This window comes from Capra hircus, chromosome 16, assembly GCF_001704415.2.
Source record: "Capra hircus breed San Clemente chromosome 16, ASM170441v1, whole genome shotgun sequence".
Classification (NCBI taxonomy): Eukaryota; Metazoa; Chordata; class Mammalia; order Artiodactyla; family Bovidae; genus Capra; species Capra hircus.
The window spans coordinates 42,808,387-42,938,062 of NC_030823.1; the positions used below are offsets into that span (position 1 = coordinate 42,808,387).

The following is a 129,676-nucleotide window of genomic DNA, read 5'->3' on the forward strand; positions in this document are numbered from 1 at the left end:
TTGCTCCCCAGCGGCCTCTTATAGCAGCAGCTGCTGGATCCTTGGGAAAACCACTCACCCAACTAGATGCAGTCAGGGGCTCCCCTGGTCAGTGTGAGTCGTGAGCTCAGGGTGCAGATGAGACGTACTTGCAGTTTGCCAGTCCCAGTGCACACATTCAAAGGGGGATCCTGTCACTCTGGCGCCCTGGATCCCCCAAGCTCCTTGGTCCCATCCTGCCTAAGTATTCCTGCCATCCGAGGAGCTGCCTTGTTTTCACTAGACATGAGTTCGCCAGCGTCCCATTTATTGTTTGAAACTCACAAACTAAATGATATGCCTACACAGAGGAAGGAGGGGTTCCTTCACTCTTCATCCCCTGCATCTCTCTCTGGACATTACCTGGAGCCACTTTGGACAAATCCATCCTTTGCTGGAACTGGAACTGCCAAAGTAAACAGCCAAATACATAGGCCCTTGAACTCTTTAACTAAGAGGTGCCTTGTGCCCCTTTGGTGTTTCTGTAGTAATTGTTCAGGCTGGTACCTCCTCACTCCATCCCCAGGATCCTGAGGCATCATTCCAGAACAGAGCATCAGGCCTTAGTCTAATTTCCGTAATGCGCAGAAATCACAGATTATCCTGTCTCTAAATGACAAACTTTAAGGATTGTCTTTTTCTATCTGAAGTCACTGCTAAAACATGGAATCCAGATAGGAGAGAAGAGATGAAACTATTAACTTTTAATAAAGAAGCCATCTCCCCCAGCTTATGGTCTGGAAGCTTCCACGAGGCTCAGATCTGAAGGAGCAGGTTATCTGATTCTTGGTGCTGGTGACAAGTCAGTGGCTCCTGGTGAGGTTGCTGTGCCCTAGACACTGGCCTCGCTCCTCCCTTTGCTGTTCCCTGAGAGCCAAGGCAGCTTCAGGATATGCAGTCTATACAGTCATCACAGGACCCTGTGTTTAGCAGGGCCTGCGTCTGAGGTGTCACCAGTGGAACTTGGTAATGACTTTGGAACAAGGACTTGCAATTTCACTGTGCACCTGGCCCATGAATTGTGTAGCCACTTTTGTCTAATACCTGCCACAAGCCTTCAGGCTGGAGGTAATGAGGACTCTGTTGTCCCACGTCAAACTCATGACCCAGTTTGGGATCAGGACTTGGTGACCACTTCCTGAGACAGCCTGGCACAGAACAGGTGCTGCAGCAAAAGATGGTGACAGACCCACCCAGAGTGTTGGGGCGAGGGAGGCTGGGTGGGACCAGAATTATTCTGGCTGAACCCAGGGCCTCTCAGGGGACACACACAAATACAGAACCTGGGTCCAGTGCTTGGGGCTGCCTCTGACAGTCATAAGAAACTGGTTCATCAGAACTCAGGAATGTTTCTTGTTTTGTGACTTGTTTCTGCTTGGGGACTGTGTTACTCTGCTAGGGCTGCACTAACAAAGAACCGCAGAAAATCTGTCTTCTCACAGTTGCAGAGGCTGGAAGTCCAAGACCAAGGTGTCAGCAGAGCTGGTCCCATCTGAGGCCTGTCTCCTTGGTTCACGGATGGCCCTCCTCTCACTGTGTCTTCACATGATCTGTGCCTGCCTGTGACCACACCTCCCTTTTTATGAGAATGCCAGTCATACTGGATTAGAACCCACCCTGATGACCTCTAACCTGATTAAAGAACCTATGTCCAGGGACTTACCTGGTGGTCCAGTGGGGTCCCAAGTTCAGTCCCTGGTCAAGAAACTAGATTCCACATGTCACAACTAAGATCGAAGATGCCGGTGCCACAGCTAAGACCCCGTGCAGTCACAGATAAATAAATACTAGGGGGGAGAAAAAACCCAGTCTCCAAATTCAGTCACATTCTGAAATCCTGAGGGTCAGGACTTCAACTATGGGTTTGCAGAGTGGGGTCGGGGTGGTGGTGACACAGTTCAGCTCATCACTGAGATTTTTCTGAACCCTTCAAAGCCAAGTATTAATAGCTTAGCAGTATCTTTCCCGTCTAGAGATGCACTCTGGGGCCTGTTCTCTGTCCATAGGAAGAGGCAGCGAAAGACCCAGGAACCAACAGAACGTAGCCGTCGGAGATTGCTCAAGGGCATGGGGCGTGGTCACTTAGTACTGGCTTTCAGAAAGATGCACAAGAGTGATCATGCAGAGGGCAGGGACCATCTGTGCCGGAGTCCTGTGGGGCCTGAGCGAGATGGGTGATGGGAACCACAGGACTTGGGTCAGAGATGGGAGAAGGCCGGCAAGCTCAGAGTGGGGGCTGTGGGGTAGGGGTCGGAGGCCGAGTTGTGTGAACAGCACTGGGTGGGGGGTGGGGGGTGGGGGATGGGGGGCGGAGCGGGCATCCCAGAGACAGGGCCAAGTTTGTAAAAGTGGTTCCCAAAGGGCGGCCTGGGAGCTTCCTAAGCCCTAAGACTCTGACTCCTCCATCTTGGGTAGGACCTTGGTATCTACATACTTAGAAAGTTCCCCAGGTAGGATGTAGGTGAAACAAGATTGGTCGTGAGGCGTTAATTGTTGAAGTTGGCTCATGGCATCCGGGGGGTTCGCATATACTTTTGTACATTTTGAAATTTTCCGTTATAGAAAGTTTTTTTTTTTTCTTAAGAAAGAGTGGATGGGGGAGAGAAAGAGAAGGGCATGGGGTATCAGAGAATGAGAACAGGAAAAAAGTTGCCAGAAGGTTCTGTTCAGTTCAGTTCAGTCGCTCAGTCGTGTCTGACTCTGCAACCCCATGAATTGCAGCATGCCAGGCCTCCCTGTCCATCACCAACTCCCGGAGTTCACTCAAACTCACGTCCATAGAGTCGGTGATGCCATCCAGCTATCTTATCCTCTGTTGTCCCCTTCTCCTCCTGCCCCCAATACCTCCCAACATTAGGGTCTTTTCCAATGAGTCAACTCTTCGCATGAGGTGGCCAAAGTACTGGAGCTTCAGCTTTAGCATCATTCCTTCCAAAGAACACCCAGGACTGATTTCCTTTAGAATGGACTGGTTGGATCTCCTTTCAGTCCAAGGGACTCTCGAGTCTTCTCCAACACCACAGTTCAAAAGCATCAGTTCTTCGGCGCTCAGCCGCCTTCACAGTCCAACTCTCACATCCGTACATGACCACTGGAAAAACCACAGCCTGACTAGACGGACCTTTGTTGGCAAAGTAATGTCTCTGCTTTTGAATATGCTATCTAGGTTGGTCATAACTTTCCTTCCAAGGAGTAAGCATCGTTTAATTTCATGGCTGCAATCACCATCTGCAGTGATTTTGGAGCCCCCCAAAATAAAGTCTGGCACTGTTTCCACTGTTTCCCCATCTATTTCCCATGAAGTGATGGGACCAAATGCCATGATCTTAGTTTTCTGAATGTTGAGCTTTAAGCCGTTAACCTGCCCTAGTTAGGACAAAGATGGAGGGAGGAAGCCCTGTATCTGCCCCTGTCTTCCTCTGACACGGAGGAAGCAGCGCCTCCTGGTGGCGAGAGGTGCCATCACAGCCGGGTCAGGACGAGGAGCCTGGATCCAGGACCCAAGTGTATCCCAGGGATGAAGGCAGAGGGGGAATGGAGACAAGCCCTGGGAGCAGCCTTTTGACTGTGGTTATATCGTGACCCCTTTGCCCATCTACCAGTGCCTGTAGACCCAAAGATGGAAAAAATACATGGATTATATAGCAACTATAATGTAACATGGGCTTCCCTGGTAGCTCAGCTGGTAAGGAATCCGCCTGCAATGCAGGAGATCCCGGTTCGATTCCTGGGTCAGGAAGTTGCCCTGGAGAAGGGATAGGTTACCCATGCCAGTATTCTTGGGCTTCCCAGGTGGCTCAGATGATAAAGAATCCATCTGCAATGTGGGAGACCTGGTTCGATCCTGGGTTGGGAAGATCCCCTGGAGGAGGGCATGGCAACCCACTACAGTATTCTTGCCTGGAGAATCCTCATGGGCAGGGGAGCCTGGCGGGCTACAGTCTATAGGGTCACAAAGAGACACGACTGAGCGACTAAGCACAGCGCATAGTGTAACATAATTATCAAAACAGTTGATAAAACCAAATTTGTTAGAGTGATACATGTGCCCCTGGACTTCCCTTGTGGCTGAGACAGTAAAGAATCTGCCTGAAAGGGGATTCGGGGACCCGGGTTTGATCCCTGGGTCTGGAAAATCCCCTAGAGAAGGGAATGGTTACCCACACTGGTATTCTTGCCTGGAGAACTCCATGGACAGAGGAGCCTGAAAGGCTACAGCCCATGGGGTCCCAAAAAGTTGGATATGACTGAGTGACTAAGACACACATGTATGTGCCTCTATTAGCATATTAAATATGATCCAGCAGCAGCTGGCCAAGTAATGACCATAATTTAAAAGTAGTGATGAGCACGAGTGGTATTTTGAGAAAACTGCAACTTGATAGGACAGCATCTGTGGTTTCTGTTGTTGGCACTGCTCAAACAAATATACAAAACACCGAACTCCTGGGCCTTGTCTTCCACGCTGGTAAGTAAAGGACTTGCTCAATTTCTGTGGAAAGTTGATGAAAACAGACTCACCTGGTCCCCTTCCAGGTTACTGCCCCACAGGTCCTGTGGGGTCAGATCCTTGCCCCTTGCCAAGGGACCACTGTGTGTCCCTTGCCAGGACTCCAGCGACTGTCATCTGGCTGCTCCGTTTGTCCCACAGACATTGACTGAGGACCTGTTGTTTGACAGACACCACGCACAAGGCCAGCCAGGTCTCTCTTTATTGAGTGTGTGTTCTGTGGAGAAACAGGTGTTGAGCAAGACATAGCATAGCTTGTATATGCTCAACATTTAGGTCCCATGTTCCTATTGAATATATGTGTAATATATTTCCTGTCTAATTGAGATTTAATGCGTATTGATAATTTTCGTTTAATCCCATTTGTTTTAAAGCTGTTTTCAATCTGTTTAGCCCATAGTCTTCTTTTATAGAGCCAAAGAAAACCCCTGGAAGACTGTGACGGGCTTCTGGGAAGGAGACATGCTCATAGCTTTTATTTCCTCCCCAAGCCCACATTAAGAGTCACTGCTTATTCACAGCAGCATTATTCACAATAGCCAAGAGGCAGAAACAACCCAGGTGTTCATCAACAAGTGAATGGATAAGCAGAATATTCATCCAATGGGATACTGCTGCTGCTGCTAAGTCGCTTCAGTTGTGTCCGACTCTGTGCGACCCCATAGACGGCAGCCCACCAGGCTCCTCCATCCCTGGGATTCTCCAGGCAAGAACACTGAAGTGGGTTGCCATTTCCTTCTCCAATGCATGGAGAAGGAAAGTGAAAGTGAAGTCGCTCAGTTGTGTCCAACTCCTAGTGACCCAGTGGACTGCAGCCTACCAGGCTCCTCCATCCATGGGATTTGCCAGGCAAGAGTACTGGAGTGGGTTGCCATTGCCTTCTCCGCAATGGGATACTACTTGGCATAAAAGGAAATAAAGTGCCATTACATGATACAACATGAGTAAACCTTGAAGACATTATAGTAAATGAAAGAAACATAGAAATGACCACCTGTTGTCTGAGCCCATTGATGTGAAAGGTCCAGAAATGGGAACTCCTTAGAGACAGAAAGTAGATATTGCCAGGGTTGGAGGGAAGAGACAATGGGGAATTATTGCTTAAGGGGTACAAAGTTTCTGTTTGGGGTGATGAAAAAGTTTTGGAAATAGTGGTGATGGTTACAGAATCCTATGAAGGTCATCAATGCTACTGAATCACATACTTCAACGTAGTTAAAATTATAATTTTTATGACATCAAAAATTTTAATTTTTCCACAATAAAGAAAAACAATCACTGCTGAAAGATATCTTTCTGGTTCCACTGACTCATCCTCCCACTACTAGTTTGTAGTGCCCAGGGCTCCCTCTGCAGATGTTGGTCCCTGGGAGCTCTCAGATCTCATGGCTTAAACACCATCTTTACCCTGACTGCCTCCAAATTTCTATCTCCAAGTAGGACCTTCCACAAGTAGGAGTGCTTGGCTTGCCCAATAGGAATCAAAGGCATCCAGAACTGAGCTCCTTCTGTTGCCTCCCCATACCTGCCCCCTCTAGGCAAGAGCAACTCTGCCCTTTCATCTTGGAACTCTAGAATCTTCCTTGACTCCTCATTTGCTCCCACTCACACCCGACCCCTCCACATATCCTATCATCTCTGCATCTGGAACTACACATCCTTGATTTCTGCTTCCATCACCCCTCATCTCAGCAACACAGTAGTCCCTAAGCCAGGCTTTACTCTGTACATGGAGCTCAGAGCACCCCTCTGCTCAGCTCTCCAATTGCTCCTCCTGTTCTTAGTCTAGAACTAGTCTTAGTCTTTCCCAGCATCAGGGTCTTTCCAATGAGTTGGCTCTTTTCATCAGGTGGCAGAAGTATTGGAGCTTCAGCTTCAGCATCAGTCCTTCCAGGGAATATTCAAGGTTGATTTCCTTTATGATTGAGTGGTTTGATCTCCTTGCAGTCCAAGGGACTCTCAGCATCCAAAAGCTGAATTCCTCATATTGACTGTGGGGCCCTCATGATCTATTTGCCCTCTGATCCCCCCTCCAGAGGCTCCTTGCTATTCCCTGAACACATAGGCTGTGCTCCTCCTCAGGGCATTTGCATGGACTGTTTCCCCTGCCTAGAATGTTCTTCCCCTGGGTGTCCCAGGACACTCCCTCACTTCCAGATCTTGTTCAAATGCTATGGCATCAGGGAGATCTTCTGTGGATACCTGTATAATACATTCCCATCACCCTCACTGGCATGCCTCCACCCTTTTATTTACTCTTCTCTCCCATACTAATCACCATTGAACATCATGTATTTGTTGGTTGTTTATCACCTCCCTCTTGCCTAACAGGAAAACTCCTTGAAAGTGGGTATTTTGTTTTGTTCAGTGTTATATCTTCAGGCAATTAATAGCAGCTCAATAGATAATCTGTGGAATGAATCAATCACCACAATCTCTTGATTCACTGAACTTTTAGCATATTCTTGAAGTAATATTTATTGAGGAAGATTAAAAAAATCACTTGGTATTTTCATAATTGCTCCATTTTACAAAACAAAATCCTAGGTGAAAGGGAGGCTCTGGGCTAATTAATGCTTACATGACATCCCCAATTCTTCTTTGCCATCCTTGAACCTGTTTTCCCTGTATTAGTTGCTTGAATTAGTCAAGGCAGAGACCAGGCTGCTGTAACAAGAGCAACCCACCCGCCCTCCCCAATAGCCAAGGGCTCCAAGGAAACATGTTTATTTCTCTCTCACATGCCAAGCCAGTGGGTGACTCAGCAACCCCCTCATTCAGGGGCCTGGGTTCATACCATCTTTCTTCTCCACCATCTTGGAAGACATGTTCCTTGTCTGCTTGTTGAAGCTGTGAGGGGGGCACCTCAGTGTTCCAGTCATAGGAGGGGGCCGGAGCTGGAGGGCATGTGCCATGTTTTAAAGTCCACCCTAGAAGCAGCCCACAAGCCTCATTCTCATTTCATTGGTGAGACCTTTGGCAGGTGACCATACCTCTTTGCAAGGGATTATGGGAAATGTAGTCTTTGGCTGGGTGGCCATGAGCCCAACTGCTGGTCAGTTATTAAGAAAATAGCTGCCGTTGGCTCCATTTTAGAAGAGTGGAAACTGAAACTAGGAGAAGTTAAACAATTTGCTAAAAGTGACACATAGCAACTTTTGGCCTTCTGGCCCCAAGCTCAAGGATCTGTCTACAAGCCCCAACGTCCCTTATTCACAACAACCCTTTGGATTTTCTGTCCTTATTTTCTGAATGAGACACTGGGACTTAGAAAGATTAAGTAGCCCCCTTGGGTCATGTGGAATATTTGTTTCTATTTCTTTGTAACCGATTACACCAAATTTGTTGTTGTTGTTCAGTCCCTAATTTGTGTCCCCAACTCTTTGCAACCCCAAGGACTGCAGCCAAGAGGCTTCTCTGTCCTCCACTATTGCCCAGAGTTTGCTCAAATTCATGTCTGTTGAGTCGGTAATGCTATCTAACCATCTCATCCTCTTGTCACCCCCTTTTCCTCCTGCCCTCAATCTTTCCCAGTATCAGGGCCTTCTCCGATGAATCAGCTCTTTGCATCAGGTGGCCAAAGTATTGGAGCTGCAGCTTCAGCATCAGTCCTTCCAGTAAATATTCAAGGTTGATTTCTTTTATGATTGAGTGGTTTGATCTCCTTGCAGTCCAAGGGACTCTCAGAGTCTTCTCCAGCATCAATTTGGTGGCTTATAAAATAGCAAGTTATTATCTTATAGACCTTTCAGGTCAGAAGTCTGTCATGGCTCAACTGGGTCTTCCATTCAGGGTCCCACACTCCAGCATTAATGGCTGTGTTCTCAGCTTGTTCAAGGGTTGGCTGAGTTCAGGTCTCTTTCATCCCTAGTAGCATTTCACAGGCCCTCTCATAAGAGAAGACTCTTGAGAGTCCCTTGGACAGCAAGGAGATCCAACCAGTCAATCCTAAAGGAAATCAACCCTGAATATGCATTGGAAGGACTGATGCTGAAGCTCCAATACTTTGGCCACCTGATGGGAAGTGCTGACTCATTGGAAAAGACTGTGATGCTGGGAAAGATTGAAGGCAGGAGGAAAAGGGGGTGACAGAGAATGAGATGGTTGGATGGCATCATCCACTCAATGGACATGAGTTTGAGCAAGCACAGGGAGCTAGTGAAGGACAGAGCCTGGTGTGCTGCAGTCCGTGGGATCACAAAGAGTTGGACATGACTGAGTGAATGAACAACAACTCACGCCATCACTGCTGGCAGCTGGGTCCTCATGCCAAATCTCCCTCTGATGGAATCTCCCTCACTCTTCAGTGCTCTCTGACTTCCTGTCTACTCTTAGCCAAAGAAAACTTTCTGCTTGTAAAGGGTTCAGGCCAACCCGTATCATCTTTGTATCTTAAGGGGCCACCTGACTTAGCTCGGGCAGCTGTAACAAGATACTGCAGACTGAGTGGCTTAAACAGTAGACATTTGTTTTTCAGGGTTCTAGAGGCTAGGAGTCCAAGATCAAGCTGCCAACAGATTTGGTTCCTGGGGAAAACCTGCTTCTTGGCTTGTAGACAGCTGCCTTCTTGCTATATCCTCACACAGCGGACAGAGGAAGCTCTGGTGTTTCTTCCTCTTCTTCCAGAGGCACCAGTCCCATTGTAGGGACTCTCCTCACATCACATCTAAAACTAATCACCTCCTAAAGGCCCCGCCTTCTAATATCATCACATTCAGGGTTAGGGTTTCAGTATATGAATTTGGTGAGGTATGGCAGTGCGAGGGAGTGTGAACACTCAGATCATAACAAACCTTTAATTCCATCTTCAAAATCCCCTCAGAGGAATACCTAGATTGGTGTTTGATAAACTTACCAGGGCTCAGGAATCAAGTGGTAGCATTTTTAGAATTCTGCCCACAAATATGGCCAGAACTGAGCAGCAGGACTAGAACCTGGGTCTTCCACTAGGAGAGAGAGACCTCACTCCTGGTGCCAGCAATGTACTTTCAGCCACTCCCACCTGCAAAGCGAGTCCCCAGGCAGAGGTATAAAGGAAAGTAAACATTCCCTTTAGTGATTCATCAATTTTTTTTAAGGTTTTTTTTTTTTTTTTTTGGTAGACCATTTTAATAGTCTTTACTGGATTTATTACACTATGGTTTCTGCTTTATGTTCTGGTTTTTTGACTACACGGCATGTGGGATCTTAGCTTCCTGACCAGGGATTGAACCTACAGCCCCTGCAGTGGAAGGTGAAGTCTTAACCACTGGGCCGCCAGGGAAGTGCCCCCACTATTCTTTAATTTGGCCCAGGCAGCTGGGAACCACAGTAGTGGTCACCCTGGGAGCTTCTGTGGTATAAGAGCTTGGCAGAGGCAGGGTCATCAGGGCTTCCCCAGGCAGGAGGGCCTGGTGCACAGCAAGCTGGCGGCAACAGCTTTTAGACTTTGGGGTAAGGAGGGGAAGGTTCAAGGTAATGAGGACAGAGGGGTGACGGTTTAAACACATCTTCCTGAGCCCTGAGGGTCTCTTTGGTAGGAAAATATACCCACCAGCCATGCCCCTTGAAGAAGAGGCCCCTGACTGTGAGACAGGCTGGGACCTGGGAGCCTTAGCTGCAGTGTTTACACCTGGACAAACTTTTCCTCCAACAACAAAATACAAAGAAACTATAAGAGACTAAAAATAACTGTGCATGTAGTTATAAACAAGAAGATACAAAAACCCAACTGCCAAGTCTGAAGAGCCAGGGAGCAAAAGCAGGCTGATTTGCACCCCACCCAGTACTCTTGCCTGGAAAATCCCATGGATGGAGGAGCCTGGTAGGCTGCAGTCCATGGGGTCACCAAGAGTCGGACACGACTGAGTGACTTCACTTTCACTTCACTTACATGCCCCCTGCATGTAACACCACCAAAGGGGTGGGCAAACCAGCTAAGCCACCCCTTTGGCCTCCCTCACCCCATATAAGGAACACACCTTCCCCTCACCCCATATAAGGAACCCTCCCCTCACCCCATATAAGGAACCAGCTTGCCCCTTCCCCTGTACCCCCCACAGAGAGCGAGCAAGGAAGGGAACCTGTTGCTTGTTCTCCATCGCTCCTGCTACACCACACACTCCAATAAAGTCTTGCCTGAATTTCTTGTCTGGCCTCTTAACAACTTCTACTGATAAGGAGGCCAAGAACCCTGGTCAGTTACAACTGCACAACTGTGGCTGGTCAGCTTGCCCTGGGTTTCCATCTGTGTGGCTCAGTGGTCACGTGAGCATGTTAGGGTTTGCACTACCTCCTTTGAGGGTGCTGGAGTGGGGAGTAAGGAGAGGGACCCACGTGAACCAGGTTCCTCTTCCACAACTGTTGCTCACCATGGTACCTACATAGAAAAGGGCAAGATGAGCCATATTCACCTTCAAAGAGGGAAATGAGAAAGCTAGCCGGCCCACATTTCTACCAACAGCATGAGGAAAAGTCCCTCTTCTGTTCTAGTGTTAAAAATCAATTACATAGCTTACTGCTTAGGCTGGAGTTGAGCTCAGAAAATCATTTAGCGCTCCTTCGTTTGAGAGACTTCAGATTGCCATCCCCTTTGCGGTTGACAGGGGAGAAGAACCTTGTGCCATTTCTGGGGTGGAAGGACAGGGGAGAAGGAAGCCCAAGCCAGTCTGTTCCTGGGCTGCTGGCCATGGCCATGGGGCCTTTTGGGGTCTGGGCCCCTCGTTCTGCAGCCAGACAACTATAGGGCAAAGAGGGCTGTCATGATGTGCCAGGACCTTTAGACATGACCCCTTTGGACATGGGTGCAGCAGACAACTGCCAGCTGGCTTGGCGCAGATGCTAGAGAGATGACGCAGGGTCAAATGAAGATTCTATCTGGATTTTTACCAGTTCCTCTAAGGAGGGAGAGGGAGGGGGAGGACTGAGAAGACAGGCCTCTTAAAACATGGCTGATGGGACCCTGCATTCCATGTGGGTAGGAACTGTCAGCGGAAGCTTGGAGCCAGGAGTTTCTCTGGGTTTGCTGTCTGGGTCATGCCTCCTTGGAGAACCATCATTTCCTGGGATGGAGATGGGAGAAGCAGAACCTGTGTTGAGAGGCAAGGTGTCCAGAGTCCTTGGCTCCTTTTCACAGAGACCACATTAGCTAGTTTAAGTTCACCCAGCAACTTGGGAGTCATGATTCCCACCCTTCTGCTTAGTCCCTGGACCCATCTGGGCAATATCAATGTCATCAGACTGGAAAATTGGCCTCAAGCTTAAATATATTTCTAAGTGATTTGAAGCTATTTCATTACATGTCTTTCCCATTTTTTCCCTCTATAATGAGAAGTATGAATGTTGTTTGAATGTTTTCCAGTGCAGAGAATGCCAAGGGTTCTCTTGCTCAAACTTGCATGTAAAATAACCAACTGCTATACTTACCTGACGGAGAAGGCAATGGCACCCCCACTCCAGTACTCTTGCCTGGAAAATCCCATGGATGGAGGAGCCGGGTAGGCTGCAGTCCATGAGGTCACTAAGAGTTGGACATGACCGAGCTACTTCACTTTCACTTTTCACTTTCATGCATTGGAGAAGGAAATGGCAACCCACTTGCCTGGAGAATCCCAGGGATGGGGGAGCCTGATGGGCTGCCGTCTATGGGGTCGCACAGAGTCGGACACGACTGAAGCAACTTAGCAGCAGCAGCAGCAGCAGCATACTTACCTGAAGGGCTTTCCAGGTGGCGCAGTGGTAAAGAATCCGCCTGCAATGCAGGAGACACAGGAGACCTGGGTTCGATGTGGCCTGAGAAGATCCTGTGGAGAAGGGAATGGCAACCCACTCCAGTCTTCTTGCCTGGAAAATCCCATGGACAGAGGAACCCAGCAGGCTATAGTCCATGGCGTTGCAAAGACTTGGACAGACTGAGCACATGCTTACCTGGCTGGAGAAATACCATGATCTCAAAAATGGTTTTCCCAGGATGAGGTTTATCCATTGCACTTCAGATGTGCTGACCCCTGCAATTTCCCCAAATGTAGGAAATTTTACTACAAATTGTAGTAGTAGGGGAGGGGCATTTGTGCTTTTCTCTAAAAACATGAAATATAATAAAAGCCTGGGGAGGTGGGTGAAGGGTTTTTTTGTCAATAAATCGGGAAAGATCTAGTCGACTTGATCTGTGACAGAGATGCTCGCCAGAAGATGTCTCCTGTCCTCCCTTGTCCTTCAAAGACCTTCTGAAGGATTAAATGACTATGATCCAGGGAGAGTCCATTCCAGGCTCTTGCGTGGCCATGTGCCAAAGCCAAGGCTGGTTGCACAATCCAAGCTTAGAACTATTACACCAGTAAAAAGCTGAGCAGCTTCACTGACAGCCCGGGGCTGTTCACGATCTTGGGTCCTCTCAGGAGGAGGTCAAGGACTTCTTAAGTGACTCAGAAGGAAAGCAGCTGCTCTTTGACCTCTGCAGAGCAAAGTTCATGAATATGCTGTTCCAGCTGCTGAGAATTGTTCTGAGTAACTTTTTTCCTGATTAAAAAAAGAATGTATGCTTATTCCAGCATTGCTTATCCAACAATCCAACAAGTCCCAAAACAGTAGATGGGATAGATATTTTATTTATATGATGGGATACTGTATGGCAGGCAATGAAATTGAAAGAATTGTGGCTTCAGTGAGAACATAGATGAATCTCACAAAAATAAATAGAGCAAAAGAAAAAAACAAGAGACAAAATGACACAAATGAACTTATTTACAAAACAGAAATAGACTCACAGACATAGAAAATAAATTTATGGTTACCAAAGGGGATCGGGGTGGGAGGGATAAGATAGGTATTTGGGATTAAAATATATATACACTCCTATATATAAAATAATCACAATGGTGTGATCACTCACCTAGAGCCAGACAACCTGGAATGCAAAGTCAAGTGGGCCTTAGGAAGCATCACTATGAACAAAGCTAGTGGGGGTGATGGAATTCCAGCTGAGCTATTTCAAATCCTAAAAGATGATGCTGTGAAAGTGCTGCACTCAATATGCCAGCAAATTTGGAAAACTCAGCAGTGGCCACAGGACTGCAAAAGGTCAGTTTTCATTCCAATCCCAAAGAAAGGCAATGCCAAAGAATGTTCAAGCTACTGCACAATTACACTCATCTCACACGCTAGTAAAGTAATGCTCAAAATTCTCCAAGCCAGGCTTCAGCAATACGTGAACTGTGAACTTCCAGATGTTCAAGCTGGTTTTAGAAAAGGCAGAGGAACCAGAGATCAAATTGCCAGCATCTGCTGGATCATTGAAAAAGCAAGAGAGTTCCAGAAAAATATCTATTTCTGCTTTATTGACTATGCCAAAGCCTTTGACTGTGTGGATCACAACAAACTGTGGAAAATTCTGAAAGAGATGGGAATACCAGACCACCTGACCTGCCTCTTAAGAAACCTATATGCAGGTCAGGAAGCAACAGTTAGAACTGGACATGGAACAACAGACTGGCTCCAAATAGGAAAAGGAGTACATCAAGGCTGTATATTGTCACCCTGCTTATTTAACTTATATGCAGAGTACATCATGAGAAACGCTGGGCTGGAAGAAGCACAAGCTGGAATCAAGATTGCTGGGAGAAATATCAATAATCTCAGATATGCAGATGACACCACCTTTATGGCAGAAAGTGAAGAGGAGCTAAAAAGCCTCTTGATGAAAGTGAAATAGGAGAGTGAAAAAGTTGGCTTAAAGCTGAACATTAAGAAAACTAAGATCATGGCATCTTGTTCCATCACTTCATGGGAAATAGATGGGGAAACAGTGGAAACAGTGTCAGACTTTATATTTTTGGCCTCCAAAATCACTGCAGATGGTGATTGCAGCCATGAAATTAAACGATGCTTACTCCTTGGAAGAAAAGTTATGACCAACCTAGCTAGCATAGAAAAGCAGAGATATTACTTTGCCAACAAAGGTCCGTCTAGTCAAGGCTGTGGTTTTTCCAGTGGTCATGTATGGATGTGAGAATTGGACTGTGAAGAAGGCTGAGCACCAAAGAACTGATGCTTTTGAACTGTGGTGTTGGGGAAGACCCTTGAGAGTCCCTTGGATTGCAAGGAGATACAACCAGTCTGTCCTAAAGGAGATCAGTCCTGGGTGTTCATTGGAAGGACTGATGCTGAAGCTGAAACTCCAGTACTTTGGTCACCTCATGCGAAGAGTTGACTCATTGGAAAAGACCCTGATGCTGGGAGGGAGTGGGGGCAGGAGGAGAAGGGGACGACAGAGAATAAGATGGCTGGATGGCATCACCAACTTGATGGACATGAGTTTGAGTGAACTCTGGGAGTTGGTGATGGACAGGGAGGCCTGGCGTGCTGTGATTCATGGGGTCTCAGAGTCGGACACGACTGAGCATTGAACTAAACTGAACTGATATATAAAATAGATAACTAACAAGGACCTACTGTATAGCATAGAAAGTGAAAGTGAAAGTCAGTCGCTCAGTCATGTCCGACTCTGAGACCTCATGGAGTGTAGCCCACCAGGCTCCTCTGTCCATGGGATTTTCCAGGCAAGAATATTAAAGTGGGTTGCCCTTCCCTTCTCCAGGGGATCTTCCTGACCCAGGGATCAAACCTGAGTCTCTTGTACTGTAGGCAGATTCTTTACCATCTGAGTCTATTCTTGATATCTTACAATAACCTGTAATGAAAAAGAATGTAAGTAAAGAATATATATGTGTGTGTGAATCACTTTGCTGTACACCTTAAATTAACACAACATTGTAAATCAACTCTATTTCAATTAAAATTTTAAAAACATTAAAAAATAGAAGACACAAAAAGGAACATAGGGTGTGATTCCACTTTTATAAAGTTCAGGGAGGTCCCTGAAGGTCCATACTTTCACTGCTGAGGGCCTGTGTTCAACCCCTGGACAGAGAACTGAGACTCCACAAGCCACATGGTGTGGCAAAAAAAAAAAAAAAAATTAAATGACAGGAAAACTATACTACTTTGTTTAGGGATGTATACATGAACAGTTTTTAAAAAGCAAGAAAATGACCAAGGAGGAAGAAATAGGCCTGGGAGAAAGTTTCTGGTGTGCTGATAATATATTTCTTGGTGGGCATTTGCTTTATAATTATTTATCAGATTGTATATCTGTGTTGTAACTACTTGTCAGTATGCATAGTTCATAACACAATGTTTTTAAAAGTTAGATGCAAAAAAGATAATCTATGCAGATGATAATCTCCTTTTATGAGTCACTTGCAAAATCAAATCTAATGTAAACTGAAAACTGTAAAACATCATTGACTGAAATTAAAGATGACCTAAATAAAAGGAAAGACATCCCCTGGTCATAGATAACAACATTTAATATTATTAAGATGGCATTATTCCCCCCAAATTTCCATATAGATTCAATGCAATCCTTATTTTTTTTTTCCAGAAATGGAAAAGCTAATTCTCAAATTGATACTGAATTGCAAGGGACACTAAACAGCTAAAATAATAGTGAAAAGGAAAACACCGGGGCAGGACTCACACTTCCTCATTTCAAAACTTACTGCAAAGCTACAGTAACCAATGCTGTGTTACACTGGGAAGAAGAGAGCATAGGTGTAAATCTTTCTGAACTTGGATTAGGCGCTGGTTTCTTAGATATGACACGAAAGATAGTAAACCAAAGGCATAACAGCCAGAGGGAGAAAAAATAGGTAAACTGGACATTGTCAAAATAAAAACTTTTGTGCTTCCTTGTGTACTATCAAGAGATTGAAAAGACAACCCACAGAATGGGAGAAAATTTTTGTAAATCATGTATCTGATAGGTCTAATATCCAGAATATATAAAGAACTCTTACAACTTATTTAAAAAATAGGCGAGGGATTTGAACAGACATTTCCCCAAAGAGGAAATGCAGGTGTTCAATAAGCATAGAAAAAGATGCTCCATACAATTATTAATTAGAGAAATGTAGATCAAAACTCCGGGAGATGGTGAGGGACAGGGAGGCCTGGCGTGCTGCAGTCCATGGGGTCACAAAGGGTTGAACACTGAGCAACAACAAATCAAAACCACAGTGAAACACCAGCCCCATTCTAGGATGGCTAGAATCAGTTAGGAGACTGTGGAGAAATTAGAGCCTTCATACATTGCTACTGCTGCTGCTAAGTCACTTCAGTCATGTCCGACTCTGTGTGACCCCATAGATGGAAGCGGGGTGCCATTGCCTTCTCCTCACACATTGCTGCAGGAATATAAAATGGTGCCACTTTTGGGACAAGTCTAACAGTTCCTCAAAAAGTTAAAAATGTAGTAACCATATGATCCAGAGAAGACAGAGGAACCAGAGATAAAATTGTCAACATCTGTTGGATCATAGAAAAAGCAAGAGAATTCCAGAAAAATATCTACTTCTGCTTCATTGACTTCACTGAAGCCTTTGACTATGTGGATCACAAACTGTGCAAAATTCTTCAAGAGATGGGAATTTACCTTAGGAAAGACCAGCTTACCTGCCTCCTGAGAAATCTGTATGCAGATCAAGAAGCAACAGTTAGAACTGGACATGGAACAACAGACTGGTTTCAAATTGGGAGAGGAGTACGTCAAGGCTGTATATTGTTACCCTGCTTATTTAACTTACATGCAGAGTACATCATACGAAATCCCAGACTGGATGAAGCACAAGCTGGAATCAAGATTGCAGGGAGAAATATCAATAACCTCAGATATGCAGATGACACTACCCTTATGGCAGAAAGTGAAGAGGAACTGAAGAGCCTCTTGATGAAAGTGAAATAGGAGAGTGAAAAAGCTGGCTTAAAACTCAATATTCAAAAAACAAAGATCATGGCATCTGGTCCCATCACTTCATGGCAAATAGATGGAGAAACAATGGAAACAATGTGAGACTTATTCTCTTGGGTTCCAAAATCACAGCATATGGTGACTGCAGCCATGAAATTAAAATACACTTGCTCCTGGGAAGAAAAGCTATGATCAACCTAGGCAGCATATTAAAAAGAAGAGACATTACTGTGTCAACAAAGGTCTATCTAGTCAAAGCTATGGTTTTTCCAGTAGTCATGTATGAATGGAAGAGTTGGACTAGGATGCTTTTGAACTGTGGTGTTGGACTCTTGAAATTTCCTTGGACTGCAAAGAGATCAAACCAGTCAATCCTAAAGGAAATCAACCCTGAATATGCATTGGAAGGACTGATGCTGAAGCTGAAGCTCCAATACCTTGGCCACCTGATGCGAAGAACTGACTCATTGGAAAAGACCCTGATGCTGGGAAAGATTGAAGGCTAGAGAAGGGAATGACAGAGGATGAGATGGTTGGATGGCATCACCGACTCAATGGAAATAAGTTTGAGCAAGCTCCAGGAGTTGGTGATGGACAGGGAAGCCTGGCATGCTGAAGTCCATAGAGTCAGAAAGAGTCGGATGCAACTGATCTGTACTGAATTGAACTGAAATGACCCAGGAATTCCACTCTTGGGTATATACCCAAAAGAACTGAAAATAAATGTTCACACACAAACTTGTGTATAAATGTTGACAGCAGCATTATTTATAATAGCCGATTGATACAATGGAAAAACAAATATGGGACATCCATACAGTGGAATATTATTCAGCCATAAATAAAGTATGCCACAATGTGGATGAATTTAGAAAATAAGCCAAGTGAAAGAAGCCAGTCACAAAAAAACACCTATTATTTGGTTCCATTTCTGTGAAATGTCCAGAATAGGCAAACCCATAGACACAGAAGGTGGATTAATAGTTGCCATGAGCTGGGGAGAGTGAGAAAACAGGGAGTGACTACTGTTACAAAACACAGTTCAACTGAGTAAGTGGTAAAGATCTTCCTGGCTTTATTCACTCACCATGAATCATGCAGCAGCCCATCTAGCAAACAGAAAGGAGCTCTGAAGAACCGGACAAAATAGAAGACTTTTACAGGCAGAAAGAGGTGGGACAAGGAAATTAGTCAGCAAAGAGCTGATTATGTCAGCTGAGGTGGCCTTCCTTTCGGGGATTGCAGGGGTCTATCAATGAATTACTTCACTACTGCAGAGCAGGAAATTCCAGACTGACTGATTAAGATTGCATTCCTAGAAGAGGTTGAAACCACATTTAGGTTAGGTATGAAGTCCTGGTTTTGTCCCTTGAGCTTAGCATGTGATCCCATTTGGGACTTCTTACCTCTCTTTTGACCCTGTGGGATATGCTCAGTAGCATCTGACTCTCTGCAGCACTATGGACTGCAGCCGGCCAGCCTCCCCTGTCCATCGACTTTCTCAGGCAGAAGTACTGGAGTGGGTTGCCATTTCCTTCTCCAGGGATCTTCCCTACCCAGGGATCAAACCTGCATCTCCTGTCTCCGGCACTGCAGGCGGATTCTTTATCTGCTGAACCATCAGCGTTTCTTTTTGAGGTGATGAAAATGTTGTGGAATTTGACAGGAAGGATGCTTGCACAAACTTGTGTATAGTTGTTAGGTTGTGTCCGACTCCTTCCGGACTTCGTGGACTGTAGTCCGCCAGGCTGCTCTGTCCATGGTATTCTCCAGGCAAGAATACTGGAGTGGTTGCCATTTCCTTCTCCAGGGGATCCTTCCAGCCCACAGACTGAACCTGCCTCTCCTGCATTGGCAAGTGGGTTCTTTTACCACTGAGCCACGGGGGAAGCCAACTGCACGCTTACAAGGGCCAATTTTATGATACACGAATGGTACCCCAATTTTTTAATGGAATTTTCAGGAAAAAAAAACTAATAAATTAGAAATTGTTTCCTTTCTTTAAAATTTCACCCACTAAACTTGATTTTAAAAAAGAAAAAACCAATTCAGAGATCGCGCTCATTTTAAGAAAAATTGGAAGCATCCCCTTCAGGAACCACCACCCTCTTCCAAACAACTCCCACCTCTGTTATCATTGCTTAAAGAACGAGAATCACTTCGAGTGTTGCTTTTGTTACCAGTGGAAAGAATGCCTCCACCCCTCCTTCCAGCATACCACTGCCCCCTCACCAGACCCCCTCCCCCGTACACAGGCTGGCAGTGAAAAATAGGAAGGAAATATTAGCCCTAAAAAATTGCCGATACATCCCTCCCCAGGACTCCGAGCCCTGAGTGGGGAGGGAGTCCGGCAGACCTGCGGCCTGCAGGACGGATAATGCAGGGTATCACGGGTGTGGTGTGAGCAGAGCGGCGGGGACTTGGGGAGCGTGCCGCGGAGCTGTCGGGAAGCCTTAGGGGCGCGCGCGCCGGGGCTAGGGTCGGGCTCGTGGGACAACTTGGGGGCCATGGGGCGGGGCTTCAGGGCGAAGGGGTGTGGCGTCAGGGCTACGGGGCGGAGCGTGGAGGGCGCGAGAGCGAGGTAGGGTAGGGGCGGGGCCTAGGGGCTGGGGCCCCGAGGGCTCGGGAGGGGCTGGACGCGGGCGGGGCGGGCTCTGGGACTCTAGCAGCTCGCGGGTCGGCGCCCAGACAGCTGCGGCGGCGGCGGCGGCGGCGGCGACAGCCACACGCGGAGCCCCGATCCCAACCCCCTCCGCCCCAGGCCATGCCACTTCCCGTGCCGCCCACCGAGCTGGTGCCGTCGGAGCGCGCCGTGGTGCTTCTGTCGTGCGTGCTCTCCGCGCTGGGCTCGGGCCTGCTGATGGCCACGCACGCCCTGTGGCCCGAGCTGCGCAGCCAGGCGCGGCGCCTGCTGCTCTTCCTGTCACTGGCCGACCTGCTCTCGGCCGCCTCTTACTTCTACGGGGTCCTGCAGGACTTCAAGGACTCCTCGTGGGACTGCGTGCTGCAGGGCGCGCTCTCCACTTTCGCCAACACCAGCTCCTTCTTCTGGACCGTGGCCATCGCCCTCTACCTGTATCTCAGCATCGTGCGCACGGCGCGCGCGCCCGAGACTGGCCGCCTGCTCTGGACTTTCCATGTCGTCAGGTGGGTGACGGTGACGCTGCTTTCCTTCAGGTTCCCTGAACCCTGCCCGGATCCTGTGTGCTGTCCCTGTGGCCCTCGCCACTCTCAGGGCCACGTGTCTTGGTGGGACCTCTGGCCGGCCACCCAGCCGGCAGTGTCTGCTCGTGTCCCGGGACAGCCCTGCGCCAGTGGAATGACGGTCTTGATGAACTAGTTCTGTATATCGCCGCAGGGGGCGTCCCTTTGAGGTGGCCCCAGCTCAAGCCTCCCAGGGAGGTGGGCGCCTCAGCGAAGGCCCTGGAGCGTGGGGGGCTAAAGCTCACCCTCAGAGCCAGACCCTAGTAACTTGGAAGCACCTGGAGAGCTGGTGAGGCCACTCTGGACCTTTGGCCGCCTGTTGCACTGCGTTCTGGCCATCTCTGCTGCCCGTGGTCATGGGGGCAGGCACCTGAGAGATGGGTTAGGTGCCCCAGGATGGAAAAGTACATGTAGTTCATCTGGCCACTCTCAGGCTGCCCTTCACCCAACCCTCTGCCTCAGCGCTAAAATTTAGGAAGACAGACTTGTTTATTTTATCTTTACTCATCTCTAAACCTCAGACACCAGTCTCTTGTTATCTATGTTCTAAATAATCTTTCTTTCCAGAGTTCAGCAGCTCTGAAATTGAGGTCAGAGGCAGAGGCTGGTCTGGAAGACAGCTGCCAGCTGCCTGGAGTCTCTGGGTAGAGAGAATCAAGGCCTTGTCCTGCCCTGGCATTGTAGTGTCTCATCCAGGTAACTCTCACCTGTGAACCAAGGTTGGCCCCTTCCCAGTGTAATCTCAGGATTCAAACATCTGTTGAGGTCCTGTGCTGAACCCAAGGCAGGAATTTTATAGAGCTTCTTTCCTCTTTTCCCTCCTCCAAATAAGAGCACCAAATGCTGCCCTAATTATAGGTCCTCTCTGTTAAATACTTGAGTTCTTTCCAAGGGACAGAGGATGGTCAGCACTTTTGTAGAGACAAGTCACCTGGGTGTCACAACAGTGAGGTCACAAGCCTGCAAGAGTCACTTGACCTCCAGGTCTCACGGCTGTTGGAGGGAGGCCAGCTGGTCCCTGGGAAATTAAATGGCCTGCTTCTCAGCTGTTCAACTCAAAATGTTTGCAGCGAGCCATTCAGACAGGGTCAGCTGCTGCAGAGACCCACAGAGATGGGGCAGCCTTTCCTTTCTCTCTGTCCCACCGGATCTCTGCATCCATTTCTGGGACCCTGTTCTTGGGAGCCTGGTTGGATGTGGGCAGCGTGGAGCTCACGTGTACCTGGGAAGGAGCCCAAGACTTTCTTTGCAAGATTCTCTTTTCCCCACTCTTTTGAAAAGTACTGAATGCAATGTATTTTTTAAGTGATAAAGAGGACCTGTGAAGCTTCTATAGAAAAGACACATCCCCTAAGAACCTTTCTTTTCACTTCTAGGGACGTTTTCTGTGATGCTTAGGGAAAGCCTCCTAAGAAAGCCTGTGTGTCCTTCTCTGGCTGTAAGGAGCCAGACTGTTCCTCTTGTCTGTTGTATGTGATCCACCTACCTTATATATATATATGGCTACATTGGGTCTATAGTTGCAGTACACAGGCTTAATAGTTGTGGTAGTTTAGTTACCTCACCAGGGCTCGAACCCAAGTCGCCTGCGTTGGAAGATGGAGTCTTAACTACTGGACCGCCAGACAACTCCCTATGCACTTGCTTCTTAAAAGAAAAAAGACAGTTTTCCTGCCAAAGGGACTTGACAGTTTTTTCTCTTCCAGAATTTAGCACTCCCTTTGCTAGTCTAAAACTTGGTAAAAACCTGTCCAGCAGGTTCATGTATTGACCTGGATCCTCCCAGACGATATTGCTAAGGACTCTTCATTGTCTTTCTTTGAAGAATTAGTTTATGGCTGCTGAAGGACCTCTTCAGTTCAGTTCAGTCGCTCAGTCATGTCCGACTCTTTGCAACCCATGGACTGTAGCACGCCAGGCTTCTTTGTCCATCACCAACTCCCAGAGCTTGCTCAAACTCATGTCCATTGAGTCGGTGATGCCATCCAACCATCTCATCCTCTGTCGTCCCCTCTCCTCCTGCCCTCAATCTTTCCCAGCATCAGGGTCTTTTCCAGTGAGTTAGTTCTTAGACTCAGGTGGCCAAAGTATTAGAATTTCAACTTCAGCATCAGTCCTTCCAGTGAATATTCAGGACTGATTTCCTTTAGGATTGATGGTTTGATCTCTTTGCTGTCCAAGGGACACTTAAGAGTCTTCTCCAACACCACAGTTTGAAAGCATCAATTCTTTGGCGCTCAGCTTTCGTTAAAGTCCAACTCTCCCAGCCATACATGACTACCGGAAAAACCATATCTTTGATTATATGGACTTTTGTAGGCAAAGTAATGTCTCTGCTTTTTAATATGCTGCCTAGGTTAGTCATAGCTTTTCTTCCCAGGAGCAAATGTCTTTTAATTTTATGGCTGCAGTCACCATCTGCAGTGATTTTGGAACCCAATAAAATAAAGTCTGTCACTGTTTCCATTGTTTCTCCATCTATTTGCCATGAAGTGATGGGACCAGATGCCATGATCTTTGTTTTTTAAATGTTGAGTTTTAAGCCAGCTTTTTCACTCTCCTATTTCACTTTCATCAAGAGGCTTTTCAGTTCCTCTTCACTTTCTGCCATAAGGGTAGTGTCATCTGCATATCTGAGGTTATTGATATTTCTCCCTGCAATCTTGATTCCAGCTTGTGCTTCATCCAGTCTGGGATTTCGTATGATGTACTCTGCATGTAAGTTAAATAAGCAGGGTAACAATATACAGCCTTGACGTACTCCTCTCCCAATTTGAAACCAGTCTGTTGTTCCATGTCCGGTTCTAACTGTTGCTTCTTGACCTGCATACAGATTTCTCAGGAGGCAGGTAAGGTGGTCTGGTATTCCGATCTCTTGAAGAATTTTGCACAGTTTGTTGTGATCCACATAATCAAAGGCTTCAGTGTAGTCAGTGAAGCAGAAGTGGATATTTTTCTGGAATTCTCTTGCTTTTTCTATAATCCAGTGGATGTTGGCAATTTGATTTCTGGTTCTTCTGTGTTTTCTAAATCCAGCTTGAACATCTGGAAGTTCTTGGTTCACATACTGTTGAAGCCTCGCTTGGAGAATTTTGAGCATTACTTTGCTAGTGTGTGAGATGAGTACAATTGTGTGGTAGTTTGAAGAGTCTTTGGCATTGCCTTTCTTTGGGATTGGAATGAACACTGACCTTTTCCAGTCCTGTGGCCACTGCTGAGTTTTCCAAATTTGCTGGCATATTGAGTGTAGCACTTTCATAGCATCATCTTTTAGGATTTGAAATAGCTCAACAGGAATTCCATTACCTCCACTAGCAAGGACCTCTTGGCAGTGGGAAGTCTCATCTTCAGACTCAGGCTACACAGTGACCCAGTCGTTAACCATGTCAAATGACTGGAAATCAGTACTCTTCTTCAGACCTCCCAGTCTGTCTCCAAAAATATTTTAAAATATGAATACACAAAAGGTCAATCTCTATTCTCTAAAGAGTTCTTATGAGTTGATTTTTTTTTTAAAGAAAACTGACAAATATCTTCAGAAATGGACAGAGGACATTCTGACAAAGTAGTAAAAGCATGAAAGCTCAATACAAGCAATAACAAAGAAGTACCGTTTTCTCTTTAAATTGAAAGGAAAAAAGTAGTAAGGCAGGATATTAATGTGATATGCAGATGAAACTGGTGTTTTCCTAATTATTTTTGGCCATGTAAATTGGAATAATCTGTGTAGAAAGTATTTGCTTCATACCCCTTGATCCCAGAAATCCTATTATAGGGATCTAGTCTAAGGAGATCAACAAATGACATGCAAAGCTGGATGTAAAAGGAGTTTGTGTGGCACTGTTAGCCAGTGATGACAGTTTGAAAGCAACCTTAATGTCCAAAAAATAGGGGATCAGTAAGTTATAGACTATAACCCACCTGGAAGTGTTATGCTGCCATTAAATACTGGCCATGAACTCTACAAATAGTATGTATTTTTTAAGTGGTAAGACATGATAAGTGGGAAAAGCCATCTATAGAGCTGAATGCAGCCATATACCGCAGGAGGCTGGAGAAAGTCGTACCCATGAAGTCCCTGCATGCCCCTGGGGCTCTATCATAATGCCTGACATACTTTCCTTTACTGAAAGACTTAAAAAAAAATCTCATTGGGGAAGGAGGGCAGCTTAGACTTTATCCTCAGAGGTCAGGCTCCTGAGGTCTTGGAAAGAGCTGTCTTGACTCCTTAGCGCCTTGATCCTCTGTAACCCAGGGGACTCACCCAGGGTTCGTCACCCAGCCACAGCTGATGAGACTTGCCTGAGCCACAGAGCTGTGAGCAGGAGGCTCTGAGTTAGAACCTCAAGGTCAGTGCCCCTTTAGGATTCCGTCTTGTCTCTTGGCCTTGACAATAATTTTTTAAACTGAGAGGTAATTCGGCAGTCATTTATTTTTAACTTTCCGAATTTCCCCCATTATTAATGTGTAATTAAATACAATAGCTTGATTTATCTTTTCCATTAATTTTTTTTCTGGAATTTAAGAATAAGTTGCAGACCTGATGCCCCCTACTCCTAATCCTTCGGTGTATTTCCAAAAGGCAAGGGCAGTCTCTTGCATGACCATGTTGTTAGTGTTGTTCAGTCGCTAAGTCATGTCCGACTTTTTGCAACCCCATGGACTGTAGCCCACCAGGCTCCTCTGTCCATGGAGTTTCCCAAGCAAGAATAAGGGAGCGGGTTGCCATTTCCTTCTCCAGGGACCCTTCCTGACCCAGGGGTCGGATCCACATCTCCTGCATTGGCAGGCGGGCTCTTCACCACTGAGACACCGGGGGATGGTACAGGCACCCTATTTCGTAGGATACCTCTCTCACCCAGGTTACCCGATGCCTCCTTGTGAGTGGCATTGTTGCAGAAAGGGGGACCCCCTTTAGGGCCCAAGAGTGGATGCTTGTCTAACATCTGGAAATGAATTGTCCAAAGAGGCACACATGCTGACAAAGCAAGAGACTTTGTTGGGAAGGGGTGTCCGCAGGGAAAGTGGTAGGTAGAGGAGCCCAGGAGGACTGCTCTGCCGCGTGGCTCGCAGCCTTGGGTTTTATGATGAGGGAATTCATTTCCAGGTAGTCTCTGGCCAATCACTGTGACTCAAGGCCCTTCCTGGTGGTGTGAGTATTGCTCGGCCAAGATGGATTCTGGTGAGGAGGATTCCGGGAGGACATATGGACTGGAGTCTCCTGTCTCCTTTTGACCTTTCCCGAATTCTTCTGGTTGGTGGTGGCTTGTTATTTCTGTGTCCCTTACCAGAATCGCCTGGTGAAAAATGACTCATGCAGATGGTTACTGGGGTGGGCAGTTTCAGTCTGTGTGTCCCCTAACAGATTCAGAATCAGCACTTTGGGCTGAAATCTCACAGAAACCGGTTCTCGCTTGCTACCTGGGGGTGGCTGGCGACTGTGACTTGTATGTGTCCTGGTGGTGTTCACTTTGATCACTTGGTCGAGGTGTTATCTATCAGTCTCCACTGCAGTTACTCTTTTTCCTTTTGTAATTAATAAGGATTTTGTCTAGATAAACCTCCTGTAGGCCTCAACGTCTCCCTCAAGGGTTTCATATCCATTGATTCCTATAGCGTTCCAAGGTGAATCTTCTGGTTGTTGCTTCATTTTTAAGTGAAGTGAAAGTTGTTCAGTTGTGTCCAACTCTTTGTGACTGTATAGTCCATGGAATTCTCTAGGCCAGAATACTGAAGTGGGTAACCTCTCCTTTCTCCAGTGGATCTTCCCGACCCAGGAATCGAACTGGGGTCTCCTGCATTGCAGGTGGATTCTTTACCAACTGAACTATCAGGGAAGCCAAGGTGTGAGAATATTCCACGTTCAAGGGCAAGTCCTGCATCAGGTCCCTTGGTACTGTGTCTTAGCAGTGGCGGCAGCATGATACCGACACCACATGACTGATCGATTGATTGAAACATAGTTGACTTACAATGTTGTGTTAGCTTCAGGTGTATAACACAGATTCAGTTATGTATTCACATTCTTTTCTAGATTCACTTTCCTTATAGATTATTAGAAAATACTGAGTAGAGTTTCCTGTACTTTGCAGTAGGTCCTTGTTTATCTATTTTATATATAATTGTGTGCATATGTTAATCCCAAACACGTAAAGATCCTAAATTATCCACGCCCTCTCTCCCTTTTGGTAACCATAAGTTTGTTTGTGGTCATGTTGTACATGCATGTGGATAAGCATCTGTGACCATAGGTTTGCAGTCCTCACCTAGGAAAGTGCTGGGCAGCTCAGTGGCCACGTGTGGGGTCATTTCCCTTTTAAGAAGATAAGCCTGAAACCATCTCTTGCCAACCTGCCTTTCAAAACAGCCCCTCTTCCCCCCTAAGGTGGTGGGCTCCTTCTGAACCAAGATGGCAGGGTCCTTAACTGTCCCCAACACGCATGCCCCAGGGCCACCGCTGTGCCAGGCATTCGCTGGTGTGTCCTGTGATTGTGGCGGGGGGGTTGGGCCAGGGGTGCCACATCTCGCCACGGGCTCGGGCCAAGCTGGCCACCTGCAGCAGCCTTAGGATTTCTTTGGGCTCCACTGAAGTGGGAATAGATGTGGGCATGACCCCTGGCCCACATGCCCACCCACCCTCTGGCAGTGGCTGGGAGTTTCGGAGGAAGAGAGAAATCTAGGGCACCCCAGGGTCACCATAAAACCCCCTGCTGTAGGGAGGGGGAAGTTCCCACGCAGAGAAAAGGGGAACCGTGGGCCCTGAAGGGGAGAGCCTGTGAGCTCTCTAAGCAGACATGGGCTCGCTCACCGACGGCCCCGTGATAAGGCCCCAGGCGGCCGTACCTGAATGGGGATGGATGCCTGAACAGCACCCTACGCCAGGTGGTGCTCCCCAAAGTGACAAGAGCTGAACTGACTTTGTTTTCTGAGAGCCCTGCTACAGTGAGGTCTCTGCACTGCATTTGCATGTTCGTGGGGGCACCAGGGGCTGCCCCTCGACCCTGCTGGGGCACAGGCAGATGCCGCAGGCCTTACCTGGACCCAGGTGGGCAGGAAAGTATCCCTGTGTGCTACAGAGCGCTCCTTGGCCCCCCAGAACCAGGACTGCAGAGCCCGGCACTGGCCAGGGCCGCAGAGCGACCTCACGGTGGCCTGGCCAGTGGCTGACGCCCTGAACTCCCACGTCCTGCCCCTTTGCCTGGCACTTCACACTAAGAGCCCATTGTCCGGGCAGAAACCTCCAGGCCTCCTCAGGCCTGGATTCCTTTCCCCAGGCCCTGCTCCCTGCAGCTGCCTTCCTCTGGGCCAGCTCTGTCCTTCTCCCAAGATCTTTCTAAATCGGCACATTGTTGCCTGGTGGTTTCATCCTTAGAGCATCTTGGGGTCACGTTCACAGTCACGGCCTTCTGTAGGGCACAGGCACAGGGACCAGGCTCTGCTGTTTGGGGGAGAAGACCCTCCTGTGGCCTCCCAGCAAGGGCCACCCATGTAGCAGAGATCTGTAGGAAGGGTGAGGTCTGGTGAGGGGCGAGTGCAGGAATCCACGGTGGACTGAGGAGATCTGGAGCCAGTGGGGCAGAGGGGGAAGGGTCTTTCCCATCCCTGAGTCACCCCAGGTGTTCCCCCCCTGACTGGTGGGACAGGTTTCCGAAGATCCCCAGCTGGGCAAACTGGGAACTCTGAGGGAAACCCAGAGCATTGCTCTTGTAGGCACCAGCCGCCTCTCGTGGGACTCTGACAAATGCCAGGGAATTCAGGTATGGGATGTAGCCTGCTCACTGCCCAGCTGATCCCACATTGGTTCAGCTTCTCACTGGGCAACCGAAGAACAAAGTGAATGCCGAGTTCCACAAGCCAAGCTCATGTCCAGTCTGCAGAACTTTTGTCAGTTTACACCTCCCCTAAGCTTACTGAGGGCCCCCAGGTCTGCTGGTCTGGGTGTGATGAGAGGGGAGGTCCCCAGGGCTGGGCTGTGGTCCCCTGCCCCTGCATGTCTCTCCCCTAGAGTTGGTAAGACAGCCTCTGCCTTAGTCCGCTCCAGCTGCCCTAACAAAGCCCACAGACTGGGTGGGGCTCTTAAACAACAGACATCCTTCCCTCCAGGTTCCAGAGGCTGGAAGTCTGTGATCCAGGTGTGGGCAGGGCCTCCCCTCCTGGCTTGTAGAGAGCCATCTGCACCCCGTGTGCCCACATGGTTGTCCCTCAGTGAGTGTTTGCATCCAGATCTCTTCTTACAAGGCCATTCCTCGTTGTTCAGTCTCTTAATCGTGTCTGACTCTTTGTGACCCCCAGGAGTGCAGCATATCAGGCTTCCCTGTCCATCACCATCTCCCGGAGCTTCCTCAAACTCATGTCCATTGTGTCGGGAATGCCATCCAACCATCTCATCCTCTGATGCCCCCATCTCCTCCTGTCCTCAATCTTGCCCAGCATCAGGGTCTTTTCCAATGAATTGGCCCTTCCCATCAGGTGGCCAAAGTATTGGAGCTTCAACATCAGTCCTTCCAAAGAATATTCAGGGTTGATTTCCTTTAGGATTGACTGGTTTGATCTCCTTGCTGTCCAAGGGACTCTCAAGTCTTCTTGCATGGACAGCTGTCCTATTGGATTAGGACCCACCCAATGACCTCATTTTGACCTCATCACTTATATAAGACCTTATCCCCAGATACAGTCCCATCCTGAGGTTCTAGCAGTTTGAACTTAAACACAGGAATCTGCGGGAGATAGGGAGACATACTCACCCCATAACTGCTTCTGAAGGGGGAGGTAGCCAGCTTGGAGTCTGGCCTTGGTTTCCAGGCAAACACAGGTGAGAGCTGGGGCTGGATGCCTCTGGGAGAAGCCCTTGGTGCCCTTCCAAGTAGGGGATTCTGCTCACAGATGGGCTTCTGTTGTTGTTCAGTTGCACAGTCCTGTCTTTGCAACCCCATGGACTGCAGCACCCAGGTTTCCCTGCCCTTCACCATCTCCTGGAGTTTGCTCAAACTCATGTCCATTGAGTCAGTGATGCCATCCAACCATCTCATCCTCTGCCACCCTTTTTTTTGTGGTCTTCAGGCGCCTTCCATCTAAGTGACCCCAGCCCTGCTTCTCCTCAGCCTGTATCACAGGTTTGGAGAGAAGGGGTCACCTGCGCTAACCATGTCCCTCCTCGGCCTTTTCACAGCATCCCCTGCATGTGGTCACATGACTTCCTTCCTCTGGTGGGAGCGGGGAGGGGAGAAAGCTGCCAGTTCAGCCCCCTGCTTTGGGACTTGAGCAGCATGCCTGCCTTTTCTTTCCTCTGTCCGCCTGATGGCTGTTGCACTCACCGGACCTCCTCAGAAGTCTTTCAGCACTCAAGGCCCAGTACCTCCTCACATGCCCACTCTGGTGCCAGCTTCACAGGCTCAGGTTTAGAATATGGGTCCCAGGTGTCCACAGGGAGGCAGGACAGTTTGCTGGCCACTCTCCATCACCCACATCTGAGCATCAGGGAGAGCTCTCCGACCACGCGACCTTCTGGGTCACGGTCAACTGCAACCCTTGGTCTGTTTCATGTGTGCTGTTGTTAAGCCATTTCTTACTTTTTCTGATTTTGTTTATTTTTTGATTGATGGTGGGTTTTTTTTTTTTTTTTTTTTTTTTACAGGAATAAAAAAGAAGCCTGTTACGTGGTATTGGGTAGGCCAAAAACTTCATTCAGCTTTTTCTGTACCATCTTACAGAAAACCCAGCTGAACTTTTTGGCCAGCCCTATATTTGTCAGAAATTAGCAGTAGACATTTCTGGAAAGTGGCAATTAGGTCACACATGTCTTTGCAGAGTCCCTTTCAGGGTCGCATACCACCAACAGCTCAGGGTGATCGCTTGGCCAGAGAGCAACTTGGCTTATCTGAGGTTGCCAGCCTTTCACCTCGCTCTGTAGGTGAGAACCCGGGGCAGTTTCAGCCCCCCATCCATTTCATCCCTTGTCTAGTGGTGACCTGGAGCCAGTTTGTGGGACCCAACTGTTAAATTTCAGGGTATTTTTTGGGCTGGTTGTTAGCTAGAACTATCATTAAAAATTAAATTATTTAAATGTACAATTAAATAAATTATATGAAAAACAAGAGTACTACTCAGAACCCCTTTGGTCCTAATTATAGTTTTGTTGATTTGTAAGCAGATGTCAGCAAACTTTTCCTGCAGAGGACCGGATAGTGATTATTTTCAGCTCTGCAGGCCATGTGACCTCCCATGCAATTGCTCAGCTCAGCTCTGGTAACTCACAAGCAGTCATAGGTGACATGTAACCAGTGAGTGTGGCTGTGTGCCAATAAAACTTTATTTTAAAGAACATACAACAAATTGGGAAATTGGGACTGACATATATACCACTATATATACACATATATATTTATATATATTTATTTTTTAGTTGCTAAGTTGTGTCTCACTCTTGCCACCCCATGGACTATAGCCCACCAGGCTCCTCTGTCCATGGGATTTCCCAGGCAAGAAAATTGGAGTGGGTTGCCACTTCCTCCTCCAGGGGATCTTCCTGACGCAGGGATCAAACCCAGGTCTCCTGCACTGCAGGCAGATTCTTTACCAACTGAGCCACCAGGGAGGAGATTGCTAATAAGGACCTACTGTATAGCACAGAGAACTTTACTCAGTGCTCTGTAATGACCTACATGGGAAAAAAATCTAAAAAAGAGTGGAAAATACTGTATATTAACACATATATGGAATCTAGAAAGATGGTACTGACGAACCTATTTACAGGGCAGCAGTGGAGATGCAGAAATAAACAGACTTGTGGACACAGTGGGGGAGAGAGAAGGTGGATGACCTGAGATAGTGGCACTGAAACATACACATTGTGTAAAGTGGGTAAGCAGTGGGAATGTGCTGTGTGATGCAGGGAACACAAAGCCGGTGCTCTGCGATAGCCTAGATGGGTGGGCTGGGGAGGGAAGCAGGGGGAGGTTTAAGAGAGAGGGACATATTCATACCTATGGCTGATTCATGTTGCTATAGGGCAGAAACCATCACAATATTGTAAATTACCTATTCTCCAATTAAAAGACTATAAAATAAGAATAAAAAGAGTGGATATATGTATATGTATAACTGATTCACTTTGCTGTACAGCAGGAATGAACACATTTTAATCAACTATACTTGAATTTAAAATAAATGGAAAAATAAATTAAAACAGACTTTGGGCTGGATTTGGCCTGAGAGCCCTAGTATGTTGGGCCCCTGATCTAAAGTTAAGAAAGTGATTAGGAAATGTCATGTCTAACTCTTTAAGATCCTATGGATTGTAGCCCGCCAGGCTCCTCTGTCCTAGGGATTCTCCAGGCAAGAATATTGGAGTGGGTTTCCATGCCCTCTTCCTGGGGATCTTCCCGACCCAGGGATAAAACCCATATCCTTATGTCTCCAGCAATGACAGGTGGATTCTTTACCACTAGTGCCACCTGGGAAGCCCAGGAAATGTTAGCAGTAAAGATAAAATGTAAAATGTGTCTTGTCTCTGAACCTAAGCCCAGGTAGCAGCCACAGCAGGGCAGGTGGGAAGCCGGACATTCAGGGAGAGGTGATGAGAATGGGCCAGGTCCCAGAGCAGGAAAAAAGAAGAAATATCTTCTGGTGTTGAAAAAGTGTTACCTGAGTCACAGTGATGTTGTTCATGTCAAACGTCATATCAACCTCATATCAAGCCAGTAAAGTTCCCAGCACTCGTCTGGTGCCCCAGGTCTTCCTCATGTCACTTCCATCTTACTCATTAAGGAAAATGAAAATAGCATCCACCTTCACGTCATGGAACTACTCTCACTGGCTAACTGCAACCACAGTTTGGCTGCAGATACCAGAGTTTGGAAAAAGTCAACAAGAGCATCCTGTGAGAATCAATTGGCTGTATGGAGTGTACAATGAGTATTGTATATTTTATTATTATTTACAGATGTGTGCCTTGCCTCACATTGTTTTCTAAAAAAAATAGTGAAGTATGGTTGCTTTACTGCAAGAAATAAAGAACTTAAAGTGGTCCATTTTCAAGAATAGCTAGTTTTGAGTGACAGGTTGCTGATGCAATAGTTACAAAACTAGAAAGTCCAGGCAAACAGAGGGAGGGCAGGATGCCTAGGATTTTCATGCTGGCTCATTCTATTGGTGAATTCAAAATATAAGAATGGAAATAGGTGTGCAGGAAAGGAGGAAACAAGATGTCAGTGAGGGGCCAGCCCATAAAGAGAGAGGAGGTAAACCAAGGTGACACCCAGGAAGATTGTTCGCCCCCCAGTGTTCAGCCAGTGCGGAACTGGAGGAGGGAATTGCACGCTAGGGATAACTTGCGGATAACTTGATCCAGGTAGCGACCCTGGGTGAGCCTGCCCACCAGTCACCCAATCTTGCAAGACCATCATTAAAGCCTCGCTTCCCACTGCACCTTGTGTCTCCAAGACCATTCGTTTGAGTTTGGGCTGCTGCTGCTAAGTCACTTCAGTCGTGTTCGACTCTGTGCAACCCCATAGACAGCAGCCACCAGGCTCTCCCATCCCTGAGATTCTCCAGGCAAGAACACTGGAGTGGGTTGCCATTTCCTTCTTCAATGTATGAAAGTGAAAAGTGAAAGTGAAGTCGCTCAGTCGTGTCTGACTCTTAGCGACCCCATGGACTGCAGCCTACCAGGCTCCTCCATCCATGGGATTTTCCAGGCAAGAGTACTGGAGTGGGGTGCCATTGGGCTAGTGAGTGTGTTTCTCACATTGCGGTCAATGTGTTAGTTTCTGCTGTACAGCAACATGAATCAGCTCTAAATATACATGCATTCCCTCTTTTTTGGATTTTCTTCCCATAGGTCATCCCAGAGCACTGAGTAGAGTTCCCTGGGCTATACAGTAGGTTCTCATTAGTTATCTATTTTCTGTGTTGTTGTTTAGTCACTAAGTCCTGTCTGACTCTTTTACAACCCCATGGACTGTACGTTAGCCTGCCAGGCCCCTCTGTCCATAGGATTTCCCAAGCAAGACTACTGGAGCAGGTTGCCATTCTTCTCCAGGGGTTCAACCCAGGGATCAAACCCGTGTCTCTGTGTCTCTTGCATTGGTAGGTGTATTCTTTACTGACTGGGCCACCTGGAAAGCCCGTCTATTTTATACATAGTATCAACCGTGTCTATATGTAAATCCCAACCTCTCAATTCATTCCACTCTCCCTTGCCCCCCTTGGTTTCCATACATTTTACTTTATGTTAGTAAAACTCATAATCAGTTTATGTGTGTGTGTGCGTATGCAGACGTCTTTCTGATGTTAAAACATCACTAACACGCCAGTGCCTTTACCTATAAATTACGCATCTGGTGGAGCCTGCTTGGCGGGATTATTAGACCATCCCGCCCATTCCGTTCCCACGCTTCCTGAGGTTACTCCTCTTCCCACCTCCACTCAGGTACCTCCCAGGCAGCTTCTGGCTCCAGTAAAGCTGCTGTCTGTGCTCAAGTTCAAACAGCGACTATGATTGATCAACCCACAGTCTCAGCCCTTTCAAAACCTTTTGTCTATTTGGTCTTCCCTCTGGCTGTTTTCCAGCACAGACTCAGCTCCAGGCACACCCCAGTCACACAGAGCAGAGACATCGCGTTGTAGCTTTTGTCCATCAGACCAAAAGTTGTAAAAGCTGGACCACAGTTGTCAGCCTGTGGTCCCTGGGTTTCCTTTGGGGGCCCTGGGGCTGCTGAGGAGGGAAGGAGGCAGCTTCCTCCTGCCAAGCCTGTGCTCTGCCTTCCCCCCAGGACGGGAATCCCTGGCTCCCGTCCTGCTGGGTGATGGTTTCTGCTCACTGCTCTCCCACCTCTAACTTCAGGATTTCTGGTTCAGCCGTTTAACGGGGGTCCCCAACCTCTGGGTTCTAGCCTACTGATCTGAGGTGGAGCTGCTGTAACCATAATAGAAATAAAAGTGCGCAATGCATCTAATGCGTTTTGTTATTGTTCAGTCGCTAAGTGGTGTCTTGACTCTTTGCAACCCCATGAACTGCAGCACTCCAGGCTTCTCCATCTTTCACTATCTTCTAGAGCTTGCTCAAACTCATGTCCATTGAGTCGATGTTGCCATCCCACCATCCCATCCTCTGTCGTCCCCTTCTCCTCCTGCCTTCAGTCTTTCCCAGCATCAGGGTCTTTTCCGATGAGTCAGTTCTTCACATCAGGTGGCCAAACTATTGGAGCTTCAGCTTCAGCATCAGTCCTTCCAATGAATATTCAGGGTTGATTTCTTGTAGGATTGACTGGTTTAATCTCCGTGCTGTCCAAGGGACACTCAACAGTCTTCTCCAATACCACATCCCCAAACCATCCACCCCCACCCCTCGGTCTGTGGAAAAATTGTCTTCCGTGAAACCAGTGCCTGGTGTCAAAAAGGTTGGAGACTGCTGCTTTAAAAGCCTTTCACCTCCTTTCAGTAATGTCCTTGCAGTGAACATTTAATTGGGAAAAGCTGTCTTGGCCACTGGGCTCATACTTCATTCATTCAGCAGGTCCTAGTTTTGTCCCGCCACATGCCAGGCACTGATGTGGATGCTGAGATGGAGCAGTGAGCCCACATGGCCATCGTCTTCTGGAACTCATAGTGGACACATGTTGTCCTTTACTAGGATGGTGTGAGGTTGTTTTTTTTAAATTGGAGGATAATTGCTTTACAATGTTGTGTTGGTTTCTGCCATACACCAGTGTTCATTGCAGCACTATTTACAATGGCTTGAATTTTTAAATGGGAAACTTTTATAAAGACAAAATAGTTTGACAATAATATATATTAACTTAATAGATCGATAATTCTTCACAGGACAAGCATTTGGCTTCCCTGGTGGTCCAGTGGTTAAGAATCCTCCTGCCAATGCAGGAGACACGGTTTGATCCCTGGTCCAGGAAGATCCCACATGCCACGGAGCAACTAAGCCCATGCGCCACCACTACTGAGTCTGTGCTCTGGAGTCTGCACTCTGGAGCCCTTCTCCACCACAAGAGAAGCCACTGCAATGAGAAGCCTGGGCACCACAACTAGAGAGTAGCCCCCGCTAATCACAACTGAGAAATCCCTCTCTCAGCAACCAAGACCCAGTGCAGCCACAAATAAAGTTGAAAAAAAAATAGCACACTCCATTGTAAGTGGAACATAATAATCCCATAATCCTTTGATTTGGGTGGTTTTGGCCCCTCCTGTGCCTCTGTGCCTTCAAGGGGGACGTGTCACTTCCGCCTCTGGACAGCCGGAGCTGCAGGGCTCTGGGGCCCTCCTGCAGAGGTCAGTGGAGAACGGACACCAAGCCTTCCCCAGGCCCAGGGAGCTGACTTTCTCCTTTACATCACCATCCCCGCCCTGCCTCCTCCCCCATCCTGCAGCCTTTGAAGACCTTGATAGAAACACTGCTCTTCTAGCCTCCTTTTGGTAGCAGACCAAGTGCAACTGGGATCACATCATTGTTCTATGACTTTCAGAAAGAGCCCGCATCCCTTACACAGAGCCCTTGAGGTAGAACCGCTTCCCCGCTTTCCGCACTAAGTGTTTTCCTAATGACACTGTCCTGGTCACTTACTGCTTGTTCTCGGGGCAGCTGAACTGGGACATAGGCCCGTGTGTCCTCCTGGGGTCACAGGCCTCACACCTCCCTGGCGCCTGCACCGCAGGCCTGGATCCTGGATCCTGGGACCTAGGGATGAGCCTGCCTGACATAAACAGCACCTCACGCTGATCAGTTTATTCTGGTATGACTGACTGCAATGCTCTGCTCCAGGCACCGTGATCATCCCCACTTTGTGCAGAAAAACACTGATGTGTTGCAGCCACGCGGGGCAGGCCTGAGACTTGGATCCCCCAGCCTGTTGCATCGCTGTCCAAGCTTCTAACCACCCTGCGGACCTCCACATTAGCTTGTGTCCTTCTCACCGACTTGAAAGGTTTTGCGGGGAGACTGGTGTGGGGACTACCGGGGAGGGGCCTTGGGGCTCGGCCCTAATCTGGGCTGTGTTGCCACTGTGCTAAACTTGAGAAAAGTCCATCCAGCACTGCCTGCCCCGGCCCCATGCTTTAGAGGGTTCCCTTGGGTTTCTCTGGTGGCTTAGATGGTAAAGAATCTGCTTGCAATGCAGGAGACTTGGGTTCAATCCCCAGGTTGGGAAGATCCCCTGGAGAAGGGAATGGCTACCCACTCCACTATTCTTACCTGGAGAATTCCATGGACAGAGTAGCATGGGGTCGCAAAGACTCAGACAGGACTGAGGGACTAACACACTTGGATCCTTGCCAGGGCCCAAGAAGAGTGTCTTCCTAGAGCCCGCCCCTCTTCTAGTTCCTGCTGCAGCTGCACAGGACCCTGACAGCCACCAGTGTATGTATGCACTCCCGGACCCAGGCTGGTCATGGGGCCCTGTCTGCTAGTGGGGTGTCTGGGTGATATTTGGCCATGTGGGCTGATGTTTGCAGGTTGGTGCCCAGGCCTCCTGATGCAGGAAGGAGCTGGCTGTTCCAGTGCTATGGTGTGTGATTTTAGTCACTCAGTCGTGTCTGACTCTTTGCGACCCCATGGACTGTAGACTACCAGGCTCCTCCATCCACCGGATTTTCCAGGCAAGAGTACTGGAGTGGGTTGCCTTTTCCTTCTCCAGAGGATCTTCCCAAGCCAGGGATTGAACCCAGGTCTCCCACATTGTAGGCAGATGCTTTACCGTCTGAGCCACCAGGGAAGTGAGAGTGCTATAGCGTCCTAGTCTCCGAGAAGCCTGGCAATTCTGAGTTAGAACCCAGCCTCCGAGTGCTTGGGAGGATGTGTGTGTCCAGGTGGGAGGCCAGGACAGCTCCTATGTCCCTTTTCCTGGGCTTGGGCAGAGCAGAGCTGGGTTGGGGGCTTTGAGGACTGCAGCCCCCCTGTTCTCCAGGGACCCTGTCTGCTGCGGGCTTGGGAGAGTACTGGCCTTGTGTGCACAGAATCCTGGTCGCTTCACCCTTGTTGGCTTTGCTGGGAGCTGGGTCTGACCTCACCGCGGCCTGTTTGCTCCTTACTCCTCAGCTGGGGGGTTCCGCTGGCCATCACCGTGGCAGCTGTGGCTCTGAAGAAGATCGGCTACGACGCCTCGGACGTGTCGGTGGGCTGGTGCTGGATCAACCTGGAGGCGGAGGACCGGGTGCTGTGGATGCTGCTGACCGGGAAGCTGTGGGAGCTGCTGGCCTACGTCACTCTGCCCGTGCTCTACCTCCTCATCCGGAAGCACATCCGCCGGGCGGTAGGTGCCCCCGGGGGGCCCGCCCAGAGCTCTGTGTGGCCAGTGTGTCCCCGGGACGGAGTCGGCCGTCTCAGAGGAAGGACGAGTGACCGGCGAGAGTGAGGGAGGGCTTGTTCTGCATCACTCACCGTGACGCATGCCGAATTTCATAAGCACTGTTCTTGTCTGGTTTGATAATTACGCAGCCCCATCGGGGCGGGTCCTTTTATTCCTTCGTTGGTGGATGAGGAAACAAGGCTCACCAAGGTTAAGGGGCTCCCCAGACTCCCAGTGAGTGTCTGGAATTAAGGAGGCTTAAAAGAGCTCAGCCTGTGGTCTGGGCCATGGCTCTCTACTGCCCTCTCCTGGACAGTCCCATGCAGTTGTTTAACCTTGAAAGGAACCTGGATGAAAGATGCTTGCGTGCACTAGCCAAGTAAGAATTGACCTGGCAGGATCACAGACTTCCCTAATCAGTGATACAAGTAATTCACTTCTTATTTTTGGTGAGTAAAATATCCTAAGTGGTAGGTTTTTCGGGCTCTCGGGAATTCAATAGACTGGGCTGATCTGCAGTCTACTAGACTTCTGGCCAGAAATTCTCAGAAAGAATGCTTTCCCTCTGATAATCTGACCAAATTGTTCCTTGTGCTGGACTACCAGTTCGTTTCTGCAGATGTAAAGTACAGGCTTTCTCCTAGCCACGTGCAAGTCGTTGTTGTGACTGTTTAGTCACTAAGTTGTGTCTGACTCTTTTGCAACTGTAGCCCGCCAGGCTCTTCTGTCCATGGGATTTCCCAGGTAAGAATCCTGGAGTGGGTTGCCATTCCTTTCTCCGGGGGATCTTCCCAACCCAGGGATCAAAACCACCTCTGCATTGGCAGATGGATTCTTTATTGCTGACCCACCAGGGAAGCCAGCCATGTGCAAACTGCTATCCCAGAAATGTTCTGATTAGCCCATCCATTGATCTGCTCAAGCATTCATTCAGTGCATTTTTATTGAGCATCTTCTATGCATGAAAGTTCTGTGTGGCAATGGGAGTTTCTAATGAGAATTCAAGCATGGTTCCTGCACTCTTAGGAGGAGGCAGAGGTGCAGTTCCGATGGAAGATAAAATATGGCACTGGCTGGAGTGGTAACAGGGTGAAAGCTCTGCGGACAGGATTCCAGCTCATCCTGCTGATGTGGTGCCTGTCCTTCTGTTTTGCCTACGTTTTCAAGGCTGAAATTGTAGGAGAGAGTGTCCCGTCTTTCGAGTGTGCTGCAGGCTCAGCGGCCATTTCCAAGTGTGTAAAGTGCTCCTCGCAGCTGTCTGAGACCTGATCCCCACTCTGTACTCCTATCTGTCTCCTGAAACACACACTTTGGGTTTTCCTCTTACTTGGAAATCTACCTGATTCTCACTCCTCCCTGCCGCCCTCTTGTGGCTTAACTTGGAGTCACTGACAGAGATGCTGGCAGGTGTACCAATGGGTCTGAGATCCTCTGTCTTTGAAGGCCTTTTTAGTCGGTCTTCTGTCTGGGCTGGGGGTGCCCTTCTCACCTCCTCTTTCCTCCTGCCGTAGGAGGATTCCAGGGCTCCCAGATGGAAGTTCCCAGGAGCCCCACCAGGCTCTGCCCAGGACTCCCCCTGTCCCCCACCCCACCCCCCGTCCCCCAGCTGCAGGTCTTGCCTATGTCTTTTTTTTTTTTTTGGCTGTTTGGCCACTTGATGCAAAGAGCTGTCTCATTTGAAAAGACCCTGATGTTGGGAAAGATTGAAGGCAGGAGGAGAAGGGGACAACAGAGGATGAGATGGTTAGATGGCATTACCGACTCAATGGACATGAGTTTGGGTAAACTCTGGGAGTTGGTAATGGACAGGGAGGCCTGGCATGCTGCGGTTCATGGGGTCACAAAGAGTCGGACCTGACTGAGTGACTGAACTGAACTGAACTGATGGGGCATGTATGCGGGACGGAGCTTGTGCAGAGACCCAGGGGTGGGGTGTGCCTGGCATGTTAGGAGGATTAGGAGGTCTGTGTGGCTGGAGCAGAATAAACATGAGGAATGTGGCAGGAATGAAATCAGGGAGAGCTAGAGTTGGGGACTTTTTAAGGAACGAACGAAACGAGGAGTCGCCAAGAGCTTGGAGTGGAAGACTGGCTTGATCTGACTTAGGTTTGTTGTTGTTGTTTTAATTTGTACAATGTTGTGTTGGTTTCTGCCGTACAACAATGTGAGTTGGACATAATTGTACATGCATCCCCTCCCTCCATAGCCTCCGTAACTGCCCTCCCGTCCCCCTCCCTGCCCACCCTCCAGGTCATATCACAGCACCACACTGGGCCCCCTGAGTTATACGGCAACTGCTCACCAGCCATCCATCTTATGGGGCTTCCCCTGGAGGCTCAGATGGTAAAGAATGTGCCTGCCATGCACAAGACCTGGACCCCTGGGTCAGGAAGATCCCCTGGAGAAGGGAATGGCTACCCACTCCAGTATTTTTGCCTTGGGAAATCCCATGGACAGAGGAGCCTGGTGGGCTACGGTCCGTGGGGTCACAAAGAGTCAGATATGACTGAGTGACTAGCGCTTTTCTCTGTCTTATGTGTGATAGTGTATATATGTTGATGCTACTTTCTCCGTTTGTCCCCACTTTCTCCTTCCCTCACTGTGTCCACAAGCCTGTTCTCTGTATCTTCGTCTCCACTGCTGCCCTGCAAATAGGCTCATCAGTACCATTTTTCTAGTTTCCATATATATGTGTTAATATATGACATTTGTTTTTCTCTTTCTGACTTACTTCAGTCGTGTAACAGGCTCTAGGTTCATCCACCTCACTAGAACTGACTCAGATGTTTTTTTGTGGCTGAGTACTATTCCACTGTGTATATGTACCCCGTCTTCTTTATCCATTCATCTTTCAGTGGGCAGCTAGGTTGCTTCCGTGTCCTGGTGTTGTAAATAGTGCTGTAACGAACATTGGTTTTCAAGGAACCATACTGCGTTTGTGTTGAGAGTGACACTGCAGTGGGAGAGGGGTTGGGGTGGTGATGGAGGGAGACCAGTAAAGAGGCAGTGGCAACCGTCCAGCGAAGTGGTGGTGGGTGCTTGGACCTGGCTGGTGGCAGTGACCGTGGACAGAACTTCCAGGTCTGGGTCCCGTTTTTGAAGGCAGAACCTGTGGGGCTTGCCTATGGGGCAGATGTGAGCTGTCGCACAGAGACAGGAACCAAAGACCACTCCCAAGCTTATGGCCCGGGCAGCTGGAAGGACAGGGCTGAGGTGGGGAAGCAGGCAGTAGGCTTTGGGGGTGAGGTCAGGCGTCTGTTTTGAACATGAGAAGCTTCTGACATGCTTTAGACATCCACATGAGGATGTGGAATGGCCAGTGGATGGGATAAGACAGGCCAGAGGATGGAACCTGGGCTGCCAGCATCAGGCACTGCACGCCTCACGCCCTCCCACTCCGGCCGGTCTGTCCCCAGGAGGTGCTCCTCTCACGTCTGCTCTCTGTCTTCCCCGCACAGCACGCGGAGCTCTCGAGTACCGGCCCATCGTCTCGAGGCACACCAGCTCCAGCACCGCACCTCCGTGGCGGATAAGAAGCTGGTGCTCATTCCCGCTCATCTTCATCTGCCTGCGGGTCTGGAGCAGCCGTGCGCTTCGCCCTGACCCTCTGTGGCTCCCGGCGGTGCGGATGCCTGTGCTGGTGGCTTTGCACGTAGGTCTGCCCTCCCCTGCCTGGCCGGCCCCAGCGCTCCAGCCAGGTGGTTGGGCCCTGCTCCCCTGCGTCCTTCTCCGTGCCCTGCCCAACAGGGAGGCTTGACGACAGAAGGTGGAAGGTCAGCGTGGCTCCAGGCCGCCTGTGGGTGTTGAGTTGCTGTCCCATGGCCTAGGAGTAACCCCAGGAAAGCGGACTGACCTTTAGCCTTTCCCAACCCATAAGACTCGAGGCACGCCTTCAAGTTCAGGCCTGCCCGGTGCTCTGTCAGAGGTCCTGGTGGCCAGGTCCCCACGGACCACCCCCCAGGGGTGGAGGACAAGGTCCTGGGTCCCCTGCTCCTCCCTGCGTGTGTTGCTCAGGCCCGCGCAGCCCTGGCACTCACGCTGCTTCCTTTCTCCCGCCAGGGCATCGGGAACACCTTCCAGGGAGCGCCAACTGCGTCATGTTCGTCTTCTGCACGCGCGCCGTCAGGACCCGGCTCCTTTCCCTCTGCTGCGGCTGCTCCCTTCAGCCTCCCATGGCCGAGAGCCCGGCCGGCCCTCCCAAGGCCCGCCGCCCTCCAAGACGGGCGAGTCTCAGAGGCCCGGCGGACCCCAGACAAACTTCCCAGCAGCTGAGCTGCTCCCCTCCGGCTCCAGGCGTGGTGCGGCCGACCTGGGGCAGGAGGCTCCGAGTCCCAGCGGGACGTCAGGTGCCCTGTCAGCCTCCTGCCTTTGCAGCTCCTGACCCCCGTGGGAGCAGTGCAAACTCAGCTGCAGGCACATCCCCTATGCCGCATCCTCTGCCCTGGGCATTCTGTCCCGAGGGGAGCAGTGCAAAGTCAGCTCATATCACCCTAAAGGGGAGGAGATAGTGACCCAAGCAACAAAGAAAATTTTACCTTAAATTTTTCTTTTCTGCCTTAAGAATAATTCTGTTTTCATCCAAAGGAAGGAATTTGGACCAGCAAAGTCAGTGAGGACTTACCAGAATGTCCCTTGCTTTTTCCCAACAAAAGGTGAGCTCTGATTCACAAGGGTCCCTAGAATGTGACTGTGGCCTGAAATTCAAGAAGAAGCCAGGGACTAGAATTTCAATCATGTGCTCCAGGCTTTAGAGAATTGACAGCCTGAGATCCTTCTGATGAGTTTTGCTAGGATCCTGTAAAAGCAGGCAGGGAGCTGTCTAGTCATGTGCCTGGCAAGATCCTCCCAATTTAGGGTATGAACTCAAGGTATCACTCAGCTCCCTGGCTGAGCTTTGCTAAGGACTTTAAATCTTAGGACTCATCAAAGCAGAATGTCGGAGTTGTCCCTGCGGAATGAATGAAACTGAGTGCATTTATAGTTTTTCACTCACTGAGAAAAAATTGGAAGAAGAGACATTTTAATCAACATTTTTTCTTCCTTCCTTCCTCCCTTCCATCAAGTCAAGCAATAGGACAGCTATGAAGTGAAGTGAAATTCGCTCAGTTGTGTCCCCATGGACTATACAGTCTGTGGAATTCTCCAGGCCAGAATACTGGAGTGGGTAGCCTTTCCCTTCTCCAGGGGATCTTCCCAACCCAGGGATCGAACCCAGGTCTCCCACATTGCAGGCGGATTCTTTACCAGCTGAACCACCAGGGAAGCTCAAGAATACTGGTGTGGGTAGCCTGTCCCTTCTTCAGCTACAGGGGAGGGATCTTTGCTTTGTTCTCTACTAATTCTCTAGTACATAGGACCAGAACCATGCCTGACTCACAGTGGGTGCTCAATCTGTCGAATGAATGAGTGAATGATTACCCAGAGCACTTCGGGAGATGAGCTCAGTTGGCCCTATGCTACTACTACTGGGTTTTTGGGGTGGTGGTGGGTGTGCCTACCTGTGTGCCCTGTCTTTAGAAAACACCATGTAGCAACTGCCCTGGAACCCTTCTTCCCTCCTGGGCCCCACTGCCTGCTCCCCGACTTCCATCACCCACTGGCTCTACTGGCCCCAGGGAGTGGTGGGGCCTGAGCCACTGCTCCTTGTCGGTGGCTCTCCTCATCGTCAGCAGAAACTTCCTGTGAACAAAGTGTTTGTTAATTCATTTGATGGAGGGAGGGTTCGGCTCTTAACCAGGGCCCTTGCGAGTCCTACCTTGCTCTGTGGGGTGGGGGGGTGTCACTAGCTTGCATGTCCCCTTCCGGGCACTAGGCAAGGCCCAGGTGACCACTTTTTCTCGGCCTGTCCTGTTCCTACTTGCCTCTCTCAAGAGGTCCTCCTTAGATCAGCAGGGATGTTGTTCAAGGAGATGTGAGGACCTCAGCTCAGCACAGGAGGTACTGAGTCCCATGTGCCAGGGACCTCAGTAAGAATGCAGGATGAAGTGCATCAACAGTGGGTTCTGAGAGCCACGCCCAGACTCACCCCCAGTCAGTGTATTCACCTTCAGGACTAGACGCTTCCATAAAATTAATCCTCGCAATAACTCCAAGGGTTGTCATCCTAATGCTAAAGATGAGGAAATTGAAGATCAAATAAATTAAGCCAGAAGGTAGCAGTGAGCAAATTCAAACCGAGATCCATAGATTCTAACAGCAAAGGTCCTTCCACTTAATGCGTGTTCAGTTTCCCAAGGGTTAAGGGGGATATCACGGAATGTGTGTGTTTAAAGAGTCCCCCGAAATCTATATTTAAATTTTTTTCACTGTGCTTTCTGCTTCTTATAGCAAAGTCTAAAGGTTAAAGGAAATGAATCAGTGACCCTAAATAATTAAAAATTGTCACATTTTTTCTCTCTGATTTTTAAGAGAGTTTGTGTCGGAGGCAACCCTTTAGACTACAGCCCACCAGGCTCCTCTGTCCTTGGGATTTTCAGACAAGAATACTGGAGCGGGTTGTCATTTCCTCCTCCAGGGGATCTTCCTGAGCCAAGGATCAACCCACATCTCTTGCATCTCCTGAGTTAAGTGAATTCTTAACTCCCTGAGCCATCAGGGAAGCCCAGGTGTTGTAGTGGTAAAGAAACCACCTGCCAGTGCAGAAGACATAAGAGATGTGGGCTCAGTCCCGGAGTCAGGAGGATCTCCTAGAAGAGGAAATGGCAACCCCTTTCAGTGTTCTTGCTTGGAGAATCTCATGGACAGAGGAGACTGCAAGGCTGCAGTCCTTGGTTGGGATGGCAAAGAGTCAGACATGACCAAGCGACTAAACACAAATACACGCCTGAGCTACTAAACACACAAGCGCTGTTGGAGGCAGTACTTGAGTGCATTTGCTGCAGGAGGCCAAGGCAGCTCCACAGCAGAAATGTCACAGAAGCAACTCAGACATTGGATGGAGTGCTGGAACAGGTGATCCTTTAGTTTTGTTCTGACCCAGTGATTCTCAACAGCGGTGAGTCCCCACCTGCTCTAGGGACATTTAGCTATGTATGGAGACTTTTAGGTTGTCACAGATGGGGGAGGGCTGTCCCTACTGTGCACATCGGACAGCCCAGGACAACACAGGATTGTCCAAGCCTAAGCGCTACTGTTAAGGAAACCTGCTCTACCCAGGTGAGTGGAGGGTAGGGTTCCAGACATGGAGTGGTTGAAAGACCATGGGTCTTCAAGTCCCATTACGTCCATCTTTCTACAAGACTCTGAGTAAGTCCTGAGTTCCCTGGAATCCCGGGGCTGCTTCCTGACCTGAAACTGTGATCTCGTCTCCCGCAGAGGCTGACAGCCGTGATTGTTCTGGCGACGCTGATAGCTGCCTTTGGGTCGTCCTTCCAGTATGGGTACAACGTGGCTACTATTAACTCTCCTTCTGAGGTAGGTCGCTGTGGTGGGCAAGGTGCAGCCCCCCAGGGAGCAGAGAGGCGGGTTTGGAGCAGCTGGTGTCTGGGTGGCTGCTTGGGTAGGGCTGCACACATGCTGAGGGCACACGGTGGGGCCTCGAGTGAAGGGAGGGTCACACCCAGGAGACAGCAGCACAGACTCAAGGAACCTGCAGGCAGGGGGCCGTGGGGCTGCACCAGGTCCCCGGGCCTCAGATTCTTGTGGAGAGCCAGGCCTGGCTGGACACAAGGCAGGCCGGCCTCAGGGGTGGGTCAGGGGAGGTTTGAGAGGGCTCTGATCTTCTGGCAGACAGGTAATGCACAGCAGGGGCTGGATGGGGAAGGGATCATCCGACATTGATTCTGTGATTGGAACGCTGGAGTCATTCCTTTCTGGGGTTAGAAACATCCTGAGTGCTTTGCCTATCAGAGGCCTCGCAGCCTCCTGCCCCCGGCCCGTGGGTGCCCCCTGCTAATTGCTTTTAATCCTCACTCCCTCTCCTCCACTTCATCGTGTTGATGTCCACATGCCCAGCTCATCCCATCGGGGTGGCCCGACAGCTTCCATTGTTCTTTCTGCAAACCAGCTCGAATGATTCTGGTGTTCTGCTTTGCTCTGCTCTCCAGTTCATGAAAGACTTCTACAACTATACCTACTATGACAGAGTCGGTGAATACATGAACGAGTTCTACTTGACCTTGCTGTGGTCGGTTACTGTGTCCATGTTTCCCTTCGGAGGCTTCCTCGGCTCTCTCATGGTCGGCCCCTTGGTGAATAACCTAGGCAGGTAAGAGGCAGTGAGACTCACAGACTCCATCAGAGTTTAAAACCCAGGCCAAAAAAAAAAAGTCTCACAGACTAATAAACTTATGGCTCCCATGGGGGAAAGGATCCGGGCAAGGGATAGTTAGGGAGTCTGGGATGGATATGTACACACTGTGGTATTTAAACTGGGCACACTGTTGGGCACAGCGAGCTTTGCTCTGCCACATAGCATGGCAGCCTGGATAGGAGGGGAGTTTGGGAGAGAATGGACACATGGATATGTACGGCTCAGTCTCTTTGCTGTCCACCTGAAACTGTCACAACATTGTTGATCGGCTATACTCCAATATAAAAGAAAAGGTTTCAAAAAAGAAAAAAAATTTTTTAAAGCCAAGCTTAAAGCAGAAATCATTATTGTAAAATTAAGTAATGACCACTGTGATGATTTTTGTTTCTTAATGGAGTTAAGAAGAATACGTTGACCAAGTGTCTGGGGACCTGGGCGATGAAGGTCTCAAGGGTGAAGGTGGGTGAGGGTGACGGTTCTCTGGGCTCTGGGGTGGGCTTGGACAGAACAGAGAGTGCTTCAGAGATCAGGACTCACTCCCACTCTTGCCTACTCTTGTCTTGAAAGCTTACCACAACTTCTTTCTGGCCTTTGGAAGAGTCAAGGGTAGGACAGCATGGCCAAGACATGGGGCCTAATGCTCCTAAACTCGGCCTCCTAAGTGAACATAAGCTAACCTGCTCTGTTCTTTTACATGGGGGTCCAGTAATATGCAAAATGTAGCCCAAGTTAAATTCCTGCAAAACTCTGCAATGGCTGAGATCAATGTCGAGCCCTTCCGGGTGAAACCATGTGGTCCCAGGGTGACCCTCATTGTGAGGGTCATGAATGCTAAGAGCAGAGCTTAAATCTTGCCTCTAACTCTAGACACATGAGAGATTCTGTATTTGATTCCCCCACTCCCTGGGTAAAAATCCACAGGCATGAGATAGCAGCCTTGTTATGAATAATATTTTAAGAGTTCCTCCCCTCCAACCTCCTCCCTTTGAGGATGGGCACACAGAGGCAGGTTGAGGTCAGGGCTCTATTCTCAGCCACAGATCTAGTGAGCTCAAGAGTCAAGGCCCGACTTTACAACTTGATTCCTTCCCCAGCCTTTTTCAAAAAGAATCGAAGGACTTCCCTGGTGGCTCAGAGGTAAAGAATCTGCCTGCCAACTCAGGAGACACAGGTTCAACCCCTGATCTGAGAAGATCCCATAGGCTGAGGAACAGCTAAGCCCATGGGACACAACTATTGAGCCTGTGCCCTATAGCTTGGGAGCCACAACTACTGAACCTGCGTGCCCTAGAGCCTGTGCTCCCCAACAAGAGGAGCGTCTGCAATGAGAAGCCACAACTAGAGAGTAGTCCCCTCACTGCAACTAGAGAAAAACGCTCGCAGCAAGGAAGACTCAGCACAGCCAAAAATAAATAAGTCAAGTTATATATAAATATATATATTAAAAACACACACACGTATAGTAGAATCTCAGAATAGACACATACAAGCTGTGAATCGGGATCTAAGATCTGAAGTCTTTCTCAGTCTGGTGTTGGATGCACAGTTCTCCCTGTGGACCACCAGGGGGCAGGACATCAATCAGGTCACAGGTCTGCAGGGTGCTTCTCCTGAGTGAAGGACTAGTGGTCTGGTGTGCAGATGGAGCTGACAGTTACAAGTCCAACTGAAGAGGTGATAAATACTGTTCAGCTGTTTGTGGTTTTCTTAAAGATTTGTCAGCATTCCTTAAATATCAGTAGCAAGCTAACAATTTATTCATTTGTTCGTCTGTGCAAGGCTCTATCCTAAGTGCTTTTAGGGGATATTCAATTCACTTCAGTTCAGTCACTCAGTCGTATCCAACTCTGCAATCCCATGGGCTGCTGCATGCCAGCCTTCCCTGTCCATAAACAACTCCGAGACTTTACCCAAACTCAGGTCCATAGAGTCGGTGATGCCATCCAACTATCTCATCCTCTGTCTTCCCCTTCTCCTGCCTTCCCAGCAACAGGGTCTTTTCCAATGAGTCAGCACTTCACATCAGTTGGTCAAAGTATTGGAGCTTCAGCTTCAGCATCAGTCCTTCCAATGAATTTTCAGGACTGATTTCCTTTAGGATTGACTGGTTTGATCTCCTTGCAGTCCAAGGGACTCTCAAAGAGTCTTCTCCAAATACTCTCAAGAGTATCAGTTCTTTGTCTTAGGAGATATTAAATCCTCCGATTCTTACAAAAGCCCTTCCTCTTTTCACACTTGGAAAAAACAGGCAAAGAGGGGTGCTGTAGCTTACCCAGAATTACACAGCTGGGAGGAAATTGCACCTCTAAACATGTGTAAGTAATGCCCACACTGGACTCTGTTATTTCAGACACAGATATCTTCTCAATCTGTTGCTCTGTTTTTAATTGTGCATATAGTATTTTTTAAGCTTACTTTTGTTATGTGTTTAATGAATTAACTTATTTGTTTGCCTGTTCTGGGTCTTGGTTGCAGCTTGGGGGATCTTTGGTCTCCGTTGTGGCATGCAGGATCTTTAGTTGCAGCATATGGGATCTAGTTCCCTGACCAGGGGTCGAACCTGGGCCCCTGCATTGCTAGCTTGGATCCTTAGCCACTGGACCACCAGGGAAGTCCCCATATAGTAAAAATTCAAAATCTTTAAATGTTCAAGTGGTCACATTTAACTCATTCATGATTTTTGCTTGTTGTGTCTTAAATAGTCTTTCCTACCAGATATCTAGGAGGGCATGGCAACTCCCATGGACAGAGGAGCCTGGTGGGCTACTGTCCATAGGGGTGGAAAGAGTTGGACACACTGAAGCAACTTAGCACACATGCACGCACCAGATGTCATACGGATAGTCTTCAATAATTTAAAAAATAATTTTACAACTTTGTCTTTCCCATATAGATCTGGAATTTTGTTTTGTATTTACTGGGTGAGTGGTGAGGGAAAGCCAGTTTTGTTTTTTTCATGTAAAAAAATCAATTGCTTTCAAAAATATGTTATTCATATTCCTTTACTATTCTGTGTTAATTTTAACATCAGTTGGTCAAAATCCCTGAAAAAGGATTCTACTTGGAATTACTTTCGATTTATCATTTAATTGGAGAAAAACTGACATCCTTACACTATTGAATCTTCTCTTTCACAAGCAACTGATGGCTAATTTATTTATCCCAGAAGTTATTCCAGTTGCTTGTCTGAGGTTTCATGTCTTCTGCTCTGGAAAGTTTTCAGCCATCATTTCTGTGAATATTTTTTCTCCTCCATTTTCTATATTCTTTCTTCAGGAAACTCCTCAGTGTCTTTGTTGTTGTTGCCTTTTTGACTTCTTTAGAAAATTATTTTTAAAAAGTTATGGTGGGAATTCTCAGTGGTTCAGTGGTTAGCACTGGGCGTTTTCACTGCTGGGGTCTGGGTTTGATCGTTGGTCAGGAAACTAAGATCCTGCAGGGGAAAAAAAAGTGGTAAAATGCATGTATAACATTTTAATCAAATTTTAATTGTGTAGGTTATCAGCATTAAGTGCATTCACATCGTTGTGTAACCATGACTACCATCCATCGCTATAACTTCTCATCTTGCAAAAATGGACACCATGTACCCATTAAATAATAACTCCCCTTTCTCCTCTTCCCTAAGTCACCAATGGATTTTCTATCTTTGTGCATTTGACGACTCTAGGGACCTCACATGAATGGAATCATGTAAGACTTGTCCTTGTGTGACTGGGTCATCTCACTTTAGCCTAATGCCCTCAGAGTACAATATTACTGTAGCACATGTTGGGATTTCTTTCATTTTAAGGCTGAATAATACTCTGTTGTATGAACATACCACATTTAGTTTATTCTTTCATTCATTGATGGATGTCTGGGTTGCTTCCACTCTCTGGCTACTGTGACTAATGATATTATGAAAGTGAAAGTGTTAGTTGCTCAGTCATGTCCAACTCTTTGTGACCCCATGGACTGTAGCCTGCCAGACTCCTCTGTCTGTGGAAATCTCCAGGCAAGAAGACTGGAGTGGATAGCCATTCCCTTCTGCAGGGTATCTTCCCGAACCATGGGATCGAACCTAGGTCTCCTGCATTGCAGGTGAATTCTTTACTGTTTGAGCCACCAGGGAAGCCCAGCGATATTATAATCCTCCTTACCTTAATCTGTCATACTTCCCTCCTCTTCCTCCTCCTCTCTCTCTCTCTCTCTGCTTTCTATGTAATTCCCCAGATTTGCCTTTCTATTCATTAATTCTCTCCTCTGCTGCAGTTCATCTACTGCATTTTTGTTTCCAACGACTATATTTTTCATTTCTATAATTTTTATTCATTTGTTTCTAAAATCTATCTTTTTTTTGCTATTATTTTGGATAGCTTTGTTTTATATACTTTCTTGTTCTTTGTATACTATGCTTTGACTCATTATTTTTTTCAATTAATTTATGTTTAACTGAAGGATAATTGCTTTAGAGAATCTTGTTGTTTTCTGTCAAACCTCAACAAGAATCAGCCATAGGTGTACATGTATGCCCTATGACACAACTCACTTAATACATATTTTGTAGCTTCTATCTGATCCTGTTGTCTGAAGCTGTACTGTCTGTGTGGGATGTGGTGGATCGTTTTGTGTGTCCGGTAACAGTACTGCTCCTTCCTGGGGGGTAATGGGAGTGGTGGCTGTGGGACTCCTGGGAGCCTGATGCAAGGGGACGCCCAAGAGAAGCTTTCACTTTGCTGTTGGCTCTCCAGGGCCCAAGTCCATGTCCAATCTTGACTTAAATGGGAATGCTTTGTAAGTTTCACTAAGTTGGGTTTGTATTTTTCTTTTAGGTTTTTAAGAGATGGGCTTCCCTTATAGCTCAGTTGGTAAAGAATCCACCTGCAATGCAGGAGACCCTGGTTTGATTCCTGGGTCGGGAAGATCTACTGGAGAAGAGATAGTCTACCCACTCCAATATTCTGGCCTGGAGATTCCATGGACTGTAAAGTCCATGGGGTCGAAAAGAGTCGGACACGAGAGAAGCACCTTTCACTCACTCACTCACTCACTCTTTTAGGGGATACCCTTTATCAGCACACATAAGTTCCCTCATTTTTATAGTAAGTGAAAGTGTTAATCACTCAGTCCTGTCCAACTCTTATAAGACCCCATGGACTGTAGCCCACCAGGCTCTTCTGTCCATGGAATTCTCCAGGCAAGAATACTGGAATCGGGTGCCATTGCCTTCTCCAGGGGATCTTCCCCACCCAGGATTAAACCAGGTCTCCTGCATTACAGGCAGATTCTTTACCATCTGAACCACCAGGGAACCCAGCCCTTATTTTCTATGCAAGGTTTGAAAATCATAATGGCATCAATTTTGTTAACTTCTTTTAGTACTTCACTTGATAATCCTATATTTTCCCTAGTATAATGTATAATATGGTGTTTTTAACCTTGAAAAGGGAAAATGATAGTCGCTGTGTCGTTTCTGACTCTTTGCAACCCCATGGACTATACAGTCCATGGAATTCTCCAGGCCAGAATACTGGAGTGGGTAACCATTCCCTTCTCCAGGAGATCTTCCCAACCCAGGAATTGAACCAAGGCCTCCTGCATTGCAGGCAGACTCTTTACCAGCTGAGCCACCAGGGAAAATATTCCTTGTATTGGTTGTCTTTGTTGTTTTTGCCTAGGCTTTGCTCTAGTTGCGGTGAGCAGGCACTGTTGCTTCTACTGTGGATGTGAGAGTTTCTCATTGTGGTGGTTTCTCTCGTTGCAGAGCATGGGCTCTAGGCACTTGGGCTTCAGTAGCTGCAGCATGCAGGCTCAGTAGTTGTGGCACATGGGCTTAGCTGCGACCTCAGCATTGGAGTGTGTCTGGACCAAGGATCAAGTCCCCCGCATTAGGCAGGCAGGCTCTTATCCACTGCGCCAACAAGGAAGTCCTGAAATATTCTTAATCTGTACTGTTGAATTCGATCAGCTAATAATTCACTTAGGATTTTCACATCCATGTTGATAAGTGAGGTTGGCCTAAACTTTTCCTCTCAAGGTCCTTATCCAGTTTGGATTTCAAGATTACGTTAAAAGCTCAGTAGTTTATGGTTTCAAACCCCTTTGTTGTTGATTGTTCAGGTCACCCTGGTCGTGTCTGACTCTTTGTGACCCCATGGACTGCAGCACACCAGGCCTCCCTGTCCCCTTACCATCGCCCAGAGTTTATGCCCAAGTTCATGTTCATTTTATCAGTGATGCCGTCCAGCCATCTCATCCTCTGATGCCCTCTTTTCCTTCTGCCCTCAATCTTTAGCAGCATCAGTGACTTTTCCAATGAGTCAGCTATTCTCATCAGATGACAAAGATACTGGACTTCAGCTTCAGCATCAGTCCTTCCAACAAGTATTTGGGGTTGATTTCTCTTAAGATTGACTGGTTTACTCTCCCTGCTGTCCAAGGGGCTTTCAGGAATCTTCTCCAGCACCAGTTTGAAGGCATCAATTCTTTGGTGTTCTGCCTTCTTTATGGTCCAGCTGTCACAACCAAACATGACTGCTGAGAAGACCATAGCCTTGGCTATATGGACCATTGTCAGCAGAGTAACGTCTGTTTTTCAACACATTGTCTAGGTTTGTCATAGCTTTCCTGCTGAGAAGCAATAGTCTTCTGATTTCACAGCTGCAGTCGGCATCTGCAGTGATTTTAGAGCCCAAGAAGAGGAAATATGTCGGTACTTCCACCTTTCCCCCTTTACTGTATTGTAATATTTAAGTCTTTCCCTGTGTGTGCCACTGATGTCGTCCCCCTGGGAGTCATTTACATTTCCTCCCACTGAGAATCAGGCCATCCACTTGACCTGTATCTGTCTTAGGTCAACAACAAAGCGTGTAACACAACAGCAACTGCTGTAATGGAGTAGAGGCCCAGCAAACACTTGTCAAAGGAGTGAGTGAAACCTAAAACCAAACTAATTGGTATTTTGTCCTCTGCAGAAAAGGAACCTTGCTGTTCAACAACATCTTCTCCATCGTGCCTGCGCTCTTAATGGGATTCAGTGACCTCGCCAAGTCATTTGAGATGATAATTGTGGCCAGGGTCTTGGTGGGAATATGTGCAGGTAAACCATTCTGTGACTTGGGATAGTCAAGGGGAGGGAGAACAGACCTCTGGGACCTGAACCTATCTGGGGTCTCCAAAGCATGTAGGTTCAAGCTATTCTTGCCCCTCTGCTGTGGATAGACTCAGAAGCCCCTGTGTTATGGGGATGTGTGTTACATGCAGGAAAGGTAAGGACTGTCTTTTGAAACTTTGTTTCAATTCTTTACACATATGTGAGAACCAAGTTAGACATAACATATATTTCTATATTGTGCCCTATGGGTTCTGGTCAAAAAACTTGAGAAACAATCTAATGTAGAATCCCCCTATCAGAAAAGAGTTGATGACTGTAAGTGCTTCAGAGTCATTCTGCCCAGGCCAGGCTGCCCTGGTTATAGGAAAGTCCCTCATCCATGATGCCTCAGACTGAAGACACATGGTTTTGGCCGTGCCATGGCCTCCCTTCACATTGTCGTCTTCTGTAAGCAGAAGGGCCAGGGTCGTCAAAGGGAGAGAGCTGCCCACTCTCAGAGCCATACGTTGCAGGATGGGGACCCAAGGGTGGTAGTGGTTGTTCAGTTGTTAAGTCATGTGCAACTTTTTGCGACCCCATGGACTGCAGCACTCCAGGCTTCCTTGTCCATCATCAAGTCCGGGAGCTTGCTCAAACTCGTGTCCGTTGAGTCAGTGATACCATCCAATCATCTCATCCTGTATGCCCCACCTTCTCCTGCCCTCAATCTTTCCCAGCATCATGGTCTTTTCCAATGAGTTGGCTCTTCACATCAGGTGGCTTGGCCAATACTTTGAGTATTGGAGCTTCAGTGTCAGTCCTTCCAATGAATATTCAGGGTTGATTTCCTTTTCTGATCTCCGTGCTGTCCAAAGGACTCTCAACAGGTGGGTACCCCTGGAAATGCTGCACTCTGGGCACTCACTCACTGCCCTTTCCCCCCGACCCCAGGTTCTGGCATCATCAAGTGACTCATTCTCCTTCCAAACACGGGGATTGGGATGAAGGGATAAATTGCCTGGGCATTAGCAAACCCCTTCCCTGGAGTTTACTGACAATAGAGAAGATGAGGAGGAGCCTAGTATTGAAGGAAGTGGCAAGGGATTGCAGACCTGGGGGAATAAAGAGGAAAACAAGGTTCCCAAAAAGAGAAGAAGTCACTTCAAAGAAGGGGTAATGGGTCCCCTGGCAAACTGCCCTCATTCTGGCTATGCCTGGGAGTGCCTGGACATTTATCTGCCGTCTGGGCGGGAGCCGCAAGGCACCCAGCCCCGCTCCTGTGGGTTTATCCTGCAGCCGGGCTCAGCTTTATGAAACACAGACGATTCCTAGAAGTCGTTGGCAATGGGTAAGTGCTGTTAACATTACTATTTACAGCCAACAATTCAGAGTTGATTCAAAAAAAAAAAATTAGGCTCTACAAATCACAGTTTGATATTTCAACCTTTCCTTTTTTTTTTTTTTTTTTTTGGCTGCCACTGCATGACATATGAGAGCAATTGAACCCTGGCCCTTGGTGGTGAAAGCCACTGGACCACCAGGGAGTTCCCAACCAACCTTTGCTTTTAAATGAGTGTGACTTCAACTTGGCAGTTCTGAAACGTTTTGGCCTCAGCATCTCTCTACACTCATAAAATTATTGAAGGTTCTAAGGAGTTTTTGCTCACATGTGTTATTTTGATCAATATTTACCACATTAGAAATTGCAACTAAGAATTTAAATTAATTCATTTTAAAATAGCAATAATAAGCCCATTACATGTCTTTATGAAAATAATTCTAAGACCAAAAAAATTTAGTGGTATTGCTTTACATTTTTGCAAATCTCTTAAATGTCTGGCTAAATAGAAGATAGCCAGTCTCAAACCTACTTCTGTGTTCTCTTGGTGTGATGTCAGCGGGTGTGTGATTGCTGAAAAACTCATCAGAGAAGGAGAATGCAAAGGACAAATAATATCTTAGGATGGTTCTGAAGATAGTTTTGATCTCACAGAACCCCAGGTGTCAGGAACCCCTGTGTCCTTAGGTCATACTTGGAGAACGCTAGTGGAAGCCTAATCCATTTCCCGTTCATTTCTTCATGTTTTTCCTGAAAAGTCCAGAAAGGGTGTCATCAAACTCTGTGGTACTTTGACACCCCTATAAATGAAGCAAGTGGCCACTCTGACCAACGGGTACAGGGTGAGTGCAGCTCAGACCCCCAGATGCTCAGTTAGCTGGTTTGCTGTTAGTCAAGGTCTTTGATAAAAACACTGCAGACTTTCACTAATGGAATTTAAACTTTAAAAGTCACTTCTCTACCAACATTTGGGGAACCCGATCTCTTCACAGCCTCCAGTGTTTGTCTCTCCAGTGTTGCTCTTAATTAAGCTGCGAAGCACTTGGCCTCAAGATGCGGTCACTAGGGCCTGAATGATGAGTGGGCACTTCCAGGGCCTCAGTTCCTCCACAGCCCTTTGGGCACTGGGCCTGCAGAGTCCCTCCCCACCCACCCACAAGACATCTAAGAGCTGCTCTAAAGACTGTCCCTCTTTGCTCTGAAAATCAGAAAGAATTGATATTAATTAATGAAAGATGATGTCCTTTTTAAAATACTGAGCAGAGATGTCCTTGGGCAGAATGCAGAGCTTGAAAACTTGGCCATCAGTGTCCTATCTCAGGGCTGTCAGACACCCTCCTGTCACCAGCAGCTCCAGCCTCCCCTCGCCCCACACGTTTTCCCTTGGTCTCCCTGTGGTCAGAGCCTCCCTCTCAGACCCCACGTCTTGCTGAGCATCAGCTTGCCTCTGACTCTGTGTACGGTGTTTGGAACAGTGACAACCCATCAAGGAGATCAAACCAGTCAATCCTAAAGGAAATCAACTTTGAATAATCATTGGAAGGACTGATGCTCAAGCTGAAGCTCCAATACTTTGGCCTCCTGATGTGAAGAGCTGACTCTGGAAAAGACCCAGGTGCTGGGAAAGATTGAGGGCAGGAGGAGAAGAGGGCAGCAGAGGATGAGATGGTTGGATGGCATCACCGACTCAATGGACATGAGCTTGAGTAGACTCTGGGAGATAGTGAAGGACAAGGAAGCCTGGAGTGCTGCAGGAGTCAGACATGACTTAGTGACTGAACAACCACCCATCTGACCTTCCCAGATCCTCAACCTCTCATGGGGCTTCTCTGAGAATTAAATGAGATAATAATGTGAATATACTTTGGAGTCTATAAAATTAAATTCCACCTATTCATAAGGGGATCTGACTGTAGTAAGACAGGAAAACTGACAAGTTCAAATACCGATTCAGAAACAGTTCAGACCTTACACAAATCCCAGAATACAGTTGGTATTGAGTATTAGTCACTCTCGGGTCCGACTTTTGCAACCCCATAGACTGTAGCCCACCAGGCTCAGGATTCTTTACGTTGAACCACCAAGAAAGCCACAATAAATACTGGTCCGCAATAAATATTGAAGGGTTTTTTTTTTTTGTAATGCTTAATGGCATATTATGCTCAGTTGTGTCTGACTCTTTGCGACCCCATGGAGTGGTTTGCTATTCCCTTCTCCAGGGGATCTTCCCAACCCAGGGATCAAACCTAGATCTCCTGCATTGACAGGAAGATTCTTTACCACTATCAGCCCTTATTAAAAAATAAAGCTTGTGCTTCAATGTCTGTGCATCAGCTTATTGTATAAATAAGAAAGTCAAGCTGGCGGGCAGGCCTTTTGTTAACAGGTTTTCCCTCACAAGGAGCAAGAGAGGAGAGATTGTCCAGAACACACCTGGGCTTTTCCTCTCCGAAACCACACCAGTAGGGAGGGAATTCCTGAGGTCCTGCTGGCCTGTGTCTCCAGGTGACACCAGTCTGGAAGCTACAACACTGAACTTCTATCAGGCCATTTTCTCTTAATGTCTAAAGGACTAAGAATTGCAAAAGGTGATGTTTGCTTACTCTTGTAATTTTGAGAAGGTTTCAGCCCAACTATTATGATTGCTAAGGGCTTCCCAGGTGGCACAGTGGTAAAGAATCCACCCGCAATGTAGGAGACATGGGTTTGATCCCTGGGTGGGGAAGGTCCCCTGGAGGAGGAAATGGCAACCCACTCCAGTATTGAAAATCCCATGGCCAGAGATGCTTGGCCGGCTACAGTCCTTGGGGTTGCAAAGAGTCGGACGTGACTTAGCGACTGAGCACGATGACGATGTGATTGCCAAGGAAAATAAATGTATTTGAAGACACAGCTTGTCTCTGCCAGACCACTGTTTCCAGATCGTGTCTTTACTTCCACCCCCTCTCCCAGGTCTGTCTTCCAATGTCGTCCCCATGTACTTAGGGGAACTGGCCCCTAAGAACTGGAGGGGCGCCCTGGGGGTGGTGCCCCAGCTCTTTATCACCATCGGAATCCTTGTGGCCCAGATCTTTGGTCTTCGGAGTCTCCTGGCAAACGAAGAAGGTGAGTTCGGGATGCCTCCAGACCATTAGCCCGCTCCTATGAGCTGGTCTTTTCTGTAAACCATGAGGCAGGGCTCAGCACTGCAGAGCCCTGAGCCCACAGTGCCGAGGTGGTGGTTGTGCTGAGCAGGCCTGAACAGGCCTGAATAGGTTGGTGGGGACACACAGAACGATGTTCTCTGGCCCCTCTTGGGACACGTAGGAGAGGGCTTCGAGGGAGCAGGCTGAGCTGCTGTCTGAGTGGCTGCTAGACCCGGGGCCCAGTAATGAAGGCAGCCAGGGTGCCAGACTCTATGTCTAAGGCTTCCAGCACCCCTGCACTGGGGCCTCCCGGCAACTCAGCTGCCCAGGGACTTGTGGTTATCCCACTGCAGACCAGGAAAGAGGGTCACAAGACCCAGCCCCCGTGGAGGTGGTGGTGAGTCTCAGGGCCAGCATCCACCCCAGACCTGGACTCCAGAGCCACACCCCCTGCCCCACGAGCCTGGCGCCTGGCACATAGTAGGTGCACAGTAACTCATAACTGTCACTGTGTTTGCATGACTTCCCCTTTCTTTGTCTTAGGTCTCAAAACTCTGAAGGGAAATCACCACTAATAAAGCACCAATCAAAACATATAAAGTACTTGTCATGGGCCAGACACAAAGCCTTTTATATTAATTCATTTAATCTTCCAAACAACCTATGAGCATGTACTGTTACTGTACCCATTTTACAGCTGTAGACCCTGAGGCCGGGAAAGATTGTATCACATCTCCAAGGTGTCGTTAGGACACAAATGCAGACAGTGCAGGCCTGGGTCGGAGTTTTAACTATCCTCTCTTCCACCTTACAATCACCCTTGTAAGGATCTGGGACCAGGAGTGAAGCAGCTAGGTTCCTGTCTCCCAGTGATGGCACATAACCAGCCAGCAGGGCCCAGAAAACCCTGGCACCTTTCAAGTACTCTGTGGTATGTGGGGAAAGAGCCATAGGTCCACCCAGGGAGAGGGGCTCAGAGAGGGTCTGGGCTGGGAGAAGTAGGACCAGCATTCCAGTGTGAGCAGAGAGGCCAGGAGTGTGAAGTTCTTTGTGCGACCAGGGAGCTGCAGATATCCTGGTGACCTCTCACTTTGTCCCTCCATCCTTCACTGTGACTATTCAGCCATTGCAACCTCCCCCAGGCAGAGCATGGAGGGCAGGGCTTGGCCTGACTCATCTTAGAATCTCCAGCACAATTCATGGCACATAACAGGTGCTCACTGAAGAAGGAAGAAAGGCAGGAAGGCCAGAAGAGAAGAGTGTCAGAGTTTATGGAAGCGAGGGGCATAGGAGGTGAGCAGCCATAGCACAAAGGCTGCAAAGAAGTCCGGGGTAGGTCAAGATCAGAACCAGGTGTCTGGATGTGGCAGGGACACTGAGACCTGGTGAAAAGAATTTCACGTAGTGGCTGGGAGGGGGGCCAGAAGGCAGACAGCAGCCCGAATGGCAGGCAGTTCCACGCTTGCTGTAATCTATGCAAGGGTGATGGAAGCAGAACTCAGATCAGCTAGGCCCTGGATTTGGAGCCAAGAGGTGGGAGGAGCTTGGGAGGATGGTGATTCAGGTTTCAACATGCCTGAGTTCCTATCTCAGCTTTTCTCCCAAATAACTCATCTTCGGGTGAGGGAGCTGCACCCTCCGTGCCTCAGTGTTTGCAGGTGTAAAATGGGGTTGACTCTGGTACCTGCCATCTGAGGTTGCTGTGACAGGGAGTGGGCTACAGGTGAAAAATAATCATAATAGTGCCTGGCACACAGATGTCCAAGCTTATCACTTTCTGCAAATCCTAGGAGAAGAGGGAGTGAGTCAGGCATTCACAGCTCCTAGAAGGAGCCTGAACCACTCATTCAGTTACTTTAAATAGTTTTATTTATATATTTATTTTTAGCTGTGCTGGGTCTTCGTTGCAGCCCGGGCTTTTCTCTGGTTGCAGTGAGCAGAGATTCCTCTCTTGTTGCGATGTACTGGCTTCTCATTGCGGAGCACGGGCTATAGGGTGCGTGGGCTTCAGTAGTTGCAGCTCCTGGGCTCTAGGGCACAGGCTCAGCAGTTGTGACCCATGGTCTTAGTTGCTGCACCGCATGTGGAATCCTCCCATCCAGGGAGGGAGCCCGTGTCTCCTGCATTGGAAGGCAGACTCTCCTCCACTAAGCCATCAGGGAAGCCCTGAAAGTGAAGTCGCTCAGTCGTGTCCAACTCTTTGCAACCCCGTGGACTGTAGCCCACCAGGCTCCTCAGTCCATGGGATTCTCCAGGCAAGAATACTGAAGTGGGGTGCCATTTCCTTCTCTAGGGGATCTTCCCGACCCAGGGATCGAACCCGTGTCTCCTGCATTGCAGGCAGACGTTTTACCATCTTGAGCCACCAGGGATGCCCTATTTAACCATTTTTATTGGTGGTCTAGCAGGAGCTAGTGATGCTGGACACCACACAGGCTCTAACCCAGCAGTCGTGCTCAGCAGTGTGCTGGGGCCACCAGGATACCAGAAGGAGAATGGGCCAAGCAGCACTGATTATAGAAGGAAAACCCAGAAACAAGGCAAACCATCGTCCATAAACAATGGTTCATTTGTGGATCCAGAACTAGAACTGACTGGCTCCCTGTGTGCCCCTCAATCACGGCCTTCTCACCCCCAAAGGGAGCCGTTGTGCCAACACTTATCATTGTGCCCCTGTTCTTCCCTGTAGTGTCACCACTTTTCTAGAAGATAGAGCTAATGTCTGTCGCTGGATTTAATACAGTGGGACCACATGGTGTGGAACCACGCTGCACCAAACACCACATTGGTGTGACAGGCTCCTGTCCTGACTTGCTTCATTTTCAGCACAGTACAAAATTCCACCTGATGAGTGAACCATCGTTTATGGATGATGGTTTGCCTTGTTTCTGAGTTTCCCTTCTATAATCAGTGCTGCTTGGCCCATTCTCCTTCTGGTATCCTGGTCGCCCAGGCACACTGCTGAGCACGACTGCTCGGTTAGAGCCTGTGTGGTGTCCAGCATCACTAGCTCCTGCTAGACCATCTCCTAAAGATGCCACATGTCCACACAGCATGTGGAGACTTCCCACCTGCCCACATTCTCACCAGCACTTGGTATCATCTGAATTTTTCACTTTGTTCAGCTGGTAGGTGTACTACAGAGCACACCTGAGCTCGTTTGCTCAGGTCGTGTCTGACTCATTGCAACCCCAGGGTAGGTGGGCAGTAGTTATTCATCATTATCCATTCTCTAACTGTTTAGAGTGGCCACTCTTCATTAGGTACCATCCTAGGGGTTGGCAGACACAGGGATGAAAAAGACAAGATCTTGTCCCCATCCCCTGTGTTCCAGACCCAAAGATAACCATCAGGATAAAAGGCCAGAGCAGCCAACAGGGCTCCACCTGGCTGGAGGCAGAGGCAAGCTGGAGCGAGGCCGGGTCTGGGGCGCTGGGATCAGCTCTCTGGTCACACTGGTTTCCTTGCAGGCTGGCCCATCCTCCTCGGATTGACTGGGATCCCCGCCGTGCTGCAGCTCCTCTTCCTGCCCTTCTTCCCTGAGAGCCCCAGGTACCTGCTGATTCAGAAGAAAGATGAAGAAGCTGCCAAACGCGGTGAGGCTTTCCCTTGAGTCGAGGACAAGGGACTGAGGTTCCAGCATCTTTTCAGGAGGGATGGGGGTGGGCACCGTGGTCCAGCCCATGACTCGCCCTCTGCTCGCTCCCCCAGCTCTGAGGAGGCTGCGTGGCTGGCACGATGTGGACGCGGAGATAGAGGAGATCCTGGAGGAGGACAGGGCTGAGAAGGCTGCGGGCTTCATCTCCGTGCTGAAGCTGTTCAAGATGAGGTCCCTGCGGTGGCAGGTCATCTCCATCATCGTCCTGATGGCGGGCCAGCAGCTCTCCGGAGTGAATGCGGTAGGGAGCAGATGTTGGGGTGGGGGTGGAGCTCGGCCTGGACAACGGCGGGTGCGGGGGACACCCCGAGAGGTCCAGGTGGTGGCCTGGCAGGCCTCACCTCGGTTTCCTTCTAGATCTACTACTACGCAGACCAGATTTACCTGAGCGCCGGGGTGAAAGAGGACGATGTCCAGTATGTGACGGCAGGCACTGGTGCTGTCAACGTGCTGATAACCGTCTGCGCCGTGAGTATCCCAGAAGCCAAGTCCCCGTCTGCCACCAGGGATGGAGGGCACCTTGAGGGGGCAGGTGGTCTCAGCCCAGGAAGGAGCTGAGATCTGGGTGGCAATGTGCCCCTTGGTCCCTTCATCTCTAGCTTCTGGGCTGTCCTCAGATGACAGCCTGTCTCTCCTGACGGGCAGCCTATGACTCCCAAAGATGGAGACCCCACCCACTACGCTGGAAGCTACCCTGTGAGAGGCGGCTCTTCTCCAGTCTTATACGTTCGGGGTCACTACCTGTGCCAGGGCCGCCGTGTGATAAACAGGGCCCCTGGACTGGCCATTCAAGGACACACACACACACACACGAGAAGGTGGGTGCACAGCCCACCCAGCTCTCATTGTGCCATGCTCACTCACTCAGTCGTGTCTGGCTCTTTGCGACCCCATGGACTGTAGCCCACCAGGCTCCTCTGTCCATGGGATTCTCCAGGCAAGAATACTGGAGTGTAGCTGCCCCTTTAGAAAGGTGTTGTGTGGAACATGGAAGTGGGGCTGCCCAGAAAGGCCGGTCGGGGCAGGGAAGTGGCGGGGCTTGGGGTGGCGCCACAGCCTGCTGAGCCTCCCACTTTTCCTCACCCTTTCCCTCCAGATTTTCGTGGTGGAACTTATGGGGAGGAGATTCCTGCTCCTCCTGGGCTTCTCTGTCTGTTTCACTGCCTGCTGCGTGCTGACGGGGGCCTTGGCTATGCAGGTGAGGAAGGTGGGGCCTGGGGTGCAGCCATCCACCTGGGCCCTTCTGTGCATGCTTATCATCACGATGAGTCAGCTGCTTGGGGTCAGCCCTCCACCTGCCCCAGCAACCCACTGTTCATTTACAGTGGATATTCCAGAGGCATGCAGGTGGCGCTGCCTGTTGAAGAAGGTGCCAGGGGGCCTCCTTCCCAACTCAGGCAGAGCGACTGGCCCTCTGGGAGACAAGAGTCCTGATGGTCCCAACCCAGGTTGTCTCTGCTTTGGGTGTGATTCAGCTCTTTTTCCTTTCCACAGGACGTGATATCCTGGATGCCCTATGTCAGCATCGCCTGTGTCATCTCCTACGTCATAGGTCATGCCCTTGGGCCCAGTATGTACCCCAGAGCTGATTCAGTGGTTTCACTGCCCCTCTTCTGTACCACCAGCTTAGAAACTTCTGGTCTGAGCTCCTTAGAGAGGCTCCAGGGAGGGCTAGATTCGGCCCTGAATGGCTTCTGTGCTACATTCTTGCGGCTGAGGGGTTTGGGCAGAGCATGACAAGAGGGAGGACAGTAAAGCAGCATGTGTAGGCTGGAACACAGTGCCCATGTATGTGGTGGGCAGAGATCTTTATGGATGGTCATGGACCCCTTTTGGGGACATCACAGGATGTCACCTATTGTGCCCGACTCTTGGTAGATGCCTTCTCACACTGCCTCTCCACAAGATCAGGAGTCCTGGAGACACACTTGCTCTGCCTTGAGCCAGAGGCCTCTGGAACCTTACATGGGTAGGGCTCCAGGACCCGTGGTGGGCTTGCTTGGCCAACAGAGAAGTCAGCTATCCCTGTTCCTCCTCAGGTCCCATCCCCGCACTGCTCGTCACTGAGATCTTCCTGCAGTCCTCCCGGCCAGCTGCCTACATGGTGGCGGGTACTGTTCACTGGCTCTCCAACTTCACTGTGGGCTTGGTCTTCCCATTCATCCAAGTAAGTGTGACCCAGGGCCCCAGAGGCACAAGACACTCAAGCAGTAAATTGATAACCTTTTCAAACATGTGGACCCTCTCCCCTCCCACAGGTGGGCCTTGGAGCTTACAGTTTCGTCATTTTTGCTGTGATATGTTTTCTCACCACCGTCTACATCTTCCTGATCATCCCTGAAACCAAGTCCAAGACCTTCGTAGAAATCAATCAGATCTTCATCAAGATGAACAAAGTGCCAGGGGTGCACCCAGAAAAGAGGAGCTAAAGGAGTTTCCACCCTCGACTGCAAGGCAGTAACTTGAGAGGAGGAGCCCATCAATAGGATCTGTGTAGACCTTCTCTCCTACTCTATGAATCCTGAATAAGGACAAGTTCAGCGTGGAATGCAGGCACTGATGGGACTGTCCAAAGGGCTTCTGTGCAGTTCTTAAAGCCAGGCTGTCTCTTTCTAGATTGACCTATCGCCAACCCTGACACATGGTGGGCAGCTGTCCCTCAACCATCCTGGTATTACAGGACCATGGCATTGCCTCTGTATACTCAATAAGACAAATATAATCACTTTTCACCAAGATGTTCTGTGTTTCTGTGAGCAGGTAGAAGGTGGGGGCATTCCCTGCTCCTCCACGGAGCTTGGTTGCACTGAAGTGTCAGCCCCTTGAGGGCAGGGGTTTGCCCAGTTTTGTTTATCCTGGAATCCCCACTGCTTTGAAGAGCCTGGTATGGAAGAGGCCCTCGAATAATACTTGCTGAAAGAAGGGGAGAAGTGAGTGATGAGGTTGTTACAACGTCGTGATTTTTAAAATTTAAGATTGAGGAAACTTCTCCATGTCTTCAGGTACCTAGTGAGCACTGAGGGGTCCTGAAGATGAGATGAGAAGAGAGTAGGGAGAAGGAGGGAGTGCCCCCAAACACATGGCAGAGCTGGAGGCTTTTCTTAGAGGTGTGCGTGTGTGAAGAGGGCATATACAAAATGGTGGATAAAACCAAGGCATGGGAAAGGAAAGTGTAGGGACCACCTACTGAAAGGCCTCTGGCAGGATGTGAAATCTCCGGGGAGTTGGGAGGTAGAGACCAGGGGCAGGGTGGGACAGAGGTGGAGTTGGGAGCAACTTTCTTGAGGGTGAAATGGGGATTCCCCAGGTGGTGTGTTCCATGACTTACAAAAGTAGTGAGGGCCCAAATGAATTAAAAAGCACAATGCTGTGATTGAACCATCCTTACCTTCTGCTGCAGGGACCTACAGTGTGAGGGGGCAGAGAAAACAACTGTAGATAGCGGCTCTCAACACTGAGCAGCAACAAGGCTGCACTGTCAGAAGCGAAGGAGCTATGCCATTATTAACTCAGCTCATGCTACCTGGAGGACGCCTGACCCAGGAGAGGCCCTGGAGTTCATGATTCTGTGGATCTATTCTCTGGAGTCAACCTTGGTTCTGCCATTTAGTAATTGTGCAGCTTGGGCGACCACCTTGGTTTTTCTGTACCTCGATTTTTCTCTTCTGTTGTGTGCTAAGTCACTTCGGTTGTGTCCCAACACTCTGTGACCCTGTGGACTGTAGACCTCCAGTCTCCTCTGTCCATAGGATGCTCTAGGCAAGAATACTGGAGTGGGTTGCCATTTCCTTCTCTAGGGAGTTTCCCAACCCAGGGATTGAACTGGAGTCTCTTGTGTCTCCTGCATTGGCAGGTGGGTTCATTACCAATAGTGCCACCTGCGAAATCCTGGTGGCTCAGACGGTAAGGAATCTGTCCAATGCATGACACCTGGGTTTGATCCCTGGGTCTGGAAGATCCAATGGAGAAGGAAATGGTTACCTATTCCAGTATTCTTTCTGGAGAATCCCATGGACAGAGGAGCCTGGTGAGCTACAATCCATGGGGTCTCAAAGAGTGAGACACGATTGAGCAACTAACACTTTCTTCTGATGAGCTAATCATAAATGTCTCATATGGTTGGTTGTGAGAAGTAAATAATATGCTTGTAGTGTTTAAATCACTTGTAGTTTAGTCACTAAATCATGTCCAACTCTTTTGCAACCTCATGGATCATAGCCCACCAGGTTCCTCTTCCATGGGATTTTACAGGCACTGGAAGTGGGTTTATTACTGGAGTGGGTTGCCCTTTCCTTTTCCAGGGGATCTTCCCAACCCAGGGATTGAATACATGTCTCTACCTTGCAGACATATTCTTTACTGCTGAGCCACTAGGGAAGCCAGTGCCTGACTTGTGTTAAGCACTTAGTTATTTTTCAGTGCTTGGGAATAAGCATTGATCTGGAAGACAAATAAACCCACAGATAAAATACAGTGAGAGATCACTATACACGTAAATGGATTTAACAAGTAAGTGGATGGCAGGTGCTGGGAACTAGCTCACTGTTGCAGTGGAAATTACAGATAAGCCAAGAGAGAGGGTTTAGGATGGTCCACATGGTAATAGACTAGAGTTGGAGATGTGGTTTAGCTGAATATAGACACAGATGGCTACACATAGGAATATTTACAGATCTGTGGATTTCTATGGGTTAGTCAAATACAACAGAAGAAAGGTATGGGCCTGATGCTATAGCTGCACAGAAGGAAGATGGGGACTTAGGAAAGACAAAAAGGATTTCTCCAGGTGGAGAAGATGCCATAAGGGAGAGGATGGTTGTGCCAGGTGAGGAAGGGCACAGAGACATGCGGAGGGATTGAGGGGAAGGCCGGATCACTTGCTGTGAAAGTGAAGGCAGAAAGCTTGAACAAGATTCTGTGGGTCCCTGTGAGCCACACTGAGCCTGAACCTTGTTGTCAAGATGAGTCTGGCTTTAGATGGCTGTTGAGTTTCAGGGAGGTCCACGGCAGTAACAAGACTGGGTGGGACTTGGGGAGGGAGGCCTACTGGAGAAGAATAATGAGGGCTCTGCAAAGCCAGCAGTGCAGGGGGTGGGGGGGTGTTGGTGGGGCAGATGAGAGCAAGAACTCAGCGAGACTCGGTGGGATTCCGGAGCCCCCACAGGTCTGGGGTCCCTGCCAGGTTTGTAACTGGGGCCGATAGGAAGTGGCTTGGGGAACTGAGTGGCAGCTTTGGCGAGAAGACAGTTAACATTCTTGGACCTGTTGAGATGGGGAGCTCATCTTGCAGGAAAGATGCCTAGAAGGAAGACCTCCCTTCTGATATTTTCTAATGTAAAATGACTCCTTAAATTGCAAATTAGTCCAGGACAGTCTGACTCAAGTCAGCCAATGACTTCCCATTATGTTCAGAATAAAACCCCCAGTCCTCTCAGCCTGCTCAATATCTATGTGCCTGCTACCTCCTTCCTCTCCCTTTCTGCTCCAACTCCACCGACCTCTCGTCACTCCCCAAACCATGGTCAGCCCTCTCTCGCTTCAGCATGTTTGCATCAGGCTGGTGCTTGTACAGGCTCTCTCATGGCTGGCCACCTCCATCACCCAAGGAGGCCTTCTACCTCCCCGGATGTGCACGGTCATCCCCACTCAAGATGTGAGGTGTGCAGGCACTCCTCAGCCAAGATGTATCTTCAAGTGAAGGCTTCTGAGAGGATCAAGACTCATCATGGCCTGGCATTATCAGCTGACTTTTTGACCCCTAAGGAGCCTTTCTGCACATGTGTAGTGTCCCCAGAAAGCAGGGGTAGGGGGTGGGGAAGTGGGAGGGAGGGAGTGAAGATCACTTAGTCCTTTACCGAAACAGGATTTTTCCCTCTCTGTTCCTGCCATGGCTGTTATTGTAAGGTGTTTACAAGAGATAAAGCCTGGCTGCTTACCCCGTTTCTGTTGTTACTTCTATTTCAGAGGGCAAACAGGAGGCTGATTGTAAATGCCTTACCTGGAGCCCACCTATCTCCTGTCTCAGGAAATGCAAACAGGAGGCTAATTGTTAAGTATCCACCCTGAAGCCCACTTCTTCCTGCACCATGAAATGCAACCGGAGGCCAGAGGTAAATGCCTAATCTGGAACCCATCTATCTCCTGCCTTAAGCTGAGCCTCCAAGAATGGGTGAGATTTTTCCTAGATTCCATATATATGTGTTAATATACTCTCTCTCTCTCTCTCTCTCTCTCTCTCTCTCTCTATATATATATATATATATATATATATATATATATACACACACTTTTTCTGACTTCTTTTTCTCTGTATAACAGGTTCTGGTTTCACTCACCTCAGTTCAACCTGACTCAAATTCATTCCTGTTTATGGCTGAGGAATATTGCATTGTATAAATGTACCATGGGGGGAGAAAGGGTGGGGCAAATTGAGAAAGCAGCATTGACTTATATACACCACCATGTGTGAAATAGCTAGCTAGTGGGAAGCTGCTGCATAACACAGAGAGCTCAGCCTGGTTCTCTGTGATGATCTAGAGGGGTGGAATGAGGGGTGGGGGTGGGAGAGAGGCTCAAGAGGGAAGGGATATACGTATAGTTATGGCTGATTCACATTGCTGTATGGCAGAAACCAACACAACACTATAAAGCAACTATCCTCCAATTAAAAATAATTTTTAAAAAAATGCATGATTGATACAGCCATCATTGAGAATGGTATGGAGATTCTTTTAAAAACTAGGAATAAAGCTACCGTATGTCCCAACAATCCCACTACTGGGTATATACCTTGAAGAAATCAAAATGGAAATCAAAATCAAAAATGTGTACCCCAATGTTCATCACAGCACTATTTAGAATAGCTAGGACATGGAGGCAACCTAGATGTCCATCAACAGACGAATGGATAAAGAAGTTGTAGTACATATACTCATTGGAATATTACTCAGCTATAAAAAGGAGCATATTTGACTCAGTTCTAATGAGGTGGATAAATCTAGAGTCTATTAGACAGAGTGAAGTAAGTCAGAAAAAGAAAGACAAATATCGTATACCAACCCGGGAGTAGTGGCTGCGCAGGCGCAGGAGGGCCTAGAGGAGTTATCCCATGTTGAAGGTCAGGAATGGCGGCAGTAAGGAGATACCCTCATCCAAGGTAAGGAGCAGTGGCTATCGCTTTCCTGGAGCAGCCGTGAAGAGATACCCCACGCCCAAGGTAAGAGAAACCCAAGTAAGATGGTAGGTGTTGCAAGAGGGCACCAGAGGGCAGACACACTGAAATCATACTCACAGAAAACTAGTCAATCTTATCACAGTAGGACCACAGCCTTGTCTAACTCAATGAAACCAAGCCATGCCTGCGGGGTAACCCAAGACGGCGGGTCATTGTGGAGAGGTCTGACAGAACGTGGTCCACCGGAGAAGGGAATGGCAAGCCACTTCAGTATTCTTGCCTTGAGAACCCCATGAACAGTATGAAAAGGCAAAATGATAGGATACCAAAGGAGGAACTCCCCAGGTCATTAGGTGCCCAATATGCTACTGGAGATCAGTGGAGAAGTAACTCCGAAAGAATGAAGGGATGGAGCTAAAGCAAAAACAATACCCAGTTGTGGATGTGACTGGTGATAGAAGCAAGATCTGAGGCTATAAAGAGCAATATTGCATAGGAACCTGGAATGTCAGGTCCATAAATCAAGGGCAACTGGAAGTGGTCAAACAAGAGAAGGCAAGTGTGAACGTCACCATTCTAGGAATCAGCAAACTAAAATGGACTGGAATGGGTGAATTTAACTCAGATGACCATTATTATCTACTACTGTGGGAAGGAATCCCTCAGAAGAAATGGAGTAGCCATCATGGTCAACAAAAGAGTCCAAAATGCAGTACCTGGATGCAATCTCAAAAATGACAGAATGTTCTCTGTTCGTTTACAAGGCAAACCATTCAATATCACGGTAATCCAAGTCTATGCCCCAGCCAGTAACGCTGAAGAAACTGAAGTTGAATGGTTTTATGAAGACCCACAAGACCTTTTAGAACTAACACCCAAAAAAGATGTCCTTTTCATTATAGGGGACTGGAATGCAAAAGTAGGAAGTCAAGAAACACCTGGAGTAACAGGCAAATATGGCCTTGGAATGTGGAACGAAGCAGGGCAAAGACTAATAGAGTTTTGCCAAGAAAATGCACTGGTCATAGCACACACCCTCTTCCAACAACACAAGAGAAGACTCTACACATGGACATCACCAGATGGTCAACACCAAAATCAGATGGATTATATTCTTTGCAGCCAAAGATGGAGAAGCTCTATACAGTCAACAAAAACAAGACCAGGAGCTGACTGTGGCTCAGATCATGAACTCCTTATTACCAAATTCAGACTTAAATTGAAGAAAGTAGGGAAAACTGCTAGACCATTCAGGTATGACCTAAATCAAATCCCTTATGATTACACAGTGGAAGTGAGAAATAGATTTAAGGGTCTAGATCTGATAGATAGAGTGCCTGATGAGCTATGGAATGAGGTTTGTGACATTTTACAGGAGACAGGGATCAAGACCATCCCCGTGGAAAAGAAATGCAAAAAAGCAAAATGGCTGTCTGGGGAGGCCTTACAAATAGCTGTGAAAAGAAGAGAGGCAAAAAGCAAAGGAGAAAAGCAAAGATATAAGCATCTGAATGCAGAGTTCCAAAGAATAGCAAGAAGAGATAAGAAAGCCTTCTTCAGCAATCAATGCAAAGAAATAGAGGAAAACAACAGAATGGGAAAGACTAGAGATCTCTTCAAGAAAATTAGAGATACCAAGGGAACATTTCATGCAAAGATGGGCTCGATGAAGGACAGAAATGGTATGGACCTAACACAAGCAGAAGATACTAAGAGGTAGCAAGAATACACAGAAGAACTGTACAAAAAAGATCTTCACAACCCAGATAATCATGATGATGTGATCACTAATCTAGAGCCAGACATCTTGTAAAGTGAAGTCAGGTGGGCCTTAGAAAGCATCACTACGAACAAAGCTAGTGGAGGTGATGGAATTCCAGTTGAGCTGTTTCAAATCCTGAAAGATGATGCTGTGAAACTGCTGCACTCAATATGCCAGCAAATTTGGAAAACTCAGCAGTGGCCACAGGACTGCAAAAGGTCAGTTTTCATTCCAATCCCAAAGAAAGGCAATGCCAAACAATGCTCAAACTACTGCACAATTGCACTCATCTCACATGCTAGTAAAGTAATGCTCAAAATTCTCCAAGCCAGGCTTCAGCAATATGTGAACCGTGAACTCCCTGATGTTCAAGCTGGTTTTAGAAAAGGCAGAGGAACCAGAGATCAAATTGCCAACATCTGTTGGATCATGGAAAAAGCAAGAGAGTTCCAGAAAAACATCTATTTCTGCTTTAATGACTATGCCAAAGCCTTCGACTGTGTGGATCACAATAAACTGTGGAAAATTCTGAAAGCGATGGGAATACCAGACCACCTAACCTGCCTCTTGAGAAATCTGTATGCAGGTCAGGAAGCAACAGTTAGAACTGGGCATGGAACAACAGACTGGTTCCAAATAGGAAAAGGAGTACATCAAGGCTGTATATTGTCACCCTCCTTATTTAACTTCTATGCAGAGTACATCATGAGAACTTCCATGAGCTGGACTGGAAGAAACACAAGCTGGCATCAAGATTGCCAGGAGAAATGTCAATAACCTCAGATATGCAGATGACACCATCCTTATGGCAGAAAGTGAAGAGGAGCTAAAAAGCCTCTTGATGAAGGTGAAGGAGGGGAGTGAAAAAGTTGGGTTAAAGCTCAACATTCAGAAAACGAAGATCATGGCATCCGGTCCCATCACTTCATGGGAAATAGACGGGGAAACAGTGTCAACAGTGTCAGACTTTAGTTTTTTGGGCTCCAAAATCACTGCAGATGGTGACTGCAGCCATGAAACTAAAAGACACTTACTCCTTGGAAGAAAAGTTATGAACAACCTAGATAGCATATTCAAAAGCAGAGACATTACTTTGCCAACAAAGGTCTGTCTAGTCAAGGCTATGGTTTTTCCAGTGGTCATGTATGGATGTGAGAGTTGGACTATGAAGAAGGCTGAGCGCCAAAGAATTGATGCTTTTGAACTGTGGTGTTGGAGAAGACTCTTGAGAGTCCCTTGGACTGCAAGGAGGTCAAACCAGTCCATTCTGAAGGAGATCAGCCCTGGGATTTCTTTGGAAGGAATGATGCTAAAGCTGAAACTGCGTACTTTGGCCACCTCATGTGAAGAGTTGACTCATTGGAAAAGACTGATGCTGAGAGGGATTGGGGGCAGGAGGAGAAAGGGATGACTGAAGATGAGATGGCTGGATGGCATCACGGACTTGATGGACAGGAGTCTGAGCGAACTCCGGGAGATGGTGATGAACAGGGAGACCTGGCATGCTCTGATTCATGGGGTTGCAAAGAGTCGGACACGACTGAGTGACTGAACTGAACTGAACTGAACTGAACACAAGTATATGGAATCTGGAGGGCTCCCCAGGTGGTGCTAGTAGAAAAGAACATGCCTGCCAATGCAGGAGATGTGAGAGATGCAGGTTCAGTCCCTAAGTTGGGAAGATCCCCTGGAGGAGGGCATGGCAACCCCTCCAGTGTTCTTGCCTGGAGAATCCCATGGACAGAGAAGCCTGGCACGCTACACACAGTATATGGGATCACACAAAGCCAGATATGACTGAAGCAACTTAGCACACATGCACGGACTCTAGAAAGATGGTACTGATGAACCCGTCTACAGGGCAACAACAGAGACACAGATGTAGAGCATAGACTTGTGGACACGAGGAAGGGGAGGGATGAATCGAGAGAGTAGCATTGAAATGTATACAATATCATATGTAAAATTAGGTAGCCAATGGAAATTTGCTGTATGACGCAGTCCAGTGCTCTGTGACAACCTAGAGTGGTGGTAATAGGGTGCGAAGTGGGAGGGAGGTTCAAGAAGCAGGGGACATATGTATACCTATGATTGATTCATGTTGATATATGGCAGAAACCAACACCCTATTGTAAAGCAGTTATCCTCCAATTAAAAAAAAAAAAGAATGGGTAAGATTTGTACAGGAAGGGAGCATAAGATGTTTGGAGGGTCATGGAGAAGGGAGCATCATACATCAAGGACATTCATTCATTCAACAGATATTTGTTGAGCACCTACTATGAGCAGTGGATGTAATGGATATAATGGTAAAAAGTAACAGAAAACACTTAGGGTCATTTTATATAGTGTTCAGGATAAAGTGGTGGAGAGTGCAGGGCAAGGGGTAGCAGTTACTTTCGAAAGGGTGTGCCTAGTGAGGACGTCTCCAAGGAGGTGACATTTGACTTGAGACCTGTGAGAGGTATGTTTCAAGCAGAAGGAATAGCAGGAAGAAGCTTGGTTTTGCCATCAGCTTGACCTTGTTGTCGCAGTTGACTCAGAGAAAAGGAGAACCATACAGTGTTTAATCAGTGTTATTAGACTAGGGGCATTGTGACTAGACATTGTGATTTCTGCCAAAAGAATACAGAATTCAGGTGATAAAGCAAAGCAAAGAAAACAAAACAAAACTAGCATTTTGAGGAACAAATGGAGAGAGAACTGTGGTCAACTAACCCTGAGATGGGAGATTGTTGTGGATTATTCAAGTGCAGTTAATGTAACACAAGGGACAGGAAGAACCAGAAAGATGGCAATGTCAACTACAAATTGGCACTAACCAAGGGCATCGCCAACGAGTGAACAACAAAGGCCTTTGCCATCTGCCTCTACAGAGATTGAACCCCGCGCTACCATAGCTGCTGACCTTCAACAACTCCAGAGGGAGTTCAGGGTGGAGCGAGGCACTCTGTGCTCCAGGGAATCTAGTGGGACAGGTCTTTAGATAGTTGGATGTTTTTAGGAAAAGATTCAATGATAATGCTTGCATCTCCTCACGTATAGATAGAGCAGCACTAAATCCCTTCACGGTGCCATCAGACCCCCACGACTAACAAAAAACTTTTTGTAAAATGAGTGCTTTATGGCATTGAACTCCCCCTTCACCAAACCCTTATGTGTTGACCTTCCCCCACTGCCACTTTGGAGCAGTCTCTCAGATATTTGAGATGCTATCTCCTGGGCTGCAGTCCTCATTTTGCCCCAGATAAAACTTCAAGCAACTCTCAAGTTGAACATCTGTTTTAGTTGACAGCAGCATGAGAAACACTCAGTCTGATGCTGTTGGCCTTGAGGATGGAGGAAGGTTTCTAGAAGCTGGAAAAGGCAGAAAAATGGATTCTCCCTTACAGCCTCCAGAGAGGAACACAGCTCTGCTGACACCTGATTTTAGCCCACTGAGACTCTTGTCAGACTCATGACCTCCAGAATTGTAAGTTAATACATTTGTGTGACTTTAATCCAATAAATTTGTGGTAATTTGTTACAGCAGCCACAAAAAATTATTCAGTTCAGTTCAGTCGTGTCCAACTCTGTGACCCCCATGGACTCCAGCACCGCAGGCTTCCCTGTCCATCACCAACTCCCGGAGCTTGCTCAAACTCATGTCCATCGAGTCAGTGATGCCACCCAACCATCTCATCCTCTGTCATCCCCTTCTTTGGCCTTCAGTAGATCTTGATACAGTACTGAGAAGTGGGGGAAACTTTAACAAATACCTAAAAACATGGAAATGGCTTTGGCCTTGGGCAATGGAAAGAAGCTGGAAGTGCTCTCAGGACCATGACATAAAAACCTAGTTTGCCTTGGACAGACCTTGTAGAAATAGAAATGTTAAGATTTCACTGCTCATTGAGTGACCAGGCTGTGCCACCAATGTTAAAAGGCAGGTAAGGGCTCCCCTGGTGGCTCAGTGGTTAAGAATCCACCGGCTGATGCAGGGGACTTGGGTTCGATCCCTGGTCTAGAAAGATTCCATGTGCCACGGGGCAACTAAGTCTGAGCGCCACAACTACTGAGCCACGAGCTGCAACAAGAGAAGCCACCGCAATAAGAAGCCCACCCACCACGACTAGAGCAGCTCCCACTCACCACAACTAGAGAAAGCCTGCGTGCATGCAGCAGTGAAGACCAGTACAGACAAATATATAAACAAATGATTTTTTTTTTAGGCAGGGAAGTGCCCTCCCCCAGGGGGGAGATGAATGTAAGATTCAAGGTCTCTGAGGACAAACCTCTCACACCAAACACAAATGGTACAGCGTCGACTTACTGCAAGAAAGGAGAGAGGGGGTATGCCAGATGCAGCCCCTGGCAAAGTGTCCACCCCGCTGGAGGGCGGTGTGGCTGCACAGACCCCACTCTATGCCGTGTGGGAGGGTCCCAGCTCCTCCCCCGTGGGGTCTCAAATACAGAAGCTGGGGGCCTGCCTGTGGGTCACTGCCGCATGTGCTTGAAGCAGAACCCAGGAGCACACTCTGAGCTTAAGCTGAAAAGCCCAGCACAGACTGTGCAGGCCCTTCACGTCTTGGCAGGAAGTGTCCCAGGCCCAGGCCTAGGCCTGTCCCAAGAGTTAACACTCTGCTAGGGAGGCCTGAGAATGGATGAAGGGCACAGCAGACAATACATTTAGATTTAATAGCCCTTGGGAGAATACCTAAACTGTCATGAGCAGACCTTTAGGAGAAATAAGGACCCCTTTTCTCCTCTCCCTATGGCCATCACGCTACTGTCCACGTGCCAACATGTTTTTGCCCAGGCATACGAGCGTATTTTGCTTTAGTCACCTAATATGACTTTCATAACATGTCTCCATGTCCCTAGGTAATTTTCATAATTATCCCTTGAAACGGCAGCCTGGCATTCCAGTCTGTCATAAGTTATTCAGTTATTCCCTAATTATTTTGCTAATAGAGATATTTCTGAATTGAGCAACTTTGTTCAATATTTTAGTGACTTATTTAGTACTGATAAGTATGCATGCTAAGTCGCTTCTGTCCTGTCCAACTCTTTGTGACCGTAGGGACTATAGTCCTCCAGGTTCCTCTGTCCATGGGATTCTCCAGGCAAGAATACTAGAGTGGGTTGCCATGGCCTCCTCCAGGGGATCTTCCTGACCCAGGGATTGAACTTGAGTCTCTTACATCTCCTGCACTGGCAGGTGGGTTCTTTACCACTAGTGCCACCTGGGAAGCCCCATCTGGGAAGCCCTAATAAGTTTAAGTAGAAATAATTTAAAGGTATTTAGCGTCCTCTTTCCCCAAAAGGAACAAGTAGTCCAAATTCCTAAGAGAAAGCACATATGGAGAGAGAACACAAGAGACACATAAAAGACCCAGACAATCAGGCCTGACTTGGTTTCCAAGATGCCTCGTTTCAAGGGACCCAGGGCAGGTGGTGTTTTTCTTCTCCTTGGTGCAAGGGAGAGTTTCTAATTTGAGGCTTGGTGGAGGCAAAGACAGAATTCACACTGTGACCCTTTATCTTATCAACAAGTCCCAGGAAAATGTTCTCCTGGGGGAAGTCAGCAGAGTTCAGAGACCAAAGGAGTAATAAACCCTCACAGGCCCCAGGCGGTCAGCACAGAGCAGGACCCAGGTGTCGCTAAGGAGGCAGAGTGCACCTGTTTTTCTGCTGAACAAGCATGGAGAAAAAAAGAGGCAGGGACTCCTCTGCCCACCCCACCCAGGGAAGGGGTTAGTGCCAAGTCTAGAAAACTGTCACTCACTGTCCCTTTGCCACCAGGTGAGGGGACTGTGGAGGGAGGATGAGGACAGCACTAGCCGTGCCTTTCCTGGGGAGCCATCAGCCCTGGGGGAGAGGTGGGGAGATGCAGCTTCCTGACTCAGAAACAAGATGACGTGGGGTGGAGGGTGAGTCCAGCTGCTGGGAAGTGTGTCCCGATCCTGTCCCCCCAGCCTCTGAAGTTGCCCAAATTCTGTTTGCGGGCTGCCAGGGTTGAGGACTGTCGCAGTCAGGCAGCTGATGGTAGGGGTGGGGGGTCAGAGGCAACAGGCAAGCAGAGGCGCAACGGCATGGGGGGATGGTCTGGGGAGGTGACTTGCACCAGCTGGCTGCTCGGAGCCCTGGGTTGCATGGATTCAGGGAGCCACAGACCCCGCCCCAGTTCCGCCACCACCTTCTGAGACTTTGGCCCTGGGGCCAGGTCCCCGGAGCTGCCCTGGGTGTTGGGGAAGCCATGGAAATGTGACTGCCTTGGCTTTCCCGACAAGCCATGTGCCTCCTTGAGGGTCTCTGTTTGCTGAATACCCTTTCCCCAGACGCTCACAGGCCCGCATCATTCATTCAGGTCTCAGTTCAACGGCACCTCCTCAGAGAGCTGTCCCCCTGCCCTCAGCCCTGTCCTCTGTTTTAATGTCTTCACAGCATTATGGTTATTTGGAAGTCTCCTATTTGTTTGTGGTTTGAGGGCCGGGGGGAGCAGGGGTTGGTGTGAAGGTTAGTCTTTTGTTTGTTTTTGCCCCCCTCCTCCCCGAGCCCCCTCTAGAATGTAAGCTCCCCACAGGCAGAGCACGGTGGACCTTTTACCTGAAGCTTCCCCCTCTCCCCTTCCAGAAGTTCCCAGGACTAACCCCAGAGGCCCTGACCATAAACCTCTCTGGCAGCGCTGCAACCCATGCTGGTGCTGGACACACTGGGTGCAGGCTTTGGTTCTGCCTTGCAGTACAGCTACAACGTTGAGTGGTCAACAGGCCACACAAGGTGGGCAGGAGAAAACTGCCATCTTGCTCCGTGGAAGCTGCCATCTTCCTTCCAGAAGTCACCCTCTTCTTTCCAGAAGCTGCTGTCTTCCTCTGATACTCCCTGGAGGCTGGCCTCTGAAGACCAGGGGATGACTAGAGTTGTCCCACCTCCACTCTGCCCTCCAACCCTCCACCACAGGAATGGGTCATCCTTTATAGACACATTAGGAAGGGGGTGGGAGGGGATGGGCATGGATTCCCCGCCTAGTCGCTTTGGACCTTAGTCCCACTGCTCTTCCTCCTGCGAAGGCCACTTGCAGATGGCAAAGAGAATGCAGTGAAAGACTAAACCCTTAGGGCTTGGGATTGTGGTGAGAAGAAGCAAAGAAAAGTGTCTCCACGGCCTGGTAAAGCATGTGAGTCAGGAGAGAGGGACAGGGCCTGATGAGGAGTCAAGATAAGGACTGAGAGTTGACCACTGGCTTTGACCTCATGAAGGGCATGGCTGACTTTGACAAGAGCAGCTAAGGGGAGACCTGGAGACAAGCTTGACTGGAGTGGATTCAGGAAGAATGAGCAGGGTGAAGGATAGCTTTTTGAAAGTGTTTTGCTGTACAAGGGAGCAAAAAATGAAGCTTAGTGAAGAGAGGAGTGGGTTATGTTGGCTTTTCATAGGGCAAGAGCCATGTATGTATTGTGATATGTGTGTGTGTGTGTGTGTGTGTGTGTGTGTGTGTGTGTGTGTTTGCTCGTGCACATGCTCAGTTGCACTCTTTGGACTGTAGACTGCCAGGCTCCCCTGTCCTTGGAATTTTCCAGGCCAGAATCCTGGATTGGGTTGCCATTTCCTCTTCCAGGGGAGCTTCCCAATCCAGGGATCAAATCCACATTTCCTGAGTGTCTTGCACTGGCAGGCAGATTCTTTACCACTGAGCCACCTGGGACGCCCTTCTTGTGATGAGGATGCAGTAAAGATGGCCCAGAGATGCAGGACAGATAGGGAACGTGTCCCTGAAAGGGCAAGAACAGGAGCCAGTGTCTGTCCCCCTTCATGTGGGTATCTGAGTCCTGCAGCACTTTAAACATCACTGTCATTACAGGAATTCCTTGGTGGTCCAGTGGTTAGGACCCTGTCCTTCCACCGCAGGGGGCATGAGTTCTGTCCCTTGTTGGGGAACTAGGATCTCATAAGCCACTCAGTATGGCAAAAAAAAAAAAATCACTGTTATTCAATTTTAGCTACACTTTATTCTGCTTTATAGGAGCTACTGCAATAGTTGCTCATGGATTATATATATTATATTAATATAATTATTACCATTGAAGGAACACTTTTTCTCAGTCAAGCAATGTACCACCACTATATATATCAGAGTGATTGCTCACAAATTCTCTATTCAGTTCAGATCAGTTCAGTCACTCAGTCGTGTCCAACTCTTTGCAACTCCATGAATCGCAGCACACCAGGCCTCCTTGTCCATCACCAACTCCCCGAGTTCACTCAGACTCACGTCCATCGAGTCCGTGATGCCATCCAGCTATCTCATTCTCGGTTGTCCCCTTTTCCTCCCGCCCCCAATCCCTCCCAGCATCAGAGTAATTTCCAACGAGTCAACTCTTCACATGAGGTGGCCAAAGTACTGCAGTTTCAGCTTTAGCATCATTCCTTCCAAAGAAATCCCAGGGTTGATCTCCTTCAGAATGGACTGGTTTGATCTCCTCGCAATCCAAGGGACTCTCAAGAGGCTTCTCCAACACCATAGTTCAAAAGCATCAATTCTTCGGCGCTCAGCTTTCTTCACAGTCCAGCTCTCACATCCATACATGACCACTGGAAAAACCATAGCCTTGACTAGACAGACCTTTGTTGGCAAAGTAATGTCTCTGCTTTTGAATATACTATTTAGGTCGGTCATAACTTTTCTTCCAAGGAGTAAGCGTCTTTTAATTTCACGGCTGCAGTCACCATCTGCAATGATTTTGGAGCCCGAAAAATAAAGTCTGAACACTGTTTCTACTGTTTCCCCATCTATTTCCCATGAAGTGATGGGACCAGATGCCATGATCTTCGTTTTCTGAATGTTGAGCTTTAAGCCAAATTTTTCGCTCTCCTCTTTCACTTTCATCAAGAGGCTTTTTAGCTCCTCTTCACTTTCTGCCATAAGGGTGGTGTCATCTGCATATCTGAGGTCATTGATATTTCTCCCAGCAATCTTGATTCCAGCTTGTGTTTCTTCCAGTCCAGCGTTTCTCATGATGTACTCTGCATAGAAGTTAAATAAGCAGGGTGACAATATACAGCCTTGACGTACTCCTTTTCCTATTTGGAACCAGTCTGTTGTTCCATGTCCCGTTCTAACTGTTGCTTCCTGACCTGCATACAGATTTCTCAAGAGGCAGGTTAGGTGGTCTGGTATTCCCATCGCTTTCAGAATTTTCCACAGTTTATTGTGATCCACACAGTCGAAGGCTTTGGCATAGTCATTAAAGCAGAAATAGATGTTTTTCTGGAACTCTCTTGCTTTTTCCATGATCCAGCGGATGTTGGCCATTTGATCTCTGGTTCCTCTGCCTTTTGTAAAACCAACTTGAACATCAGGGAGTTCACGGTTCATGTATTGCTGAAGTCTGGCTTGGAGAATTTTGAGCATTACTTTACTAGCATGTGAGATGAGTGCAACTGTGCGATAGTTTGGGCATTCTTTGGCATTGCCTTTCTTTGGGATTGGAATGAAAACTGACCTTTTGCAGTCCTGTGGCCACTGCTGAGTTTTCCAAATTTGCTGGCATATTGAGTGCAGCAGTTTCACAGCATCATCTTTCAAGATTTGAAATAGCTCAACTGGAATTCCATCACCTCCACTAGCTTTGTTCGTAGTGATACTTTCTAAGGCCCACTTGACTTCACATTCCAAGATGTCTGGCTCTAGATTAGTGATCACATCATCATGATTATCTGGGTTGTGAAGATCTTTTTTGTAAGTTCTTCTGTGTATTCTTGCCACCTCTTAATATCTTCTGCTTGTGTTAGGTCCATACCATTTCTGTCCTTCATCGAGCCCATCCTTGCATGAAATGTTCCCTTGGTATCTCTAATTTTCTTGAAGAAATCTCTAGTCTTTCCCATTCTGTTCTTTTCCTCTATTTCTTTGCATTGATTGCTGAAGAAGGCTTTCTTATCTCTTCTTGCTATTCTTTGGAACTCTGCATTCAGATGCTTATATCTTTGCTTTTCTCCTTTGCTTTTTGCCTCTCTTCTTTTCACAGCTATTTGTAAGGCCTCCCCAGGCAGCAATTTTGCTTTTTTGCATTTCTTTTCCATGGGGATGGTCTTGATCCCCGTCTCCTGTAAAATGTCATGAACCTCATTCCATAGTTCATCAGGCACTCTATCTATCAGATCTAGACCCTTAAATCTATTTCTCACTTCCACTGTGCAATCATAAGGGATTTGATTTAGGTCATACCTGAATGGTCTAGCAGTTTTCCCTACTTTCTTCAATTTAAGTCTGAATTTGGTAATAAGGAGTTCATGATCTGAGCCACAGTCAGCTCCTGGTCTTGTTTTTGTTGACTGTATAGAGCTTCTCCATCTTTGGCTGCAAAGAATATAATCCATCTGATTTCGATGTTGACTATCTGGTGATGTCCATGTGTAGAGTCTTCTCTTGTGTTGTTGGAAGAGGGTGTGTGCTATGACCAGTGCGTTTTCTTGGCAAAACTCTATTAGTCTTTGCCCTGCTTCATTCCACATTCCAAGGCCAAATTTGCCTGTTACTCCAGGTGTTTCTTGACTTCCTACTTTTGCATTCCAGTCCCCTATAATGAAAAGGACATCTTTTTTGGGTATTAGTTCTAAAAGGTCTTGTAGGTCTTCATAAAACCGTTCAACTTCAGTTTCTTCGGTGTTACTGCTTGGGGCATAGACTAGGATAACTGTGATATTGAATGGTTTGCCTTGTAAACGAACAGAGATCATTCTGTCATTTTTGAGATTCCATCCAAGTACTGCATTTCGGACTCTTGTTGACCACGATGGCTACTTCATTTCTTCTGAGGGATTCCTGCCTACAGTAGTAGATGTAATGGTCAGGGGCGGCAGCTGGGAGGAGCCACCCATGCCAGAGGCCAGGGCCGGCGGCCGGGAGGAGCAATCCGAGGAGTGGTGGCTGCACAGCACAGGAGGACCTAGAGGAGCTATCCCATGTTGAAGGTCAGAAACAGTGGCGGTAAGGAGATACCCCTCATCCAAGGTAAGGAGCAGCGGCTGTGCTTTGCTGGAGCAGCTATGAAGAGATACCCCACGCCAAGGTAGAAGTAACCCAAGTAAGATGGTAAGTGTTGCAAGAGGGCATCAGAGGGCAGACACACTGAAACCATACTCACAGAAAACTAGTCAATCTTATCACAGTAGGACCACAGCCTTGTCTAACTCAATGAAACCAAGCCATGCCTACGGGGCAACACAAGACGGGCGGGTCATGGTGGAGAGGTCTGACAGAATGTGCTCTACTGGAGAAGGGAATGGCAAGCCACTTCAGTATTCTTGCCTTGAGAACCCCATGAACAGTATGAAAAGGCAAAATGATAGGATACCAAAGGAGGAACTCCCCAGGTCATTAGGTGCCCAATATGCTACTGGAGATCAGTGGAGAAGTAACTCCAGAAAGAATGTAGGGATGGAGTCAAAGCAAAAACTATACCCAGCTGTGGATGTGACTGGTGATAGAAGCAAGATCTGAGGCTGTAAAGAGCAATATTGCATAGGAACCTGGAATGTCAGGTCCATGAATCAAGGCCAACTGGAAGTGGTCAAACAAGAGATGGCAAGGGTGAATGTCGACATTTTAGGAATCAGCGAACTAAAATCTCTATTAAATACATATTATTTCTATAATTGATGCGGAAACTAAGGCTTATGAAGATAGAGATCACACGGTCATACTATTAGTAACAATATTTCTTATGTTGCCTCTTGTACAGTAAGGCTCTATGAAGTGAAGTTTAACAGTAAATTTGTTTAAAAAAAAAAACTCTACACCAAGACATAACATTGTATTTTTTTTTTTTTTGACCGTACTGTACAGCTTGCAGGATCTTAGTTCCCCAAGCAGAGATTGAATCCAGGTCCCCTGCAGAGGAAGAGTGGAGTCCTAACCACGGGACCACCAGGGAAGTTGCCATAGTGCATTTTTCACAGCGTTTTGTGCAGTCTGGTTCCTCGTCTCACCCCATTGGACAGTAGGGTTTTTTAATCTCCAGCAAACAACAGAGAATCAACTGTTCCCCAAAATACTGGCCGAAACATTCTGTAGTACCGTGACTGGAGGCAATTAAGAATATTACCTCTTGGTCTCTCATGAGTTGCCCAGTATTCTGGGCTGTGGATGGGGCAATGTCTTCCAGGTCTTCAAGTCCTTTTATAATGAAACCTAGTTCAAGCAACATGGAGCCTTCCTGGACAGGAAAGTCACGCTACTGCAGGGGTCCTGCACTGCGTCTATGTTTCCTGTGGGAGGCTTGGTGGGGTCAGCACTGCTGGTTGACACATGTGGTAGTTTGGGGGGGAGGGGCTGCTCTCACTCAAAATTCACATCAGTAAACCATGATGTTCTGGTGATCATGCTTGTGGTGGGGAGCTGTGTGACCTTAAAAATCAGGAGGCCTGAAGTCCAGCCCCTACTTTGCCATAGATACCATAATCTTAAAGGAAGTCCTTGAACTTCTTGGGATTTCTCCCCCTTGTCAGCTGCACAGGAACAGCAGCCCCTCTGTCGTCCACTTCGTGGAGGTGGTTCAGCCTTTGAGAGCAAAGTCTGGACGGTACTCAGCAGAGGGGCCTCATTAGCACTTCTAGCAGGTGTTCAATAAATGCTTGTTGATGGGGTTTAATTTGAGGTCAGGTGACCCATGGCTCCAAGTTGTAATAGCTACAGCTCTTCCTGTGCAGCCTCAATCATGTTCTCTGAGGTGAGGGGTTCAGATTGGGTCACTCTGCATGCCCCTGACTCATGTCTTGTTTGAGGATGAAGCATAATTCTTATACTTGACTTGGTTTACAGGGACTCACTGATCTTTACAGCTAAGCCCAGTTGCTGCAAAAACATGACTCTGCAGATAAGGAGGGATGCCTGGGTCAAGGTTCCCAGGAAGGAAGTGAGCCAAGGTCTAAGGGTTAGGTCCCATGGATTCCATTTGACCTGGTCTCACTCTTTGGAATTCACAGTTATACTTGGAGTTGACATGTTGGCATTTCAAAATGCAAAAAGGGTTGGAAGTCCTCTAAAGGAAACTAGATTTTAAAGAACCATACCAATTCAGTATTCACGCATGAAAGAAAATATTGGGGAATTCCCTAGCCGTCCAGTGGTTTGGACTCCTTCCTCTCACTGCCGGGTGATCAGAGTTCAATCCCTGGTTGGGGACCTAAGATCCCACAAGCGACAAGGCGTGGCCAAAAACAAAAAAGAGAAAATATTAGCAATTGAAAGTCATTTATTGAAAGAGGACTCATATCACCTCTTCTTAGAGTTACTTGATTAACAATTAATTTTCGGGACTTCCCTAACAGTCCAGTGGTTAAGACTCCTCACTTCCATTACAGGGGATATGGGTTCAATCCATGGTGGGGGAATGAAGATCCCACATGCCACGTGATACAGCCAAAACAACAAACAAAACAGCAACCAAACAAAACAAGACCTGACTGACTTGCCATTTGCTGTATACTTGAATGCAGGAGACATTCCCTATATTGCAGTTATGCCATAATCCAGACTTTTTGGAATTCAGAATGTGCTCTTCTCAGCTATACCAGCAGTGACTGGATTGTTCTAGAAGCTTGGCCCCCTCCTCCTTGTCTGAACCCAGTGTCCCAGAACTTGGGACTTCAGAGATGGCTTTACCATTGCCCTTGTTCTGCAGATGACAACCCTGAGACCAGCTGGTGTGATGGAGCTGGCCTCGTCCTAGTGGGGTGTGGACAAGCCCCGAGCTAAGCTAAGCCTCCTGTCATCAGGAAGGGGCTCGTGTGGGCTCTTTTTGTCTCTCTGGGCCTCAGGTTTCTGGGCCAGCTGATCCTCTGCTCTGAATTAGAGCTCTAGTGGCAGCTGTCTCAGGGGTACAGCCGCCCCAAGAGGAGAAATGGGGCCTGAGAAAACCAGCCTGTGTATCTGATGAGTCATCAGTGTTGCCTGGCAGGGGACTTTGGTGGAACTCTTAAGGCTAACCCCACCACCACCCCAGAAGGGGTGTCTGGGGCTCTGTTTAGAGATCTCTGCTCCCTTACTCCTGGCATCAGAGCCCCACCCCCTGGCTGATGCACCTGTGTCAGGGTCCTGATGGTCCTCAGAGGTGGGCAGTGTATGCAGACATCGCCAAGGGTGGTGCAGCCAGTAGGCCACCCCTATAGCGGGGGCACCATCTTCCTTCTTGATCCACTGCTGTTTTCTCCCTTGGCAAAACCAAAGCCAAATGTGGGTGTGAGGGGGCAAGGGAGCCACTGACCCAAGTCAGCAGAGGGCACAGAACACAGTGGGGAAGATTCGGGTGGATCCTGGGGGGCCAGCAGGGGACATCCAGCATCGTTCTATTTTTCAGACACTCCCTCCTTTCCTTCATAGACTCACGAGTCTTCAGGCTTGGGAGGAATCACAGACATCATCTAATCCAACTCTGTCTCCTACCTGTCGTGGGGCTCCCCTGTTCAACATTCTTGGCAATCTTCCTTGTCTAGTCTTATCTCTGCTTGATTACCACCAGTGACAGGAAACTCCCTGCCTGTACAGACAGCCCATTCTCTTTCCTTCCCTACAATTTTCAGTCAGCTCCAGTTGTTAGCATGCTCCCACTCGTCACCCAACTCCTGCTGACCCCAAACCTCTCTCTCTAGAACCTCTGCCCGCCGTCTTTGCTTTCTGTCCTTCCCAGCCATCAGCCCTTCTCCGGCACATTCTTGACACATCTGTTGTGTAATAGCTGCCCTGGAGAACAGGAGTTGGTGTCGGAAGAGCTTCTGCCACCCCAGCCCCCTGCCCTCTGGGCTCTGCTGTCCTTGCAGACAAGGACCCTGCAGATCAACAGTGTCTTCACCATCATCCCTGCCATCCTGATGGGAGTCAGCAAAGTGGCCAGAGCTTTCTAACTGATCATCTTTTCTCGAGCAGTGCTGGGAGTCTGTGCAGGTACCTCCAGTGATGGCTAAAGCCCTAGGCCCATTCTCAGGGTCATCCATGGAAGAAAGTACCACTAGTCCTTTCTCCTCTGAGATGAGCTGAAGATCTCTGGACAAATTTCCAGTTCCCAGGGAAGGCAGCCGATGGACACAGCTCAGGTCAGAAGCCTGCCAGGCTCACTCAGGCATGACCATTGGTGGCATCACTCTCAGTGAATGTGGTCCTTTTGCTATGACTGCATCTGTCAATGGTGTGGGAGGATGAGTGGAGATCTCCCAAAACAGAGATAAGGGGCAGCTTCCAGAAACATCCAAGGCTGTATAGGTAACCCAGATGGTGCTCAAGGAAGGTGTCAGAAAGAGGTGGCATCCAGCCTTCGGGGACTCAGGGACGCTCAGCAGGAGACACTGAGTGACGCCCAGCACAGGCAGGAACCACGGTTTGTGTTGCTTTCAGAAGTGCTACACTGCCCACAGTTTTCCTGCAGGATTGCTGTTTCGCTCTTGTTGGGCCCTCGGTGAATGGCAGTGATAATCCCTGCGTGCAGGGTTCTGGGGAGGATGGAAGGGACACGTGCAAAGTGACAGTACAGTGCCTGGCAGGATGATGGTGATGGAGATGGTGATGCCTGGATGACGGCGCTGACGTGGCTGCTGCTGGTGGGGTTGGAGTGGGATGATAACAGCATTAGAACAAGAAGGAAGTGAGGCAGGCTGCCAGGCTGGAGCTTGGTGCAAGCTCAGAATATTCGAGAAGGAATAGGCTGAGCAGGAGGTACATGTCAGTGCAAAAGGAAGTGTATGGAGTGAATAAGACCCTTATGCTGGAAGGCCAGGTTCTGGGTGGTTTTGGTGTGAACTGAAGCTGCAGATTATAGGAGGGGGCTAGTTTAAAATGTAGGTCTTATTATTTGGGGGGGTTGTGAGATGGTTGCCACTGAAAAGACAGTTTGTTGCTCACTGCTCCTGAGGGAGAAAGGGACACATAAGGTCCCATGGAGAAGCACCTGGGGTCGGGGGTCAGGAGGTAGTAGGTTGGCACCTGGGCAAAAGCCTTTATGGTGGTTTCCGTGGGAAGGAACAGGCAAGGTAGGATAAGCAGGTTTAGGACTGGCTAGTACTTCAGAGATTTCCAAGGCATCAGTGCTGGGCTGTTCCTGGTTGTCTGGTACCTGCCCTGAGTGATCAGGCAGAGGGCACGGGCTGGGGCTGGGAGTGGCGGCGAGAGCCTGATGGAGCGGAGGGGGGTGCTTTGGGTTGGTGTCACGTGAAAGGTGCACACACAGGTTGAGTTGTTTGCTGTCTCTAGAAACTGGCTACCGGTAGGAGGGCAGTCCCTCCAGCGTCAGCAAGGCCCTGAGACGCCAAAGCTTCAAACGCGGAAACTAGAAAACTTAGTAATTACGGTGGGGCGGGGCACGGAGCTGAGATCCGGGGTCTGTGGATGCCAGAGACAGGGAAGGTGCCGAGTCTATGCCACCGACGTCAAGTTCACGTGGGCCTCTGTCCCACCGAGCAAGCAGCAGGGGAGAGAGGGCACTTAAGGAGGGGCTGAGGAGGGAATGGGGGGACCAGGCCCAATAATTCGGGGCGCCCTCCGGCCCCACCCGGTGCCATCACCGCCCTCTCTTCCCTTGCAAAGCGGCACTGGCGAGCGACCAGAGCGGCGGCGCCTCCTGCTGGTCGGCCGCGGCATGTGCAGCGTGGCACAGCCAAGAGCCCACACTCCACAACTAAGGCCTGACACAGCCAAAGCTTAAAAAATAACATAACCCCCCAGGTTAAAAAATAAATTAAAATTTAAAAAAAAATTAAGGGGAAATTCCCGGGCGGTCCAGTGATTAGAGCTCGGCACTCTCACCACCAGAGCCTGGGTTTGATCCCTGGTCAGGGAACTAAGATCCTGCAAGCGGTGCAGTCAATATAATAAACAAATAAACCAGTTATAAACGGGGCAGAGCTCTTATATGAAATTCTACCACGTGTCAAGATGTATGTCAGTCTCTAATATATAAATATCTTGGAGCCCAGATCAGAAAGAAGTGGGAAAAGAAACAGTGAGAAACTATGGAGTAACTGGGAATAGTATCAGAGTCAGAATAAAATGGAGCTTCTCAGGTGACACTAGTGGTAAAGAACCCACCTGCCAACTCGGGAAATGTAAGAGATGCCGGTTCAATCCCTGGGTCAGGAAGATCCCCTGGAGAAGGGCTTCCAAGCAAGAAATATATCACTTTATCATTTTCTTAGCATATGTTTGTTACCCATGTTCTACAAAAGTTTTGAAGATACACAGGATGGCCATTGTATGAAATATTCTGAAAACAGCATTTCATAGATCCTTGGCTGCTTCTCCCTGTCATTGCTTTTGCAGTAATTGAGCCTTCACAAGGAAAACTACGCACAGGGCTTCCCTCGTGGTCCAGGGGTAAGTGGAGGTCCACTGCCAATGGAGGAGACATGGGTCTGATGCCTGGTCTGGGAAGATCCCACACGCCGTGGAGCAATGAAGCCTGTGCAGCGCAACTATTGAACCTGTGCCCTAGAGCCTGGGAGCCACAACTGTTGAGCCCACATGCCACAACCACCGAAGCTTCCACCCTAGAGCCCATGCCCCACAACAAGAGAAGCCGTTGCAAGAAGAAACCCACCCATGGCAAACAGAGAGTAGCCCCTTCTCGCCACAACTAGAGACAAGCCCAAGCAAAGCAATGAAGACCCAGCGCTGCCAAAAATAAAAAATAGATAAATAAAAACCTAAAAACCTTCTTGAAAACTGCACAGATGGAGTGAGTTTGTTTTTTGTTTTTAAAAACTATATACAGTTCCTCCTTGACTTACAGTCGGGTTACATCCCAATAAACCCATCATTTGTTGTTGTTCAGTTGCTAAGTCGTATCTGACTCTTTGGGATCCCATGGACTGCAGCGCACCAGGCTCCCCTGTCCTTCACTATCTCCTAGAGTTTGCTCAGATTCATGTCCATTGAGTCAATGATGCCATACAACCATCTCATCCTCTGCCACCCCCTTCTCCTCCTGCCTTCATTCTTTCCCAGCATCAGAGTCTTTTCCAGTGAGTTGGCTCTTCACATCAGGTGGCCAAAGTATTGGAGAAACCCATCATAAGTTGATAATATTGTAAATCAAAAATACATTTAACACCCCAACTTACTAAACATCATCGCTTAGCCCAACCTACTTATAATGTGGTCAGAAAACACATTCATCTACAGTTGGGCAAAGCACTTAACATAAAGCCTATTTTATAATGAAGTGTTGATTATCCTATGTAAGGTGTTGAATATTGTTCGTGAAGTGAAAAATAGAGTGATTGTCACTGACCCTGGTGAGCGCATGACTACCAGGAGCTGCCTAGTATCACAAGAGAGGATCGTAGTGCTTATTGATAGACCGGGGAAAAGATCAAAATTCAAAGTACAGTTTCTAGTGAATGTGTATCATTTCACACCATTGTAAAGTTGAAAAATTGTAAGTCAAACCTGCTCAAGTTAGGGAACTCTATTTGAAAACACAATCATATTGAGAGAGTCAATTCTTAGGTTGATAAGAAGTCTGGGGTCTCCCAGGAGGAGAAAGGGGTATGGAGATCTTCAGGAGGAGAAAAGGACAAACTCTTTTTCTACATTCCTTCATTTTAGTCACATAAAATGTTTCTTTTCTTTAAGCCCAGAGCTAAACAACTCCTCTTGCTCAAGGATATGTTTTTCCTTAAGCTCTGTACCAATGACTATATAACAAAAACGTATCCTGCCTGAAGGCATGTTTCTCCTTAAGAATCTTCTGACTAATCTGGTCATCTTAAAGTATGTGTCAAGGGAGTGGGTCTGGTAAGACTTTTACAACCTTGAGACTTTCTTTTGATTGACTATAATAATCAATTGAAAAAGTACATAACTCCCTTGCTAAGACTAGTGAGTGGGAGCACTCTCTGTCCCCCTTCTGATGTCTATGTCAGAAGCTTTCTCTGTCCCTTTTTATACTTTTTTTTTTTGCCTTTCCATCATATTTTATTCTCTTTTAAAAAAAATTTTAATTGGAGGCTAATTACTTTACAATATTGTAGTGGGTTTTGCCATACATTAACATGAATTAGCCATGGGTGTACACATGGTCCCCATCCTGACCTTCCCACCTCATCCCATCCCCCTGGGTCATCCCAGTGCACCAGCCCTGAGCACCCTGTCTCATGCATCGAACCTGGACTGGTGATCTGTTTCACATGTGATAATACATGTTTCAATGCTATTCTCTCAAATCATCCCACACTCGCCTTCTCCCACAGAGTCCAAAACTCTGTTCTATACATCTGTGTCTCTTTTGCTGTCTCGCATATAGGGTCATCATTACCATCTTTCCAAATTCCATATATATGCATTAGTATACTGTATTGGTGTTTTTCTTTCTGACTTGTATAATAGTCTCCAGTATCACCCACCTCATTAGAACTGATTCAAATGTATTCTTTTTAATGGCTGAGTAATATTCCATTCGGAGAAGGCAATGGCACCCCACTCCAGTACTCTTGCCTGGAAAATCCCATGGATGGAGGAGCCTGGTGGGCTACAGTCCATGGGGTCGCACAGAGTCGAACACGGCTGAAGCGACTTAGCAGCAATACTCCATGGTGTCTATGTACCGCAGCTTTCTTATCCATTCGTCTGCTGATGGACATCTAGGTTGCTTCCATGTCCTGACTATTGTAAACAGTGCTGCCATGAACACTGGGGTACACGTGTCTCCTTCAATTCTGGTTTCCTCGGTGTGTGCGCCCAGCAGTGGGATTGCTGGGTCATATGGCAGTTCTATTTCCAGTTTTTAGGCATCTCCGCACTGTTCTCCATAGCGGCTGTACCAGCGACCACATGTGTCAGACCCTTTTTATACTTTAATAAAGCTCTGCTATGCAAAAGCTCTTGAGTGATCAAGCCTGGTCCCTGGTCCCAGAGCTAAATCTTTCTCTTCAGAGATCATGAATCTGACACCGTTCACCATAAACTATGAACGTGTGAGGATGAGAATGTGTCCAGGAATTATTCCCGTAATTCAGAGACAATGCTACATGCTTTGCCTTTTTCCAAGCCGTCCTCTCATCATGATTTCCTCCTTGATTCCTGGGTGTGTGCAAAGACCTTCAGGTGGATGGAGCCTGGTTGTATTGAACAGCAGGGCCTGTGGAGGAACAGGTGAGGTGGAAGGTGAAGATGAAGCTGGCAAGGAATATGCTAGTTACAGCCCTGCTTTGGTTTAATCAGTGTTTCCCTCTTGGTGGGGGGTGGGGCACATCTTATGGCCTGTGGGATATTCCCCCGCCAGGGATTGAAGCTGTGTCCCCTGCCCTGGAAGTTTGGAGTCCTCACCACTGGACCAGCAGGGAAGTCCCAAAGCATCCTTTTTAAAGACTTTTTTTTCTCATTTTAAAACCAGTCTAAGTTCCTAGTAAAACATTTAGGGACTTTAGACAAGTGAAAAGAAGTAAATAAAATGGGACATTATCTACAGAGATAATTGCCAGCTGCTTTTGGAGCCCTCGGTGGCGTCCCCTGAGTCTTCTTTTCTCTCACTCTCTCCACCTCATCATCCAGTCCTGTTGGTTCTGCCTGAAAACATATCCAGCAGCTGTCCAAATGGCACCAGACCCAGGATGGCCCCTCCAGTCTCAGCCAACTCCTCTTTTGCTTCAAGTCTTGAAATGGATGCCATCCTGCCGGCTTCCGCCCAAGATTTGTGTTGTTGAATCAGAGCCTCTGCTCAGCAGCCCTGCTGGCTCTTCATCCCCAGGTCATCCATTCCAGGAAGCTGCCCCTCCCTCAGCTCATCCCCCATGTTGCAGCCCAGAGACAGCTTCATGGAAGGAGCTGATCCCAGTCCACCTCCATTGCCAGCTCTGTGTCAACTCCACCCTTGCAGCCTTTTTCATACTTTTAGTAAAAGAGTTACCTGCTTGGTTAGTTGGGTTGCAGTCTATTCACCCTGACTTAGTGCCATCTGTTGCCCTAGTAGTGGGGAGCTGGAAGAGATGGGGGTCTCTCTCCTGGTCCAATGGCTTCTAGAAGGATCCTGTCAGATAGGGCAGAGTCCCGGTCCCAGCTCCGTGCCTGCTGATCGTCTGACTTGAGCCATTGCTTGACTCCCGGAGGGATCCAGTGTCCTCTTGGTCTGTGCTCAGGCTCTCTGTGCTCTGATTCCACGACTGCAGAATTGAAACAATAATACCCTCACTCAGAGGGGCTCGAGAACACGTTGATGTCTGCGTGCTTAGTCGCTCAGTCACGTCTGACTCTTTGCGACCCTGTAAGGAGGTAGACCTGACTGTAGCCCTTCAGGTCTTCTGTCCATGGGATTCCCCAGGCAAGAATACTGGAGCAGGTGCTACTTCCTGCTCCAGGGCATCTTCCCCACCCAGGCATCGAACCCGCGTCTCTTGCATCTCCTTCATGTGCAGGCAGATTCTTTACTACGAGTGCCACCTAGGCAGCCCCGATGTTTGTGAAGGGCCGAGAATAAAATGGTCGGCATTCCTCCTGTTCTCTCAAACAGGTATGGCTCCTGGAGGTCCCTGTTGACTAGAATGCTAGGTATCACTCACACTGTTGCTCTCAGAGCCCTGGAGGCCCACGCAGGTGCTCAGAAATCCACGTGTTGCTCCTTCCTGCGGCAGGAAGGTGGGGCCTGCAAGTGCGCAAGTGTTTTCTGAACATGGGGCTCTTAGCCTCAAGCTTTCAGAGGTCCCAGGCCTGGGCCTCTCAGGCACAGACAGCCCTTCCTCTCCCCGCAAAGCTGTCTTATCTCGGTGTCATCTGCATCTTCACCTACATCTGGGCATTGCATCGGGGCATCAGGCCCAGTGAGGACCTGCTGCCCCACAGCCCTCCAAGGCCCCGCAGCCCTCCAGGGCCCAGCACAGAGGAGGTGTCTGGTATTTGCTGAGTAAATGAATGCTCATTACTGGCAATACTATCATATCCTCTCCACCTTCTCCCCTGTTCCTATACGAGCCCCACCCTCACTGGAATTCTCAGTTCTGTTTACCTTTTTCAGCTCACATTCACTCATTCAACAAATGTTTCCTAAGTGTCAGCCAGTACCATGACCAGACTGGAGCCGCCCCATCTCCTGTGACTCCCACGGTGCCGAGCTTCAGGTCCAGTGCCCAACAAGGAGGTGAACCTCTGCAAAGAGGGAGCTTGTGCCAGCCAGATGCCTCTGGGGGACCCTCGGTTCACATCCAAATGCTCTACACGTTCATATTTGCCTCTGCCCACACAAGGCTCAGTTGTCTTTGTGGCCTCCAGTTACAGTTCCTCGTTGATTCAGCCCTGGGTCCATAAGCTGGCAGCCTTGGGCCTTCACCTCCACCTACCTTGTGGGCAGACTCTAGAAACCCCCTTCTCCCTGTGTGTCCTCCTGAGAGTCAGGTACAGTTCTCGCTGCCTGGGGAAAGTCCCCTCTGATTCCTAAGACTAAAATATTCCCTGCAGAATCTTGGTTCCGAAAGAGCTGTCCATAAACCAAAATCAAGGTACTGATCCACAGAACGCTCAGATGGAACGCCTGCTTAGTCTGCACTGCGCCAGGCAGCTGTGACCCAGACCAACAGAGTCGAGTTCAAGGATATCCAAGTGGGATTTTGAGTTTCCCTAGTGGTTCAGAAGGTAAAGAATCTGCCTGCAATGCAGGAGATCTGGGTTCAATCTCTGGGTTGGGAAGATCCCCTGAAGAAGGGAATGGCAACCCACTACAGTGTTCTGGCCTGGAGAGTTTCATGGACTGTATAGTCCATGGGTTGCAAAGAGTCGGACATGACTGTGCGACTTTGACTTTCACATTCCCCCTTCTATGTTGGCGAATTTCAAAATGTTTCCAACACGGGAGAGAATGGCATTGGTGTGACCTTGATGCCCTCAGAGGCTCAGTTTGGAGCTCAGTGGTGAGTGTACCCAGAAATCGGGCGGGGCGGTGTGGGGGGAGCGGTGGCAGGGAGTGGGGAGGTGCTGGCGGATAGAAGCAGGGGGCTGAGAGACAGGAGCTCCCTCCCTCGGCCATCCAGAACACTGTGCACCCCTCGAGGGCCCTCCGCACCACTCTGCTCCACTGGTCCAGCTCCCTGAGGTGCCGCCCCCTCCGAGCTCTTCCTGTAGCCCTCGCCAGCCTCCTACCTTCATAGTGGACGGGGGGCTGCAGGGGCTCACCACCTTCATTGTGGGCTTCGTGTTCCAGTCTGTCCAGGTGAGTGGAAGCATCTTGCGGGGAGCACGGGGGTGAGGGGCACAGCCCCTTGCCCCGACTCCCTGCTCCACCTGGCCCCTGCCTCTAGGCAGATGGGACTCCAGGAAATAGGCAGGGGGTCCCCCTTCTACTAAGAACATCTGTTAATTTGACAAGAGAGGGGGCAGCTCTCCAAGGTCCATAAAACAAAGGTGGTGCCATCTCAGTCAAACCTACTCGTTTCCCACCTACTGAAGGGAGCTTAGGCACTCAGACCATGAAGGGTTAAGGATGTAGGGGCTCTGGTCTGCCAAGTTCAAGCAAGCTAGAGCCAGGGGGCATCCCCCACCTCCCCACCCCCACCCCCAATTCTGAGGGTGTGCAGTCCAATCTAGAGGTCATACTGTTCATACTGTCCCCGTTGTCACAAGGCTGAGTCCTTTCTGACATGAGGCAGGATCTAATTTTCTAGCTATTTCACTCCCGGGGAGTAAAGTAAAACGGGCCACTGAGAGACTCCTGTGCGCCTCACATAGGCCTCACCTGGCGCTGGCCCTGGAATGTCTTTCTTCCTCCAGCCCCACCTGTTTTCTTGTCTCTTGGCCCTGGAAGTCACTGGTGCCTACAGTCTCATTATCTCTGCCAAAATCTGCCTCCTCACTGCTGTTTACATCTACGTGGTCATTCCTGAGACCCAGGGCCGAATATTTGTGGAGATAAACAGAATTTTTGCCAAGAGAAACAGAGTGGAGGTCCCAGAGGAGGAAGAAGAAATCGCAGATGCTGAGCCTCATGTACCACCTCTGTCGGCCACGGAGACTTCCTTTTGTGGCTGTGCACATCCCCAGGTGCTAAATTCAAGACTTCCTTCTTTGAGGAAGGGACTCCCTGCCCCAGGCCTCAAGACAGGGGAACCACTGAGGAATTTCTGAGCCCCTAGTGGTGGCTAGAAGATTTTGGAAAGTTTGGTCCCTGATTTAGTTGAGAAGCACTTAGCTTCCAATGCTCACCTGGGGAGGAGTGACCTGGAAGGACAGGCAGGTATGTAAGTACTAATCAGCAAGAACAGACTCACTGATTCTACATCAGCATCAAATCTCAATGATGGAGGCCCGGGTTCAAGCCCTGGACAGGGGACTAGATCCCACATACCACAGCTAAGAGTTCGCATGCCTCACCTAAAGACCCCGAACGTTGAAACTAAGATTGAGTGCAGCCAAATAAATAAATATTAACAAATAAACTTTTTTTTAAAGTGATAGATGGATGAATTTTTTTTTTTTCTTTTTGGCTGGGCTGGGTCTTCATCACTTTGTGTGGTTTTTTTGTTGTGGTGGTGGTGATGGTGAGTGGGGGCTGCTCCTTGTTACTGTGAGTGGTGGCCTCTCCTGTTTCAGAGCACAGGCTCTAGAGCTCGGGCTCCGTAGTTGTCGTGCATGGTTTTAGTCATTCCTGCAACATGTGGAATCCTGCTGGACCAGGGATTGAACTCATGTCCTCACTGCCAGGCAGATTCCCATCCACTGAGCCAACAAGGGAAGTCCTGGATGCACTTTTTTAAGTTTTGAAGTTTTCAACTTCAGTGTTTGATATGGATATCTATAATCCTGATTAAAATTTTAAAAATTTAGAGAATTCAGTCAGAATTTAGGGAATTCCTCCAAATTCAGTCAGTGGGAGAATCGAGGAACCAGGTGGGATTGACTGGTTTAATCTCCGTGCTGTCCAAGGGACACTCAACAGTCTTCTCCAATACCACATCCCCAAACCATCCACCCCCACCCCTCGGTCTGTGGAAAAATTGTCTTCCGTGAAACCAGTGCCTGGTGTCAAAAAGGTTGGAGACTGCTGCTTTAAAAGCCTTTCACCTCCTTTCAGTAATGTCCTTGCAGTGAACATTTAATTGGGAAAAGTTGTCTTGGCCACTGGGCTCATACTTCATTCATTCAGCAGGTCCTAGTTTTGTCCCGCCACATGCCAGGCACTGATGTGGATGCTGAGATGGAGCAGTGAGCCCACATGGCCATCGCCTTCTGGAACTCATAGTGGACACATGTTGTCCTTTACTAGGATGGCGTGAGGTTGTTTTTTTTAAATTGGAGGATAATTGCTTTACAATGTTGTGTTGGTTTCTGCCATACACCAGTGTTCATTGCAGCACTATTTACAATGGCTTGAGTTTTAAAACGGGAAACTTTTATAAAGACAAAATAGTTTGACAATAATATATATTAACTTAATAGATCGATAATTCTTCACAGGACAAGCATTTGGCTTCCCTGGTGGTCCAGTGGTTAAGAATCCTCCTGCCAATGCAGGAGACACGGTTTGATCCCTGGTTCAGGAAGATCCCACATGCCACGGAGCAACTAAGCCCGTGCGCCACCACTACTGAGTCTGTGCTCTGGAGTCTGCACTCTGGAGCCCTTCTCCACCACAAGAGAAGCCACTGCAATGAGAAGCCTGGGCACCACAACTAGAGAGTAGCCCCTGCTAATCACAACTGAGAAATCCCTCTCCCAGCAACCAAGACCCAGTGCAGCCACAAATAAAGTTGAAAAAAAAATAGCACACTCCATTGTAAGTGGAACATAATCCCATAATCCTTTGATTTGGGTGGTTTTGGCCCCTCCTGTGCCTCTGTGCCTTCAAGGGGGACGTGTCACTTCCGCCTCTGGACAGCCAGAGCTGCAGGGCTCTGGGGCCCTCCTGCAGAGGTCAGTGGAGGATGGACACCAAGCCTTCCCCAGGCCCAGGGAGCTGACTTTCTCCTTTACATCACCATCCCCGCCCTGCCTCCTCCCCCATCCTGCAGCCTTTGAAGACCTTGATAGAAACACTGCTCTTCTAGCCTCCTTTTGGTAGCAGACCAAGTGCAACTGGGATCACATCATTGTTCTATGACTTTCAGAAAGAGCCCGCATCCCTTACACAGAGCCCTTGAGGTAGAACCGCTTCCCCGCTTTCCGCACCAAGTGTTTTCCTAATGACACTGTCCTGGTCACTTACTGCTTGTTCTCGGGGCAGCTGACCTGGGACATAGGCCCGTGTATCCTCCTGGGGTCACAGGCCTCACACCTCCCTGGCGCCTGCACCACAGGCCTGGATCCTCTAGGACCTAGGGATGAGCCGGCCTGACATAAACATGGACACACCCTGTCCCGTGTGCGCACCTCACGCTGATCAATTTATTCTGGTATGACTGACTTCAATGCTCTGCTCCAGGCACCGTGATCATCCCCACTTTGTGCAGAAAAACACTGATGTGTTGCAGCCGCCCGAGGAAGGCCCGAGACTTGGACCCAGCCTGTCGCATCTCTGTCCAAGCTTCTAACCACCCTGCGGACCTCCACATTAGCTTGTTTGTGTCCTTCTCACTGACTTGAAAGGTTTTGGGGGGAGACTGGTGTGGGGACTACCGGGGAGGGGCCTTGGGGCTCGGCCCTAATCTGGGCTGTGTTGCCACTGTGCTAAACTTGAGAAAAGTCCATCCAGCACTGCCTGCCCCGGCCCCATGCTTTAGAGGGTCCCCTTCGGCTTCTCTGGTGGCTTAGATGGTAAAGAATCTGCTTGCAATGCAGGAGACTTGGGTTCAATCCCCAGGTTGGGAAGATCCCCTGGAGAAGGGAATGGCTACCCACTCCACTATTCTTACCTGGAGAATTCCATGGACAGAGTAGCATGGGGTCGCAAAGAGTCAGACAGGACTGAGGGACTAACACACTTGGATCCTTGCCAGGGCCCAAGAAGAGTGTCTTCCTAGAGCCCACCCCCTCTTCTAGTTCCTGCTGCAGCTGCACAGGACCCTGACAGCCACCAGTGTATGTATGCACTCCCGGACCCAGGCTGGTCATGGGGCCCTGTCTGCTAGTGGGGTGTCTGGGTGATATTTGGCCACGTGGGCCGATGTTTGCAGGTTGGTGCCCAGGCCTCCTGATGCAGGAAGGAGCTGGCTGTTCCGGTGCTATGGTGTGTGATTTTAGTCACTCAGTCGTGTCTGACTCTTTGCGACCCCATGGACTGTAGACTACCAGGCTCCTCCATCCACCGGATTTTCCAGGCAAGAGTACTGGAGTGGGTTGCCTTTTCCTTCTCCAGAGGATCTTCCCAAGCCAGGGATTGAACCCGGGTCTCCCACATTGTAGGCAGATGCTTTACCGTCTGAGCCACCAGGGAAGTGAGAGTGCTATAGCGTCCTAGTCTCCGAGAAGCCTGGCAATTCTGAGTTAGAACCCAGCCTCCGAGTGCTTGGGAGGATGTGTGTGTCCAGGTGGGAGGCCAGGACAGCTCCTATGTCCCTTTTCCTGGGCTTGGGCAGAGCAGAGCTGGGTTGGGGGCTTTGAGGACTGCAGCCCCCCTGTTCTCCAGGGACCCTGTCTGCTGCGGGCTTGGGAGAGTACTGGCCTTGTGTGCACAGAATCCTGGTCGCTTCACCCTTGTTGGCTTTGCTGGGAGCTGGGTCTGACCTCACCGCGGCCTGTTTGCTCCTTACTCCTCAGCTGGGGGGTTCCGCTGGCCATCACCGTGGCAGCTGTGGCTCTGAAGAAGATCGGCTACTACGCCTCGGACGTGTCGGTGGGCTGGTGCTGGATCAACCTGGAGGCGGAGGACCGGGTGCTGTGGATGCTGCTGACCGGGAAGCTGTGGGAGCTGCTGGCCTACGTCACTCTGCCCGTGCTCTACCTCCTCATCCGGAAGCACATCCACCGGGCGGTAGGTGCCCCCGGGGGGCCTGCCCAGAGCTCTGTGTGGCCAGTGTGTCCCCGGGACGGAGTCGGCCGTCTCAGGAGAAGGACGAGTGACCGGCGAGAGTGAGGGAGGGCTTGTTCTGCATCACTCACCGTGACGCATGCCGAATTTCATAAGCACTGTTCTTGTCTGGTTTGATAATTACGCAGCCCCATCCGGGCGGGTCCTTTTATTCCTTCGTTGATGGATGAGGAAACAAGGCTCACCAAGGTTAAGGGGCTCCCCAGACTCCCAGTGAGTGTCTGGAATTAAGGAGGCTTAAAAGAGCTCAGCCTGCGGTCTGGGCCATGGCTCTCTACTGCCCCCTCCTGGATAGACCCATGCAGTTGTTTAACCTTGAAAGGATCCTGGATGAAAGATGCTTGCGTGCACTAGCCAAGTAAGAACTGACCTGGCAGGATCACAGACTTCCCTAATCAGTGATACAAGCAATTCACTTCTTATTCTTGGTGATTAAAATATCCTAAGTGGTAGGTTTTTCGGGCTCTCGGGAATTCAATAGACTGGGCTGATCTGCAGTCTACTAGACTTCTGGCCAGAAATTCTCAGAAAGAATGCTTTCCCTCCGATAATCTGACCAAATTGTTCCTTGTGCTGGACTACCAGTTCGTTTCTGCAGATGTAAAGTACAGGCTTTCTCCTAGCCACGTGCAAGTCGTTGTTGTGACTGTTTAGTCACTAAGTTGTGTCTGACTCTTTTGCAACTGTAGCCCGCCAGGCTCTTCTGTCCATGGGATTTCCCAGGTAAGAATCCTGGAGTGGGTTGCCATTCCTTTCTCCGGGGGATCTTCCCAACCCAGGGATCAAAACCACCTCTGCATTGGCAGATGGATTCTTTATTGCTGACCCACCAGGGAAGCCAGCCATGTGCAAACTGCTATCCCAGAAATGTTCTGATTAGCCCATCCATTGATCTGCTCAAGCATTCATTCAGTGCATTTTTATTGAGCATCTTCTATGCATGAAAGTTCTGTGTGGCAATGGGAGTTTCTAATGAGAATTCAAGCATGGTTCCTGCACTCCTAGGAGGAGGCAGAGGTGCAGTTCCGATGGAAGATAAAATATGGCACTGGCTGGAGTGGTAACAGGGTGAAACCTCTGCGGACAGGATTCCAGCTCATCCTGCTGATGTGGTGCCTGTCCTTCTGTTTTGCTCTGCGTTTTCAAGGCTGAAATTGTAGGAGAGAGTGTCCCGTCTTTCGAGTGTGCTGCAGGCTCAGCGGCCATTTCCAAGTGTGTAAAGTGCTCCTCGCAGCTGTCTGAGACCTGATCCCCACCCTGTACTCCTGTCTGTCTCCTGAAACACACACTTTGGGTTTTCCTTTTACTTGGAAATCTACCTGATTCTCACTCCTCCCTGCCGCCCTCTTGTGGCTTAACTTGGAGTCACTGACAGAGATGCTGGCAGGTGTACCAATGGGTCTGAGATCCTCTGTCTTTGAAGGGCTTTTTAGTCGGTCTTCTGTCTGGGCTGGGGGTGCCCTTCTCACCTCCTCTTTCCTCCTGCCATAGGAGGATTCCAGGGCTCCCAGATGGAAGTTCCCAGGAGCCCCACCAGGCTCTGCCCAGGACTCCCCCTGTCCCCCACCCCCACCCCCCGTCCCCCAGCTGCAGGTCTTGCCTATGTCTTTTTTAAATTTTTTTTTTTTTTTGGCTGTTTGGCCACTTGATGCAAAGAGCTGTCTCATTTGAAAAGACCCTGATGTTGGGAAAGATTGAAGGCAGGAGGAGAAGGGGACAACAGAGGATGAGATGGTTAGATGGCATTACCGACTCAATGGACATGAGTTTGGGTAAACTCTGGGAGTTGGTGATGGACAGGGAGGCCTGGCATGCTGCGATTCATGGGGTCACAAAGAGTTGGACCTGACTGAGCGACTGAACTGAACTGAACTGATGGGGTATGTATGCAGGACGGAGCTTGTGCAGAGACCCAGGGGTGGGGTGTGCCTGGCATGTTAGGAGGATTAGGAGGTCTGTGTGGCTGGAGCAGAATAAACATGAGGAATGTGGCAGGAATGAAATCAGAGAGAGCTAGAGTTGGGGACTTTTTAAGGAACGGACGAAACGAGGAGTCGCCAAGAGCTTGGAGTGGAAGACTGGCTTGATCTGACTTAGGTTTGTTGTTGTTGTTTTAATTTGTACAATGTTGTGTTGGTTTCTGCCATACAACAATGTGAGTTGGACATAATTGTCCAACTGCCTCCGTAACTGCCCTCCCGTCCCCCGCCCCCTCCCCGCCGATCCCTCTAGGTCATCTCACAGCACCACACTGGGCTCCCTGAGTTATACAGCAGCTGCTCACCTGCCATCCATCTTATGGGGGCTTCCCCTGGAGGCTCAGATGGTAAAGAATGTGCCTGCCATGCACGAGACCTGGACCCCTGGGTCAGGAAGATCCCCTGGAGAAGGGAATGGCTACCCACTCCAGTATTTTTGCCTTGGGAAATCCCAAGGACAGAGGAGCCAGGTGGGCTACAGTCCATGGGGTCACAAAGAGTCAGATATGACTGAGTGACTAGCGCTTTTCTCTGTCTTATGTGTGATAGTGTATATATGTTGATGCTACTTTCTCCGTTTGTCCCACTTTCTCCTTCCCTCACTGTGTCCACAAGCCTGTTCTCTGTATCTTCGTCTCCACTGCTGCCCTGCAAATAGGCTCATCAGTACCATTTTTCTAGTTTCCATATATATGTGTTAATATATGACATTTGTTTTTCTCTTTCTGACTTACTTCAGTCGTGTAACAGGCTCTAGGTTCATCCACCTCACTAGAACTGACTCAGATGTTTTTTTGTGGCTGAGTACTATTCCACTGTGTATATGTACCCCGTCTTCTTTATCCATTCATCTTTCAGTGGGCAGCTAGGTTGCTTCCGTGTCCTGGTGTTGTAAATAGTGCTGTAACGAACATTGGTTTTCAAGGAACCATACTGCGTTTGTGTTGAGAGTGACACTGCAGTGGAGAGGGGGTTGGGGTGGTGATGGAGGGAGACCAGTAAAGAGGCAGTGGCAACCGTCCAGCGAAGTGGTGGTGGTGCTTGGACCTGGCTGGTGGCAGTGACCGTGGACAGAACTTCCAGGTCTGGGTCCGTTTTTGAAGGCAGAACCTGTGGGGCTTGCCTATGGGGCAGATGTGAGCTGTCGCACAGAGACAGGAACCAAAGACCACTCCCAAGCTTATGGCCCGGGCAGCTGGAAGGACAGGGCTGAGGTGGGGAAGCAGGCAGTAGGCTTGGGGGTGAGGTCAGGCGTCTGTTTTGAACATGAGAAGCTTCTGACATGCTTTAGACATCCACATGAGGATGTGGAATGGCCAGTGGATGGATAAGACAGGCCAGAGATGGAACCTGGGCTGCCAGCATCAGGCACTGCACGCCTCACGCCCTCCCACTCCGGCCGGTCTGTCCCCAGGAGGTGCTCCTCTCACGTCTGCTCTCTGTCTTCCCCGCACAGCACGCGGAGCTCTCGGAGTACCGGCCCATCGTCTCCGAGGCGCACCAGCTCCAGCACCGCACCTCCGTGGCGGATAAGAAGCTGGTGCTCATCCCGCTCATCTTCATCTGCCTGCGGGTCTGGAGCACCGTGCGCTTCGTCCTGACCCTCTGTGGCTCCCCGGCGGTGCGGATGCCTGTGCTGGTGGCTTTGCACGTAGGTCTGCCCTCCCCTGCCTGGCCGGCCCCAGCGCTCCAGCCAGGGTGGTTGGGCCCTGCTCCCCTGCGTCCTTCTCCGTGCCCTGCCCAACAGGGAGGCTTGACGACAGAAGGTGGAAGGTCAGCGTGGCTCCAGGGCCGCCTGTGGGTGTTGAGTTGCTGTCCCATGGCCTAGGAGTAACCCCAGGAAAGCGGACTGACCTTTAGCCTTTCCCAACCCATAAGACTCGAGGCACGCCTTCAAGTTCAGGCCTGCCCGGTGCTCTGTCAGAGGTCCTGGTGGCCAGGGTCCCCACGGACCACCCCCCAGGGGTGGAGGACAAGGTCCTGGGTCCCCTGCTCCTCCCTGCGTGTGTTGCTCAGGCCCGCGCAGCCCTGGCACTCACGCTGCTTCCTTTCTCCCCGCCAGGGCATCGGGAACACCTTCCAGGGAGGCGCCAACTGCGTCATGTTCGTCTTCTGCACGCGCGCCGTCAGGACCCGGCTCCTTTCCCTCTGCTGCGGCTGCTCCCTTCAGCCTCCCATGGCCGAGAGCCCGGCCGGCCCTCCCAAGGCCCCCGCGCCCTCCAAGACGGGCGAGTCTCAGAGGCCCGGGCGGACCCCAGACAAACTTCCCAGCAGCTGAGCTGCTCCCCTCCGGCTCCAGGCGTGGTGCGGCCGACCTGGGGCAGGCGGCTCCGAGTCCCCAGCGGGGACGTCAGGTGCCCTGTCAGCCCTCCCTGCCTTTGGCAGCTCCTGACCCCCCGTGGGGGAGCAGTGCAAACTCAGCTCGTCTACCTCCTCGACCCTCGGGCACAGCCCCCTCATACCGCGTCCTTCTGCACTGGGGGATTGTGTCAGCACGAGGGCTGCACTGAGATTCAGGGAAACCAGTGGTTCGTGAGCACTGCCAGGTCACCTTGGGGTCCAGGAGTCTGGGGCCCCTGACCACATGGCACTGTTTACAGTCGGAAGGGCCCACACGGGTGGGAAAGTCACCAAGAGATACATGTACAACCGTGCACCCATCCTCAATAAACTGCCGGGGTGCCAAAGATGGGGCCCCCACCGAGACAATACACAGCAGATTCCTGGTTTGTCAGGGTGTCGGGATTCCCCTGAGAGCCTGGCTTTTCCTGGATGGCTTTGCTGGTCAACACAAGGTTCAGTTACCTTGAACCAGGGGACTCCCTAGTGACCAGCATGGGCACAGCTGCCCACAGCTGCTCAGGATGGCCGGTGGTCTTCAGGGCCTCCTGAACTGTGTCCGTGGGCTCCCTGCTCTTGATGGAGATGGTGTGGCCAGGATCCAGACTCCTGCCTCTAAGAGACACTTAACGCTGGGGAAGGATTGGGCTTCCCTGGTGGCTCAGATGGTAAGGAATCTCTCTGCAATGCAGGAGACCCAGGGATGGAGCCCTGGAGAATGGAATGGCTACCCACTCCAGTAATTCTTGCCTGGAGATTGCTGATTTATTCACTTCCTAAGTAAATTTTTTATAGGAAAAGCAACCAAAGAGTTAGGGAATCACCCAAATACTGATTCCCCCCTGAAGGGGAAAGTTCGGGGAATTGATTGGGGGGCATGACACACGCATCCTGGGGTGATTTGAAAGAAAAAGGATTTAAGTAAGCATCCGTATTTCTATTGTCTCTGACTCTTCCACCAACCCTTTCCTCTATAGGTCAGAAAACGGTTTCTCTGTTAAGTCACAGAAGCCACTGGCTAAGAAGGGAGGTGTACCTGTCCCTGGGATGGGGGGGTGGGGCTTGAGGAGGAGGAGTCGAACTTAAGTCAACAGGTGCTGCCCCTCCCATAGGTCCCACAAGCACTCTGTAACTGCAGTGATGTTCTGAACCCGTAAAATGGTTCTGGATTAAAATCAAAGCCACAGCCTACTGTTGATCCCTCTTTTACTCTCAAAAGCAAAATCTGTAACAGGAAGAGACTGAAAGGAAGAGTCCTGTACAGAACTAGGTCGAAAACGCTCTTGTTGGGTTTCCTTTTGAAAACAGATTTTATGAAAATCAGCAAGGGGTGAACATCCCTTTAGGATTCAGAGAAAGTTCTGGGCTGCTTGGCAGGAGGGCAGTCTGCTTTATAGAAATGGCCTATGTCCGGGGAGTCGGGGTTCCCCTAAGAATGTTACAGCACATCTTGGGCGCCCAGATGGTAATCAGCCTCACATTAGCTTCCAGAATAGAGCAGAAATTCAGGAAGTTGCTGCTGCAAAGGTGAAAATCTGTCACAGCTGAGTTAGAGTATGAGCTCCCAGGGAGAATGATGCTAGACTACATCTTGTTCTCAAGGGGGCCCCAGAGGCCTTGGATCAGATGGTGCAACACCGCTGCCTGACCTGGGTTTCCCAGACCAGACGCAGCCGGGAAACACCTGCAGAGGGAGTCAGGGCACAGAGAAGAGCACCTCTGCTGTGCTGTCTGCTCTTCTGAAAACCACCCCAAAGATGCGCCTATTTCCATTCCCTCCCTCTGCTCCCCACCCCATCTCTGTGAAAGTGTTCCTGTGAGGGGAACAGGCGTGGGCAGGGGAGGCACTCGTCCCTGTGCTGGCAAACAGCAGCATCTCCTCTTTCTCACTCAGGTCAGTCTAGCTGGGTGGGTGGAGTTCAGAGCAGTAGAATGAGTGGAATAAAGCCCCTTTCCGAACTCTAGAAGGGGTTCCTGCCTCCTATCAGAGCAAGACAGAAGTGCGTTCCTCCTGTGGGTTCTCTCTGTGTGTCAGTGTACTTAAAGATTATACACCCGCATTCCCTGGGCACCGCTGTATGACCTCAGTCTGCACAGGGGCTATGGGCTCAGCCCCGAGCCCCTCTCTTTTCAGGCACCTTTTGAACCTTGGTCTTTTTCTCAGGTTTACTAAGCACTTTCTGCCTCTCTGTACTTCCGAGCTTCTGAATCGTGTCTGTTTTTGTTCTGTGTGTGTGCATGTGTTTGTGTGTTAATAAAGATTATGACTTTAGTCTTGGTTGAGGGTGCAGACAGAGCTCTGCATGCGTCCATGGCAAGAGAAAGAGCATTTTTGCAGACTTCCTGTAGTGGCATAATGACACTGAAAGAGGCTGTCTGGCATGTGCAAAGTTGTCATGGAAACCCTGACTGGGTCCAGGCCAAAGCGGCTATTTTAAATAAAACAGTTTTCTTTTGTGTGTTTGGTAAACTGATTGCCGTTGATGTGGGTGGAGCTGGGCAGGGTGGCTCGGACTGATCTGTGCTGGGAGGGCATGTTCAGCACCTTCCACATTGTTGGGCCCTGGAAACAACGTCTGGGTCCCATCTGTGGGCAAAAGCAGTCAAGTGGGAGGCCACTCGGTTGGCATAGTCAGCTGCTCCTGAGTTTGCCTGATAGAGAGAGACAGCGATGTCAGTGGTGGTTGGGGGACAGGGGTAGTGGTGTTTAGAATACAGATTCCCAGGCCCCATCCCATCTGAGGATCAACAGATCCAAGTTTCAAGGGCTCACGGCTTGAGGCTAAACTCTCCTGAGCCACTGCAGACACTGAGCCACCAACCCTGTCTCCCTGCATGATTTTATCATGACACTCAGTGACCCTCTGCAGTGGCTGCTAAGGTTCCCTGGTGGCTGGGGACTGCTGGAGCACGAGGGCTCTCAGCCTTCCAAAACCACCCATCAGAGCCCACTGTCTCACTCTCTGCAGACCTTCACAGCCCATGCAGCCCTGCCTTCAGTGTTTTTTTTTTTTAATTAACTGCTATATCCTGGGGAACTTTGCTTCCCAAGGTGCTGCTTGTTTATTTGTTTGATTTCCTGGATTTTGTCAGGCTAAAAATACATTAACTATCAAGAGGATGAAAGGACAAGCCACAGACTGAAAGAAAATGTATGCAAAAGACATGATGGATGTTAGCTTACTGTCATCATTTCCCAATATTGATGGATCACGATCACACTATACACTTTGATACAACTTAGGGATGTGTGTCAGCTATTTCTCAGTGAACCTGGGAGGAGGGGGAGACACATCTATATCTTACCAACATATACACTGGGCTGTCTAACACTCAGGAAGAAGAAAACACCCTGATTAAGAAATGGGCCAAAGACCTTGACAGATGCCGGCCACATATTAATAAGATGCATGGGTGGCAAATCTGCACTTGGAAAGATGCCCCACATCCCGTGTCAACAGGGAACACAAATTAGAACAAGGAGACTCTACTACACACCCAGGAGAACGGCCCAGATCCAGAACATCGATACCCCCAGACGCTGGCAAGTGTGTGGAGCCGCAGGAGCTCTCATTCTCCGCTCGTGGGAATGCAACATGGTGCAGCCACACTGGAAGAGAGTTGTGTGGTTTCTTATGAAACTAAACATGCTGTGACCATACAGTCCAGCCACTGTGCACCTTGCTAAACTGTAGCCTGGCGGACTACAGCCTATAAGGGTTGCAAACAAGGGGAAAACTTATGTCCTCACAAAAGCCTACATATGAATGTTTGTAGCAGCTTTATCCATAACTGCCCAAAACTTGGAAGCAATCAAGATACACTTCAGTAGGTGAATGGATAAATAACCTGTGGTGCACCCAGACTGGGGCTTTCCTGGTGGCTCAGTGGTAAAGAATCTGACTGCCAACGCAGGAGACGAGGGTTCGATTCCTAGGTCAGGAAGATTCCCTTTAGCAGGAAATGGCAACCCACTCCAGTGTTCTTGCCTGGGAAATCTCATGGACAGAGGAACCTGGCAGGCTACAGTCCATGGGGGTCACAAAAGTGTCAGACACGACTTAGCAACTAAACGACAATGCAGACAGTGGAACGTTACTCAGCACTAAATGGAAAAGAGCTATCAAGTCATAGAAAGACATAGGAAACTTAAATGCATTGCTAAGTGAAAGAAGCCAGTCTGCAAAGGCTATATCCTGTATGATTCCAACATAAGACATCCTGGCAAGGGCAAGAACTACGGATACAGTAAAGATTAGTGGTTGCCAGGGGCTGAGGAAGACAGGTGGAACACAGGGAGTTTTTAGGGCAGTGAAACCACTCTGTATGACCCTGGTTTGGGAAGATCCCCTGGAGGAGGAGGGCACGGTGACCGATTCCAGCAGTCTTGCCTGGAGCATCCCATGGACAAAGGAGCCTGGCGGACTACAGCCTATAAGGGTTGCAAAGAGTCAGACACGACTGAAGCGACTTGCCACAACATGGGCCCTATTTATCTAAACACGCAGGATGTCCAACACCAAGAGTGAGCCCTGATGTAAACTGTGCACTCTGGGTGATACTGACATGTTAGTGCATCTTCATCCCAAGTAACAAGTGAGCCATTGGTGGGAGGTGTTGATGATGGAGAGGGTTGTGCAAGAGTCGGAGCAAGGGTCATATTGAAAATCTGTATCTTCCCTTCGATTTTGCTAGAAACCTAAAACTACTCTAAAAATATAAAGTCTTAATATAATTAAGTAATTGAAAAATACATAGACTAGCCCCTAGAAATGGCTTGCATCTTTTTAATATTAATTTTGTTATTAAGATGCAACATGGAGGGAAGGATAGATTGGGAGTTTGGGAAGGTAACAAGGACCTACGGTAGAGCACAGGGACTCTGGTGAATATTCTGTAATAACCTAAATGGGAAAGAATTTGAAAAAGAATAGATCCATGTATATGTATAACTGAGTCACTTTACTGTAGACTTGAAACTAACAACATTGTTAATCAGCTATGCTCCAATATAAAAAAAAATTATGCTCCAGTTAAAAAAATTTTTAATTAAAAAAAATAAAGTGATCAAAAAAGGATGGAACACACACAAACTTCAACAATACAAAATTAGCAGTGTCCTGCTTCTTCCAGGCAACCACTTGGAAGAGTTTTTTAGCTACTCTCTCTTGCCTTGGTCCCCACATCTTGAACCAGACACTCTGTGCTTACCTGCGAGAAAATGGAAAAAGCAACTGGTGCTGAGAAACCTTTCAGAGACCCTCTGCTCCTTATTGGGTGCTGTGTGCCTCTCTCTGTCCATCCCGCCTCCTCTTGGTGACCCTTCATCACCCTTCTCTGATCTTCCCACCAGCCCCCTCATCTGGCTCAGGGAGGCTCTGAGCACCACCCGAGGCACAGTCAGGCCAGGCCACCGGGCCCGAAGAACTCCAGCGGCTGGGAACAGTCCAGAGTCTCAGGCCTCCTCCAACCTGCACCTGCCGCCCCTTCAGGTCACCCTCCATCCTTCTCACCCCAGCGACAGCACACCCTTTCATGCTAGTGATGCGTGCAGTTTTTCCCAACCCCAACAAGCGATTCTCTGACCCCAGCTGTAGGCCCAGCTGGGTGTTCCACCGTTCAGTTCTACCTGGAGAGCATCACATGCACAGGTGAAGGGCTCAGTCCCAAAAGACTGCCTCCCCGCTTCAAACACCAGCTCAAAGTCCAGGTTGTCAGCTATGCTTCTGATCAACCATCTATAGATGGAGGTTCCAAGACCCCCTCTTTGGGTCTGATCGATTTGCTCGATTAACTCACAAAAGTCAGAGAAACATTTTACTTACTAGATCACTGCTTATTACCAAGGATACAATTCAAGAGCAGCCCAAGGGCAGGTGTGTACAGGGCCAGTTGTGGGGAAAGGACACAGGTCATTCTTGCCTCTAGTCCTACTGTCCCCAAACCTCTGTGTTCTCCTGTCCTTTTGTGTTTTTCATGGGGGCATCATGCATGATTGATTCAATCATTAACTACTGATGGTCAATTCAACCTCCGGCCCCTTCCTCCTCCAGGAGGTTGAGGAGGTGGGCCTGAAAGTTCCAACCACCTAATCAGGGGGCTGGTTCCCTTGGCAACCAGCCCCATTCTTTGTTTACACAGTGCTTTTTCAAAAGTCACCTTATTGACATAACAAAGACACCTTCAATGCTGAGGAAATTCCAAGTATCTTAGCATCTCCAGGAACAGATGAAGATGAAATACAGATTTCTGATTACAAATCATGATATCCTAATGCTATTCCCTCTCCCTGGAAAGCCCTCCTTTTCCCTTCTTACTTGACCCCCTACATCTGGCAAGTATTCTTGCCCTCAAGCAGCAGACACCCTGAAGAGCACCTTCCTCTGCTCCATAGCCTTCTAAGCAGACCTCTGAGATGCCATGGTGTCCATAGAGACCAGAAGTTCCATGGACCACTCTGTTGGGCCTGTTCCCCAAAAACCAGTGGGGTTCTGGGCACAGAGTGAGACCCTGGCATCAGCCCAGCGTGTACATTGGGCCTAAACCTTTCACATCTGAAAAGTTAGAAGTTTGGGGGGAAGAGATGAATGACCTTCTGAATGAAGCATGTGGTCCCCCCCTCAAAAAAAAAACAAAAGCAAAAAACTCTCAAACTGAGAATCACTTATTAGAACAGATTCCAGGTTCCATGAAGAAAAAGTTCTCCTGGTGTTATGGGGTCAGGACATTGATAGGATTTAATAGCTAGTGTTTACTGAGATCTTATTACAGTAGGGCCAAATGAGGTTGCCCTTCTCATCAGAGTCCCTAGTGACTGCAAAGCTCTGAAGGTAAGGAATTCTCAGAGTTCTGGGTGTAAACTGTCATGATGCTTTCTGTTAAAGAATGTTCAGCGTTTCTTGAAAGTTCCTGGAGGGAACTAGATGTTACTTGTGGAAATGAAAAAATGTTGCCCACTCTTCCAGTTCTACAAGTCATTAGCCCCTGACCAACAGCACACCCTGAAAGGAAATCAGGATGAAGCACCCTGTGTTCTGCGTACATGGGCCTCTAGACAGTTAAGATGCATATCTAGGGAAGAATTTTGATGACCCCAGATTTTCTGCACTTCCCATGTAGAACAAAGTACTAAAATCATTAACCAGAGATATCTGGTTCTTGGGATTGGCAGTCATCTTTTACCAAGATGTAGGCTTCCCTGGTGGCTCAGTGGTAAAAGAATTTTCCTGCCAGTATGGGAGATGTGGGTTCAGTCCCTGGGTTGGGACGATCCCCTGGAGAAGGAAATAGCCACCCACTCAAGTATTCTTGCCTGGGGAATCCCATCGACAGAGGAGCCTGGCAGCCTACAGTTCAAGGGGTTGCAAAAGAGTCAGTCATGATTTAGCAACTAAACAACAACAGCAAGGCTTGACTACATGTATTTCCCAGTCAAAAATTTTCATATACATTCTCCTCCAACTCCAAACTCTGGTAGTTTCTCAGGGCTAGCTGAGAGACTGTCTCCCTGGCTATAGTCCTCAGTATGATAACTGAGTAAAATTCAACTTACAGCTCTTATGTTGAGCTTTTTTTTTTTTTCCCCAGTTGACTCCTGCAACTTATATCTTTCTGGGCCAGTCTCCTGGGCATAGTAAAGCAATACTGATGAGGCCAGTCATGTCTTCACCCAGCCACATCTTGGCAGGCAAGCCTTGGTCCAAGGAAAGGGGTCAGGAGAGAGACAGGTGTGAACAATGAAGCACTGAAAGGAGAGAAACTGTGTCAAACAAGACTCTGCCATTCCTAATCCTGTGACTCTAGGCAAACAATCATGACCTCTCTGTGTCTCAGTTTCATCAAAAAAGGAGAGAATCACGAAATTAATGGAGACCCAGTGCTTAGTACAATGACTGAGCCCAAGGAATGCTCTGCAAGCCCCCTCCCTCCCATCACTGTGATCAGTTAGCTTGTCTGTGTTCCCTGAGTACCTAAGTGCCACAGAAGATCCTACTACTTCCTGCCACACCCCCACAGCTGGATCCTCCCCTCCTTCCAGTGCCCCAGGCCCAGCTCCAGATGCAACAATTTCACACTCACTCCTGCTGAGCAGTCCCTGTTTAACAAGTGTTTGGGGAATTTCTCATGACCATTATGACGAGATGAGAGCAGACTTTCCCTTCTTCTAATCCTTCTGCAGCTTTTCTTCTCCCTGGAACACAGCAAATCCCTGGATTTGCCTGGACCTGTTGCACCCGGGAGAGCTCCTTAAATACCAGCGGCCAGCCTTTGTCTTGTCCCTGTCTTCAGCCCCACCACCCCAGCAGGAAAAGCAGGCTGAAAGCATCGTGGAGAGTCGGAGGGCAGGTGCCATCCGAAGTGAACCAACCATCGCTGAGATGAGAGACATGAGTGACGAGGAGAGCACTGGGGATACCGTGTCAGCCCTGGGGGTAAGCCTGCCCTGGCCGGGCACAGAGCTGGGAGAACTCGGGGCTGGGTGTCTGGGGAGAGTCGCTTTCAGGCAAAGCACGGAGGGGTGCTTCTGACTTTCCTGAGAGCCAGGACCACCTTGGCTTCTGGTTAAAATGCAGGTTCTGATTTGAGCAGGTCTGGGAACTTCTCACAAGCTCCCAGGTGAGATGGCTGCTGCCAGTCCACAGACCTGGGAGACCTAGAGGAACTCTGGTTGCAGGGTCTTCAAGAGCGTGGTCAGATGCTTGCAGAGTTTGGCTTCCAGGGGGACTTAAGTGGGTAGGCAGCACCCACTGGGCTGCTGGCTTCCATAATATGCTCCTCAAGATCCTAGTTGTGTTGCTGGACAAAATCTTAGCTTTTTCTGCCCCTGAAGCCGAATGAAATATATGGAGACAGAGTCTGGAGGAAATAGAAAGGCTTTAATTCTCAGCCAGCGGAGAGGGGAACACAGTAGGTTCATGCCTCAAAAACTGTGCCCCGTGCTTGAGGAGTCTAGAGGTTTATATAAGATGAGGGCTTGCAGTCAGGTGTGATGAGGAACAAGGTATTAGGATCTTGACTGCTTTCTCTTGCATTGTTTCCAAGACAGTCGTGGGCTGGCGCCAGTAACCCAGTGACTGAGTCTGGCAGTTTGGTGGCTCGGCAGCCTTCCTTCTGATGTGTACCTACCAGGGGAAGCGTGTTTTAAGGGTAAAGATCAGATACAGGATGTATTCAGCATAAAATCAAAGGATAATAGGTGTGAAATGTAAGTGAGTTAGGAGCAGTTAAAGTAAAAAAACCTAGAAATGTTCAGGCCTCCTTACCATTGTCTTGACCTTCTTTGTTCTCAGGAATGGGAAAGGAAAAAACTCATTCGTCTTTTTCCCTTTTCGCTAAAACAGTTGGAAATGTAAAAACCTGTTATCTGGTCCTGGGACACATGTGGCACCAGATTCTGCAGGATGCCGTAAACTACCCAGTCACAGACCAACTGGAGGCGAGCGTGGCACTGATTTAGAGACTTTGCTGATGTCGACTAAAAACTACACTCACAACCTGAAAGTAGAGTTATTTTATTTGGTGAAAATGTTTAGGGTTCCGAGCCTGGGAGACAGCATGTCAGTAGCTCTGAGAAAACTGCTCCAAGGACGCAGGAGGGGAAGTCAGGCTACAAACAAGTTTGTAACAAAGGGAGCAGCCAATCTGAACATCGAAGATCAGATATTAAGTTAGGGAGTTTGGCGTTCTATGTACGGGAAGCTGCAAGCCTCTGGGCTCACTGAATTTGTTCCTTTCATATGCACCTCAGCTATCTGGGGCCAAATCCTATTTCCTTGGTCACCTTAAGGAGTGAGCATGTGGCAGATGGCTGCTTCTTGCATTCCCCCAGCTCCTCAGCAATCACCGTGGGGGGTGGCAGCATCCACGGAGCCCTCATTCACATTTGGAGGCCAGAAATCGCTGATGGCTGTGACATTTCTTGTTTAGTGATATGGCAGGATATGTCTTCACTTCACACTGTTGTCTGTGATGCTCCCACCAAGGTTGATTTCAAACAACTGTAGGAAAAAGCATGTGCTTCAGTGTAAAGTCGTGCGTTGCTCACAGTGTACTTCCTGTTGGCACAAGGCTCTACCCCTGTACTACCTTTGAGCTTACAGTTCTGCGAGTTGTAGGTGCCTGATGCTGGAACTCACACAGTTCAACATCCAAAAAAAAAAAAAAAAATCCAATACCAAATTTTCAAATGGGCAGAGGATCTGAATAGACATTGTATTTCCAAGACATACAGATGACCAACAGACACATGAAAAGATACTCAAGGTTGCTAATCATCAAGGAAATTCAAGTCAAAGCCACCGTGAGATATCACCTTATACCTCTCCGAGCAGCTATTAGCAAAAAGACAACAAAGAAGTGTTGATGTGGATGCAGGGAGAAGGGAACCCTTGCTCTGTTGGTGGGAATGTAAATTGGTACAACAATTGTTGCTGGCTGAAATCTTGGCTTTCTCTGCCAGTCGAGCTGAATAAAAATAATACAGAGTGTGGGGGAAATAAAAAGGTGACTTTCATTTTCAGTTGGCAGAGAGGGGAACCCAGTGCGCCCATGCCTCAAGAACTGTGCCCCCCACCATGAGAGTCTAGGGGCTTATACAAGATGAGGGCTCACAGTCAGGGGTCGGCGATGAGGAACAAAGGTTTTAAGATCTTGTCTCCTTCCTCTTCCATTGTTTAAAAAGCAGTCTTGGGCTGTCAGTAACCCAGTAATTAAGTCTGGCAGTTTGGTGGCTCTGGAGCCTTCTTTATGGTATGTAGAAAAGAACTATAAAGGGAGGAGATAATAGCTGTGAAATGTAGCTCCTACAGAGTCGGGGGCAGAAAAAGCAAACTCAGTTACAGACATGCAGAGCTTGGAGCCGTTAAAGTAAAACAACTAGGAACGTTCAGGCCTGCTCACTGTTCTCTTTATCTTCTTTGTTCTCAGGGATGGGAAAGAAAAAACTCATTCCTCTTTCTCCTTTTCACTGCAACATTATGGAAAACAGTATGGAAGTGCCTTGAAAAATTAAAAACAGCACTACTGTATAATCCAGCAATTCTACTCCTGGGTATTTATCCAACAAAAATGAAAACACTAATTTGAAAACATATATGAATCCCTGTGTTCACTGTGGGATTTCCTGATGGCTTGGTGGTAAGGAGTCTGCCTGCCAATACAAGAGACGGGTGTTCATTCAATCTCTGGTCCAGGAAGATCCCCTGGAGATGGAAATGGCCACCCACTCCAGGATTCTTGCCTTGGGAAATCCCATGGACAGAGAGGAGCCTGGCAGGCTCCAGTACACGGGGTCACAAAAGAGTCAGACACAACTTAGCAGCTAAACAACAACAACATGTTCACTGCCGCATTATTTACGATAGCCACTATACGGAAGCAACCCAAGGGTCCACTGATAAAGGAATAGATGAAGAAGTGGTAGGAATTCACTGGTGTTGCAGTGGCTAAGACTCCGCACTTTTACCGCCAAGGGCTTGGGTTCAATTCTTGACCAGGAAGCTAAGATCCTGCAAGCCGTACAGCATGGCCAAAAAGAAGAAGTGGTATACACACACACACACACAGACACACGCACGCACACAGACACACGCACGCACACACACTGGAATACTTCTTAGCCATAAGAGAGAATGGAATCTTGCCGATAGAACTAGACGATAATACCGTGAAATTAAATTTGACTTAATCCTAAGTGAAACAAGTCAGACAAAGACAAATCCTGTTATGCTTTCACTTACACGTGGAATCTAGAAGATGAAACAAATGAAGAAACATAAGAAAAGAGAATCAGAGTCATAGATACAGAGAACAAACAGGCAGTCGCCCGAGGGGGTAAAATGTGAGAGGAAGAGAGGAACAGGTGAGGGACAGTAAGAGGTAAAAAATGAATCACAGGCATGGAAGGTGCAATGTGGAGAGCAGAGTCCATAACTAGGTAATGTCTTTGTAGGGTGACATACTGTAACTAGATCATTTTGAAAAGTATAGAAATAGAGAGTCACTGGGTTGTGCACCAGGAACAAACACAATGCTGTAGTTCAATTACACTTCAGAAACAAACTCATGGGGAAAGAGATTAGATGAGTGGCTGCCAGAGGCTGGAAAAGAGGAATTGGATGAAAGTGACCAAAAGGTACAAACTCCCAGTTTCAAAAGAAATAAGTGCTAGGGGTATAAAGTACAGCAAGGTGTATAAAATTAACAACGCTGTATGTTACACATGAAGATTGGGAATTGAGTAAATCCTAAGCATTCTTATCATAAGGAACATTTTTTTTCTTTCATTTTGTGTCTGTATGAGATGATGGATGTTCACTAAACTTATTGTGATAATTATTTCATGATGTATGTAAGTCAAATCGTTATGCTGTACACCGTAAGCAGTGCTGTCTGTATGTCAACTACATCTCAATAAAACTGGAAGGAAAAAAGTCATAATTTTCACTTTTTTTGAAAAGTTTCCTTTTTTTTTTTTGGCTGCACAGCATGCAGGATCTTTGTTCCCCACCCTGGTATCAAACTCTTGCCCCCTGTAGTGAAAGTGCAGAATCTTAACCACTGTACGGCCAGGGAAGTCCCTGAAAATTATCCTTTTACACTATTAATATGAGGTGAAAACTATAGAGTCAGAGATGGGCAGTGGCATACCATTCTAGAGAATTTCAGCATTTATTCCCTTGCTTTTCATTTTATTTTTAAAAATTTTGTATATTTACTCACTTTTGGCTGTGCCGGGTCTTTGTCGCCTGGAGGGCTTTTCTCTAGCTGTGGTGAGCAGGGGTTACTCTCTAGTTGTGACATGCAGGATCCTCATTGCGGTGGCTTCTCTTGTTGTGGGGCATGGGCTGTGGGGTGTCTGGGCTTCAGCAGTTGTGGCTCCTGGGCTCTAGAGCACAGGCTCAGTAGCTGTAGCACGTGGGCTCAGTTGCCCCGAAGCATGTGGGATCTTCTCGGATCCGGGAGAGAACCCTTGTCTCCTGCACTGGCCAGTGGATTCTTTACCACTGAACCACCAGGGAAGCCCTATTCCCTTGTTTTGTTTTGTTTTGTTTAAGGAGAAATTCACATAAAATTAACCTTTTTAAAGTGTACAATTTAGTTGCGTTTAGTACCTTCACAATGTTGTATAATCACCACTCTATCTAGTTCCGAAGCATTTTCATCACCCTCAAAGGAAAACTCACACCTATTAAGCAGTCATTCCCCCTTCTTCTCTCCCCCCAGCCCCTGGCAACCACCCATCTGCTCTCTGTCTCTATGGATTTACCTTTTCTGAATTTCCAGTATAAGTAGAATCCTACAACATGTGACATTTTTGTGCCTGGCTTCTTTCACCTAGCATAATGTTTTCGAGGCTAATGTAGCTTGTGTCAGTACTTCATTTCTTTTTATAGCTGCATAATCCATTGCCTGTATATATCACAATCTGTTTATTCATTCATCCATTGGTGGAAGTGTGGGCTGTTTCCACCTTCTGGTTATAGTAAATAGCATTATTATGAATATGCATATTCATATCTCTGCTTTTATGCCAGTTTTCTTTAAATTCTTTTAGAATTAAAATATATTTAGGAGTAGAATTGCTGAGTCATAAGGTAATTCTATTTTTAACTTCTTAAGAAACCACCAAACTGTTTTCCAACAGCAGTTGCCCCATTTTACATTCCCGCGGGCAGCCTACAACGGTTCCAGTTTCTCTTCATCCTTGCCCACACGCAGATGAACCTTGAAGACATTATGCTAAGTGAAATAAGACAGTCAAAAAGACAAATCCTCCAAGATTCTACTTATATGAAACAGCTAAAGCAGTCAGGTTCACAGAAACAAAAAGTAGAATGGAGGTTGCCAGAGCTGGGGAATATTAGTGTTTGTTGGATATAGAGCTTTAGTTTGCAAGATGAGAAAGTGCTGGAAGTTGGTTGTACAACAGTGAATATACTTAGCACTACCCACTCCAGTGTTCTTGCCTGGAGAATCCCAGGGGCGGGGCCGCCTTGTGCGCTGGTGTCTATGGGGTCACACAGAGTCGGACACAACTGAAGCGACTTAGCAGCAGCAGCAGCAGCAACTGAACCGTACACCTAAAAATGGTCAATTTTATTATATGTTTGCTGTTTCGTTTTTATTTTTAACACGATGTGGAAAAAAAAAAAGTCGTCAACCCAGGGTAACGTGTAACCAACAGAAGCCACTCATGTCCCTGAGAAGCCTTGTGATCCCCTGTCTTTCACCCATCTTCTCCGTGATTTCCGAGGGTCACGCCCTTTAGTGCATGGGCACCCTAATAGGTGAGGTCAAATTCTGTTCTTGGAAAGAAAACTTAGGAACCTTGTAATGTCTCTGAAGCTTACTCACCAGGTGTGTCAGCATGATTGGCAGCCTTTCTGCCTTGGGGGCATCTGGTAAAATCTTGGGCCTGATTCAATGTATCATGGGCCTGATTCAATGACGGCAGAGTCTGACCTGTGGAGCGAGAAAGCTTGGATCTGGCATGTTCTCTCCCTTCTCCTTCCACCCACGTTGCAGAGTTGGGTTCCAATGGCCAGAACCCAGCAGGCCTGGGCAAGGTGTAGTTGACCCCACTGCGCACCAGGCTTGGGAAGTCTTGTGTCCACCTCTCAGACCCCTGCACCAGGAGTGCTGCCTGTGTGGAGGGCTGGGTGCAAGCCGGGACCTGTTAATTACTCCTTCCTTATCTAGGCCTGGAATGGGGATGACCCAGAGCTGTTTCCTGCCTTCCTGCCCCTCCTCCCAATCAAACAGTGCACACACACCTTGGTAGCAGCCTCGCTTTGTGTCCTCCGAGACATGTGCAGGTACTCTAATGCGATATACAGGTTCCTAAGGAAACCCCCATTCTATAACATAGCATATAAATAAAGTACAGAGCTTAAGAGGAAAACAGGGTTGAGGCGGACCGCCAGCAATTTTAACCTCTGAACACAAACAAAAGCAAATGCAGTCTAAAAGACAACGCCCTGAGTAAATCTTTACTGTTGTTTGTACCCAGCAGGCCACAGGGTGCTTGCTTGCTCCTTTAAAATGAGGGTCCTTAGGTGGTTTGCTTCTAGTAGAGAGCTGTTTCATCACAATTTAAAATCTGATTGAAAATCCATGGTGGTCCAGTGCTTAGGACTCGATGCTTTCACTATCTGGGACCTGTGTCCAACCCCCTAGTTGGAGAACGAAAGTTCCACAAGCTGCCCAGCTCAGGCAAAAAGTCAAGCATCTGATTTTGACTGTAATCAATTAAAGCAAACAAACCAATATATCAGTTCAGTTCCGTCACTCAGTGGTGTCCGACTCTGCAACCCCATGGATTCCAGCATGCCAGGCTTCCCTGTCCATCACCAACTCCCGGAGCTTGCTCAAACTCATGTCCATCAAATCGGTGATGCCATGCAACCATCTCATCCTCTGTCATCCCCTTCTCCTCCTGCCTTCCATCTGTTCCAGCATTAGGGTCTTTTCCAATGAGTCAGTTCTTCATATCAGGTGGCCAAAGTATTGGAGTTTCAGCTTCAGCATCAGTTCTTCCAATGAATGTTTAGGACTGCTTTCCTTTAGGATGGACTGGTTTGATCTCCTTGAAGTCCCAGGGACTCTCAAGAGTCTTCTCCAACACCACAGTTCAAAAGCATCAATTCTTTGGCACTCAGCTTTCCTTATAGTCCAACTCACATCCATACATGACTACTGGAAAAACCATAGCTTTGACTATATGGACATTTGCTGGCAAAGTAATGTCTCTGCTTTTTAATATGCTGTCTAGGTTGGTCATAGCTTTTCTTCCAAGGAGTAAGCATCTTTTAGTTTCATGCCTGCAGTCACCATCTGCAGGGATTTTGGAGCCCCCAAAATAAAGTCTCTCACTGTTTCCATTGTTTCCTCAGCTATTTGCTATGAAGTGATGGGACCAGATGCCATGATTTTCATTTTTTGAATGTTGAGTTTTAAACCAGCTTTTTCACTCTCCTCTTTCACTTTCAGCAAGAGTCTTTTTAGTTCCCCTTCACGTTCTGCCATAAGGGTAGTGTCATCTGCATATCTGAAGTTATTGATATTTCTCCCAGCAATCTTGATTCCAGCCTGTGCTTCATCCAGCCTTCATCCAGCCAGCACATCCATTTTGCATGATGTACTCTGCCTATAAGTTAAATAATCAGGGTGACAATATACAGCCTTGATGTACTTCTTTCCCAGTTTGGAACCAGTCTGTTGTTTGGAACCATGTCCAATTCTAACTGTTGCTTCTTGACATGCATACAGATTTCTCAAGAGGCAGGTAAGGTGGTCTGGTATTCCCATCTCTTGAAGAATTTTCCAGTTTGTTGTGATCCACACAGTCAAAGGCTTTCGTGTAGTCATTGATGAAGAAGTAGATGTTTTTCTGGAAATCTCTTATGTTTTCTTTTTCTACGATCTAATGGATGTTGGCAATTTGATCTCTGGTTTCTCTGCCTGTTCTAAATCCAGCATGAACATCTGGAAGTTCACAGTTCATGTACTGTTGAAGCCTGGCTTGGAGAATTTTGAGCATTACTTTGCTAGTGTGTGAGATGAGTGCAGTTGTATGGTAGTTTGAACATTCTTTGGCATTGCCTTTCTTTGGGATTGGAATGAACACTGACCTTTTCCAGTCCTGTGGCCACTGCTGAATTTTCAAATTTGCTGGCATATTGAGTGCAGCACTTTCACAGCATCATCTTTTAGGGTTTGAAATAGCTCCACTGGAATTCCATCACCTCCACTAGCTTTGTATGTAGTGATGCTTCCTAAGGCCCACTTGACTTCAGGATGTCTGGCTTTAGGTCAGTGATCACACCATCGTGGTTATCTGGGTCATGAAGATATTTTTTCTATAGCTCTTCTGTGTATTCTTGCCACCTCTTCTTAATATCTTCTGCTGCTGTTAGGCCCATACCATTTCTGTCCTTTCTTGTGCCCATCTTTGCATGAAATGTTCCCTTGGTATCTGTAATTTTCTTGAAGAGATCTCTAGTCTTTCCCATTCTACTGTTTTCCTCTATTTCTTTGCATTGATCACTGAGGAAGGCTTCCTTATCTCTCCTCGCTATTCTTTGGAACTCTGCATTCACATGGGTATATCTCCTTTTCTCCTTTGCCTTTAGCTTCTCTTCTTTCTCCTCCACAGACAGCCATTTTGCCTTTTTGCATTTCTTTTTCTTGGGGATGGTCTTGATCATTGCCTCCTGTACAATGTCACAAACCTCTGTCCATAGTTCTTCAGGTACTCTATCAGATCTAATTCTTTGAATATATTTGTCACTTCCACTGTTTAATCGTGAGGGATTTGATTTAGGTCATACCTGAATGGTCTAGTAGTTTTCCCTAGTTTCTTCAATTTAAGTCTGATTTTTGCAATAAGGTGTTCATGATCTGAGCCACAGTCTGCTCCCAGTCTTATTTTTGCTGACTGTATAGAGCTTCTCCATCTTCAGCTGCAAAGAATATACTCAATCTGATTTTAGTATTAACCAACTGGTGATGTCCATGTGCAGATTAGTCTCTTGTGTTGTTGGAAGAGAATGTTTGCTATGACCAACGCGTCTCTTTGAAAACTCTGTTAGCCTTTGCCCTGCTTCATTCTGTATTCCAAGGCCAAACTTGCCTGTTACTCCAGGTATCTCTTGACTTCCTACTTTTGCATTCCAGTCCCCTTATAATATAAAGGACATCTTTTTGGGTGTTAGTTCTAGAAGGTCTTGTAGGTCTGCATAAAATTGTTCAACTTCAGCTTCTTCAGCGTTACTAGTTGGGGCATAGACTTGGATTACTGTGATATTGAGTGGTTTGCCTTGGAAAAAACAGAGATCATTCTGTCGTTTTTGAGATTGCACCCAAGTACTGGACTTCAGACTCTTGTTGACTATGTGGACTACTCCATTTCTTCTAAGGGATTCTTGCCCACAGTATATTCAGATATAATGAATAATTATAATTCAGATATAATGGTCATGTGAATCAAATTTGCCCTTTCCAGTCCATTTTAGTTCACTGATTCCTAAAATGTCGATGTTCACTCTTGCCATCTCCTGTTTTTCCACTTCCAATTTGCCTTGATTCATGAACATAACATTACAGGTTCCTATGCAATATTCTAAAGGAGATCAGCCCTGGGGTTCTTTGGAAGGAGTGATGCTAAAGCTGAAACTCCAGTACTTTGGCCACCTCATTCGAAAAGGAAAAGACACATTGGAAAAGACTCTGATGCTGGGAGGGATTGGGGGCAGGAGGAAAAGGGGACGACAGAGGATGAGATGGCTGGATGGCATCACTGACTCGATGGACTTGAGTTTGAGTGAACTCAGGGAGTTGGTGATGGACAAGGAGGCCTGGCGTGCTGCGATTCATGGGGTTGCAAAGAGTCAGACACGACTGAGCGACCGAACTGAACTGATGCAGTATTGTTCTTCATAGCATTGGACTGCATTTCCACCACCAGTCACATACACAGCTGGGAGTTGTTTATGCTTTTGCTCTGTTTCTTCATTCTTTCTGGAATTATTTCTCCACTCTTCTCCAGTAACATGTTGGGCACCTACCGACCTGGGAAGTTCATTTTTCAGTGCATATCTTTTGCCTTTTCATAGTGTTCATGGGGTTCTCAAGGCAAGAATACTAAATTGGTTTGCCATTCCCTTCTCCAGTGGGCCAAGTTTTGTCAGAACTCTCCAATGACCCATCAGTCTTGTGTGGGCCTACAAGGCATGGCTCATAGTTTCAGTGAGTTAAACAAGGCTGTGGTTCATGTGATCAGTTTGATTAGTTTTCTGTTATTGTGGTTTCTCTCTGCCCTCTGACAGATAAGGATAAGAGGCTTATGGAAGCTTCCTGATAGGAGAGACTTGACTGTGGGGGAAACTGGGTCTTGTTCTGATGGGCAAGGCTGTGCTCAGTAAATCTTTAATTCAACTGTCTGTTGCTGGGTGGGGCTGTGTTCCCTCCCTGCCGTTTAACCTGAGACCCAACTATGGTGGAGATGATGAAGATAATGGTGACCTCCATCACAAGGTCCTCCCCACACTCTGCTGCACTCGGTGCCCGACCCCGCAGTAGGCCACCGCTAACCCACGGCTTCACCGAAGACCCCTGGACACTCACAGGCAAGTCTGGGTTGGTCTTCGTTGGGGTCGCTGCTCCTTTCTCCTGGGTCCTGGTGTGCACGAGACACAGGAGTCTGTTTCCCTAGTCCTGTGTAAGTTCGTCTGCTCAGTGGCTCTCTGGTGGGGTTAATGGCGGCCTCCTCCAAGAGGACGTATGCCACACCGAGGTCTGCTGCACCCAGAGCCCCTGCCCCTGTGGCAGGCCACTTCTGACCCATACCTCCACAGGAGACACTCACTCAAAGGCAGGTCTGGCTCAGTCTTGGTGGGGTCTCTGGATCCTGGTGCGCACAAGATTTTGTTTGAGCCCTGCTAGCATCTGAGCTTCCCTCATAGCTCAGTTGCTAAAGAACCCGCTTGCAATGCAGGAGACATTGTTATGATTCCTGGGTTAGGAAGATCCACTGGAGAAGGCATAGGTTACCCACTCCAGTATTCCTGGGCTTCCCTGATGGCTCAGCAGGTAATGAATCCCTGCAACGTGGGAGTGAAGTGAAGAAGTCACTCAGTCGTGTCCTACTCTTTGCGACCCCATAGACTGCAGCCTGCCAGGCTCCTCTGTCCATGGGATTTTCCAGGCAATAGTACTGGAGTAGATTGCCATTTCCTGCTCCAGGGGATCTTCCCAACCCAGGGCTCGAACCCGGGTCTCCCGCATTGTAGAGAGATGCTTTACCATCTGAGCCACCAGGGAAGTCGTGGGAGACCTGGGTTCAACCCCAGAGTTGGAAAGATCCCCTGGAGAAGGGAAAGGCTACCCACTCCAGTATTCTGGCCTGGAGAATTCCATGGACCATATAGACCATGTGGTCGCAAAGAGTCAGACATAACTGAGCAACTTTCACTTTCGGAGTGTCTCTGGGGGGTATGGAATTTGATTCTAAATGTGATTTCACCCCTCCTACTGTCTTGCTGGGGCTCTTCTTTGCCCCTGGACATGGGTATCTTTTTTCGGTGGGATCCAACATTCTCCTGTTGATGATTGTTCATTAGCGAGTTGTAATTTTGGATATCTCAACAGGAGAAAATGAGCGCATGTCCTTCTACTTTGCCATCTTGCAAGCAAAAACCCATTTGTTTATACACACAATATATATACATAAGCTTATATATATATGTATACATAGGCATATATATATATATATGCTTATATATGTGGCAACCCACTACCGCACTCTTGCCTGGAGAATCCCTTGGACAGAGGAGCCTGGTGGGCTACAGTCCACAGGGTTGCAGAGTCAGTCACGACTGAGCGGCTGACACATACACGCACATATATATAGGCTTCCCAGGTGGCCCTAGTGGTAAAGAATCCACTTGCCAATGCAGGAAACCTAAGAGACACGGGCTCAGTTTCTGGATCGGGAAGATCCCTTGGAGGAAGATGTTGCAACTTCCTCAAATATTCTTGCCTGAAGAATCCCACGGACAGAGGAGCCTGGCAGGCTACAGTCCATAGCTCACAAAGAGTCAGACACGACTGAGTGTTCACTTTTCACTAGGTAACCTACATCAGTTTCTGCATTAAAGGCCCACAACAAAACTTTAAATACTCCAGAACATTCCTAGTAGAGATGACATCAGCACTGTTCTGAAGCCCTGGTATCATCATCTGATCTCAGAATGATGCCTAAAATTTGGCCTCTGCACTAGTGGTGAATCTCAGAGACAGAGTTTTGAGTGAAGTAGAAAACAGTAGCTTTATTGCTTTGCCAGGCAAAGAGGGACAGAGAGGACTCATGCCCTTCACAAACTGAGTCCCAACCCCGGAGCACTGGATGATGTGTTTTACAGCAATAGTTCAAGGAGGGGATTGCTGATAAAATTAGAGTGTGTGCCTAAACTCCTTTAAACTCAGTTCAATTCAGTCACTCAGTCATGTCCGACTCTTTGCGACCCCATGAATCGCAGAACGCCAGGCCTCCCTGTTCATCACCAACTCCCGGAATTCACTCAGACTCATGTCCATTGAGTCCGTGATGCCATCCAGCCATCTCATCCTCAGTTGTCCCTTTTTCCTCCTGCCCCCAATCCCTCCCAGCATCAGAGTCTTTTCCATGAGACAATTCTTTGCATGTGGTGGCCAAAGTACTGGGGTTTCAGCTTCAGCATCATTCCTTCCAAAGAAATCCCAGGGTTGATGTCCTTCAGAATGGACTGGCTGGATCTCCTTGCAGTCCAAGGGACTCTCAAGAGTCTTCTCCAACACCACAGTTCAAAAGCATCAATTCTTCGGCGCTCAGCCTTCTTCACAGTCCAACTCTCACATCCATACATGACCACAGGAAAAACCATAGCCTTGACTAGACAGACCTTAGTTGGCAAAGTAATGTCTCTGCTTTTGAATATGCTATCTAGGTTGGTCATAACTTTTCTTTCAAGGAGTAAACGTCTTTTAATTTCATGGCTGCAGTCACCATCTGCAGTGATTTTGGAGCCCCGCAAAATAAAATCTGACACTGTTTCCACTGTTTCCCCGTCTATTTCCCATGAAGTGATGGGACTGGATGCCATTACCTTCGTTTTCTGAATGCTGAGCTTTAAGCCAAATTTTTGCTCTCCTCTTTCACTTTTATCAAGAGGCTTTTTAGCTCCTCTTCACTTTCTGCCATAAGGGTGGTGTCATCTGCATATCTGAGGTCATTCATATTTCTCCAGCAATCTTGATTCCAGCTTGTGTTTCTTCCAGTCCAGCGTTTCTCATGATGTACTCTGCATAGAAGTTAAATAGTAGGTTGACAACATACAGCCTTGACGTACTCCTTTTCCTATTTGGAACCAGTCTGTTGTTCCACGTCCAGTTCTAACTGTTGCTTCCTGGCCTGCATACAGATTTCTCAAGAGGCAGGTTAGGTGGTCTGGCATTCCCATCTCTTGAAGAATTTTCCACAGTTTATTGTGGTCCACACAGTCAAAGGCTTTGGCATAGTCAATAAAGCAGAAATATATGTTTTTCTGGAACTCTCTTGCTTTTTCCATGATCCAGCGGATGTTGGCAATTTGACCTCTGGTTCCTCTGCCTTTTCTAAAACCAGCTTGAACATCAGGGAGTTCTCGGTTCATGTATTGCTGAAGCCTGGCTTGGAGAATTTTGAGCATTACTTTACTAGCATGTGAGATGAGTGCAATCGGGCGGTAGTTTGAGCATTCTTTGGCATTGCCTTTCTTTGGGATTGGAATGAAAACTGACCTTTTGCAGTCCTGTGGCCACTGCTGAGTTTTCCAAATTTGCTGGCATATTGAGTGCAGCACTTTCACAGTATCATCCCTCAGGACTTGAAACAGCTCAACTGGAATTCCATCACCTCCACTAGCTTTGTTGGTAGTGATGCTTTCTAAGGCCCACTTGACTTCACATACTAAGCGCAGGCGGCTGCGAGGGCCGGCCGGCGCACTAAGCGCAGGCGGCTGCGAGGAGTTACCCACGTCCGAGGTCAGGAGCAGCGGCCTACAGTGCCAGACTCGGACGGCACAGGAACGGCCGAGAGGAGCTATTCTGCACCTGAGGTCAGTGGCGGCCGAGAGGAGCTACCGAACGTCCGAGGTCAGGGACGGTGGCCGGGAGGAGACACCCCGCGTCCAAGGTCAGTGGCGGCCCGGAGGAGCTACCTCGCGTCTGAGGTCAGTGGCGGCAGCGAGGAGACAACCCGCGTCCAAGGTCAGGGGTGGCCGGATGGATACACCTCGCGTCCGAGGTCAGGGGCGCTGGGAGAAGCCACCTCGCGCCCGAGGCCAGGGGTGGTGAACCTGAGGAGCCACTCCAAGCCCGAGGCCAGGGGCGGCAGCTGGGTGGAGCCACCCACGCCCGAGGCCAGGGCCGGTGGCCGGGAAGAGCAACCCGGGGAGCGGGGAGCGGTGGGTGCGCAGGCGCAGGAAGGCCTAGAGGAGCTATCCTTTAGTCTCTGTAATCTGATGGGTTTCTGTAGTTCCTTTAATCTAGAGAGCTTCTCTGGAATGAAGAATACTGACGTCTTCCATTTGTTGTGGAGTTTGGGTTCTACAAAGAGTTTAAAGATATCATTATGTGTATCCCTTGAGGCAGAACCAGGACCCTACCCCAAGGCTGTATTGTTATTTGTTGGCTGTTTCTCTTGTCTCTACTTTCCCTCCCTTCCCAGATTAGCAACAGCTCAGTTCTACCCTTTGGGACTCAGGGAAAGTCATGGAGGTTGGAGTCTGTTCCTTACAAACAAGAAATGGGGTACACAGAAAGGCTTTTGTGCCCAGGAGCTGCACAGGGTCCTGTTCAGTTTCAAGAACAGCCCAGGGATTTGCCACCCTGCTGCGTGATGCTAATTCAACATCTCACATCTTGGTTACATTTTCGCATATAAACATTTTCAATTTCTGAAAAGCTTCATTTTCAGAAAGACCATTTTTATTTTTTGTTTGTATTACAACAGTAATACAAAGATGCTCTTAATTCCCTTTGGTGTCAGTCATCAAGTTTTGTCAATTTCCATCCTAAATCTCTCTCAAATGTATGTATTTCTCTAATCTCTGCCACCCTACATTCAAGCAACTGGCATCTCTGCCTGTGTCTGTGCTCAGTCACTTTAGTCATGTCTGACTCTTTGCAGACCTATGGACTGTAGCCTGCCAGACTTCTCTGTCCATGGAATGCTCCAGGCAAGAATACCAGAGTGGGTTGCCATTTCCTCCTCCAGGGGATCTACCTGACCCAGGGATTGAAACTGAGTCTCTTGTGTCTCCTGCATTGGCAGGTGGATTCTTGATCACTGGTGCCACCCGGGAAAGCCCATCTTTTGCCTGTTCAACAGCAAAGAATGAATCTCTCTTCTCTTCCCCAAATCCACTGGTCTCTTGTCTCTGCATCACTTCTCTTCTAGGCGGCCACAGTGAGCTTTTAAAAACACAGCTCTGATCACCCTCCCTCCTCTCATGCCTTTTCTCTTCTAGAACAAAAACCAAGCTCTCTCAGCCGGGCTATAAGTCTGGCCCTAACCACTTCCCCAGCCTTCTTCTTCATTCACTCTTCCTGTCTGATGCTCTTCAGCTATACTGACCTTGCCATTTCTCTTCTACACAGGGCCTTGGCATTTACTGTTCCTTATCTGGAAGGATCTCTCCACCACCCCATCGCCATCTCATCCCCGTTTGGTTTGCTGTTGTTCAGCTGCTAAGTTGTGTCCGACTCTTTGGGACCTCATGGACTGCAGCACACCAGGCTTTCCTGTCCTCCATTATTTCCCAGAGCCTGCTCAAATTCACATCCATTGAGTCAGTGATGCCATCCAACCATCTCATCCTCTGTCATCCCTTCTTTTCCTCCCCTCAATCTTTCCCAGCATCAGGGTCTTTTCCAACGTGTCGGCTCTTCACATCAGGTGGCCAAAATGTTGGTGCTTCAGCTTCAGCACTGGTCTAGTCATCTTTCTTTCCCACTTCAGCTCAAGCTCACTTTTTTAGGGAAGACTTCCCTGACCAGCTCCCCAACCCTTCTTGAGAGCTCTTTTATAGTTACAAATTCATCAAGTGTTTTACCAGATTAATTCTGACTTCCCCGCTAGATTCTTAGCCACATGATATATTTACACTTTATATTAATGATGCTTAATAATAATATGTTAATAATAATGATGTGGGAATGAGATCTGGGACCCAAATTCTCTTGTCAGAATTCTTGGCAAACAAGTATTCTTAGCAAACACTTTCTCCATTGTGAGAGATTAGAGAGTACCTAATCTAGAGAAAAGGACCCCAAAATTAGTTTTGAGGTCCTTTTCTGGATACAATCCTAATATAATTTCCCTGTAATGAATCAAACTGTATGGAAGGTGGAGAAGAGAAAATCAGGAAAGTCCTGGCAGAGCTTGAGTCTGGCCACTTTTCCCTTTTACTTTATTTACTTTTTAGAATTAATGTCTATTGGAGTGTGGTTGATTTACAATGTTGTCTTAGTTTCTGCTGAAAAGCAAAGTGAATCACTTATACATATACATATATCCATCTTTTTTAGATTCTTTTCCCATATAAGTCATTACAGAGTGCTGCAAGCTTCCTGTGCTATACGATAGGTTCTTTTATTTATCTCCTTTTTGCTGTAAGAATGATTCTTTGGCTTCTTCATCAGAGGTAGTTTCATGCACAGGTCAGTTTCTTGGAAACATTAGTATGTGTTCCCAGGACACGCCTTGGTCTGCTATGTGCTATTAGGCAAAATGTCCTTGGGTTAGTCAGTGTTGTTTATTATTGTCATTTTAAACCCCAAGACAAAATCGGATTTCAATCTGTAGTTTCCCTTCCTAGATCAGAAGGAGAGGAGAGCAGGGCGGGAGAGCAAGGGCCAGTGATGTAAAGACACTCCCCTCCTCCCAGCTCCCCGACACCACCCCTCCACCTTCCCCCCAAGCCCCACCCCACACCTCTGTCTCCTTCTCCCAATCCGTTTTCAGCTCTCGCGGGTAATAAACATGGAAAGTTCAGTAAACCACAGACACTTGCAGAGGGCCATCTGAGGCCACACAGCAGGGACAGTCCCCGCCTTGGACCAGGGGGCCAGTCCGCGTTCTGATTCCCCATTATCCGTGGACGCCCAAAGGACCGCCCTCCTCCACGGGCCTGAAGGGTCCTGAGGATCCCAGGCTGCTGGGCCCGGGGCGGGGCGGGGGGCGGGAAGGACCTGCCAGGGGACAGACACAGACGACCTGAGCGGGGACAATCCTGTTCCAGGCCCTCCGGGGTCCCCAGATGCCCTCGAGGGTCCTGGGCTGAAGAGGCTCCAGACAGGGGTGGGGGAATCCCTGGGCAAGGGTAAGGAGGGGACCGCGTTCTGTGCCAAGCGCACCCGCGGCCCCACCCCCCACCCCCCACCCACCCCCCCCACCCCCCACCCCCCACCCACCCCCCCACCCCCCACCCACCCCCCCACCCCCCACCCACCCCCCCACCCCCCACCCACCCCCCCCACCCCCCACCCCCCACCCACCCCCCCCACCCCGACCCCCACCCCACCCCCCCACCCCGACGCCCACCCCACCCCACCCCCAGCTCGTTCTCCCGGCTCGCGCTGGGCTCCCGTCGTTGAGGCGTTGGTGAGCTGGGCTCCTGCCGCTGAGGCGTTGGTGACGTTGAGGCATTGGTGAGAGGCGTTCAGGAGTTGGTGAGAGGCGTTGAGGCATTGGTGGGAGGCATTGAGACGTTGGTGAGCTGGGCTCCCGCCGCTGAGGCGTTGGTGACGCCGCCCATTGAGGCGTTGAGACCTTGGTGAGAGGCGTTGAGGCGTTGCTACGTTGGTGAGAGGCGTTGAGGCATTGGTGAGAAGCGTTGAGGCGTTGGTGACGCTGCCGTTGAGACGTTGGTGAGAAGCGTTGAGGCATTGGTGAGAGGCGTTGAGACGTTGGTGAGAGGTGTTGAGACGTTGGTGAGAGGCGTTGAGGCCTTGGTGAGCTGGGCTCCCGCCGCTGAGGCGTTGGTGACGCCGCCGCGGCGGTGCCTGCCTGAGGCCTACGGAGCAGGCCCCCAACCCCACCCCATCCGGGGTCTGTAACGCTGTCTCCGCCGCCACCCCAACTCCAGGTGGGAGGTCAGGGCCGCAGGAAGAGGAGAGGTCTCTGTCCCCTCTCTCAGTTGTCAGCTCCCCGCCAGCCCGCAGGGGGCCAAGTAGAAGCTTTGGGCCAAGAAGTGGTTCTCTTGATTTCTTCTCTGGCTGGCAATGACCCATGATGGCAAACTTCTGACATTGCTTTCGTTTTCCCCAACCTGTCCCCTTTCTTCACTCTCCCCTCCCCATCTGCCCCCAACTAAAGTGCATTTTCTTGGGAGAATTTTTCAAAACTCTTTTGAAATAATTGGAAACCTCTGGCCTTGCCAAACCTGAGTTGGAAATCATTGTATTAGGGCTGTGACCCAGAAGGGAAAACACAAAAAGTGAGGTTAGAGAGAGAAAATGGTCAATGCCCACCTCCCCACTTCCCCCCAGTACACCCCACGCAGATGTTAATGGGGAAGCAGGGACCACATACACACACATGGTCACTTTCCTCTGCAGCCTCCCACACAGAGGGACCTGAGCACAATTCCCCAGCTTGCCACTGATGCCAAGAACAGTGCCTGACACACAGTGGGCCCCCAGTTAACTGTTACTTGAAGGTAAACCAGG

The 129,676-nt window shown here is 48.5% G+C and overlaps 2 protein-coding genes across 2 annotated transcripts; both read left to right on the forward strand.

Annotated features, from left to right (window-relative positions):
• GPR157 (G protein-coupled receptor 157) lies at positions 19,990-102,449 on the forward strand. Its single transcript, XM_018060392.1, has 4 exons — positions 19,990-20,459; positions 37,561-37,774; positions 101,544-101,738; positions 102,150-102,449. The coding sequence occupies exons 1-4, from the start codon at positions 20,077-20,079 to the stop codon at positions 102,363-102,365; spliced, it is 1,008 nt and encodes a 335-aa protein (XP_017915881.1). The 5' UTR covers positions 19,990-20,076; the 3' UTR covers positions 102,366-102,449.
• LOC102178379 (solute carrier family 2, facilitated glucose transporter member 5) lies at positions 45,052-63,994 on the forward strand. The gene is made up of 11 exons (XM_018060391.1): positions 45,052-45,223; positions 45,856-46,016; positions 53,018-53,142; positions 57,428-57,580; positions 61,071-61,196; positions 61,312-61,499; positions 61,616-61,726; positions 62,355-62,456; positions 62,753-62,828; positions 63,298-63,425; positions 63,517-63,994. The coding sequence occupies exons 2-11, from the start codon at positions 45,859-45,861 to the stop codon at positions 63,685-63,687; spliced, it is 1,338 nt and encodes a 445-aa protein (XP_017915880.1). The 5' UTR covers positions 45,052-45,223; positions 45,856-45,858; the 3' UTR covers positions 63,688-63,994.

Bases quoted from the DNA above. Each gene is read 5' to 3' on its own strand.
- GPR157 (XM_018060392.1), top strand. From the start codon at position 20,077: ATGCCACTTCCCGTGCCGCCCACCGAGCTGGTGCCGTCGGAGCGCGCC. The intron at 20,460-37,560 runs GTGGGTGACGGT...CTTACTCCTCAG, and splicing joins TGGACTTTCCATGTCGTCAG to CTGGGGGGTTCCGCTGGCCA. The intron at 101,739-102,149 runs GTAGGTCTGCCC...TCTCCCCGCCAG, and splicing joins CTGTGCTGGTGGCTTTGCAC to GGCATCGGGAACACCTTCCA.
- LOC102178379 (XM_018060391.1), top strand. From the start codon at position 45,859: ATGAAAGACTTCTACAACTATACCTACTATGACAGAGTCGGTGAATAC. The intron at 53,143-57,427 runs GTAAACCATTCT...CCCCTCTCCCAG, and splicing joins CTTGGTGGGAATATGTGCAG to GTCTGTCTTCCAATGTCGTC. The intron at 57,581-61,070 runs GTGAGTTCGGGA...GTTTCCTTGCAG, and splicing joins TCTCCTGGCAAACGAAGAAG to GCTGGCCCATCCTCCTCGGA.